We start from the raw sequence: 144179 nt of genomic DNA, 5'->3' as shown, positions 1-144179 counted from the left end.
TTCCACATAGTTGAATTCATTAGAGTACAGACTTTCATAGTACTTTGTGATTATTCTTTTAATCTCATTAGGGCCTGTTGTGATTCACCCTGTTTCGGGTCTCATCCTGGCTATTGTTGTTTGCTCTCTCCTTCCTTTAGTTGTGTTTACCAGAGGTCTGTCAATTCTGTTGATCCTTTCAAAGAACCAGGTTTTTTTTTCCTGTATTAATCTTCTGCATCATTCTTTTATGTTCCCAGTTTTTCAACTCTTCCCTGATTTTTATTACTTATTTCTTTTGCTATTGGAGGGGTTATTCTATTGACTCATTTCTAGTTGCTGAAGGTTTTGTAGAGAAGCATGTGAGTCATAAGTCTCTCTCCCATTTTTATATATGAACTTATTGCTATCAAGCTACTTCTGATGACTGCTTTCGCTGTATCCTACAATTTTTGATACATTGTAATCTCATTCTCCTTAGCTTCTAGAAACTTTCTAATCTCTCTTATATGGGTGACTACCCACTCATGTCACAGAAGATCATTATTCATCCTCCAGCTATTTGCCTCTGTTTTTCTGGTCGTCCTTGTATTGAACTCCAGCTTCATGGCATGATGATCCAAGAAGGATGTCTGAGTAATCTCTATGGGTTTGAATTTACTCTAGCTCCACTTGTGTCCCAGTATGTGGTCTATTTTTGAAAATGATCCATGTGTACTTCAGAAGAATATGATTTTCTTTTTTGCATTCTGATGGAAAGCTCTAAATTTGTCTATCAGATCCAGTTGTCAAATTGTAGGATTTAGCTCTATAGTCTCTTTGCTGAGCTTCCTTCACAATGATATCTCTTTCTCTGATAGTGTTGTATTAAAGTCACCTACTATAATTGTTGAATCTGTGACCTTTTTGTTTTGAATAGTTTGAAAGATTTTGTGGGTCACTCATTAGACATGTATATATTTATTATGCTCACTGGTTCCTGTTTAACTGATCCTTTGAACATTATATAGTGCCCCTCATTATCTCTCTTTTATGGTTTGAATCTTCAGATCAATTTAATCTGAGACTAGGATTGCAACTCCTGCTTTTTTTAATTTGCCATTTACCTGGTATATTTTCTACCAACCTTTTATTCTTAGTATCTGATGCAGGTCAGATACTGGGAACCTGGTGGTTGTTGGGAGGGATTAGAGCTTGTTGGTGGAATCTTTGCCTATAGAGGGGAATCATGGGAGAAGGGCACAGCTCTCCCGGGTGGGATGAATCTTCTTTTTAATTGCATAAGAGCTGTGATCTGAATAAAGCATTTGCCCTGCTCCCCAGTTTTCTTAGAGCTGTTTGGTTTATCATAGGGATTCCATTATAGAATTTATCACATTGTTTTAGTTATGTTCTTGGGGGCTCACTAGGACTCAACTAAAAATCTAATGAAAAGCCTGGCCCTGTCAAGTTGGGACATAATCTTACACATTACTTCTTTCTTAAGTATCACAAGGAGCAGTACAGTAAAAATGGTTGCCAGTTTTCCTACTGAAGGTTTTTTCAGTCTTTTAAATTCAAGGGTTACTATTTCTATTTGATTTTGAGACAATGTATCCTGATTGTTATCTAGGTTCTTTATAATATTAGTCTGGAAATTTTATTTTATTTTGCATCTCCTGGGTTATTACTCCTTATTATTGATTATGCGCAATTTATTATTTTATATATTTTGGGTATATTTTATAAATTTTTTCTTCCAACAATATATTGTTATTTTTAATTTTTTGATATAATGTTTTAATATTTACAAAGTCACTTACCTTTATAATACTGCATATCATTATAAGTTTTCTCACTATAACATGATATTTAAAATTATTTTATCCATAGGAGATACCTTCTAGTGAACAAAAATAAAATCTTTTTTACATTCATTTTTTAAAGTGAATTGGTCTAATTCTCTAATATTGACACTTTACCTTCATTTTACAAGAACAATAAAATCCTATTTGCTAAGAGACTTTAATTTCAGGTATTAATAAAAGAAGCTAACCTACTTTATAAAGATTTAGGTAAATGTCAGAAAAAGAATAATAATATTTAAGTCCACAAAATCAATATTTTTTTCTTCACAAAGTGAGATCATATGATATGTCTAGAGGCTATTTTGCCCTATATTAACTAGCCTGTAATCTCTAAATAAAGACAGATCTAGGAAGTGTAAATGTATCATATACAGCTATGGAAAGTGAAATCTAGATTTCAGTTAGTTTTCCTGATTTCAGTTTCCACTTCTTACTCGTCCTTGACATATTTGTATGCAGAGTCACCTAAATTGCAAAATATAATTCAGCTTTTCTTTTCCTTCCTTTTTTTAAATTTTCTTAGCTTCTGCCATATCTTGGCTATCACATCCTTAGCTTTACCTGAAAAGTAAATTGTGATCAATTTTTAAATAAAAGATATGGGTTACATTTCTCAACTGCTAATATGCTTCTTTAATTGTTATTGGAAATATGCTTGTTAACCATGGTTCTATTAATTTCATATGGTTGATGAATTTGAAATTCATCAAAGATGTTATTTCATTTTTCATTTTACTCTGAATGTTTCCCTAAAGACATTTTCTTCTTCAAAATTCTATTATCTGTCTTTATTTAGGGATTAGAGGCTAGCTAAGAATTTTATGGGGGAAAATAACCTCTAGACATATCATATGATCCAGCTTCCACACTGAATGTAAAGACCCTGAGGAGAATACATCAATTCTTTCAACAAAATTTAAAATTAGCTGAACTCACTTCAACGTCAAATGTTTTTAGACCATTGGCGAACTGAGAGCAAAGGGCAACCAGTTCAAACTATTCAAGAGAAAATGTCTGCATTTAAAGAAAGAAAGAAAGAAAGAAAGAAAGAAAGAAAGAAAGAAAGAAAGAAAGAAAGAAAGAAAGAAAGAAAAAAGTTAGGATGCAATCAATTTTGATAAACACAGGTATGAAGAATTAAACTGGGATTATCGAAAATAGATAAAAGCTTAGTGTGGAGTAGCTGGATAATGTGTATCCCAAGGGAGTGATAGATAAAGTTTAGACATTATTATATCCTTTTATTTCGTAATCACAAAAATGATTGTAAAAAGGACCTAAGAAATATACATGGGTTAACATATGGGGAAAGAGTTAAAAAAAATGTTCAGTAGGATTAGGAAACTCCATTCAGATCTTCCTTTCTAACAAAACCCTTCTTTGGGATTAAACAGTAATTAAGCACTATAAATACTACAGGTTTTTTTAAAATTTTATTTTCTTTCATATGTGCTGCAGCTCATTGCAGCTGAAAAGATACCTGAATTTAAACAAGTACAAATTCTTCATAGAGAACTTTGGCTATGCACTGGACACAAAACTATCATTAGAAGATGGTTGCAGGACCAAAAAGCCATAACCAGCAGCGCCAGATGATGAACCTCAAAGATAATATGCGGTTGTGAGGAACCGTTGAATATGTTTCGATGCTCATTGATACAATGTGCAATAGGACTAGCATGACTCATTTCCATTTCTATTCCATCCTCAAAACTGCTGTGCTAGAGCACATTGTTGCTGCCTTTGTGTCGGTCAGACTTGTTTAAGCTCCCTCTTTTTCACTGACCTTTTACTCTATCCTATTCTTTTGCAGGGATTGGCCTCTCCTAATAACTTGCCCAAAATATGTGACACAAATTGTTGTCATCCTTGCTTCTAAGCAGCTTTCTGAATTTACTTCTTCCAAGACAGATTTATTTGCTCTTCTGGAAGTCCGGGGTTCTTTCAATATTGCCTACCAGTACCCCAATTCAAATAAATGAAGTACCCGTCTTTCCTTTTTACTGACAAGCTTTCACATACCCACAGGAAATTGAAATTAACAGATTTGTTAAGGGACACCTTAGTCCTCAAAAGGGCATATTGGTTTATTGACACTTTAAAGAAGTCTTGTGAAGATTTTACAAAGAATTATGTAGTTTGATTTTTTTGGCTATTACTTCCACGAGCATTAATTATGGATCCAAGAAAAATGAAGTCCTTGATAATTTCTATCATTTCTTCATTAATCATGATCTTGTCAGGATTGTATCAGTCTAATTGCGGCAATTTTTGTTATATTTACATGGAAGCGCAAATCACAAAGAAGGCTGCTGTCTTTGATCACCAGAAGCAACTGCCATTTTTGAAAATAGCATCGTTCTTGTTTTCTCTAAATTCAGTCAAGATTCACCCTATGTAAGCAATAATAACCCTCATTACAAGTACTTTTCTGAATCTGGTATGAATTTCTCACAGATCTCTCTAAATGGACGGTTTGATACCATTTTTAAATTATCTTCAGTGAAATCTTGCTTGAACGTGATGTTAATGATATTTTTGTCATTCCTATAGTCTTTTGGTTCATCATTCTTGGTTATAAGTCCATAGATATATATGAATCTTTTTCATTTGTTTGGGCTGGTCATAGTCTTCCAAATTTCTTGGCACAGACTAGGGAGTGCTTCCACACTGTGTATTTGTTGAAACAATTCAATTAGTATTCTCAGCTCTTGGAGACTTGTTTTTCACTAATCCTTTCCGTGCAGCTTAAATCCTGTCACCATCTCGTGTTTGTGATCATATGCTACCTCTTGAAATGGCGGAAAATTAATCCATTTCTTTTGGTCCCGTGATTTTGTGTTCCCTCCCCTTCTTGAGATGCTTCCTGCACCATCCATGATTTTGTTCAGAGACAGTTTTCGTACTGTAACTTGAAGCTTAGATAGTTCCTTCAGTTGTTTTCATTTTAGATATGTGGAGCATACTCTTCTCTTTTGTTTTTTGACTCCCGTGTCCTTTCATTAAGTCTTTCTTTATCTTCTTGAGCTGCCCTTTGAAATTTTCTGTTCAGGTCCTTTATGTTATCAGTTCTTTCATTCTCTTTATCAACAGTAATGTAAAGAGGAAGTCACAGATGCTCTTCTGATGGCCACTCGGTTCTTTTCTCTCTTTCTGCTCTTCTTCATGGCTGTTTACACACTTCATATATAATGATCATTGGTGTCATGGCCGACCTGAGCATTGATCATTAGTTTTCAGTACATCGAATTTGTTCTTTTGATAGTTCATCACTAAATTTAGTTGAAGTAATCTCAAAGATGTGTGTTTTCTGGTTTTTATTTTTAAAATAATTTTGTTTTTATTTTTGTAATCTGGGTAATCGTTTTAAGTTTATTCAGTTGTAACTTGAACTTGTATATGAGCAATTGATGGTCCAAACTGCAGACAACCTCTTGTCTTCTTTGGGTAATGACATTGAGTTTTTTCAACTTCTCTTCTCACAGATATGAGGGGTGCCCCCCACAATGGATTTTCTTTTCATAGCTATGTATATAAAATTTTTAATGAAGCAACCTTATCACTTTTAAAGTATTCTTCATTACACTTAATGCATTTGTCATATCTGTGATTCCAGTCTTGCAAACATTTCTCAAATTCATCTGTTACGATGGCTGATAGCACCTCCCTCATTTTTTTTCTTTCACTTCTTCTATGTTGTCAAATGACTGTCCTTTCTTGTCCCTCTTAATTTGCAGAAACAGAAAGAAATTACACAGAATGACGTCAGGTGAGGAAGGTGCATGTTGTTTTTCTGCCCCAAACTGGCACACTGAGATGGCTGTGTGAGTAGGTGCATTGTCATGGTGGCAAAATGAGTCTCCTGTCTGCTACAAATCAGGAATTTTTTTTGTCACACACTGTTACACAATCTTTTCAGAACCGTTAAATAGAAAGCTTGATTAACAGTCTGATTTGTGGAACAAAATCCAAAAGCTCTATAAGTCAACACTTTCATCTGGGAAGATGTTGAACACAGTTTACAAGGACACACTTTTTTTGAAATGAGAAAAACATTTGTACACTTGAGTTTTTCCCATAGTGTATCCTTGTAAACTCTGTTCAACAACACAACAGTTTCTGAGACATTTTTTACCTGAAGAGGAGAGAAAATTTCACATCTGTACGCTGTTCTCTTACATCTTATAACGGCCATCCCAAAAAATGAGGTTCAAGTGAAACTGCTTTTATGGAAAAATCCACTGTGACTAGAGAGAACCTTTTCTGGCAACTAGGGTGAAATAACTCAGAGCGAGTTGCTCAGTGTTTCCTAGTGGGAAAATGCCTACAATGAAAGCTCCACCCAGTCGAACTTTTTCCCAATTATTTGATGGTACCCCCTCATATACTCAATTTGATGTCACTATATTCTATCTGGTAAGGTACGTATGTAGAGTTGTATTTATGTTTTTTAAAGGCATTTACAATGAAGAAGTACTAGATCTTGCAAAATTCTCATGTGATCACCAGCTTCATTTCTATCACCATGGTCATATTTTTCCATTCCTGATCCTTGCTCCTTGTTTCCAACTTTTCTATTTAAATCATCAGTAATTATCAATGCATTTTGATCCCATTTTTAGTCAAATTCAAACTGAAATAATTGGTGGAAACATACTAAGAACAGACAAAATAATAATCTAGACTGGTAAAAGAATCAGACGCAGATAAAATACAGATTTGGAATTGTCTGATTGGAAACATGAATGTCTATAGAAAATATTTTTGAAATTCCCGTGTAAGAAAAAGATGGACAACATGCAATATCAAATGTAAAATTTCAGCCGAGATTGTAAACTATAAGAAAAAATCAAATGCAATATTAGAAATGCAAAGCCAGCAACTGAGATTAATAATGCTCTTGATGGGATGATCAAGGAACTTGGTATAGTCAAAGGCTGCATTAGCAAACTTAAGAAATACAACAGAAATACAAGTATGAAAAAGAAGACTAAGAGGGTGGTGTGGGGAACAATGCAGTAAACACCATGGGGGTGGTATCTGACCTTTTATTCTGATGTGCTTATTGCCACAAGACATGGGTTAGACATACTTAATGTTCCTTTACCTACCTTTACCTATTCTGATACCAACAATTCCTCCCTCACAAATCTATGTCTCTACGGGGTTTGATAATACTTCACAATGACTAGACAGAACCCACAGACAATATTAAGGGAGAAGGGTGTTTGTTAGGGAAGTTAAGAGGTTACCATAAGCTAGGATCGATAAACAGTTAGGATACACTTATGTGTTGTTAGCTGAAGCCAAGTCTTTCTTTAGATCTCAGCCATGGAGACTCTTGATTCTGCCTCTTTGGACCAGGGAGCCCAGTCACCTGCCACTCTATTTATAGAGGCTAATAGTCCCAAGTCAGGTGAAGCGTATGGTTTTGGCAGCCTCTGCCACTTCAATGATCTTGGATGTGTTTTTCCAATGGTCTTCACAATTCTCTCTGTGTTCCAGACAGTGCTTTTGTTGGAGGTGTGACTTTTGTTCTGTAACGTACCATACATCAAGGCAAATGAAGGATTGTTTCTGAAGTCCCACTCTCTATTAAAATAGTTTTAAAGATGCCCCCAAGGAAACACAATTTGTGACTTGATTCACATCGTCTACTCTGGACAGGCTTTGATCCTATAAAATTAATCCTATAAAAGACAAATCTCTCAAAAATGAGATCATCGCCATAGGCTTAGGGTCTCAAATTATAATACATCACACAAATAATTATGGCTAGAAGGATCATATTAATTTACCGTATCACAAGCTGAAGTTCTAAGAGCTATCAAATGATAACTCAATGCTCTAACTTAAATGTGATTAGGATCCCAGAAGCAGAAGAAAGATGAAAATATAAGGGAAATAAAAATTCATATAAATAGAGATACTTCTACAAAATTAATGATAGACAATGTAGCATATAGCCAAGAAGTTTAAAGAACACTCATCAGAAAGAAAGCATACACACACCATACCCGTATCATATACAAATATATATATAAACAATGATCATCTGTGTTGCACATGTAATTATTACAGTTTGAGCTCTTGCTGAGTATTTACATTTCAACCTTAGATATATTGAATAAAAATCTACATTCGTATAGATCTCACGGTGTTTACTATATATACATAAGAATCGCCTGAGGATCTTGTTAGACTATATATTCAAAGTTCTCAAATAATGGGAGTTCAACTAGAATTCACTTATGCAATACTCTGATGATAACATCTTGAAATCCTCCAGGAAAAGAAACAATATAAACAGAGATGCAAAGGTATGAATATAAAAATTGATATAAGCAAGAAGAAAAGTGGGGGAACATTTACTAATATGACAGAAAAAAATTCAATCCACTGACCAATGTGTGTAGCCAGAAATCACTTCACAGAAAAAAAAATGGATATTTTAAGTATAAAAAAATAATAAAATATACATAAGAAAAATTTGAACTGATAAAACTCATTGAAAATAGATCAACCCTATAAGAAACTGTTGGAAAAATTCTTTAGTCTTAGATTACATTATGCCAGATTGAGATTGGTATCTACTAAAATAATTGAAGTGTTCTAAAAATGCAATAAGTAAAGCCTAAAGAAATATTTTCTTATTTTTCAAAGCTATTAAAGATATATTTCTATCTAACTGTGTACAATCTGTGATTATATGATAGATAAGAGTAAATGCCACAATGATCATAGCAAAACAATGGGGAAATTGGCAATTTTTTGTTGGGAGTTAATACATATAACATTCTATAGTTCGATCACATCAAGCAGTAGTGCACAATTGCTACCACAATCAGTTACCAAACATTCTTTTGCATCCTGGACCCCTTATGTTAGCTCCCTTTTACCTTCCTGTCCCCACTAGCACTATCACTACCCCACCAGAACCCTTATTCTACTTGTTGTTGCTAAATGTAAAGCAGTACAATGCTAATTAAAATAGACTCCAATCAAAATCAGATTGATAATAGACCACCATTACTTTCAATTTAATAGAGGAGACAAAGTGAGAGCATTGTCATTGTGTTGTTGTTGTTGTTAGAATACAGTGTACTCTGACACAGGACGAGTCTATGGGCGACAGAACAACCCCCTGCCCAGTCTTGTGCCATCCTTACAATTGCTAGGCTTGAGCTCATTGTTGAAACCACTGTGTCAATCTATCTTGCCGAGGACCTTCCACTTTTTCACTGCATCTCTGCTTCAGGGACTGTGACTGCCTCCCTCCAGGGACTTGTCTCTCCTGAACATATGTCCACAGTATCTGAGACCAAGTCTCACCATTCTTGCCTCTAAGGAGTTTTCTGGCTTACTTCTTTGAAGACAGATATTTTTTTTTGGTTCTTTTGGCAGTCATGCTACATGAATATTCTTTGCTAGCACCAACGTTCAAATGCAGACTTTAGAATGGATTACAACTCAATGTGAATAAAACTCAAATTCTCACAACTTGTCCTATGGGTCATGATAAATGGAGAAAAGGTGGACTATGTCACAGATTTTGGTCTTACTTGGATCCACAATCAATGCCCAGGGAAGCAGCCATCAAGAAATTCAAAGAAGAGTTGCATTAAGTAAATCTGCTTCACAAGGATCTCTTTAAACTATTCAAAGGCAAGGGTATTGCTTGGAGGACTAAGATGTGCCTGATCTAAACCATAGTATTATCAAGTAGCTCATATGAACCTACAAGCTGGACATTGAAAAGGGACAACTGCATAAGATCAATGCACTTGAACTTTGGTGCTGGCAAAGAAGATTAAACGAACCATAACCATTGGCTTCTAAAACTACAATCCAATCTACCTTGGAGCAAGTAAGATCAGAGTGCTCCCTAGAGGCAAGTTTAGTGACAGATACTCAATCTTACCAGCTTTGGATAGGTTGTTAGGAGAGACCCGGAAGGATAGCATGCTTGGAAAGTAGATGGTCATTGAAAAGGACTGTGCTCAAGGAGATATACTGACTTAGTGGCTGTGACAATTGGATCAAAAATAGGAACTGTAAGGATGGCCCAACATTGGCCAGTCTTTTGGTTCTGTTTTGCATAGGTTGCTATGGATTAGAATGGATTGATGCCACCTAATATCAATAATATTATACTCAAGGTCATAGCTTGGCTCTAGTGGACTTATTTTAACCTTCTCAGCTCCAATATGAATTTATATATGAGCAATTAATGGCCTGTTCCACAGTCATCTCCTGGCTTGGTTTTAGCTGCTAATGTCGAGCACTGCCATTGTCTCTTCCCACAGATGTTGTCAATTTAATATCTGTGAATTCCATTTGGAGAAGTTCGTGTGTAGAGTTGAGATTTCTGTTGTTAAAAAAGATGTTGACGATGAAGAAATTATATTCTGTAACCACGTAGGGATTCTATCATGTGATCGACAGCTTCATGTCTATCATCATGACCATATGTAGCTACTGTTCCTTCCTCTTTGTTTCAAACTTATGCAGTCCAATTGACAATAATTAATTTAATTTCAGACAAAAGGTTTGTTATGTAATTCTTCAATTTATTCATCTCTACTTCTCACATTTGGTCCATAAATATTGACTAGATTTTCTTGTGTTGGGATAGATATCATCCAATCACAGACAGAATTGTACTTTAAGCTAGAACTTGGCATGATGTTTTAATAATGAGTGAATCTGTCATTCCTACCAAATTATGGTGATATGATTTTCTAATTTTAAATTGACAATCCCAGTTTAGTTCAGACCACTAATCCCTAGAATGTTTTTTATACATTCTATTTCAGTTTTACAATTTATAATTTTCCTAGTTTTATACTTCGTACATTAAAGTTTTGATTACACAACCTAACTTCACCCCTATCCCCCCAAAATGTCTTGGTGCTTTGGTCTTTAGGCCTGTTTCTGGGATTATGTGGGGAATTGTTTCAGAAAATTTCATTGAATACAAGCATCATCACTAGATCCTTAGACATGATGGTCCACTATATTTTTAGCTACTAATTAACACTAATTTTAATTTATCCTCATAGTTTTAAACATTAAAAGAATTTAGACCTATAAATTGAAACATAAAACAAAAAAGGAAAGAAATATTTGCAAAAGATTTGATATTGAGGGACTTCTAAGAGTAGCTAGAAATGAAACTGTGGTGACTCCTTGGTTACACACTGACTTTCCAATTATAACTCTAGATTTTCAAATATTTGGAAACTCAAAGGAGTAATTCTTCTTTGTCCCATAGAGCCACGATGAGTCAGAATACATTAGATGGCAATGTGTTTGCTTTGTTGTTTGTTTGTTAGCTTGTTTGGCATGGGGGTCTGTGCAGTACACACAGAGATTACAAGTTAGACACTGCAGGGCCACAGCAGAGCATGAGACAAGTGGAAAATTAAAAATAAAACTTGAAAACCCCAATAGGGAGGGTGGGAGCATATTTTCAAGTGTTAAAAATGGAAGACTTCATAGCAATCTTCGTAATTTTTTGGAAGATCTAAATGTTTCCTCTTAAAATTATGCAGTAAACATTTGAGAACACATTTTAATGCATAGGAGACAATGAAAAATGCTGGGTAAATGTTTCATAGGTGAAGTTGACTCTAAATTTATTTATAAGAAAAAAAATTGTCACTGAAGAGTCTCTGTGTACAGGTGGAGAAGTTGGGCAATTTTACAACAAGACAGGGATAATTTAATGTTAATAAAGGAGTTTGAACTCAGATGTTTAGGATTTGGGATTTCAGATGTTTAGAATCTCTTTCTATTGTACCAAATGCAATCCCACTCAGTCGACTGAGCTCACAGTGATCCTGTGGGACAAAATCCTGTGGATTTCTGAGTTTGTAAATCTTTATGGGAGCATAAAATTCAGCTTTCCTTTATCGAGTGGCTGCTGGACTCAGAAAGCTGACCTTGTGGCTGCTTAGCAGTAAAACACACGGCCCACAGCAGCCTCTAGGCTCCTTTTTTATTTGGCAACAACTCTCTTTTCTAGTTCCTTTTTAAGATAATACATCGGAACTGCTTGCTATTCCGTTCCTAACAAAGGTGAGGTGATACTTGGAGAAACTTGAGTTCAGGTAACTTGCACAGTTCAAATATTTCTTTAGATCAAAGGAGAGCATGTTAAGTACAACTTGACCTAAATGTGTTGTACAACACAAACTACATAAAACCAGCATGTACTTCCTCTATGTCAGGCTATCTAATGCTACATTACAATTCCCTGATTATTTTATGGGTGGCAGAAAGAAGAGTGGTATATGGCATATTTTATGTATTTCAAAAAGTAGATCTGATGGGGGAAACAGTCAATTTTGGAATCAACAAAGCAAATATACCCAGAAACGTGTTCTAACTTTCGATGCCCTGCAGTGCGAGTTGGTACGTGTTACCTGTCTGCTTGTAGTTGTTTCTTTTCATTTTGCATCATGCCCACCAGTAAATGAAGGTCCTCAAAGCTTTAATCCTGTCGGCCTTAGTCCATCCATGGCATCATGGGTAATTCCACTATGAGAAGGCAGCTTATCCTCAGTCTTTACCTTCCAACCTGCGGTGCTTATCTTCTGGCATTTTTACAAAATTCTGCTTCTGTCCATGAGATTTTCGGTACCTGACAATTTTACAATGCTATCTGTATGTTTTTCAGTGACTAATTCCTCATAACTGGACAGCATATTCCTTCTTCAGAGTCTTTTCTTATGATGGAAGCTCTGCTGAAAGCTGTTTAACTCGAGAGACCCTGCTGCTATTTGAAATACGTGGCAAACTACTTGAAATACCAGTGACATAGCTTCTTGTATCAGAGCAACACCCAAGTTGATCCAGTAAGTCACACCGAAGATCACTCTCTGTAGCACAGGAGAATAAGTTTTCAAAAGCAGCAAACAGAAAACAGCTAAAATCAGGGTGGATTAGATGCAGTCCTATTAAGACTCACATTAGCAGTAAATAACATCAACACTCTAGGTAAAAGTGGTCCTCTAATTGGAATTTTTTTTAATGCATGAAATAAAAAAAATTTATGTTACATAAAAGAAAGCTACTTGAATTAAAAACATCACATATAAATTAAAACTATTAATTAAGATGTACTATGCAAACACAAATCAAAAAGTCTTAAATCGCTATAGTAATATCAGAAGAAATAGATTCAGATGTAATACTATCAGAACATAATGGAGTACAATTAAAGTGCCGTGTGGGGTCACCATGAGTCAGAACCAACTGAGAGAGAACTATTTTGCTTTTCAGATAGTCGCATGGAATAAAGGGACATTTTGGTATTGCTTTACATCACACGGAGTCCAGTTCCCCTGGTAGTAGAGACCCTATGTTTAACACAGGCAAAGACTGCTCCCTCCTGTCCACCTTTCAAATTGTTGGCTATGTTTGATCGCCCTCTCAATTAATTTCATTGAGGAGCTTCCTCTTTTTCGTTTACCCTCTACTTTAACAAGATTGATATCAATCTCCAGGGATCAGTCTATATGGGTCACAACTGTCAGAAGATATGTAAGTTTGAAATGTAAACATATCTTGCCAAGGACGCCACTTCAACTCATAATGACCTGTGTAGTAGAGTTTAACTGCTCTTGGATCTTTCTTGACCCTAAAGCCCTAGTGGTTAAGTGTGTTGCTAGTTGGCTGCCAACTGAATGTATCAGTTGCTCTGTGGGAGAAGGATGGACATGATGTGTTTTTCGTTGTATAGTGATTTACAACCTCAAACATCCAGAATGTAGGCTTACCCTACCTTGTAAAATCAATGAGTTCTCAACAACTTGCTCACAGTGAGTTTTAAACTTTATGAAAGTGTATGATAAGGCTTTTCTTTGCCTATTTCACTGGGTGTGTTCACATCAGCAACTTTACATTAATGTTGTTGGTGGTGTGGTTATGTTCTGACTCATGTAAAACAGAACTAAACACTGCCTGGTCCTGCACCGTCCTCAAAATGATCCTTATGCCTGAGACCATTGACACAGGCAATTTGTCAATTCATCTTGTCAAAATTCTTTCTCCTGTAAGCTGCCTCTCCCTTGGCTTCTAAGGAGCATTCTAGTTGTACTTCTTCCAAGACAGCTTTGTTTGTTATTTTGCCATTCTATGTAACTCAGAATATTCTTCATCAGCACCATAATCAAAATTCATGCATTCTTCTTTGGTCTTACTTGACCATTGTCCATCTTTAAATATGTTAATGTGAGATGGTGTTGTTAGATGTCCTAAAATTGTAATGAAATACTGCTCTGCCCTATGCCATTTTTTAAACCGTTGCTATGTGATCATCTGAACTTCTTGGGGGATGTTCAGAAGGGGACCACACTGAACATCTAAAGGTGTAATGGGGTGGTGCACTAGACAGCTCTATTCTTGACTGTAGGAAGAGAAATGGGGTCTTATAGAGGGCATGCCCCTCGGTCACGAATACTGAGGACTAAAAGGTTATAAGAGCTCTTAGGTAAGTGGGTCCTGGGGTATGGGTCCATGAAATAAAGGGGGATTGGATAAGCCTGGCTTGCTATTGAACAGAGAGATCGTCATTTATTCTGGGTCTGGAAAGCAGTTAGACTTGGAACTCTTTGTAGGCCTCTCTCTCTTTTCTTGTTTTCCTTTAATTTGGTGTCTATCTATAAAATGTAACTAGTATAAGCAATTCTAAAGAGACATCAAGGAGCCTGAAGGTTTGGGGGTCATGGGAGAGGAGGAGATGGGGTGAGGTGAGCAGTTAGCCAATAACAATAGAGACAGGGAATGGACAAGATCTAAAATGGATGGAGAGGAGAGTATAACTTTCCTGGTTGTGCTTGATCAATTGAAATGGATCTGAGAAAAATTATTGAGAAATGAATGATTGATAAGCATGATAGTGGGGCAGAAGGGAAGAAAAAGAGTAAAGAATAAGAAAGGTACAAGTATATATCTGTAGGCATAAATATAGATATGTATATATGTAAATATATAAAGATAGTTGTATTTGTCTATCATTTATCTACCTATCTATCTATCCATCTATCTATAAATATAGCAAGGAAGCATATGGCCTTGGGGCCTCTACTTAAATCTTACCTCAGTACAAGAACCATTTGTTCTAATAATGTGGCAATGGATGATACCCACCTTCCCGATATAATTGCTGAAGACAAAATGGGTGCATGAGAAAAAGTAGTGAGGAAAGCTGATGGTGCCTGACTATTAAAATATATAGTGTCTGGAGTCCTAAAGGCTTGGAGGTAACCAAGCAGCCACCTATCTCAGAAGCAACAAAGCCCAAATGGAAGAAGCACAACTGCCTGTGTGATCATGAGTGTCAATGGAAATAGGTATAGAAGTTCAAGAACAAGCAATCAAGCTGAGACGAAGCAGTGGAGACAAAGTGGAGTCCACAAATCCACTTGTAATGTAATTGGACAGTCCCTCACAGAAGAGCCACGCGTAGGGGTTTTATATTAAGGGTGCAGTATAGCACTCATAAAACACATAACAAGACTCTGGTCCTCTTAATATTTCCTCCCCTTACTCTTATGGTCTTAGATTTATCTCATTAATCATGTTAGATGCGTATGTTCATTTGTATAATTAAGATCATTTGATGCATGAAATCTAAGATACATAAACCCTTCAGAATACAAAAGGGAGCAATGATTTCCTGAGGATATGGGAAGGGAAGGGGAAGAAGGAGGAGGGGAAGTGAAACTGATAGCCATGATAGTATAACCCCACTCAAGGGGAAAGAATAACAGAATTGCAGGTGAAGAGATACATTGGGTGGTGTAAGATATATCTATATTATATCTCTCTATATAATTATATGTTCCTGGGAGGGGGGAAAGGGGAGGGATGGTTAAAGATAGTTAAAGGGGAGCTGATATCAAAGAGTTCAAAGGAAAATAAAATGTTTTGAAAATGATGGTGGCAGCAATTGTACAATCATGCTAGTTCAAATCACGGAGTGTTATGATATTTGTAAAGCTCTCAGTAAAATGATTTTAAACATAGCAATATACATATTGCTTTCTGAATTACTGTTGCAGCAACTGTATAAATCCAAGTCATTCCTTTTTCATTTTTATTTTATTCCAGACAGTATTTTCAAGTAAGCAGGATCTCTTACTCCAGAGACTAGTGTATCTCTTGATAACACATTCAAATTTTGATGGAAGAAATATCATCATCCTTGCTTCTAATGAACATGTTGGCTGTTATCGTTTCTGAACAGATTAATTTTTCATCTGGCTGTCTATAGTATATTCAATGCTTTTTGCTAACAGCATAATTCAAAGATATATGTTATAATTGTATACATTTTTTGGATTTGTTGTCCAGTTTTCTCATGGCTATGTAGTGATAAAAATACCATCAACTGACTCATACACACCTGAGTTTCCAAACTGAAAAAAAATCTTCCTTTTGTTTTACTTTAAGTAAGATTTTTCAGCAGATTTGTCCAGTGTAATATGTAGCTTGATTTTTTTTTAAATTGCTGCTTTGATGGCTCATGATTTTGGATCCAAGTAAATTAAAAACTTCAATATTCCCTTTATTTACCATGGTTTAGCTTATGAGTTTAGCTGTGAGAATTTTTGTTTTCTTTTAATTAAGGTATGATTTATTAGTTGCAAACAGTTGAGCCTGAGTTACATTCTATATATTATATTCACTTAAAATTCAAAGTCAAAAGTCAGGAGCCAAATCATGTTAATAACTAAAAAAATCATGGAAAAATCCAAATTCATACTTGATGACTTCAATACTATTATCTCAGTAACCCACTGAACATTTAAAATTGGGAATCATACACAAATCCACACAACACTATCAATAACTAGGCCCAAATAAAATTTCTTTTTAAAGTCCACCCGAAAGAGCAGAAGGCCAGTTGTTTTAAAATGAACATCGACACAAAACATTCGTCAAGGAAGATCATATCTCAGTCCAATAAAAAAGCTACAAACTCGAAGAAAAAAATAACGCCATGTATATTTTCACACACACAATGGGATTAAGCTTAAAAACAATAGCTATTAATTTTTAGATATCTGGAAATGTCAGACTTTATTTGAAAACTCCAACATTGTCATTCTAGTCATTCCTTTGGTCAAAGATGAATTCTTAGGGGGAATTTTTTTTCGAGTTTCTAGTATTTTATTTTATTTATTATTCTTTAAATAATTTTATTAGGGGCTCATACAACTCTTTTTACAATCTGTACATACATCATTTGTGTCCAGCACATTTGTACATATGTTGCCATCATCATTCTCAAAAAAACCCACTCTCCACCTGAGCCCCTGGCATCAGCTCCTCATTTTCTCTCTCTCTCCCCGCTCCCCCCTCCCCCAAAACCCTTGATAATTTATAAATCATTATTATTTTATCATATCTTACACCATCCGACGTCTTCCTTACCCAGTTCTCCGCTGTCCATCCTCCAGGGAGGAGGTTACATGTAGACCTTGTCATCTGTTCCCCCTTTTATCCTCACCCTCCCTCCACCTTCCCGATATTGCCACTCTCACCACTGTTCCTGAGGGCTCATCTGTCCTCTATTCCCTGTATTTCCAGCTCCTATCTGTGCCAGTGTACATCTTCCGGTCCAGCCGGTTATGGAAGGTAGCCGGTTATGTTATGGGATCATGATAGTGGGGGGAGGAAGCATTTAAGAACTAGAGGAAAATTGTAGTTTCATCATTGCCATACTACACTCTGACTGGTTCGTCACCTCCCCACATCCATTCTGCAAGGGGATGTCCAATTTCCCCCAGATGGACCCTGGGTCCTCACACTGCACTCCCCCTCATTCACAATGCTATGATTTTTTTTTGTCTTTGAAGCCTGATACCTGATTCTTAGGGGGAATTAAAAAATATAGTTAAGGGAAAAATACAAATGCCGTGCTAAAAGATTGTACTGCAATGTTTCTTTTTATATTTAGAAAACAGAACTTTCTTGTCACCGAATATGTCCATTGAGCAGTCAGTATAACTTTATTCCTAACAGCTCTGCCTTCTTTTATGAGATTAATAAATCAAGAGAATAGTTAAAGAAGTGAACATAAATACCAGAATGCAAAAGCAATATAAAAGAGTTTTGGTTTCTGTCTTTAAATCTATCAAAGTTTCAAAGTGTACAGTTCTTGTTTCCTTTCAAATAAACATTTGATATTATCTATCATACACATATACTAAAGTGTTTTTCAACAAAGCATAAAATGTAAATGAAACAAAATTATCAAAATATCAGTCATAATTTTAATAATTTATTGTCAAAGAAAGATTATCTTTTGTGTTTAATATGGATAATTCCAGTTATGATAAGGTCTCCTTGAATAATATATAAAATATAGCCTTAAATCAATAAGCATTAAGAACTCACTTTCTTATTTAGGTTTTATTAGACCTCTGCATGAAGATCACATCTGCAAATCTTTTCTTAAAAATGATTAGCTGATGATTATACTTTTTAAATATGCTTACTCATAATTTTGACTTTATGAGGAAAATATTAAATAACAGTAAAATCAGAGTATTTTAAAAATATAAATTTATGTCTTGTGATATTGTGTAGCAGAAAAAATATGATGTCACCAGAACATACCACTCTGTCATATAATATAGTAACTCTAAATTAGAATTCACTCCTTTCTTCAAAGAAGGCATGTGAGAGAGAAGGCTTTGCTGGATGAATATGAATAATAAAAAGGCTCTAATCTGAGCATAAACATGTGTATAGACTAATTATCTGTGACCGTGCCACGTCTCTCTACTACCTTGTGGTAGGAGCTGATACAGCTGCCAAACTGAAAGATGAAGTACTAAATAGGAAAATTCATATTTCACGTTAGGCCTGAAGGCTAGATAATTGACATGGTTATCTTTTGATTTATCTGAAAGGATTGATGTCCTGATGATATTCCAAGACTCCCTTTGTTGCCTTTCATGTGGATACAGTTTTTCTTGTTATGGAATCAGTTCTGACTCATGATGACTTCTGTAACTGATGACTAATGGTTGATGGAATTCCGGTGCACAGTGAGTTAAGGATCATATTTACCAAGTGTGCAATGATTCAAGCCCACCATTTACTTGAAGATAGGCATTTTTTTCTGTATGAAGTTTTCCAGTCTTGGAAACCCTAAGAAGTAGTACCATTTGGCCTACAGGGTCACCATGAATTGGAATTCAGAGTATGGCAGTGAGTATGGTTTGGGGTGAGTTATGATTGACTAGGAATACCTAGCTGGTGCAAACATTTAATTCCCTTAGCTTGGATGATTTGAGTTTACAGAGGGTACCTCAGAAGGAAGAACTGGGAAAGTATTTCTTGGTATGTGGGAGATTCATGGAAATTCTACGGAGAATAGTTCAACTTTGAATCATCTAGTTCCTAAGACTGGCTGAAAAAACAGCTAATTTCATTGTATCCATGTTTTAATTAACAGAGAAATATATATATAAATAAAGGGTTGTGATAACTGTTTAGACTTTATTATTCACCTAATCAACATTTTAGTTATTTCACTGCCAGGAATTACCATATAAACTCTAGTATAAGCCTACCTGAATATCAGTCAAGGCACCTAATTTGACAACAAAAACTGCATAAAAAACTGTGCTGAAAAACTCAGCTTATACACAAGTATATAGGTATACAACTTTTGAATTCTGCATGCACTAAAATTGAGCGCTTGCAGTGGAGTGGTCAAGAGCTGAGCAATGAGTATAAAGGTTGGTGCCTTGATCCATGAGCTCATCCATGGGAAAACAAGGTCTGCTTCTGGAGAGGCTTAGAGCCTTAACCTTTTCTTTTTACCTATAAACTCATCTGAAATCCGTAGATAGTTTTTCTTAGAAAGTATGTAATACATTGAGACTAAGAGTGAGCATTATTTTTTTTTAATTTTGAACAGGGACTTTTAGTATTTACGATTAAACATGGAAAGTCACTCAATGGAATACAATAATAATTGGAAGTTACCTTAGAATGATCCAGTAAATAAATAAAATAACTCTAAAACTGAATCAACTAATTTAGCATTTATTCATGAAAAAAAAGACTGTAGCATTCATTGTGGATGGCAACTCATTGTTAAGTAAAGCCCAAATCCTCACAACTGGACCAATAGGCAGCATCATGAAAATGGAGAAAAGATTGAAGTTATCAAAGACTTCTTCTTACTTGGATGTATAACAGATGCTCATACATACAGCAGTCAAAGATCAAACAACACATTACATTGTGGGAATATGCTACCCAAGACCTCTTATGGAGTGCTGAAGAACAATGATGATGTTCCACTGAGGATTAAGAAACACCCGATGCAATCCTTGGTATTTTTAATCACCTCCTGTGCATGTGAAAATAGGACATTAAATAAGAAAAACCAAAGAAAAATTTTGCATTCAAATTTTGATGCTTGTGCTAGTCTGGTTTGACTAGAGAAACAAATCCAAGTACATTCATTTATATACAAGAAAGAACTTCATATTAAAGAGCAATTGTATAGTGAAAAAACATCCCAGCCTAGTCCAGATCAAGTCCATAATTCCAATTTTAGCCCCTATGTCTGATATTAGTCCATAAATTCCTCTTAAGACTTATGCAGCACATGTAATAATGCCAAATACAGGAAGATCACAGGCCGGTGGGTAGAAAGTCTTTTGGAGCCAGTGGCAATGGAAGCATCTCAATGCTCACATGGGTCTTTACCAGGCTCCTCCATCTCCCTGAGGTTTTCAACAGTAGGAAAGGGAAGCAAGAGAGAAAGTGTGATTCCAGCCTCCAATGAGCTATTTACCTCGAAAGCAGCTCGAAATGATGTCATCTAGCTGCGACTTGATTGACAGGATAAACTCCATCCCTTCAGTCTTAATACCCTCAAGCTGACAGGAGATTATGTAACTACCACTGTACTGGTAAAGAATATTGAAAGTACCATGGCCTGACAAAACAAAACAAAGAATCTGTCTTAGAAGAAGTACAGCCTGGTGGCTCCTAAGAATTAAGTATTGCGAGACTTCATCTCAGGGACTTGGGCATGTTATCGGGAGAGAACAGTTCCTGGAAAAGCACATCATGTTTGATAAATTATCCGCAGTAAAGAAGATCTGGTTGAGATGGATTTATATAATACTTGGTAAAAGTGCTCAAACATGACAATCATTGTGAGTACAGCACAGAACTGGCAGTGTTTCAATATGTTATATTTAGGGTTGTGAGTTGCAGTGGTTGTGAGGACACTTAACAATGTGGTATCGTTGGTGAAGGACAATTAACGGGAATTCATGCATGGTAGAATGATATAGCTTGTAGCTCCCACCAATATCTACCACCTTGGAACCCGGCAAGGGCAGTTCTAATCTGTCCTCTATGATCACTGTGAATGAAAGTTGCCTCAAGGACAGTGAATGATACACAGTGTGTGTGTGTGTGTGTATTACATTTATAATGATTAAATTTATATATATAAATTTAAGGCTTAAATAATTTGGGAGAGACTTCAGCTGATGGTTTGCCCTAGAGTGTTTTGCTACACAGTGACACAGGTCTAGCAGACACATATTATAGGCAAATATATTATTAGTAAAAGTAGTTTTCTTTATGGACATAGAAACTAGCATATCATCATAAATCAAAATTATCTGAAGGTTTGCAAAGAAATAATCTTTTTATTGTGCTTTAAATATTACATATATAGGGATTTAACCTTAATCTTTTTAATTGACTATAACTGATAATCAATTAAGGTAAAATAAATAAATGCATCGTAGTTAGCTTTAAAGCTTGTTGATCTTCATCTCTTCACCTATAAATAATGAACAACTAATAATCAGGATTAAGATATTATTTAAAATGTTGAATCTAGATTTCAAGAATATACTAAAGGACATATTTTATAATCAAATTTTTCTACTTATAGTATTTCAGTCAGAAAGCATTAATGACAAATTTTATTTGTTTGGCACTTCTGGTAAAAGTTGGTGAACTACAAAATTAAACTACAAGTAAAGACTGATGAACTACAAGATTATTTTCAACAAAAGCACAGAATAAATAGATATGGAAGAAAAACTGGAAAACTTCAATCTCTGAGGAATGAAAAATAAGTGTGCTAAACACCAACAGAGAAAATTTGAGAATGGAGCTTACTTACCCAAAGTGATCAAGAGGAGAAGTAAGCTCTCGGCTTGCCAGGCCCAAGTCACTCCCATAGTTTGGATTAGTTTCGGGAGCACTTGACCATGAGAAAGGTGGATTAACCTCTGCTCTGTAACCTTGCTGAGTGAATGCAGAAATACCCAGGATTATACCGAGTCCACTCTGAGAGCAGATGAACAACTCGCTCCACACCCTGGGGCAACATGGACACTCTGAATGTGGGGATAGGGAGGAACTTAACATGCCTGCTACAGAACATGAAAGGAAAGTGCAAGGAGGCTTGGATCATACCAGGTTTCCCATGAAATCTGCTACCCAGAGGGAACACAGCCTCATAGGTTCATAATCTCATATGTGGAAGTAAATTACCATATGACACCAGTTCCCACACAATTCATGAAGGTTCTGATGCATGAATTTAGCCTAGGCTAATCCAGCTCTGAATCTGGAGGACTCTAGCCTTTGCTTCGGGTTTATAAGGTAGACACGGAGGATGGAACCATTTATGGCACTCACGTGTCATTGTATCATGAAGGTGACTTCAGAAAGGAAAATTGAGAAAAGGTGGCAGCCAATTCTGGTTTCAGTGTTTGTGTTTGTCTGGGTTTTCCCCTATTCTTTTGTTGGTTGGATAAACCACAAGCAGAGAAACATGGGATTTCAAGCTGAAGTTGGCCCTGACTATCCACAAACCTCTGTTCACCAAAAAGATCGCAAACTATCATGCTGGTGCACCCAAGGATTAACTCATACGTTGGCAGGCTTAGGAAGCATGCATTGGTGACTGAGAAGGAGAAGCAGCTGTTGGTTTCAGCTTGAGTATTTGATGTGTGGGGGGGTGATGGTGGTGTTGGTGTTTGTGGTGGTGATAGCTTGGACTTGTTATTAGTGTATGTGTCTATCGTGTTTTATTATAACTCCTTTCCTGTTCCACTTGATGGAACCAACAATTCTGATACTATCCAGCCAGTGCTCACCTTCACCAATTACACCGAGAGGGCAATGGCAACTATCTACTCCGTTAACACTACATTTAAAAAACACAGAAGTAAAAGTTAGAAGCAATGCACGCTCTATGAGACAATAATCAATTTCTGTTCACATGAAAAATCAAGACAGCATGACAAGAATGAGTGGACAAAGCACAGACCCAAGGCACCCTTTTGAGGAAGAAGAGACATTGGAAATACCAGAAAAAATGACGTTCAAGCACTTTCAGCAGAAAGAAAAAACTGAGAAAGCCATAGATGAAATACACAAACAACCAAAATGCGATGGAAGAGCACAGGAAACACTACAAGAGCAATCTGACAAAATAAATAAAAAACAACAACAACAAAAAAACAGAAGACATACTGGAAAGCTGTACATAAAATTAATAAAATAGTATGATTAGCATTCTGAAAGAGTAAAGACATAGAATTGAAGCAATTGGAGGCCAAATTAGTAATCTTGATGTCAAATCTATCAAAAGCAATGCAAAAGAACAATCAATAAAAAGAACAAAAGCATTAAAAATACTAAGTTTAATGCAGGGTTGTATCAAGAAAAATAATTTATGCACCACTGGCATTTCATAAAAAGAAGAATTATTTTAATTCAAAGGGAAAATAATCCAAAAACTGCTTGAAGAAAACTTGCTTAACACCATAAAATGGGCAAAAGCAAACATAAAAGAAGCTGAAAGAACTCTGAACAGGAAAGACCTTAGAAAATTGCCACAACATGTAGCCAATCTTTCTACTAACAAGTTTAAGAAAATAATTCTGAGAGCATCTTGGAAAAAATAAAAGTAACTACAAAGGGGAAACACTAAGATTAAGTTGGGATTTTTCAGTAGAAACCATGCAGGCAAGAAAACAGTAACATGCCATGTATAAAACTTTGAAAGAGAAAAATAAAAACTGCCAATCAAGAATCTCATACCAACTACAATTATCCCTCAAATACAAGGGAAAAAATAAAAGCTTTGCTGGATAAAGAGAACATTTAAAAAATTGTAAAATCAAGACCAAACTTACATAAATTACTACGAGGAGTTCTTTGGACAGAGAACCAACATTAAAGGCGATCATTAAATTGAGATCAGCATATAAGACAATACCATCCAGAAATATAACTACTGATAGTAGTACTGAAAATTTTAAAAATTATAAAATTGAAAACAGAACCATAGCTATCGTTTATCAAGAAATGCCATTATAAAGTAATAGAACGTGTAAATACAAACAAAAAAGCATTGTAGTGGAGAGGATGCCAAGCAGTTCACAAGACACAGCAAACTTGAACTTGGGACAGGGGGGATAACAATTTATCTTCTTCAAAGAAAATGGAATATTTCATCCAAAAAATCTTTTTAAGCTAAGCATAGCGACATACTCAATCCTAAAATAACAGCAATGGAAGAAAACAATTACAAAGTGAACTCAGTACAGAAAATTATGGGGAACAAAGAAACCAATACCATTACACATACAAAAAAAGAAAGCACAGCAAAATGGCAGCAATAAATTCATACATCTCAAGAATAGCACTGAAGGTAAATGGATTAAATACATTAATCAGGAAGTTAAAAATAACAGACTAGCCAAGAAACCAGGGCTTATTAATATGCTGCCTAAAAGAAACACACTTTATACTTAAAGACAAAAACAGTTTTAAAAAATCAAAGGATAAGCATAAAAGTGAAGTCAATAACAATAAAAAAGGCATATTAATCTCTGATAAAACAGACTTAAAGGTAAAATCCATAGGAAGAGGCAAAGAAGCACACTACATCATGGCTAAAGAAACATTTGAATCAGAAGACATAACCATAATAGATAGCTATTGATACACCCAATGAAAGACCTTGAAAATACATGAGTCAATATCTTGCAGAGTTGAAGAGAGATAAGGATAATAATGCCTATATAAAAATAATGTGATATTTAAATACACTATTCTCAAGGAAGGACAGACAGCAGGAATGAAACTAGAAAGATGCAGAAAAGCAATATAATTAACCATTTGAATATATATATATATATATAATCACTATATGCAACAACAGCCCAACATACATTCTTTTCCAGTATACATGCGACATTTTCCAGCATAGATCATTTTAGGTAGCACAAAGAAACCCTTATTAATTTTTAACATATTAAAGAATTACAAATCATTTCCTCAGACCACAATGCAATGTGTTTATGTGGAACCTTTAAAAAAACAAGAGGAAGTGGTGCCAGTAGCACAAGGGAATATGGCATGGTGTAGAATCAGCAAAGGTGGGCGAGAGGGTTTAATTCTCTCACCATACTTTATCATCTGTATGCTGAGCAATTAATCAGAGAAGGTGGATCATGTGAAGAAGAATTCAGCATCACGATTGAAGGACGGCATATTAATCACCTTATCTACACAGATGACACAACCTTGCTTGCTGAAAATGAGCAGGACTTGAAGCCTTTGCTGATGAGGCTCAAGGATTACAGCCTTCACTATGGAACACATCTCAGGGTGCAGAATCTTTACAACTGGACCAATAGGTAATATTATGATAGATGGAGAAAGGATTCAAGTTGTCAAGAATATTCTTACTTGGATCCACAATCATTGCTTAGTCAAGGGATCAAATGACATTGCACTAGGTAAATCTACAATATAAGATCTTGTTAAGAAGTTGAAAACCACAGATGTTATTTTGAGGCCTAGGAAGTCTCTGACCCAAGCCATGGCATTTTTAAATACCATATTCATATGAAAGTTAGGCATTAAATAAGGAAGGCAAGAGAATCAATGCATTTGAATTGTGTTGCTTGCCAAAAATATTGAGAGTATCATGTACTGGAAATAGAACAAACAAATCTGCCCAGGAGGATGTACTGTCAGAATGCTCTTTAGAAGCAAGGATGGAAAGATATTGTCTCGCACATACTTTGCACATGTGGTTAGGAGATACTTGTCCCAGAAAAAGGACATCATGTTTGATAAAGCTAAGGGGCAGTAAGAAAAGAGGAAGAACCTTGAAGGGATGGAGTAACACAGTGGCCACACCGTGGGCTCAAACTCAGCCACAGTGGTGAGGGTGATGGAGGACCAGGCAGTGTTGTTTCCTTCTATTGTACATAGCGGTACAGTGGCTTGGAACTGACCGGACAGCACATAACAACGCCATTCATGTCCAACTTGAATCAAATCACTGAGCGAGTGGGACTATGGAAATAAAATATATGAAGCACTAATAAAGCAGATTGGCCTGTTTTGGTTGCCATGTCCTTGACTATAAGGAGGAGTTGCTTGGCAAGAGTGAAAAACCTTGGGCTCATTGGAAGAAGAGCAATTACAACATCATTGTCTGAAATGGTGGAGTCTTAGCCCAGAGGCGCCAGACCCTGGGGCATGAAGACTAGGGGCCAGAGAGCAGGCGGAGTCCAGAAGTTGAAGCAAGAAAACTCTGAAACTTGAAAGAAGAGCAGTACTGTGACTGTAGGAGCAGAGCAACAGGTCAGGCTCCCTCGGCAGAGGCCAATGAACCAAGTAGCAGAGAGGCTAATGCCTGGTAAGAGATCTGGTTCCTGGCTAAGGAGCAGTGCTTCTGTGGCTCAATGGCTGTTTACTGATGCAAACTTGTGGTAACCTTTTAACTTCCCTATTAAATACCTTTAATTGTTGTATTATCTAGGAGTTCTGGGTGGCCGTTGCACTGAATGATCAAACCCAGTGGAAACGGTGAGTGTTGTGGGAGGAATGGTCGGTATCAGAATAGGGTAAATAAGAATGGGGGCTGGAGACAGGTGTGATCCCACTATTGTGGGCATAGAGTGGCTAGAGGATGTCAGATATGGTTCCCATGCAGTGGATGCCCGGAGACTTACGTGCATGGAAGAAAGCCCCACGTTCATAGAAATGAAGGCTTAACCTTGTGAAAATGTCAGTGCTACTCAAAAGTAATCTATAAATATAATGCAAATCTGATCCATATATTGTAGGAAACATTGCTCTGTTCCCCCTGGAACGATTACTTGGGTGCAAAGACTTTGATTTAACCTTGAATGTGTGACTGTTTGAATGTGTCAGGAATTTGGCCCAGAACACTGAGGGAAAAGGAGGTTCTTTGTTGTAAACAAGGGGAATTCTCCTTTAGGTGAATTTATTTTCAGAAAGTATTTTCCTGCCAGAATGTTTTGATAGTTTGAGAACATCTTGAGCCTGAAGTCGTTGTGCCCTGGGAAGGCTCCCGAATTTGAAACTTCTTAAAACTTCCTCTTTTGCTGTGTTCATAAAACTTGCCAAGCAGAGATGCTTGGGGGCTCACCTCTCCCTTCAGTTTCTGTCTATTTACCTCGTGACTCAATTGTGGGTTTCAGATAGCTCCCAGTTGGTTGTAGTGGAACAAAATCTCAGCATTAAGAGGAGGTACCACCACTCCCCACCCCGACCCACAAAAATGTGCTTTGCGTAGCTTCCATGATATGTGTTTTTCCCTTTAGGCGAGCATCGAGCAACTTGTTCTGAGTTAGTGCACCCAGTGGTATCGCCTAGGAAGATACCCTCTGGTCACAATGAATTTTTTTCATAAAAGCAGTTTCACTCAAACCTCCTTTTTTGTGATGGCCGATTTAAGAGAACAGCGTATGGCTGTGAAATTTTGTTTCCTGCTCAGGAAAAATGTTCCAGAAAGAGTTGTGATGTTGAACACAGCTTACAAGTTCAGTGCTTTGGGGAAAATTCAAGTGTATGAGTGGCTTTCTTGTTTTAAAAAAGTTGAAATATTGATTGAAGACAAACCTCATTCTGGATGTCCATCAGTTTCTGAAATGGATGAACATGTCAACTCATAGTGTATTTGGAGTTCGTGCTACCAGGTCAGACTGTTCATCAGGCTTTCTATATAGAGGTCCTGAAAAGATTGAATAACAGGCTGGGACATAAAAGGCCTGATTTATGGCAGAAGGAAAACTGGTTTTGCCTCCACAACAATGCACCAGCTCATGAAGGCATCTCAGTGTGCCAGTTTTTGGCAAAATACAGCATTGCTCTCTTGTCCCACACACCTTACTCACCTGACCTCGCTCTGTACAACTTCTTTTTGTTTCTGTAAATAAAGAGGAACATAAAAGGACAGCGATTTCACATCATAGAAAAGGTGAAGCAAAAAAAAAAAAAAAACCAAAAACAGAGGTGCTGTCAGCCCTCCAGACAAGTTTTAAAAATGTTTCCAAGAATGGAATCCAGATTTGACAAATGTGTATGGGTAATGTGGAGTACGTTGAAGGTGACAAGGTTGCTTTGTAAGATAAATAAATAAATAAATAAAATACATAGATTTGAAAAAAATTGAAGTTTATTTTGGGGGGTCACCCTCGTATTCTTTAAAAAATTGAAAATCTAATTGCATATGTTACATGGAAAAGAAGGAGATGCAAGAGAAGCAAAACATTTCTGTAAAAGAACAAAGTGGGGAGCTTCTCCATTCCTCACCTCAAAATCTGCTACATGCTGTGGTAGTCGAAATAGTCTAGGACTGTTACAATGAAAGGCACATAGACAGAAGGAATAGAAGAGAGAATCCAGAAATAAATCCACCCACATACATACAGCTTCTTTTTGACAAGGAACCAAAATATATTAAGTTGAAAGAATATCTTCAAAAATTGTTGCTTGCAACATTGGACATCTATTTGTAAAACAATGAAACGGGACCTTGTTACCTTATTCCAATATAGAAAAATGAACTCAAGATGCACCAAAGACATCAATATATGCCCTGTAACAATAAAGATCATCAATTATAAAATAGGGAGAAACTTAAAGGGCCCTAATACACAGCATAAACACACTATCAAATATAACAACACACATACACAAGTAGAAGACAAAATACATGACTTAGACTTCCTGAAAATAAGACTCTTCACATGCATTATAAGCATAACAAGAGAACTCACAGACTGGGGGAAAATGACAATTAAATATTACACAGGTGACTAATCTCTAAAATCCACAGCATACTGTAACACCCCAACAAGAAGAGGGTGAGTAACCCAATTTGGGGGGAAAAAGAGCGGAAGACTTTTCAGTTAGGAGCTGAGTATTTAGCCATTTGGGCACTAGGAAGTCAAAAGAGAAAACATCCATTAGAAAGATTGCTCAGTGCTGATGGTCCAAAATGTAAACCCTCCCCGACTTAAATCTTGCACATACACAAATTTAAAAGTTCAAACCTTTCATCAACCTAGGATCCACCCCCCCATTTAAAAAAAGATAACCAAAATAATATATGACATGGACAAAGTCCTACAATTTCATCAGATTAATTTTAATTTTCAAGTTATTACTTTATTTCAGGATTGTTTTCTAATTTACTGATTGGATAAAAAGTATCTACATTTCTGTCACTGCCTCTACCTCTACCTCTCTATCATCTATCTATCTATCTATCTATCTATCTATCTATCTATCTATCTATCTATCTATCAATCATTAAAGACAGGATCATGCTATAATGAAATACAAGATCATGCTATAGCGAAATGCAAATACACTGTGTTTATACCATTACTTCAATTGATTAGTCTTCTTAAAAAAAAAAGAGGACCTGATGCAAGGGGCTTAAGTGGAGAGCAAATGCTTTGAGAATGAGTGGGGCAGGGAATGTATGGATGTGCTTTATACAATTGATGTATGTATATGGATGGATTGTGATAAGAGTTGTGTGGGTCCCTAATAAAATGTAAAAAAAGAAAAGAGGAGAAAAAAATGATTAGGGCAAAGACTGTACAGATGTGCTTTATACAATTGATGTATGTATATGTATGAACTGTGATAAGAATTATATGAGCCCCTAATAAATTGTTAAAATAAAAAAAATTAAAAAAAGAAAAGAAAGATTGCTCAGTGCAACAAAAACGATGGGAAATCATTTAGAAGTGAAAAGGAAAATAATTTTCCTTCTGGTTTGAAGCCATCGTTTGAAAAGCTGCACCTGCAATTCAAAAATGAAAATCAACTTTTCGTTGATTTAAACATTTTTGAAACTTCACTTTACTCTTCAAGTTATGATTGTTCAAGATGGCCTCATAGCAAGTCATCTCCTGTTTATCTTGTGTCTCCTTTGCTCCGTCTTCTGACTCTCACCATCTAACTTTCAGACATATTGGAAACCTCTCACATCCAAGCATAAAGGGTCTTTTATAGCCTTTGAATTTTAAACAAGCATTTATTTTTTTCTGTCTTATGCAATTTTGATCAGTATACTTATTCAGGTATCAGATTAAAGAATAACTTTTCACAGAGCTTCCAAGATGAGTATATCTCAATAACATTTCATGTATTTATTTGTTAAGACTTTATTCTTTCTCCACTATTACATTTTCTCCTCTGTCCCCTCTTTAATTCTTGGTAACGAAGCTCACATTCTGCTGTCAGTTGAAATTTCTGCTTGTGGGAAAAATAGAAGAAGGGGTCAGCAGGAATTCTGGGGTTTTCATTCTATGACCCTAAAATTTGAAGAAAGATAGGGTTCGCAGGCAATGTGCAGATTACAAAAGTCTGACACACAGGCGAGCTTGTACTTTCTCTTTAAAGTTGCCCTCACTTTAAAACAATTGAACCAACCTTTACTTGCAACTTGCTGCAGGTGAAGCTTTTAAATCATTGAACAGGCTTGGAGTGTTTACTGCCCTGAAGTAGGGCTAAGTAAGAATTTTCTGCACCAGTTCTAACTTACTGGAAACTTCTTCGAGGTTCTCCTTCATAATTCCAACTTCTAACAATAAATATCTATTAAAGATTTTATGGTGACAGAATGGCATATGACTCAACAAATTAAAAATTCAACAGACTGGAATGAATTTGTTTATATCACTTTGTTGTTACCACATAATTTATAAGCATCTATCCACAGTGTGATATCTGCCATCTAATAATCGCTTCACTCCTGGAAGTTCATCATTCTCTTGCTAAAACTGCAATTACATATCCTATTTTCAATGACATTATAAAGCATTAGTGGCAGGTACATTTTATTTACCCCCATTTATATTGAAGAAAAGTATTTTTACAGTGGAAATGCATTAAGAAAGAAACCATCATGTGGAAATTCTCCTAGCCCAGCATAAAGAGATCAATTTGAGAAGATAATATTTTCTCTGGGTAAGTAGGTTTCATAATACACCATACAAAATCCACTTTGGAATATCCACCTATGAAACATACATAGGAGGAGTATGGAAGAATCTGTACTATTTGTAGATGTGTATCTTTGGAAAGTTGGTGAGCCCCAAATTGCATATTCATTATTCCCTCATTTCCCAGTCAAACACATAAGACACTGCCATCCTCTTGCAGTCATTAGAGGCTGGAGAGTCCATGGAATTTCTTATATTATACATGCATGAACATCAATCTTCAAGATGAGTGTTAGCTTCTAGAAAAACAAATCCCATCAACTATTGTGTCCGTTGCTGTGTTAAGAAATTTGGCAAAGTATCTCGTTCAATGTCCCAAAAGGTAATCTCGTTCAATGTCCCATGTTGAAACTTGAATATGAGTACACATTAGACATATATTAATCCATTTGTTTAATCTGTATTTCTCTTTCTTTGAGTATAAACCAAATTATACATAAAATATCGGGGTCTAAATGAAGACCTCGATAGAAGAGTTATTTATAATGAAGGTTGGAAGTGGGAGGGAACACTAAAATGGATTGTGATTGCATAAAGATGATGTAACCATTGGGTGGGGGAATGCCCTAAAATTGATGTGGTAATGATAGTATAATTCCCCTTAATGTGATTGGATGATTCAACTATTACATTGTATGATACGTAAAACATGTGTCAATAAAAAAGTTGGAGAAAAAGGAGTTAGTTTAGTAAAAATAAAATAATTCAGTGTGGTCAAAATTGTTTTCTATGATTGCTATTAACCATGCTTCCTATTCACTGCCAAACAAACAAACCAAATCCAAAACAATCGAATGAATTGCCATTTTGCCAATTCAGAGTCATAGTGACCCTATGGGACAGGGTAGAACTGCCCCTTTGGCTTTCCAAGATTGCAACTCATTATGGGATTTGAAAGCCTTCTGTTTTTCTGTGGAACAACTGGTGATTTCAAACTACTGACCTCGTGTTTAGCAAAGGAATGCAGACCCACTCCACCAGCAGGGCTCATTTCTGCTCACAATTATGTTACATAAACATGTGGCAGGTGTTATTGTTGATGTCATTTAATTCTAAAGGAAATGTTTGTTTCTGTTAAATTATGTTTTCTTATTTATTAGTTCATAAAATGTTCATGTAATTAGTAAACCAATAGCAAGTGGAAGTAAGGATTATTTAGCAACTCAGAGATAGACGATTCAGGCCCTTTAGAACAATTGTTTCTGGGTAGAGAAGAACCCTGGACCTCGATGCTAATCCATTCGAGGAGCATTGACAAGCAATATAGTCAAATTTCAAATCAATTTTTCTGATAAGAAATAACTGAAAATGGATTGATGCATTCTCAACCACCAATTTTTTACCCTAACCTTACCTTTTTTTTTTTTTACAAAACATGACAGAAATGTCAAAGTAAATGAGTTAAGAGTTAACTAATATATTAAATAAGGAACACAACATTTAAAAAGTTTTTAACAACTACAGCATGGCTCATATCTTGAAATTGATGAGGATCTGTGGACATGCATGTGGAGAAGTGGGATGGAGAGAATCATTGTTTGGAAGGGGAATCCCCTTCCATGAAATCAAATGGTAGTTGCTTTTCAGGAGGTTTTTTTTTTCACCCTTCTTTGCCCTTTTTTTCACTAGAGCCTGGCTAGCTTTCCATATACATATGTGTGTGTGTGTGTGTGTGTCTATTGTAGTTTGCTGCTGACATTTCCTTAACCATTTTCTAAAAGAGTTTACTAAAGTATCATCAACAATATCCAATATCGACAATATGTTTAACTAGTTCTTTATCATGATGATTCTTTTTAAAGACTTTCTTAGGACCCATGTTTTTTATCTAAAAACATTACAAAAAGCCACAAAAACTAAGAAAATTATAACAAAACCCTTGGGACACTGACCCCAAAGGTTTAAACAACACGCACTAACAACATGGGATAACACCAAGGGACCAAAACATGAACTGCCTTTGTTTACAAAAACCATGTGCATCCGGTCGGATCTTGATGTTTTGTTCTCTCTCTGACGCAAAATTTTCTCAACATTTTGCATCTAAATGTGATTTATGTCACATACTGCTGTGGTCGAGTACCAGGGTTCTACCGTATTAATCTAATCCAGATTAGCTAACAAGAGCATAAAGCACTATTTGACCAATGTTGAAAAAGAAGCTGCTGGACATATGAATACTTCTTAGGGAATTAACATTTATTTATTTTATTCTAAATAATTTCGATTCCTGAAATTTTTTTGTCATTTAGCAAGAGAGAGTTAGAATCCATTTTATTTGTCCTTTTGCTATTAAGAAATAAGATTGGAAAGGGGAATCAATCTCAAGGATCAACCTACAACCCCCTCCCAGGGGGACAAAAAATGAAAAAGTGGTTCAGGTGCAATAGAGGATGATGTAAGATATGAAAATAATAATCTATAAGTTATCAAGGTTTCATGAGGGAAGGGGGAGTGGGGAGGAAGGAGGAATAAATGGGGAGCTGATATCAGGGGCTCAAGTGGAAAGAGAATGCTTTTAAAAAGATGATGACAACATATATGCAAATGTACTTGACACACTGGATGAATGGATGGATTGTGATAAGAGATGCAAGAGCACCCAATTAAAATATTTAATAAAAAATTTAATGAAAAAAAAGAAGTAAGATTTTATGAGACTAGACAGGTTTCTCATGGTATTCCTCACATTTTATCCACAGATCTCTTTTTCTTTTACCAAGGAAATTTTAGATGTTCTCTTTTCTACTATCTGGTTTTAGATCCTGCCATCATTGAACCTAATTCTTGGTCTTCGGGAGAGTGATAGTTACATAATCTCAGGTCAACTTGAAGTGCAGGGATGGAGTCTAGCCTGTCAATCAGGTCACAGACTGAGGGTGCCTCCTTGTGGGTGTGACCTCCTCATAAGGAGGGCCCTGGGAGCCTCCCCTGTTCTCTCTGCCTTCACCTTTCCTTTGATGCCACGGGTGACCTGCAAGAGCCCTGGTGATGTGTCCACCACTGAATCCACACAATGTGATCTTCCTGCGTTGCACATCACTGCACGTAGCGGGCGAGTCTGAAGAGATACTTATGGACTAGTTTTGGGTTTATGGACTTGAGTTGGACAGGAGTGGGATAGTTTCCTGATACATAAAGCTTCTTTTTAAAAATTATTTATTTATTTATTTATTTACATAAAGCTTCTTGAGTAAAAGTTCTTTCTTATTCCTATATGATTGCTCTGAATTTGTTACTCTTGTCAAACCGGACTAAGACAGGGAGAAAAAATGCATTTTTATGACAGGGTAGCATTTCTGCATTTTCTGCCATATATATATATATATATATATATATATATATATATATATATATATATATATAATTACAACTCATTCTTCACTTGAGTGGAATTGTAATAAAGCTCCCTGAGCCCAGAGCTCTGGAAGAGTCCTCTGTCTTCCTGGAAGACAGCACACTTCACTGGCCATGGCTTTTCAGTTTCTGCTTTAATAAATGTCAGTTTTTCAAATAATCTGAAACCATGCTCAATTTACTTATCTGGTTTCCTTGTTGGCACAAGTTCTACAAGGTTTTTTAAGCTACAGGAATTTCCACATTTTATGTAAATATGTGCTTAATATAGCCGCTCTAGCCATAATCTATTTTGTGATGCAATTTAGCTCCCTATAGTTAAAATTCAATTTGTAGTGGGTGCTTTGATCTGCTAACAGACAGGATTAAAACAGGATGTATTCATAGTCTATACCTTATTAGAAGGTGGGAACTAAATCATCATCCTCTGTTCCTAGGGGGAATCATCTGCTGAGAGGAAAAAGCAACACATCCAGCAAAACTTTCCCTTCTGGGGAGCATCCCCTTCCTGACTGTGCCTTGGTGGAAGCAAAATGACTTTTGACTTTCAGACATTTTTGGATTCTGGCTCTTTGACCCTGCAATTGGCCATATGTTTGACTTCCTCTTTTTTGGATTTGAGTCTATCACATGACCTGATTTCACCAGCTTCCATAGCCTTGTGGATGAGGAAGCTTCAGATAAATGTCTGAACTTTGAATTTGCAGTTTAATAGCATCCACAACCACATGACCTCATTCCTTAGAGTTTCATGATTTCTGTGAGATGTGGCAGTGAATTGCAGAATCCAGCAATATAGGAGAATATACTGAAGGGAAGACTAAGAGTTAACACAAGGGAAAATGGAGCACCAAAATGTTTTGGAAATGTTGGGATTTTGGGGTATCTTTTATTCTGCCTCCTTGGACCTACTCTTGTATTAATTCTTCTAAAGGAAGTAATTTTCATAGTTGGTATCAGAAGGGTGGAGCTTGCTGGAACAACTCAGAATTACTGGGAAATATAGTTTTGGGGAAAAAGAAATAAAGGGGAAAATGAGAAAGATTTGATTTCTGAATAGGCTAAAGAGCACAGTGATGAAGGCAGCTGTTATGCTGCAACCCATTACCCAAAGTCAAAGCTATTCATGGGATACAGAATTGGTGGATGTGAATCTAATTCCAAAATAATATGTGCATGGGTATATGTGTACAAATACATAGTTATAAGGAAAAGGAAACGCATAGAATTCCTTGGTTTCTCTTTTCAATAGTAACATCAGTGACAGGGGGAAGAATGTAGGAACAACTTGTTCCACCGAATCAAGCCCAGATCTTGTTCTGTCAGAACTATGATTTCCAATCTCAAGGTGAATTCAAAAAGGAAAATAATAATAATAAGTTAAATCACAAGTAGTTCCTTATAAACTCTAGTTATCAAGAAGGTAGTCCAGGTGGATAAAAGGGGAAAACCAAGAAGTTATTGCAACCAAAGGGTATCGTGTAGAGAAATTGTTTCAGTTTATAGACTGGCGCCATCAACTTCTTGAGGACCAGTTACTAAAATGGATTGGGAGAGTAACTAATTTAGGGGCAAGTTTGTGTTTTTTAGATTTGAATGCTACTGAATGAAAGAGTAGGCTTGGATTGTTGCAAGACCCAGAGCTCGCTGGGCATTAGTCTCAGAGGATAATACTAGATCCAATTGCACAGTTTAACCCAGAAAGTAAATTGGATTAAATTTGCAGTGAGACTTGTTTACCTTGAGAAAGGAAACTACCTTGTTGTTGTTGTTGCTAGGTGTCATTGAGTAGGTGCTGACCCATAGCCACCTTATGCACACAAGAACAAAGCACTGTCCGGTACTGCACCATCCTCACAATTACTCCCAGAGTTGAGCCTATTAATTCAGCCATGCTGTCAATCAGCTATTTGAGGGCCTTCCTCTTTCTTTAGTTTACCAAACATGATGTCTATTTCCAGGGACTCGTCTCTCCCGACAACATGTCCAAAGCATATAGGACAATGTCTTGCCATCCTAATTGCTCTAAGGAGCTCTCTGGCCATATTTCTTCCAAGGTAGACCAGTTTGTCCCTTTATCAGTCTGTAACATTTTCACTACTCATCATCAAAACCACAATTCAAATGCCTCGATTTGTCCTCAGTCTTCCTTATTCAATATCTGTCACATGCATGTGAAGCAACGGAAAATACCATGGCATGGGGGAAGAGCACCTTAGTTCTCAAAAGACACATTGCATTTGGTAAATCTGATACAGAAGACCTCTGTAGAATATTAAAAGCAATGATGTTTTATGAGGACACAACATCCCTGATCCCTCCCTAAATATCCATTGGAATCCTCCAGAGGAAGCAGGAAATGTGCTACTTATGGAAGCAAATATAGGATGGCTTTATGATGATCAGGCTATTCATGCAGTGAGTCCATACACATTTCAGAAAACAGTTCAACAGCCGTTTGTCGTCATAAGAGATCACAACATACTTTTACTGTATCGTCTCAGAGATATTAGCATTCCCAAGCTTTCTGTCAGAGTATGGATGTAGTGCAGATGTCAAGTGTATTGATACATTATATTTATGACATTATATTACTATCAAACGTGGAAAAGTAGTCAAGGGCAGATTTGAAAACAGTGGTGTCCCATAAGTCCAATAGAGGCTGGTTAATACATCCACCAAAAATTCTGTGACCTTCTTGGGAATAATTTGTGCAGGAACCACTCATTCTACTTTCAGGCAACCAAGAATGGGCTACTATGACTGTCTGTCCACAAGACTAAGCATGTGGCCCAACATGTGGTTGGTTTAGTTTGATCTTTGAGAACTCATATTCCTTATTTGAGAAGAGTGCTGGCTCCTGGGAATTTGTTAGCAGCCCTGAGAGGACTTTCTAAATCAGTATATCCTGATGGACAACTTTCCGGAGCATTTCTCAGTTTGCACTGTAACCTGTCGACTTCCTCCATAAACTCGTTAATTATGAATGTTATTTGCAAGCTCAGTGTAGACACTGCAATCGACTATAGAATCTAGATTACAAAGTTAGAGAATCTTGTTTGAAACAACACATATGAAGGAGATCTGTTAGTCTTGTCTGCCATTTTCCTGTGTTTTGTCATCTCTCAGAAGCAAGGAACAAGAGAATTTTTGGAACCCCAAGAAAGAAGAGCCACCAGCGTAGCAGGTTTGATATTCCTGCCTGCAGTGACAGAGGCAGCAGAGGCTATGCCGCATCAAAACCAGAGGCTAAGGCAAGAAGACCATGAGGCAAAGCAGCGGAGCAATGCAAACACAGGTACTGTGAGGCAGGCCTCCTGGCCCGTGGAGCCACAGAGGCCAGGGATCATGTGACTGAGAGCCAGAGCACTAAAAAGAGACTTGGGTCCTGGCTGAGGACAGTTGTTGCCCGGGGCCAATGACTATATCCTAATGTTTTCTGATCTTGACTTGTGATAACCTGTTAACATCCTGAATAAATCCTTGGAATTGTGAGTATTTTCTGTGAGTTATGAGTGGGCATGGCTACAAATCGATGAACCCAACAGAAAGGTTCAGCGTTGTGGGGAAAGTGGTTTGGGTCTGACTAGGTGAAGAAAGGTGGGAGATGGAGGGATGTTTAACTTTTGCCTTGTGGCAATTAACCTTGGGCTGGTGTAGAGATGTTGTCTCCATCTCTGTTGTGAAGCCAGACCACCTCAAATATGTCTACTGCATCTTTTTTCTCAAAATTGTATGTTAGCAGGTTTAGAGTTGTACAAGGTGAATGCTTGTTATCCATTTGCCAACCAGTTTCATGTAAGTTTGCAAGCACATTTGTGAACATATATAGAGAGAGCAAGAACCTCACCTATTTTTATGCAAGGATTTGGCTTTTTGGAATGTAAACAACTACAACCATTGCCCTTTGAGGAGAAAAAAAATCTCTGCTCTTGCTGCCATCTCTCTTTAGCTCGCCTGCATTCTTTGTTTGTTTCATAATTCAGATGTCATTAATAACCCATAATTAGCAATATGCAGTTACACAATTTCTATCATCTCAAACCCAGCACTATCCAGTCTATTCTGGCTTTTAATGAACCTACAGGATCATAAAATTTGGAAAACATGTCACTGCTCCTTGGTCTGGATCTTCCTTGCATCTTGTTCATTGGCATCCTACCACATTGCTTGCTGATACCAGGAGGGATCAGCAGACTGCCTCCTTTGGATACATTTGATTTGGCATCACCAGTTTGTGGGCTTCCTGCTTCACCTTTCTGCTTCCTGATCCATCACCCCTCACAGCTACCTGAGTCAGGGGATAATTTCAGCTTAACTTCTTACCCACACACTTGAGCTTGTCTTGATTTGCCCACTTATGCAACTGTTCGCAACTACTTTTTGATATGTTTCTTTTTCTATAAATTTATATATAAGCATTGTTAGTATGGCTTCTCCAGAGAACCATGCTTACCACATGCATTTATCCTATATTTTATGATCTGCTTTGATTATTTTCCATTTTTGCCCAGTGTTGATTTTTCTTACAGTAGCCTGATGTTTGGAACATAGCCTTGTCAATAAGTCAATATATATAATAGAAAACTTAAAAGACATAGTATAAAATTTATATTAATTTTCAAATTCATTAAAAAATTACAGCTACCTTGTATGTAAATATAAAAGCATGTCAAAAAGTATGGTTGCTTCTGTCTCATAGCGTCTTAATTCAGAATCACTTCTTCTACTAGCCATACACACTTGTGTAGTACCTCATGGAGTGTCAGCCAAGGTTATGACCAGCTCACTGTGGACTGGTTTGTGTCGTGTAATATCAGCTTCTGGAACAGATGGGATCCATGCCACAAATTTCTGGAAGCTTTACTATTTTTAGTCAAGTTTTCTTAGCCGTGACCACCACATCACAGGGTCTGACTTTAAGAGAAAATCGTTCAAATCTCTTCCTCATACAGTGTATTTTAAGTTCTTCTACAGTGGAGAAACTAAATTACAGTTCATTTTTACTATTTCCAGATTCAAACGCCATGTCACTTTGGCAACCATTTCAATTTTGGTTATAACTCTATATATTTTAATTTAAGTTCATTTTCCCCTCACTACTTAAAATTTTGTATTACATAAATTATCTCACTTGCTTACAGTAGAGGGAGGCTTTAGAATGGGAACTTGTAAATCATTTTATATTAAAATTTCAATAATGCACTTTAGCATCGTTTGAATCCTCTAAAGCTAAGTATTTGGAGTCTTGAATTCTTTGTTTTTATATCTTAATATCATTCACATAACATAGACACTATCCTATATTCAAAGATCAACATTCAAATACTAATAGTTTAAATAGTTCTGCTTCACCAACCAGGAATATTATATCCTCTTATTTCAATATAATTCTTAGAGTTAGTTGAAATAAAACCCTGTGGGTCCTGGAGGAACAGTGCTTAAGTGGAACTCTACTAACATAAAGACTCAAAATTCAGACCCCTTAGCCACTCCTTGGGAGAAAGGTGTAAGAGTTTCTATGAAGACATCTTAGAAACAATCTGGAGCAGTTTGATTGTTTCTATAGGGCAATATGAGTTGGCAATTAGCATATCTCTCTATGTATATTTATCCATAATTATAGTTATACAACACCAACAATTAACATACAACTTGGATATAAATCAATTTCAGTCACTGAATTGTTAGCATTCAGCAACTGTAAAAACATGTCATACTTAGTTCTATAAATGTTATTGGAATGTAGAAAACATTATATTAATCTACCTAGACAAAAAGGAGAATGACCTGCATGTAAATAAAACATATGATTCCAAGGTGCGGGGGGAGTATTAAATGAACTAGGTAATGATCCCAAAATAAATCCTCATAATTCTTTTCATTTTCTGAAAAATGAGATAATTTGGGCATATAAACTATATGGAGCCAAACTCAATGGCATCTAAAAACAACATCAACAGCTGATTATGAAGAAAGATGGTACCCAGGTAAGAATATTTATGAATCGATGGAGTGACAATGGCTTAGCTCATTGTTTATGATTCTAGAAGGAGAAATATTGGAAGATTAGGGTAAGCAGCTCTGGGACAGCAACATGTGTGGACTGATTAGAGTGAAACCAAGGTGTAATAACAATTGAATCCTGGGTTAATGCAAACAGGAGGAAGAACCTGAACGAGAGATGGGTTGACATAATACCTAAAACAATGGGCTTAAGCAAGTGAGAGGTTTGTGCAGGACTGAGCAGTGTTTCACATTGTTGTACGTAATCACTGAGTCTGAGTCCACACAAGGCCACCTATCAGCTTCAACTACCTTTCCTTTTAAGGAGAAGAGAGACACAGTCTCCATTGCTACAACTAAGAGCTCAGTTCTGCCTCTATGAAGAAAATAACTAGAAGTATACAACAACAATAAATAAGAGAAAAGTATGAGAACGTTACAAAAGAATAAGTATCAGACGCAAAACAAGATAGCATAAGAAATTAAGAAATTAAAAAAATAATGACGTACAAAAGAAAAGTTTTGAATTGGTAAGAGTAAGGTTTGTCTAATCAGTAATTAATTTAAATGTAAATTAAATGGTTTGATGAACAGGCATAGGTGGGCTGAGATATAGCATCTGGGGTCTTAAAGGCTTGAAGATTAATAAGCAGCCATCTAGCTGAGAAGCAACCAAGTCCACATGAAGGAAGTACACCAGCTTGAGGTGTCAAGGGGATCAGATATCAGGCATCAAAGAACAAAAATCATATCATTATGAATGAGGGGGAGTGCAGAGCGGGGACCTAAAGTCCATCTGTAGGCAACCGGATACCTCTTAAGAAGAGTCGTGGGGAGAAGATGAGCCAGTCAGGGTGTAGTGTAACAATGATGAAACATACAACTTTCCTCTAGTTCTTAAATGGTCCCCCCCCCCATATAATGATCCCCATTCTACCTTACAAATCCAGCTAGACCAGAACATGTACAGATAAGAACCAGACACACAGAGAATCCAGGACAAATAACCCCCTGAATACCAGTGGTGATACCAGGAGGGTGGAGGGAAGGTGGGGTAGGAAGGGGGAAATGATCACAAGAAAATGCATATAAACACCTCCCTGGGGAGTGGACAACAGAACAGTGGGTGAAGGGAGATGTCGGACAGTGTAAGACATGACAAAATAATGATAATTTATAGATTATCAAGGATTCATGATGGAGGGAGGAAAGGAAGGGAAAAATGAGGAGCTGATACCAAGGGCTCAAGTAGGAAGCAAATGTTTTATGAATGATGATGGCAACAAATGTACATCTGTGCTTGACACAATGGATGGATGGATGGATTGTGATGAGTTGTATGAGCCCACAATAAAATGATTTAAAAAATATTATTTAAATACAATGTCATCTACAAGAGCCTCAGTTCATAACCAAGACAAATAGGTTGAAAGGAAATATGGAATATACACACACACACACTCATTGAACAGTAATTAAAAGAGAGCTTAGTGATTATGCTAGTATCCAGCACAATAGATGAGCACAATTGAACTTGGGATTGAGAAACAGCAGATAAAGTTAAAAGACCATAATGATATTTTTCTGAAATTTTGTGAGTTATTTCTTCATTAACTATATCTCTAGTTTTAATGCCTTTCTTAGATTTTATATCTCCTAAAACATTAATTATGACAACTTTTTCCTGCGTAACATTTCCTTTATTGGAAGGAGAACACTGGACTTGCATATGCCACAATTTCCTGTGACAAAAGCCATTACAATTATATTGCAAAATGTTTGTGAACAATTGAAAAGAAAAATTAATGGAACTTGAAGACCCATCATTTGTATTTTTGTACTTATATATAAATACATATTTTATTCTATGGTTTTCTATCTTGTACCCTCATACCGGTTTGCTGTGTTTTTTGTTTTGTTTTTTGCTGCAAAAGGAAGCTTTATTGTTTCCATTTAGCCCCCAACTGGGGGGAGGGGCTCCAGGGCGGTGGCACTGCGGCTGGCTGGTGCGGGACGGGTTCAGGCAGAGGGGCTAAGGCCGGCAGTGGGGAGGCAGAGGGTCCCTGGCAGGTGGCTTGGCTCCGCAGGTTTCTAGTCTTCTTTGAAAGTGAGCCTCTCGAAGAGATATTCGCCCAGGCCAGCCTGGGGGCTGGCCAGCCTGCGGAGGTTGCTCAGGTGGTCTCCCATCTTCTTGAGGAGTTTCACCTCCTTGTCCAGGAAGTGGTTCTCCAGAAAGTCACAGAGATGAGGGTCGGTGTGAGTGGACCCCACGGCATGCAGGTCCAGAAGAGCCTGGTTGAGTTTTTTCTCCAGGGCCAGGGCAGCTTCCATGGAGTCCAGGGATCGACCCCACTCATCTTGAGACGGCTTCTGCACATCCTGGAAGAGGGCGCGACCGCCGTGCTGGTTCTGCAGCTTCAAGAGATGCTCGGCCCCCTTGTGCTGCTCCGTAGCCAGCTCGCGGAAGAAGTGCCCCCCGCCTTCTAAGGCCACATCGTCGCGGTCGAAAAAGAAGCCCAGAGAGAGGCAGGTGTCAGAGGCTTGCAGGTGCAGGTTGACCAGACGGTGGACGCCGGCCTCTGCGTCGGCAGAATAATCCTGACGGATCTGAGAGCTCATGATACGTCAGTTTGGAGGCCACCACACGCCAAATAAATGTGTCCGCTGGTCCCAAGAGGAGGGGCTGGCCGAGAAGAAGGTCCCCAAGTTACTTCCGGAAAGAAACCTGTTGCGTGGAGGAGGGTTGGCGTCAGGGAGTCCCCGGATCTGTTCCGTTCAAACACTGTTGAAGTAAGACACAGATCCACGGGACCTCAGGGCGAGCTTAGCCTGCTGTGTTTTCTTGATTAAAATTTCCAACATCAATTTGAGAGCTCCAGAACAGACAGTGCACAGAGAGGACCATAGGGCTGGCCCCACCAGGAGACACAATGTCTCTCCCTGAACCATGGCGCTATGGGGCAACACTGGAGACACAGTGCGGGATTTGTGCCCAATATGATCCAATCACCCTGGGGCAAAAGAGGCCATGCAAAGAGGATCAAAATGATGAAATCCGGGAGAATACCAAAGATAGATTTTGGAGACAGAGTGTGGCACTCCTACAGACTCAACTGGAAAACACTGGTAAAGGCCAACAGACATTCACCTATTTATAGGCTTTTCCATTTTTGTCAGTGACTTTCTTTTTGTTGCTGTTATTTTGGGTTTTGTTGGTTTTGACTTCCTTTGTTGTTTTGCTTGGCTTTGCCTGGTTTTTGCGCTTATTAATATCTCTACAATGTCTATCTAGATAAATAGGCGGGATAAACAATATGGGGATGAAAAGAACGGGACTGTTGTTCCAGGGGGTCTGGGGGAAGGGAAGGTGCGAGTAAGGAAGGAGGGTGGAGGGACCAACCCAGGGAGAAGGAAACAGTGAACTAAAATCAGTGGAGAGAAGGACGTAGGATGCCTGGTGGGGCTGAATCAAGCGCAATGTAGCAGCGAGGAATTACTAAACCTGAATGAAGGCTAAACATGATGGTGGGACAAGAGGAAAGTAAAAAGAAATAGAGGAAAGAACCAGGAGGCAAAGGATATTTATAGAGGTCTAAATATAGGCATGTACATATGTAAATATATTTATATATAATGAGGGGAATAGATCTATATACTTATATCTATATGTTAAGAATTAAGGTAACAGATGAATATTGGGCCTTGACTCAAGCACTCCCTCAACACAAGAACACTTTATTCTAATAAGCTGACATTCTGTGATGCTCACCTTCCCGACATGATTACTGAAGACAAAATGGGATCATAAGCAATGATCACGAGGCTTTGATGGGATCAGGTATCAAAGACCCAGAACAAGCAATCATATTGATTTCAAAGTGTGGAAAGAGGGGGCGTGGAGTGGAGACCCAAAGCCCATCTGTAAACAATTGGACATCCCCTCACAGAAGGGTCACAAGGAAGAGATGAGCCAGTCAGGATGTAGTATAGCACCAATGAAATGCACAACCTTTCTCTAGTTCTTGAATGCTTCTTTCCCCCCACTATCATGACCTCAATTCTACCTTAGGAATAAGATTAGACCAGAATATGTACACTGCTACAGATAAGATCCCACAATGCAAGTAATCCAGGATAGATAAACCCACAGGGCCAACAAAGAGAATAGAGATATCAGGAGAAGAGGAAGGTCAGGTGAGATAGCGGGACTCTAGCACAGGATCAACATTTAACCCTCTTCCAGGAGGACAAAGAAAAGAAAAGTGGGTGAAGGGCAACAGAGGATGACATAAGATATGAAAATAATAATCTATGACTTATCAAGGGTTCATGAGAGAGGACAGGTGGGGAAGGGAGGGGAAAGTGAGCTGATATCAAGGGCTCAAGTAGAAAGAAAATCCTTTGAAAATAATGATGGCAGCATATGTACAAATGTGCTTAACACAATGGATGAATGTATGGATTGTGATAAGAGAAGTAAAAGCCCCCAGTAAAAGTACTTAATAAAAACAATAAAATAAAATTGAGTATACATTGATGAAAAGAGAACAAAAACAAATTTGAGAGCTCTTTAGTGGCTTTATATGATTTTTCCATCTACTTAATCTAGTTAAATCTCTGACTATTGTGGCAAATTCTTTCCATATATATATAATTTTTCATTAATTTAGTGCATTCACTGCCAGCCACACTATAAAGGATTTTTGGAGATTTTTTAATAAATCATTTTATTGGGGCTCATACAACTTTTATCACAATCCACACATACATCAATTGAGTAAAGCACCCTTATGCATTTGTTGCCCTCATCATTCTCAAAATTCACCTTCCACTTGCATTCCTGGATTCAACTCATTTTCCTTTTTCCCTCCCTCTTCCTCTCCACTCCCCCCTCCCTCTCGAACACTTAATAACTTATAAATTATTACTCTATACTATCTTACACTGCCCAGTATGTCCCCTCACCCACTTTCCTGTTGCCCATCACCCAGAGAGGAGGTTACATGTAGAACCCTGAGATCAGTTCCCCCTTCTACACACCCTTCCCTCCTGATATCACTACTCTCACTGCGGGTCCTGAGGGGTTCATCAGTCCTAGATTCCCTGTGTTTCCCGATCCCAACTGCACTGCTGTACATCCTCTGGTCTAACCAGGCCTGCAAGGTAGAACTGGGATCATGATAATTGGGGCGGGGAGGAAGCGTTCAAGAACTAGAGGAAGGTTTTGAGTTGTTGCTACACTGAACCCTGAGTGACCCATCTCCTCCCCACTACCCCTCTGCAAGGGATGTCCAGCTGTCTACAGATGGGCATTGGGTCCCCATTACGCATGCCCCTCCTTCATGATGATATGACCCCCCCCCCCTCCGCCTTTGTTACTTGAAACCTGGTCCCCTTGGCCCTTCATGATCACACATGTTGGTGTGTTGCTTCTGGGCTAGTTGGCAGCTTGTTTACTTTCAAGCCTTTAAGACTCGAGATGCTATCTCTCTCGATAGGTGGGCATCATCAGCCTTCTTCACCACATTTATTTATGCACACATTCATCTTCAGCATTTATGTGGGGAAGGTGATCACATTGATGATTTTTGTTCTTTGGTGTCTACTACCTGATCCCTTCAATACTTCGTGTTCACATAGGGCTGTGTGCTTCTCTGTGGGCTTTGTTGCACCTGAGCTAGATGGCCGCTTGTTTGGCTTTAAGCCTTTAAGACCGCAGACGCTTACATCTTTTGATAGCCTGGAGCCATCAGCTTTCTTCACCACGTTTGCTTATGCACAAATCTGTCTTCAGTGATCATGGCGGGAAGGTGGGTAGCATGAAATCACCATTTAGTTGAGCAAGGCACTCTTATATTGAGGGAATGCGCGCGAGGAGGCCCAATGTCCACCTGCTACCCTACTACCAAACCTATAAATATATGCACATAGGTCTTTTTCCCCCATAATCATAAATATATTTAAATATTTACATGTCTATATTTAGGCTTCTGTGTATGCACTTTGCCTCCAACTCCTTTCCTCTATTTCCTTATGCTTTCCTCCCATCCCACTACCATGTTCAGCCTTCATTCTGGTTTCCGTAATTCCTCTCAGTTACCTTACCCTTAGTCACTCCCTACCAGTCCTCCCATTACCTCCATGGCACTGGTTTTGAACCACTCATTGTTCCCTTGTTCCTGGGTTGGCCAACATCTCCTCCCTTCGCCTACCTCCCACCTCTCATGTCCCTCCAGGATCATTGGCCCAGTTATTTTTTTCTCATATTGCTTGTCCAGCCTATCTTATCTAGGTGGACCTGCAGATATATTATGTGCGTAAAATTGCTCAGTCCCACATCCCACATTGTGTCTCTGGTGTTGTCCCCAGTAGGGCCATGGATCAGTGCAGGATGTTGCATTTCACCGTGGGGTCGGCTATGTGGTCCTCTCTACATTGGGCCCTCCAAGCTGGGCTTCAGCTTCCTTCTGGTGTGGTGGGTCAGTTCCTTTCCCACACCAGACGATCTATTTTCATTTTCTGTGGTACTCCCTTTGATGGTGGGGTCGGGCGATTTCTGGTTGGGGCTGCCGTATGGTCCAGTCTCTTTGTGTATTCCTCTGCACTTTACTTTGCCCTCCTGGTTTGGCGTGTCATGGTGGGGTCCGTATGCATGTTCCAGTTCTGTGGGGACACAACCAATACTCTCCCCTGAGTGGGTTAGTGCCCTGTTCCCCTCATGCCCATGCACTCGGTTTCTTCCCACCCTGCTTCTCCACCTGCCCCACTTCCCCTTCTTTATGTTGGGCTCTCATGTACCTCCCTAGGTGTGACCTGCCCTCCCTCCAACTATCTATTCCTCCACCCATTTATTGTGAGAAAGGTATTTATTCTTCTATTGCTGGCAGCTGATTATACTTACTTCAGGGGACTCATGTTATACCTGTCCTTTTGAGTTTGGCTTACCTCGCTTAACATGATTCCTTTCAGCTCTTCCCACAAAATGACGTGTTTCACGTGATCATTCAGTGCTGCGTAGTACTCCATTGTGTGTATGTGCCAGAGTTTGCTAATCCATTCATCTATCAATGGAAACTTAGGCTGTTTGCAAGTCTTTGTGATTGTGAATTGTGCCGCAATAAACATTGGAGAACAGATGCTTGGTTGTGTTTTGTTTTTTTCCTTCCACTGGGTATATTCCCAGTAGAGGGATGACTGGGTCATAAGGTAGATTATTTTCCATTTTTTTTAAGTATCACCAGATTACTTTCCACAGTGGCTGTATGACCACCAGCAGTGAAGGAAGGCTTCTACTTCACCACAACCCCTCCAACACTTGTTGCTCTCTGATTTGCTGATCTGGGCTAGCCTCAGGGGTGTTAGGTGGTGTCTCATGGTTGTTTTGATCTGTATTATAGCTAAGGACCTGGAACACTTTCTCATATGCTTACTGGCCATATGGGTGTCTTCCCTACTGAAAGTTCTTTTCAGTTATTTGCCCACTTCCTTCGGGGGTTAACTGTGTTAAAGTCACGTACTATGATTGATTCCGTAATTTCTTTTTTTATCTTTTTAACAGTTTGACAAAATTCGCCGCAACATTTTAGGAGGGTAAATATTCAATATACTAGGTTCTTCCTGGTTTACTGAACCTTTGAGTATTATGTAGTGTCCCTCTTTGTCTCTTTTTATGGTTTGGATCTTGAGGTCCATTTTGTCAGAGTTTAAGATAGCCACCCATGTCCTTGTGGAGTTACAATTTGATTGGTAAACTTTCTGCCAACACTTTATTCTTAGCATATTCTAGTCTGTGCGTTTAAGATGTGTATCTTGCAGGCAGCAGATTACTGGATTATGTTTTCTGAGCCAGTCCTCAAGCCTTTTTCTTTTAATGTACTAATTGAGTCCATTGGATTTCAGAGTTATTATCATTATCTGTGGATTCATAGTTACCATACCTTGTTTTGTGTTTTGGGTCTTTACCTATCTCACTTCATATCAGTGTGCTTTGTTTGAGTGGAGAGTTTACATCTTGTCCTCTTTTCCATCTGAGACCCTGTTGTCTTGGTAATTGTTGCTGGCATGTTGGCTTCTAGATGGAGATGGGCTATATGGTGGTGTCCTGTTTGTTCTTGGTGGAGGTTGATCCTCTGGCCATAGTGAGTCAGGCAGTATCTTCCTCAGGGTCGGGTGTCCTGCAGCATATTCTTTGAGTCTTTCCTTGTCCTGGAAGACCCTTATCTCACCATCTATCTTAATGGATAACTTGGCAGGGTACAGTATTCTGGGGGAGGCATTTTTTCTTTCAGCTTTTGGAAGATGTTGCTCAATTCCCTCCTCCTCTTCATAGTATCTGCTGATAGGTCTGAGCATATTCTTACCTACACTCCTTTGTATGTGGCTATCTTCTTTCTCTAGCTGCTCGTAAAATTTTTCTCTTTTCCCTCTTAGTTGAGTATTTTTATTATTATATGTCTTCGCGTGCTCTTCTTATTGTCTAGTCTTGCTGGCATCCTTTCTGCTTCCTGTATGAGTACCTGGTTCTCCCTTGTTAGGGTGGGAAAGTTTTCTTCCAGGAATTCCTTTGATATCTTGGCTATCAACTTGTGTGTTGTGTTCTGGTAGACTGATTATTTGAATATTATTCATCTCCATAGCATCTGTCATTGATCTCACGCTATCTTCTGTTTCTTTAATTTTCCTGTCTTTCTCACTTGCCTAGGTCTGTTTGAGTGTCCTCGAGATCACTGATACAGTTCTCTGCCTCCTCAAGCCTAATCATAAATTCTGTAACCTTGTGTGTGGCTTCTGCTACCTCCTCTGTTAGCTCCTGCAGTTCCCTTTGGTGGGTGGATTTCATCCCCTCTATTGTGCACTTCATCCCCTCTGTTATGGACTTCATCTCCTCTATCATTGCATACTTATTCTGGGTTGCTTTGTTCAGCTCCTGTATTATTGTGAGCAGACTTCTGAAGATTTATTTCGGTGGCAGATCCGTATCTGTTTCTTCTATGACAGACGTTAGCTCTGCTGCTTTATTTCATCTCTCTGGTTTTGTTTTTTGTTGTTGTTGGGAGTGATGTGTTCTGTTGATTTTTCCTCGATCCTTTCATAGGCCCCATGCATCTAGGGGACTAGGGGAACCTTATCTGTGCTGCTGATAAGGATTCTTTCAGGTGAGTGTCTATTACCTACTAGAAGGATGGGTCAGAGTGTTGTGTAGGCAGAGTCCACCAAAGGTTTAATTACCCACAGTGGTGAGATGTTTCCGCAACTAGAATGGGGCCTGGAGCCTCAGTGAGTACCCTCAGGCTGCATTGACCTGGTTTTTCAGGGTACCGTTAGTAGCCCTTTTGTGTTTGTTTAGTAATAAAAAGGAAGAATTTAAAAGGTTAAAAATTAAAAAAAATTTTGACAAAATTTTGGGAGGAAAAGAAAAAATGGAGAGAGAAGAAGAAGAATCTATAAAAGAGGATTGAAAAGAAGTGATAACAGTGGTAATGGAAGGAGAACAAAGAGATAGAAGGAAAACCTATAAAAAAGGGGGCAGAAGAGACGCACTAGCAATAATGAAAAAAGGAGGAAGAAAGAAGAGAGAAAAGATGACTCAGAAAGTAAAAGAAAGAAAAGAGAAAAACCAGCACGAGATAAAAGATGTATGTGTATGTTCAGGTCAGCAAGCACTCCCACGTCCCTGCAGGCCTGTAGAGTTGAGTCTGTGGGCAGAGGCTACACAGGCGGGAGCAGCCCCACAGGGGCGGGCCTCCTGCACCAGCCAGAGAAAGGCTGGGGCTGCAATGGGTGCTGAGAGAGGCACAGGCCGCAGAGTCTGCCTCCTATGCCCACTGGGAAGGGCTGGAGCAGGCTTAGGAGCTGGCACTGGGGATCCTGCAGGGAACCGCAGTGGTGAGAGCCAGCCGGGGCCCATAGATGGCTCCAGCGGGGACAGCAAAGCCGTGACCTAGGCTCTCTAGCAGGTGGGGACGTTTATTGCTTAAGCCGCCAGCCTTGTGAGCAGAGCAGGCTCTTGAGCTATGTGGTCCAACTGGATCAGACAGCAGCATCTCTAGCGGGAAACAGCGGCAATGGTACCTACTCCCACCCTGGGAGGAAGGTTTCACAGCAGGCTCAGAGATCGGAGCCGCTGGCTGCTGGAAATCAGCAGAGCACCGGAGATGATAAAGGCACTATGGCAGGAGCGCAAAGCCCTGTCGCTCACGCTCCCAGCAGGCTTGGGTGCCCACTGTTGCACTCGGGGCTGTCTGCGTTGGATGGGGCGCCCTGAAGCAGGCAGGTGTAGTTCTCAGGGCGGCGGGCATGGGTCTGTGCGGTGACACAGGCCAACCTGAAGTAGCTCAGGTACAGACACAGTGTCCGGAATAGAAGCGGGATGGGCTCTGGTGCGGCTCTCCCCGGCAGGGAGTTCAAAGCACAGCTTCCTGAGTGGGGAGTGGAGCGGGAGCTTGGCTGACTGATAGGGCCAGGCAGCTGGGCCAGCGGGGTGCCAGTGGAGAGGTCCCAGGCAAAAATGGGGGTGGATGGTCCCCCGTGGGGGTCACCCAGGAAGTCCCCAGTAGATTGCAGGTCAGTTAGCTGGGCCTTGGATGAATGGTGGGAGGGACCCGTGCGCCCAAGGGCAGATTGCTGCCACGTGGGGAGAGGGGAACCATCGGAAAGGGAAGCTTCTCTCCTAGTGGGGTCTCAGTGGCAGCTGCTGTAGGGGGTCCTGCGACGCTGGACATGTCTCAGCAGGGCAGACAAGCGTCTCTGGACTCAGGGTCCCCGTCTGGGGATGGAGTGGGGTTATAGCTAGTCGCGGCCATGATGGTGGCAGTCTAGTGACCAGAGATGTCCCACAAATCAGTTATTGTATCACTGAGGCCCCGGCTCAGGACAAATGCGTGGGGTGGGGGTGGGGTGCTGTCCTGGGGGGATATTTCACTCACCAGACTCCTACCACTCAGCTACCTGGACACCAAACCCGCTTTGTTCAAAAGAACTCTCAGAGTATGCGTGTCCCCTGGTCCACCATCTTCCCAGAAGTCCCCTAGGTATTTTTGTATGCCTTCTATTGTTTATAATATATTTTGGTGTTGTGGTTTCTGTTAGGTGGCATATGTTGGTGTAAGAAAATTTTGTCTTACATGATTTTGTCAAATTTTTTTCTTCCTAAAATGTGAATCAAATAAAAATAGATTTAAATGTCAAGTAGAATTTTGTAGAAGTTACAAACTAGTATATTTAAATGACAAGTAGAATCTTTTAAAAACTACAAACTAGTATATTGTTCTTCTTGTAACCACCATTTAATAAATACACTGACTTTAAGTGAATCAAATAAACTGTCATATATAAATTTATATAAAAGTAAAATAACAAAATGTCTCCCAAAATAATTTAAAAAATAAAATCCATGCCTAAGGCCTAGGAAATGAAATATATCAATATACATTTTAGCTTTCAAAATCTCAAATCTTCTGAGGAACAAATCCCTTATATTGTCCTAAAAGAGCATACCCAATAAAGAAGCTGGATATTAATATTTAATAATTAATGGTTTTACATTATCACAATCATCTTCTAAGTAATGAAAACTGACCTAAAGTGAGTGAAATGTCATTAAATATAAGTAGTCAAAGTTTTTTTAGAAAGAGACTCGTGTAACAGTGTCATAAAAATAACAAGTCAAAATTTAAATAACAATTAAATAATTAGGAAACTCAAGTAAAATTATGAGTATATGATCTGAGAGCTTTCATTCTTCGTTGACAGAGATCACATTTGTACATGTGTCCCAAAGTGGGAGATAAAAATGAAGGTACTTAAAAGTGAGGTCGATTTACTTTACATCATCAGTACCATCGAAGTCATGCTTGGTTTGTGGTACTTGAGGAAAAGAAGAAAATGGACCCTTTGAAAATTTGTTCACTCAACAGATAATATGCTACTGAAATAAGAATACGAAGGAGTTAATGCATGAATTCACCTAGTGATTTGTTGCTGAGAGCTACAATCATCCTCTCAAAGCAGAAAGAATACCTGGACAATGGGAGAGCGGGAACCTAAGATGTGTTTATGCATGTAGTGTTTGGATGATCAATTTGTCTACCACAAATGCAAACATATTAACATTTCCATGATATAAATCATTAAAACACTTAACAACTGATACCACTGCCTGGTAGTGGGTAGTTCAAGGTTCTGTTAGCTGGTTTTATCATAAACTCAGGAGAGATTTATTAGTATTACAAATTATTTACTGATTGATCATAAAGCAGCTGCCTACGTATCTATGGAAACCTTGTGAACAAGATCAAATATGAAACAACTGTGATAGCAAAATTGCCCATGGAACTAATTATATCATTCTTATTTGCATCAATAGGATAACTCCATTAATCTGAATTTCTGCTTGTATCTAGTAATCATAATTCCTGTAGTTATTCTAACTTAAGAAGATTATTTCATGGTATATGTAATCAAAATGCCCAATGATCAATGTCAAGCATCAGCTGTTGTCTGATACAGTGCCCATTATTTTAAACATATGGACAGGCCATGGTGTCTGAGAATGAATGATGTGGCTGGATAATGTACATGTGAACAAAAGGAGAATTTGTCACAAACATGCAATTGGCTTATTAACAGATATTCTGTCGTTCACATAGCTCCCCATAGGAGTCGTGGTGGTGTGGCAGCTTATGCTTTGGGCTACTAAATGCAAGATCTGCGGTTTGAATCTACTAGATACTTCGTGGAAGACAGATGGGACTTTCTGCTCTCAAAGAAACGGAAGCTTTCAGAAAACCAAAGGGGCAGGTATGCTCTGTTCCTTAGGACCCAGAGGAGTCGCAATCAACTTGATAGCAAGGAGTTCGGTTTAATAACTCCTAGGCCATTGACTGAAAATATGTTAAAATATTTACATTATGCTAAGAAATAGTTACACCAAGTTAAGAAACATCATATAATCAAATCACAATCTAGATTCACCAACATATAACATTATTACAATGATTTTTACATGAAATATCAGGTGAGTTCTAATGTTATTCTTTCTGGACCTTTAGCACATTAAAACCAAAGCCCACTTGTGAGTCCATAAAGTCTCCCCCATATGTTACATCATCAAACTGCTCTACTAGACCCAAGAGCAGATCAGCTGGCTTGCTTCTGTGGCACGGCTGGATGAGGCCGAACCACCAACATTTAGGTTAGCAGTTGAGTGAAAGCATTTTGCAGTATCCAAAATTATATTGCTATCTCAGAAACTCATTTCAAAAATGCATGCTATTTAGCCAACCATGAAAGCTCAAAAGAACTTTATATGAACATTAAACCCAGCTCATTTGTAGCATCAATCTCTAAATCTTTCCACAGGCTTAAAATCGATGCAATCTGCAATACCTCATAAAAAGCTGTTTCACTCTGTAGGTTTATTTAAATTTTCTTGATAAATTACATCTCCTTTCTTCAAAAAATAAGATGTTTTTTTTTTCCTGGTTTCTATTCACTTCATTCACCAGGATTTTTACTTGTTGGAATTTCTACCAATTATTTTATTAGAAAAGAGAAAATGTTGCAACTCATAGACATGATAGTGCTATGAGTTAGGGATTTGGTTGCTAAGTGCAAGGTCAAAGGGCACACCATGGGAGAAAGTGGGGTTGCCTATGTATGAAAAGAGGTAGCATATTGGAAACCTTATATAAGGCCACTATGAGGCAAGATTGACTTGAGGTCAGTGACTTTGGCTTAGTTGTGGTTAATAACCTATTGAGTTGGGGTTTCTTGAAGCTATAAAGTAGATTAAAATAGATGAAGAGAGTAACTGACCACAATCCAAGAGAACTTTGGAATGATTTATGAAATTCATTGAAGAAAGTGTATGGATATTTTAGTCATGATGAATATGGATGCTTATTTAAATTAAGCACTATACCTTATAAACGCTGCCCGGTTGTTCAATATATGAACCTATTAGAAAGTGCCCAAACTTTGAAGATCATTTTCACAAGCTTTATCTTATTTTATATTCATAGACATACAGTAAATAATATATAATTTCCATTTAATTTATTATAAAACATTACTTTTAAAAGTTGTGAGTTTTATCCGAGATCACCCGGATAATTATTATCAAAATAAGACAAACTAAGATACTGCCAATGAGTGGATTCTGACTCATGGTGACCCTATAAACAGGATTTCTAAGACTGCAGATTTTTACAGGGCAGACTCCTCGTTCCTCTCCAGAGTGGTTGGGAGCTTTGACCAGACAACATTAGGGTTATCTGTCCAACACATATGCCAAGTGCCACTCCCCAAACCAAACTCACTGTGATCAACTTTATTCTGATTAGAAAGGTCCTTTCGGTTAACTGCTCAGTGCATACCCTCAAGGTCTTTCAGGGCTCCTTAAGGAGACACTCCAAACCAAATCCACTGCCATCGAGTGGATTCTGATTCATAGTCACTCTATAGGGCAGGGAATACCTGCTCTGGTGTGACTGTAACTGCCGAAGGCCATAGATAGCCTCGTCTTTCTCCGCCAGAGTGACTGGTGGTTTTGAACTGATGGCCTTAGAGTTAACAACCTGAAGAGTACTCAGCAGAATCCTCAACTAGTTACACATAGACTTTCAATCTCACTTCTAAAATTATTGTTATTATGACATCACACATACGGCTAAATAACTATAAAAATATAATATTGTATCAGGGGCAAAGGTAGTTGATTGTGTTTTGTACTTCTTCTCTTCCAGGAAAAGATCCCCAGTTTATAGCTGACTCATTGCAGGGTAGAATAAAAATGATGCTGTCAAGCACCTTTGTAGTTGAGTGGAGACACATGACAAATTATGACCAATGGGTTGTATACATTTCAAAGTAATACCTGTCACTTTACAAACCTATTAAAGTAGGGACCATGCGTTTCCCCCACATTTTATTTTGTGGTTCTGACAACAGGCATGAGAGGGAGATATACAGGAATATAAAAATGGAAAACAGTCCTCTGGGTATTGGGAAAGAAGCAAAAGAGTCCTTAAATGATATTCTGGAGCAAACTAATTATACTGTTGCTTGACCACCCTGGTATGCTGTTGGGTAAGGGTTGACTTCTAATCCAAATACAAGTGTTGTGGCATTCAAACACATCAGCTACTGCATGTGAGAAGGACGAGGTTATCTACTCCCATAAAAATTCACAGCCTCAGAAATACTATATGTAGTTGTTATGAGTCTGAATCAATATTATGGCAGTCAGTTTCATTGCTTGACTGTGTAACATTGATCGTATGCTTCCAAACTCTTCAAGCAGGTAAAGCTATTTTCTATTCAAACCAAACTGTTAAGACAATTCATAACAGATGGGAAAGATATGAAAGATATTTGGAATGCCCCACCTTAATATTTGGTAATGTGGCATATAATCCAAACTCAGGCTTGCTAAAATTGAAGTACCCCACAGTAGCCTTGTAGTAAGCAGGCTAATATTTAATCACAGTAAATCACAGTGATTTCCTTTGTGGAGGAAAAATGAAAGATAATTTCAAAAATAAGCTCCAAATCAAAATTCATAAGGGCAGATGGTTTTATATGTAGATATTTATTTTAAGGAGATGATTTCTCAAAAGGGAAGCTGAATATAATTTTCTCTAGAATAAGCAGCAACAAAATATCTTAGGCAATAGATATTTACTAGTACAATTCTTGGGTTACCATTGTTATTATTTAATATGGACACACACATAGTTTGTAGTTACATATCATCTCTACTCATATTTGTAAACACATCTATATTCCTATGGAACAAAAGTAAAACTTTAACAAGTATACAAAATCCTAAATTAACAAGTATTTGAATGCAGATATCTATCAAGTGAAAATGCTCAAAAGAAAACACTGAGCTCCCATCTGGCAAATTGACAGTTTATGGGAAGCAACCACCATCCTCCACTGCCATATCGTTGAGAAGCTGTAAATATTCACAAGAGCAATCAACATCATCATTTTATTTTCCCTGAGTGGCTAGAGGGTTCCAGGCAGTAGCCTCGCAGTAATCCACTGTGACGCCAAGGATACTTGAAGGAAAGAAGAGGGCCAATTGAGATGTACTGTTAAGTTCCAGATCAAACAAGGGTAGTCTTATTTTTTTTTTTAAGGATAATCTTATGATCGGCTTTGAGTAATAGTGTGAAGGAAATACAAGTCGCAAGAGAGGCAAATTTCCAGCATTTTAACTTGATATAAAAATTGGGATTTTTGTTTCGTATGTTTAAATAAGCATTGTCATAACAAAACTTTCCAGCCAAAAATGTTGCATAATATGTCAGACTTACATCATTTGCTCCTTAATGTCTGATTTCAAAATGCACCATTATGTGTCTAATTTTTAATGCAAACTAATTCTTTAGTCTGGAGGTGCACTAGCAACAAAACTCTTAACAAAGTACAATTTAATTAAAGGTTAAAGAAGGCACCGTGAAAGTGAAAGGCAATTATGCCATCTTATTTCAGATGCAGTTAAAGTTATATTACTTTTCAAGTTATTTTATTATATCTACATTTTATTGAAAGTTGTTTCAAAACAGCTTTACATAATGTCCATGATACAGAATTCATCCAAGGGGCTATATCATTTAAACATTCTATTTTTGTATTAAAATTATTTTATCAAGAAAATATTTTATTAATGATTATTTTTCATTTGATACTTGCCCAACTATGACTCCTACTAGTATTTTACAATATGTCAGCACACAAGTAAAATTACCATGAGCATGTAAATGATCTTTAGTCTCTTTATTTTTCCTTAGTTTTTACTTTTAAATTTTTAAACACTCAACTTAAATAGTACTTGGAGAGAATTATGAGCTAATCTTCAGGAACCGAGCTAGCATAAGTTTTGTATTAATTATTCAAAGCATTCCCCTAAAGAGAGATAATAGAGAAGAAGAAAATAAATTACAAATATTGGAAAGATGTGGAAAGGGAATTTAGAAGACTCATTTATGAGACCAGAAATCATTTTCATCTAAATTTTACAGACCATATTTTTTTGTTGAGATGAAAAAAAATCTCCCTGCCTTATTAGGTTTACATATTTAAATTTCATTGTCAGTATATCCATATCTGACTTTATAATTTAATTAAATCGTTCAATCATGTTTGTCCTATATCATCCCCTGTGACAACATTACCTAGATATTGTCAAGCACATGGTTTAGTGATGAGATCTGATAATTATTATTGAACCAAAATTAAAGGCACTGGCATGAAGTTGATTCCAATTCACAGGGAACTATATAGGGTTTCTGGGGCTCCAAATCATTACAGGAGCTACTGGGCAATTCTTTCTTCCATAAAAGGGTTGGTGAGTTTGAATCAGAATGAGAGATCAATAACCCACAAATTTCAACATCACAAATATGTTTAAGAAAATAATTTCTGGTCCAGTGTTTTTTCTACTTTTCCTATGAAAGTTAATCACCAATTAGTGCTTGTCTGAAATGAACGTCATTTCCAATGGCCTTCCTAAAGACGACTTGAATTCCCAAATGTCACACTTCTAATATACATTTTTAAATGAATTTATGTTTCACAAAATAAATCAAGTCTGTTTCACTTTAACTTTTCTACCTATTCTTTCCCTGTCGCTACTGAGCCATGCAGAGGCTGAGGTCCCCATGCACTAAATTCACACAATTAACATGTATTTTTTTTACATAGTTTTCCTTCCAAAATAGAAACCTTAGATGACCTTTAAGACTTTTCAAAATAAATGTATTTTCTCAGTGTTTAAAAATATTGAAAATATATAGGTAGATAGACCGTTTTTGTTTTCTTTTCCTCTAGCTTTATCTGTTCATCGAAGGTTCATGAATTTGAGTTTACATATTTGTTTAATCTGATAGTTTCTACTCTCTCACTCTGTAGCTTTGTTATGGGAAGTTTTCTATCCTAACTAGTGTCAGGAAAACTGACCTTTGTTATATTACACTTCTCTGCTTCGGAAAAAAAAAACCAATGAATTGTTGCTATAATTTTTAGATAATCTGTCAAAATATTTCCTCTACTGTTTTTCTTTCTCTGTTCCCCCAATTTTTTGTTACCAAATACTATTCTTTTTAATATGTTTTCAAAGTCTCAATGTTCTTTTTATATTGAAGTGGTTTTACTATTCAGCTGAACCCGACCATGATTAAAATATAAAATGAATCCCTGAGCTGCAAAAGTATGAACAGAAGCTAGAAAACAAGCGAGAGACCTTAAAATGAGAGACGATTGAATGTAAATCAATGCCCATCAATCTTTCCTTGTCCTAACTGCTCTGCCAGTTTTCATATTTAAATCTCAGTAGGCAGAATAGGGACCAAAGGGGTTGCCTGCCGCCCCTTTGCCTGCACAGGGACACAACAAAAGGGTTGGAAAGAAATCAGGCACACCCACCTGGGCACACCACCCTTAGGGACCAGCAATATGACATCACCCAGGTGTGCTTGAACGCTAAGGTCAATCAACACTTTCAACCAGGGCTCCCAGCTGGAGGAAATAAGAGCCTGCCACAGAAGTCACTGTTTACTCCTCTTTTTCAGGCATGCTTATCAGGCTGCAGGTAGGCCTCGCTCCTTGTCTGCATACACATATGCAGCTTGGCCCCTGGGGACCTAGGTCCCACTCAGGCCTCTCTCATGGGTCCTGGGGTTTCCTGGTTCCCCAAGCCTGGGTTCCTGTGCCTGTATTTTTTTTCACGTGTTTTCATCACATTCACTCACGGCTCTCACGCGTCTCCTGCACGGGCTTGTACACTTTCCAGAAATAGCATGTCCTTTTTGAGACTATAATATCTGAAACTTCCCTTTTCTTCCTAAAAGTCACTTGGATTACAAACGTGTTTCCGTCACGTGAATTCTTTCAGCTCCAAGAAGCAAAGACTGAGGCACTAGGTGGTTGCTATGAGTTGACAGCAACTTGAGGGCAGTAAATTGGCTTGAGTTTGTTGGTTGGTTGGTTTGGGATCAACTAGTTATAACTTTCAGTATTTTCCCCTTTTGTTTCTAAAGTAGTTGAGTACATGTTAAATTTCTGGACTCTTTATATCTCAGTTTTTGCTTCACAACACAAAGAATTCACGCAACTTTTGTTACTTTTGTAAACCGAAGTGACTCTTACGATGAAAAGGGACGTTTCCAGTATTCACAGGAAATCTCAGGGGTCAAGAGCAGGAAATCCCAACAGAGCGCCCTGAGGAAGAGGCCTCAGAGAGAGCTCAGGCCACAGGGCCACCGTGCCAGAGCAGCGCACATGTGCCCCTGCCCTCCACGGCACCTAAGCAGGAAAGGGGCAAAGAGGAGTTAAAGGTGGGAGTACTTTGATCTCCTCTGGCTGGGGAGGCGTGGTTGAAGGTATTGGCTGCACTCATTGGCTGAGTTTAGGCCCACCTGTGTGATGTCATGTCTGTGCACCCAGGTGGACCTCCCAGCCGGCCCCAGGGGGCCTGTGTGTAAGCATGCTCAGTTTGGATCTTTCCATAGGTGTCTAATTAATGTGTCTGATTTCTTTCCACCCCTTTGTTCTGACCCTTTGCAGACATCTGGGGGAAAGAACCCTCCGTAGTCCCTAGTCTGGCTACCAAACATACGTTTTACTAGTAAGGATAAAAATGCAATAGGAATTAATCAGAAATACACAATATTCACTATGAAACATTTTGGACATTCATTGAGCAATAGCTATTTTATGATGATAATGATGTTCAATATGTTGGTGACAAAACAATCATAGCACTACTCACGAGAGCAAAAAGATAGAACAGATCTAATTGCCCAGCAACTGATGAATAGATAAATAAAATATGGGACATGCAGACAGTGGAATATTACTCAAGCATAAAGTTCTTCTGTTAGAAAATTAATGTGTGCAACTTGGACTTGATTGTAGGAAGTACTTTAGAATAAATTACTTGACAAGGAAACTATTTCAATTCTCCTAATTCAATAATAATGTTAGTCTACTAACATTATTCAAGTTAATTAGTTAATTTTCAGGCAGCTAGTAAAATTTCCTTTTAATTGTGCTTAAAAGTGAGAAGCCTGCTTCCTGAAGTTGTTGAGCCATAAATAATCTTAGGTTAAATAGTTTTGATTAAACCTCATCATTTTAGTTTGAATGGTCTTTGCATTGAATGCAAGTGTTACAAGTCTTACATTTCTCTGAACCGATTAGGTATAGATATCTAAGTCTATTGTCAAAGAATTATTCCAAATAACTACATGATTTGTGCTTATCTGCCTTATTATAATGATTCCCTTCAGAGATTTTTTTTTAATATCCCTGATCTCTCTAGCGCGTGCGTGCTCACTTGCTCACTCACTCGCTGAGTAAAATTTACTAGGAATAGTGGAAATAACTTTGGATATATAAAGTAAATTTATATAGCTTAAAGGGACAAAATGACAATATCAGAAATCTAAATATGTGAATACTGCTAGCTAATGTAATTTTGTGAATATATACATTTTAAATCATGTGAACTTACTATTGGATGAAATATTTCCATTTCTTATGCTCATTGCGATAGTTTATTGTGCCAGCCTGGCCGATAAACACAAGTAGGATTAACTGAAGGGCAGAGGGATAAATGGCTCAGTGAGCCTCACCTTGCTTGTTCTGTGTCTCAGTTTAAAGGGGTACACTACCTGTGGGATGCCTAGCCTATGGACTGTGTCGCTGTAAGTTGAGATCCCTTTAAGCCCACACGATTGGAATGTTCATCTCTGGAGCTGGGGACCGACAGTTGAGGACCTGCCTTGCTGTTTGCTGCCTGGAGATATATAGCCCAGCTCTCTCTACAAACGGGGACTGGCAACTGGCGGCTCTCAAGCCTTAAAGGACTGCTAGTGTCTCACTGCTTTATAATTTAACTGTTAATTTCTTGTATTATCTATCTGTATATAATTTAACGGTTCATTTCTTGTTTTATATATCTATCTTTATAAATATATTTATATATAATTACTAGCAATCTGGTTTGTCTCTCTAGAGAACCCTTTCCAACACACTCATTGTATTCTACAACCTGGTAATAGCCATGGTATAAGCAAAGTATTTCAAAAACAGATTTCCCTATTTTAACAACTGACTGATGCCATTTCATTTCTCATTTAAAAAACATTCAGATGTTTACAAAGAATTATCTCAGAAAGTAGCTTGGACAGATGCTGAGTTCATTTAACTATATTATCCTATTTTTTTATATTAGCCATCAAATAGTTCCATTCTCTGTTGTAGATTTGCAATCATATACATGATTGCAAATATATATATTATTAGGTTTTGGATTATATATAGCTTTACTTTCTCTCTTTCTCTGTGTTAGAGCTTAAATTCTGAGTACCCCTCATTCGGAAGGCTATGCATCACAGTGAGAACCAGAAATCCATTTCTAGAGCAAGCTGCCATTGTGCTTTCTGATCATTGACCAAGGATATAGATAACTTTGCCCTCCATCAGAGTGCATTGCAAAGTGGATTACTTTCCCAGGAGGGGCCGTATCTCCGAGGGCTCCCTGGTGGTGTCCTTGGTAGAGAGCACTGGTGGTCACATAGCCAAGATTCATGCTCTATCAGCCATTCTCTGATTGATTTGGTTGGAAAGGCCTGGGTCAATCTTGTGTGTTTTTCTATCTAACATATTGTATGTGTCCCAATCTTGTTCTTGCTTCTGTAATCCACTTGTAACTGTGAGGTATAGCGCTGTCACCAGTATTCAAGATGTGATGGTTTCTTGGGTTAATGCCTAGTTTGACAAAAGTCCTGTTTGTGAATCTGTGGACACCAATATGTCCCTGTGCTTGTGGTCTCCATCTTCCAGATCATGTGTTCATGACTACACACTATTTAAACAAACAATGGAGGTTGATGATAGAGCAAAACTTGCAATAACACCTCATTCACAATTATAAAGCTTGGGGATTAAAATTGTAACTATATGATACTCTGGGCCACCATTCATTGGACACCCTCACGGCTAGAAATCTGAACCAATCTACAACAACCCAAGTTTATAACCTTGGGATAGCGGTTATCTGCTTCTTCTCAGGTGAGCGAGTTTCAGCTTTAAATCCAGTGGCTGAAGCTGAATCCCAGCTCACTTAGTGGGGTATCCACATGGTATTTTCTGGTGTGGTCTATGAAGGGGGATGTGGGCTTTGAAAGTACAGAGTCTAAAGTTTCAGCACAGTGTTGATCACCAAAGACTGAAAGAAACAAGGTCAAAAGAGTTGGGTTAGGAATAAAGTACTTTGAGTTCTATTTAAGTACAGTTAAGCGATTTTTCCCGATGGGAGGTTGCCCCTCCCTGTGTACCCATCAAAATCAATGTAATTGCCTTCTCTGAGACATGTGTGACCCCTGAGACCACATCTAGACTTGAATTTCCAATAAAATTTGCTTTTCATTCTTGTAGCAGTGTCTTGACTTGCCGCGGCCTTATTATGTCTTTGTGTGTGTGTTTTCCCTCAGCTGTGAATTATTCTTTCATTCTGTCCTCTTTAACTCTTAATGCCTAGGTTTTGTGCGACTCAGAATCGTCAGTAAATTGGCATTCTGCTTCAGATTTTGACAGAGAAAATGTCTAATTTTGCGTGAGGGCATTCTGATGTTATGCTGTTTTGCACATACTTAGTGAGAGTATAAAAGATGTAACAGATGTAAAATAAGATGCAGAGAACCAGAGGGAGGCCCTGGACGAGACAGATTGACACAGTGGCTATAATAATGAGCTCAACATAACAACTGTGAGAACAGCACAAGACCAAGCAGTGTTCTGTTCTTTTGTGCATGGGGTCATTATGGGATGGAGCAAACTTGACAGCACCTAACAACAACATGTAAGAATATTTGTAGTGGGAGACTTGGTCATATAATACTTAGTATGAATGAGCTGAATATACTTTTTCAAAGAACTCTCATTACTTTTAAATCCATATGCTGACCTATAGACTTTTTTAAGATTTATATATTTTTTAAGATTTACATTTTTAACTGGATGCCTTTCCAAATTAGTGTATGGCCTCTTATATTTAAAATGTATATATTTCATATTCAAATAATAATTTATGGCATTTTAGCATAGGGAAAGCATGTGAAAGAAGCTCATGTTTTCTAGGTTACTAGATGAAAATCACCTCAAAAACTAAGTTAAAAGTTTCCATATGAGCTGAAAAACAGAGAAGACTGAATGACTGACAGTAGGTTTTTGTATATCTATATTATATGTAATTTGGTGTGTCGAACATATGAAAGGAAAGTAGATATGATTAAAGCAGAGTGTCTGGTTATACCACAATGTAAAAAAAATAGTAAAGCCTAACTTGAGGGTGTGTGGTAATTTTAAGAAGGTTTGAGGGAAAGTGAACTTTGCTTTGTGGTACAGAAAACAAGAAATAATGAAATGTTCTAAAAGTTATATGATATTAGATCAAGTTTGGTATGTTTATTCCTAGATGGATAAAGGCTGGTGGATCACTATGGAATTTTACATGTGTAATAATAGGTTTGTAACCTTTTAAGGGGTTAATTAAAATAAACCTAAAAACCTATACCATATCTAGTTTGTAATGATCATTAGCTCAATTGAACATTAATTATCTATCATATTAAGTATATTTGGCTAGTGAAAGTAAAGTTGACAAAAGGTTACATTAAAAATGTCTCAAATATAGAACTGAGAGATGATAGATTAATAACTAAGGTATGAAGTTAGGGCTGAAACTTTTCATCTTTGTATTTTGAGATATTTCCTTTTGGTTTAACGTTCATTCTGATTTTTAGTTACTCTTGTTTGGCTTTTGCTTTCATTTGAGAATTTTCCAATTAAGTCTTTCATACATATGAAATGATTGATCATGGCTATATCACGTTTTGTCAATGACAAATATGCTTGTGCTTTTCTGACATGCTAAGACATTACATTGACCAAAATTTGCTAAAGAGAAATGGGCTTATAAAAAAAGAAAACCAGAGTAGGTGCTCACCAGTATAAATCAAAATTTCTGTAACTCAAAGGTTATGGGGTTCATGACTTACAACTGATCCCTAATTTGTCAAGAATAGAGATTCACCATTAAATAAATTAAATGTTTCTATACATTTGTATGTGGATATATGTGGACATTTTGAGACTATCCTTTCTATATAAATAACTTATTTGCTCACTACTCCCAAATTGTTTAATTTATTAGTTTAAAATATCATGATTCTCAAATGGAAAGGTTCTATTAGCAAATTAACAAATTTATAAAAATCATGATAAGAAAACCCAGGGAGAATTAGACTATTGGCTATAATATTAAATCCAGTAATTTTTCATAATAAGTTACAAAGAGACAGATTTATGTTCCAATGAATGAATGTTTATTTTACATATTAATTCCCTTATTCATATATAACAGGATTTTTAACTAATATACTAGTACTGGTGCTGTGTAGATATATATTTTTAAATCTCTTAATACTTTACTGAGCATTAAATATTATTTTGAAATATTTGGCCTAATATTGTTAACATTCTGTCTCTGGCTTTTGGGAAAGTTGGAGCATCCCATATGTGAACGTTTTGCACCTATATGCTCTTTTTTTTCTTTTTTAATCTTTGGGTGTTAAAAAGATACCACCACAAAAAATGTTTTCCTAAAGGCCACTTTGAATTTAAATGATGATCCAGAAAGGCTAGAGGCTAGTAGACAATTTTGCTCTGAGGCACATGCTCCATTAAAGAACTCAAAAGATCAAACTCCACAAAAAGGAAAATAGTTATTTGGGTTTAGGAAAGATCATAAAATCATTTAATCTGGTCTCCTGAGAAAAGTTCTGATGTATCTGTTGAGTGTTCAGAATCCATTTATAAGTTATTTGTACAACCGAAAAATCAGTGCTTCAGAGGAAACCTCACTTAGGGTCAGCTTCTCATTTGGGGTGGAGTGAAAATACCAACTAATTTTGCCATATAGAATTACCCTATATCATCTAATTTAATAGATATGCCTACAATATTATGCAGTGAATTTCTATTGAAATTAATGACCAGAGTTGAGGGAGTGGGGCTGTATTTCTCTGAAAAAGGTGATTTATATTCTACTGGTGGTAAACTGTTGTTTTTAGGTGCTGCCAAATTGGTTCTGATTCCTAACGACCCTGTGCACAAAAGAACAAAACACTGCCTGCGTCTATGTCATCCTCACAATGTTTCCTCTTTGTTGTGTCACAGTGTAAATCCAACTCCTGAGGGTCTTCCCCTCCTTCGGACCCCAATACTTGACCAAACACAATATCTTCTAGGACCAAACATAATGTCTCTCCTGACAACATGTCCAAGGCATGTAGGGCAAAAGTTTTGCCATCCTTGCCTTTAAGGAGCACTCTGGCCAGACTCCTTCCAAGACAGATTAGTTTATCCTTTTAACAGATCATGGTTCTTTCATTATTCTCCTCCAGCACCACAATTCAAATGCAATGATTTTTGAGGCAGTTACACAATCTCCTGTCAACTTGACTGAAGGGGCGGAGTCTAGCCTGTCAATTAGGTGTCTTTGTATAGACATGGCCTTCTCCTGAAGACTCTGGGAGAATTCCTGTCTTCTTCCCGGAGACAGGATACACACTGTCCCGGAAAGACTTTCCTGTTGACAAGCCACAGGGAGATATACTGATGAAGCCAAATCCCTAGAGTTGCAGGAGCCACATGGGGACCCATGCAAGCACTGAGATACTTCTGCCACTGGGTCCATAAGACTTTTCGCCCACTGGCTTGTGATCTTTCTGCATTTTGGCATCATTGCAAGCGTTGGTGTGAGTCTGAACAGGAATTTAGAGACTAGTATCAGAAAGATAGTCTAATATTGCTTTAAGGACTTTATCTGGACTGGGCTGGGATGTTTTCATAATATACAATTACTTTTTATATAAAGCTCTTTCATATAAATCTATGAGTGTCTATGAATTTGTTTCTCTAGTCAACCCAGACTAACACAATTTTTTTCCAGTCTTCTTTGTTCAGTGTCTAACTGTCACATGCTTAAGAGCCGATTGAAAGTATTGTGTCTTGGGTGAGGCACACATTAAACCTCAAAGTGATATCTTTGCTTTTCCAAACTCTCAAGATGCCTTGTGCTGCTGGTTTACCTAATGCAACTTGCTTTTGATCATCTGTCTGATGCTTTCATGAGCACTGATTGTGGATCCAAGAAAGACAAAAATCACTGGAAACCTTATTTTGTCTTTTGTGAACCTCATTTTGTCTTTTGTGGACCCACACTCAATGTTCAGGAAAGCAGCAATCTGACAATCAGCTATTGATCCAATTGTGAGGCTTTTGGACTTCATATTACATTGAAATCCATACTGAAAGTTGCAATACTTGACCTACATGAGCAAGTGCTTCAAGTCCTATTGACTGTCTGCAAGGAAGGTTGCGTCATGTGCATATCGGAGTTTGTTAATAAGCTTTCCTCCAATTCTGATCACATTCTTCATCATTAAGCGAGCTTATCTGATAATTTGCTCTGCAAATTGAATAAGTATGGTCAGAGAATACAAGTTGGTTGCACACCTCTTGATCCATTTATAGGTTCAACATGAGCACAATGAGAAGTTCTGGAATTCCCATTCTTTTCAAGGTTATCCATACTTTGTTGTGGTCCACACAGTCAAATCCATTGGCATAGCCAATAAGACACAAGTGAACATCGTTCTGGCGTTCTCTGCTTTCAGCCCAGATACATCTGACATCAGCAATGACATCCCTTGTTCCAAATGCTCTTTTGAATCTGGACTGCACCTCTGGCAGCTCCCTGTCAGTGTGTTACTACAACCCCTGTTGGATGATCTTGTCCTATAATTTTCACATTCTGCTGGATCTACTTTCTTTGGAATGGGTCCAAGTATTGATCTCTTTCAGTCAGTTGGCTAAGTAGTTGTCTTCCAAAAGTCATGGCACAGAGCAGTGAGTGCTGCTAGTGCCTTCTCAGCTTGTTGGAACATTCAATTGGTATTCCATCAATAACTGGAAACTTGTTTCTGGCGGTTGTTTTCAGTGTAGCTTTAATGTCTTCCTTTAGCACCATTGGTTCTTGTTCCTATGCTACCTCCTGAAATTGTAGAGTGCTGACTATTTCTTTTTGGTTCAGTGACTATATTCCATCGTATTTTGATGCTTCCTGCATCATTTAATTTCTTTCCCTACAGAATCTTTCTAGAGTACAACTCCTGGCTTGAATTTTTTCTTGAGTTCTTTTAGTTTAAGATATGCTAAAAATGGTCTTCCCTATTGACTTTCTAATTGTAGGTCTTGCATATTTTATTATGATATTTGGCTTTGTCTTCTCCAGTTGCCCTTTGAAAATTTCTCTTCAGCTCTATTGACTTCATCGTTTCTTCCATTTAATTTAGCTACCCTATACTTAAGAACAAGTTTCAGAGTCTCTCCTGACAGTCACTTTGATCTTGTCTTCATTTCCTCTCTTTCAATGACCTTTGCTTTCTTCGTGAATGATGTTCTTGATGTGCTCCCTCAGCTCATTAGGTTCTGTCATTTGTGTTCAATGCAGCAAATCTATTCTCAAAGGGTTCTGGAAATTCAGGGGGGGTGGTAGATTCATGGCCACATTATGGCTCTAGAGGACTTGTTTTAATCTTCTTCAGCTTTATCTTGTGCTTATATATGAGCAGTTGATTGTTCCATCAGGTCTGACCTAGGTTTAGCGGCTTTTATTGACCTTATCCAGTGTCTTGTATCACAGATATAATCAATTTGATTTCTCTGTATTCCATTTGACAAAATCCATGTGAAAAATGTATTTGTTATGAACAAGTCATGGTTTTAATAAATTCTGTCGAGATCTCCAATTTATTTCTATTACCAAGTTCATTATTTCCAACTATAGCTCTTTGCTCTTTGTTTCCAACTTTTGCATTCCATTTGCCAATAATCACCAATGTATATTAATTGCATGTTTGACCAATTTTTGACTGAAATTGTTGATAGAATTCTTTCAATTTTTTCATCAGTAGCTTTTGTTGGTTGTGCACAAATTTAAATAATAGTTGTATTGATTGGGTTCCCTTCAGGGAGGATAGATGTAATCCTATCACAGACAATATTGGACTTTGTGATTAATTTTGCAATGTTCTTTTAGCAATGAATTCCTGTTGTGTTATTCCTGGCATAGTAAATCATACGATACAAAATGGTGCGTACCAGTCCATTTCAACTCACAAATGCCTAGGATATCAGTCTTTCTATGTTCCATTTCATTTGTGAGGACTTCCTTTTTTTCCCCTCCGGATTCATACTTCTCCCACATTCCAATTTCCTGTCATTAGTGGATATTAACAGCTGATTTTTCTTTGGTTAGTGAATCCTGACATTGGAGAAAACCCTTAACATTAGTAGTATGAGCACCCATTTAAAAAACCCACCCTGAATAATGACACTCACCATATATTCTTGGCTAAATTTGTTTTCTGATTTTGGTTATTCTAGATTCAAATTTTGTCTTTTTGTGGTTGCTTGCCAAGTTTCGTAGGCCCCAACAGAAAGACTCCATTGGAAAGTCCCCTAAGTGAACTTGACTTTAAACTGTTGCAGATTAAGGGGACTAATAGTTCTTTAGTTCTAAAGCTGAAACGCCATAGTGTGAGAAGAAGCAGAGGACTGCTATCCCAATGTCATGAACTTTGAAGTCAGTAGACTTTCGTTTAAATCTCTACTACTTTGAGGTTGCCCAATCATTGACAACTTGTGTCTACAATTTATTTGTTATTTTCATGCTTTTTTGCTTTTTGCAATATGTTTTCATATTACAGATAAGTAGTTTTGCCTTAGTAAATTAATTTTACAATAATTGTTGCCTTGTGTTTAACCACTAATTTTCTTTTTTTTGATGGACCATGTTATTACATTTTAATTTTTATAATTTTCTTATGCAGTGTTCTGCCAATTAAGTTTTTAAACTCTATAAGTGACCATTCCATGATTTTTAGTCTAAGAGGCTTTCTTATGTCTGTTTTCCCTTTTTCATTAATATTTTAAATTCTATGCAATTGACTAGATTGATGTTATTCTTAAAATTATCCAATATTCTGTAGAGGTTATTTCTAAAGAGATAGTTATTCAGACTATGTATGTATATGAACATATATCATATTTAATATATTATATGAAAATGGCAAATAAATATAATAAACAAAATTCTTTTAACTACATTTACACACACATAATAGATATGTGAAGAGTTTTTTGAGCTCACACTTTAGTTGTACCCTACTCTATTAAGACTTTTTACTGTTTACTCAATACTGGCTCTCAAGAAGTGATCATTGAAGATATGGGTGCATAACAAATGTGTTTAAGAAATTAGATGGTGCCCAGCTGTCAGAAGGAATAATGTGTGTGATCTTAACAAGCAGTCATCTAAGTGAGGTGTCAGCTAAGTACACACAGAAGAAACACACCACCTGTATGATAAAAGGACTATTAATAACATAGTCCATTATCAGAGGGGGGCATGTATTAGAGCTTGAATTATATGCACACTTTACAGAAAGATATGGATGATGGTGGATAACCCCAATTTACTGACAGGGTCCTTGAGTAGATTAAGTTTCCATTAAATTCCTTCTGATCAATAATAAAAGGTGTTCATAACCTTGCCCTCAGGGCATGTGGATTTGAAAGTAGATTACTTCCACCCCTCTCCAGCCAGCCCAGGGAAAGTCAATCTCGTTTAGGCGTTTACTGGCTGTAAATGACCAAACCATTCATTTTTAACTCATGGATTACAATGTTCCCAGAATAAAATTCCTTTTACCTTCTGTAGTTGGATTGTTGTTCAACCAAGACTATAGGTCATGTTTTATTCATTTTAAATCAAACTCTAAGCACAGTTCCACATTTGTCTATTGTTAATACATCACACCCATTGTTTACCACAACAATACTACTTTTTATTTAACGATTGTTTCATTGCCATTATAAGGGCTTCAAAAAGCTCATGAACATATTCCATTACCCTTTAATTCCATTTTTTCATGATCTCTTCAAAGTCCCATATACATTGTAGATTATTTTCAAAAGCGCATTTTGTTTCTTGTTTCTAAAACATTGACAAAACTTATTTCTGTTGAAAACATCTTTTCTTTCTAATTAGTTTGAACTTTTGTTTGGCAGTTTTTAGTAAGACTTTGAACCAGTTCATATACATTCAATTCGCTACTGAGACTTTTCATTTCTACCAGAGACATACTGGACACCTGGCAATGATGTGACAAAGCAGATTCTGAATCAGTATATTTGTATATAAATGCAAATTCTCATCAGGGAATTGAGCCAAAATGAACTCTTTGAAAGCTCTGTTTCTTACCCATTCTGTTGTAGGGAGAATTTTACCTACTACTCTTTGCTCTTAACTTGTATTGTTTCATTTCACTTTTGACAATATCAGTCACACCCTTCTGTTCTGCCTCATTGTTTCATCATAGCCTGTTCTTCTTTCATTTCCTGTTGAATTTAAATATATCGTAGAAACAGAGCCAAAAAAGAATACAACAGATTTTAGTAGCAACTTCTTATAATCATTGAATTTGATAATACAAGTTAAACTGAACTACAAGAACACAAAAATTTATTTTCTGCAAACACAAAAATATCAGTAACAGCATGAATAAATTTATACTGAGATAAAAGTATTTAAAATGATAATGTTGATACCCTTGTGATCAAGGATTTTAAAACTTAAATTAAGAAGCATCATAGTTTAGAAAATACACACGTAATTTTTCTCTCTTGGTTTTCATTTTTCATTAAAAATTTATTTTATATACCTAAGTGAAATTTTATTGCATAAGGCAAATTATTTTTAAAATTTAGTTGCTACATTTTTTAAAGCACCTAAAGATACTCTACTTAGATACGCTACTTATCGGCTTACCTGTGTTATCACATATAACACAGGATAAGCTAATTGCTCCACGTTTACACTAACTAACTAATGACAGTTTAACTCTAGCAATCAATAATGCAAGCTAATTAATATACAGTCTTTAAAATAAACTAAGTGATCTTTAATAATATTTAAACATATATTATTAAAAAACATTATTTATTCTGAATAGTCTATTTCTTCATAAATGAACCTAAAAAACTCAAAGTCAAAATTTATGGGAATCTTTTAAAAATATCAATTATGGAAAATAACTTGAGTTATTAAATATGTCCTTTAACCCATTAATACCAAGCATTATATTTTCAATGCCTGGTAAATTAATAAGGAGTAAGATTTCTAATGGTATTTAGAAAAAAAATTGAACTTAGTGTTCAATTTCCATATCCCAAAATGTATAGCTTTTGTGATGACATGAAATTACTTAGTTATGGCTTTTATATCAGTGTTTTTGTAATTTTTAATGAATGATTGGGTAGGATCATGCAAATAGGGTGTGTAAAACTTTAAGAGAAGGGATGAATCAGTTATGCCATTTCACTGTTTACGTGAAAATGAACCATTGAAAAAGCAGGTATTATCAAGAAAGAAAAGTACCAGCAGGATGTGTTTGAGTTCCCTGTCTAGAATAACGGAAACAGCAGAGTCACCAAAGGCTGCAACTGGAAGAGCATGAGACAGAGGAGAGGAGTCACTCTGAGCCATGAGACAGAGCACAAGGACAGCAATGACACCGTGATACAGAGATTTAGGACTCTTAGATCATGTGAATGAACCAGAGATATTTCTGGTTCTGAGAAGAGAATTGGGTCCTGACCATTTGGTTGCCTGTTAGTTTTCCTAACAAGACCTCATGATTATGAGTACTATCTGTAAGCAACGTGTGGCCATTTTAACAAAGTATCCAATTCAAGAGAGAAGTAGAGTCCATGGGAGGGATTACTGCGTTCAGGAAAGATTAAAAGGCTGTAAGGTGGATCCATGTTGGACATCTGCCTTGTGGCACTCAAACTCTGACTGCTTTGCAGTTAGACTCTCCTTCTACCATGTGTAGCCAGTGGTTAGACATGTCCTCAGCACCCCACAAACACGCCATTTTCTCAGTGATGTAAACTTCTCTAACAATTTGGGAAGCAATTATAATTAAAAATATTACATTGAAAATAAATGTGATATGTAACGTTTTGTGGGAAAACCTTAGCAACTAACCAATAACTATTTGCACTCAAGTTGATTCCATCTAAGGGCAACACCATATGAAGCACCTCTTTATAATCTCAATGAACAATGAAATACGTGCATATGCAAACATACTGTGATAATTAAGGTCTTGAGTTAATTTGACTGCCCAAAAATTCTTAGTGATTTGACAATTAAAACATAGCAATGCCCCATAACAAGACCTAAAATAATATAATCAATTCTGAGACCAATTCCACTATGGTCAGTCAATCAATTGAAAGAAAATGTTATCAGAGGCATGAGTTGCCTCCAAAATAAATAAACTTTGGAAAAGCTTAGTTTCTCTTTACTGGATCCGGAATGTGGATCTGACTCATTCTCCAACCTTTATATTGCCAGCCTGGGAGTCATAAGCCACCTGTCACTTTACCTCTTCAACTTGGATTCATTTTCAGTCTCTGAAATCTGAAGCCTACCTTCTGCTCTGTTGATCCTGGGTTCAACAGTTCCTGTGAGCTATGAGAGACCAGAGATCTCCAGACAAATAGCTGATTCACAGACTTTGAACTTAACCTGCCTCTACAATCATTGGAGTAATTTCCTTGATATGAACTGTAAATATATATACATATATACACATATGTACATAAACACTATATACACATATATATGTATATAGATAGATAGATATTCAATGGTTTTGTTTCCTTAGAGAACCCAGTCTAAAAAATTTACATACATAAATGCATATGTGTTTGTGTATACATACCAATATATATATACCTATATATGTGTATATGTGTATATATTATTAAGGGAGCATCAAAATTTTGTGGAAAAATTAAATGAAAAGATAATGGACATTTTCCATATATATTTGAAGCCCTCTTTTGAATATATATAACAGAAACTCTCCACTTTCCTGTCAGTTTTGTGACTTGTATGTTGTGCTGCTGGAAGCTAGGTCTCTGGTCTTTTAATAACAGGGAGCCCATCCACAATGACTGGTTTCAGTAGTACTTCTAGACAAGAATAGATATTAGAGAAGGAATCAATTATGTATTTCTGAGAACTTCGCCAACCCTGTGAATAGCAGTGGGACATTGTAAGATACAGAAGATACCATGAAACAGCAGATATCATGCCAGAAGATGGGTGCCTCTGGGCAGAAGGCACTCAAGAGATGGCAGAGAGGGAACTGCCTTCTCAAAGTGATGAGGTGATGTGCATGGAGTATTGCCTTCCAGACTTTCATTTGTTGATGGTACACAACTCAATATGAGAACAATCAGAAGCAAACATTCAAAATTGCACATTGGAATGCTTCAGTATGAAACTTGAAAAAAACGGAAGGTGTAAAAAATGAAATAGACCACCAAAAGATAAACACATTGAAGATTGGTGAACTGAAATAGTGCACTGGGATTGACGAGTTTGAATCTAAGTCATATAGTTTACTATGCCAGAGTTGATAAACTTGAAAGAAATAGCATCACATTCATTTTTAAGATAATATTTCAAGAACTATAATGAAGTAAAATGCTATTTTTGATAAAATTTACCCACTTACAAGGAACTAGTCAATAGAGCTATTACATAAAATTATGCACAAGCCATTAAAGCTAGCGATGCAGAAATCCAAAAATTTTACCTGCATCTTCAATTTGAAATTAATCAAGCATGCAATCAAAATGCATTGATAATCATTTGGTCACACAAGTTGGAGACAACAAGGAAAGCACAAGAGTTGGGAAATAGGACCTTAGTGATTAAAATAAACCGGAGATAGAATTTCACAAGACCAAAACCTTCTTCATTGAAAATGCCTTTTTATAAATAACATTAATAGTAACTCTTCATATTAACTTCTCCAGATGGAACAAACAAAAATCAAATTGACCACATCAGTGAGAAGAGATGGTGGAGAAACTCAATATCAGCAGCTAAAACAAGTCCAGAGACCACCTGTAGAACCGACCATTCATTTCTCAAATGTAAGTTCAGGTTGAAGTTGAAGAAAATTAAAAGTTCTATAGGAGTCAAAATAGAACCTTGAATATATCCAACCCTGATTGCTAGAACATATCAAGAGGATATTTGATCCATTAAGCACTAATATTAGAAGATATGATCAGCTGTGTGGTGCTATCAAGAATATCATACATGAAAAATGCAAACATCACTAACAAGGAAAAAGAGTAAAGATCGAAGTGGGCATCCAAAGAGATTCTGAAACTTGCTCTTGGCTGTAGAGCAGCAAAAGCAAAAGGAAGAAATAATGAGGCACAGTGCGGAGCTGCAATGGGCAGCTCAAGAGGACAGCATCAAATACTAAAATGAAATGCAAAATGGCTGGGCTTAGAAAGTATAAACGAACATGCTCAGCATATCTCAAGCTGAAAGAACTAAAGAAAATTCAAGTCTTGTCTACAATACTGCAAGATTCTATGGGTGAAATATTGAATGATGTAGGAAGCATCTAAAATGTGGAAGGAATACACTCCTGTTACAAATAAAGAAACTGGCTGGTAACCATTTCAAGAATGCATATATTGAAAGAAGACTTAGAAGCTGCTCTGAAAATACTAGCCAAAAATAAGTTTTCTGGAATTGGTGGAATACCAATAGAAATAATTCAACTAGCTGATATTTCAACTGGAAGCATTCACTTAACAAGTTCCTGGGCAAGTGACTGAAAGGGATCCATATTTGTATCCACTCTACAAAAAGGTGACCCAACAGAATGTAGAGATTATTGAATAGTATCATTAATACCACATGCAAGTAAAGTAAAATTTTGCTGGAGATTAGTCAACAATAATTACAACAGTACATGACCCTAGAATTGTTAGAATTTGGAACTGGATTCAGATAAGGACATGGCAGCAACACTGTTATTGCTGAGCTCAAGTGGCTTGGGGCTGAAAGTAGAGAATACCAGAAAGATATGTACTTATATTTTAGTGACTACACAAACATCTCTATTTTATGAATCATAACTAACGATAGGCAACACTGGAGAGAATTTGAATGCTGGAATACTTAATTGTGCTAATTGGGAAGTAGTACATATACAAAAAGACAACCTTTTGAACAGAACAAGGGAATACTGGGGGTTGATAATCAATAAATGAGTTTGTCGTGCTTGTATCACCTCACCATACATATTCAATCGATATGCTGAACAAATAATCCAAGAAGTTGCTATATGAAAAATGAAGCATCAGGATTGGCTGGAGGCTACCTGCCACATAGAGATGGAAAAACCTTGCATGCTGAAAAAGAATGAAGATCGAAGTCAGCTGCATTCAGTGTGGATTTTGGCTCAATATAAAGAACACAAAAATCCTCAAAACTAGACCATTAGATAACCCTATAATAAACAGAGAGACTACTGAAGTTGTCAACTACTTCCAACTTGCTAATATCCACAATAAATGCTCATGGAAGCAGCAGTCAAGAAATCAAATGACCAATTGCATCTATAAAATCTGCTGCTGAAGACCTCAGTAAATGGTTGACAGCAAGATGCCGCTTTAAGGACTGACTAAAGCGCTGCTGACCAAAGCCATGGTATATTCAGTCACCTCGTCTGTATGTGAAAGACGCATACTCAACATGGGACATCAAAGAAGAATTGAAGCATTTGAATGTTGTTCCTGGTAAAGAATGACTACGGTACCATAGACTTCCAGAAAGCAAACAAGCCTGTCTTGTAAGAAGTATCACTAGAATGTTCCTTAGAAGTGAAGATGAGACGTCTTCTCGTTTACTTTGGATTCATTACCAAGAGAAAATAGTCCCCGGAAAACTACATCCTGCTTGGTAAAGCCAAGGCAGCGAAAAGAGGACCATGATGAGATGAACTGCCGCAGTGGCTGTAACAGGGGATGAGGAGTGGGTTGTGTTTGATTCTGCTGTATATTGGGTCAGTATGATCAGAACCAACTTGCTAGCACCTAACAGCAACAACATATTAAAATCAATATAATCAACAATATTTCAATTGATATGATCTAAAGTGTGTGATATAAATATCACCAAGCAAATATTTGTCCTTTCTACAAAGTGACTCTTTTTCCCCTTATTTTCTTCTAACATTTCAGTTTGTGGTCCCAAAGTTCTGAAACATTCAAAGTGGTTGTAACTGTTGTGTGTGTGTGTGTTAAAACGGTGAAAATAAATCATTCTCTGTGAGAAAATAAAAATTATTAAAAACTGCAAACCCTTCTTTAGATATTTTGCATAGTATCATAAATCATATTCTGATGTACTATTGTACATCACAGAAAAATATCACAGAAAAAAATGAATAAAAGAAACATGAAAATTTTCCATTAACTTTGGAAGTCCCTTTACAAATTGTCAAATATTAGCTTAAGCCCGGCTCTTTTTTATAACCTCTAATACTATGTATTAGCTTCACATGGTAACCCATTGACTAACAATGCACTAATAAAATTACTAAGGATGGGATTTTCTTCTGTGGTGACATTTCTAAGAAAATCAGTGTTCCCAAATCTATCCTTTGTGTAACTAAGCCAATATCCCCTTACATCTGGATAGCTGGAACCACTCCTAATACTCCCCTTTGTCTTCTCATTCCCCCTACTGCAATCCATTCTCCACACAGCAGTCAGTGTGAAATTTACCACACAAATCAGTTTATGTTCTTTTCTTTCTTAGCAACCTTCCCGTGACCTTCTATTGCCTTGAAATCCAAACTTCTTCCTGCAGCTTTTCAAGCAGTAAAGAAAGGGTGACGGCATTGCTTTACATCTCAACTCCAATCTCTTCTCTCACACTTAAATGTAACCATGGGCTTCACGTCTGAGACTCAAACACAATAAACCATTTGTTTCCATCTTAGGTGTGTAATTATGGATCTCTCTTATTACTATTTTTTTCTAGCTTGAAAATGATACAAAATCTGTTTGTGACTGTCACCTTGCTACTCAGATTTATAAATTGGGCATCTCTCCTTGCTCCAAATCGAAAGAATATCTATTGTTACTTCCTATACTTTTTACTGTATTCATCATTTGTCTACCTGTATTAGGGCATTCACTTTTATTAGTATAGTTATTTCTCTTTCTCACCAGATCATTAGAATAAGTTGCACCTTAGAAGAGCCTTCACCTGCTTAGTTTATATCTGTGACACCACTGTGCCTAAAGTATGTGCTAAAGCAATAATTGTGGATAAATGAGTGAGGAAAAAAATAAGTATTGAGGCATTTATTGTATGGCCATCACCTCTTTTTCAGGAAAATGTTGAAACATTCATTAACTAGTTCAATGACTGGCATATATGTATAGTAGGCCCCTAATAAAAACCCAGCATCCATATATTAATTTGATCATGAAAGCCGTATGTGACAAAATGTGAAAATAAAACCGTAAGTGACAAAATAATGACTAACAAAACTATGTAATGCTTTAATGTTTTACATGAGTTAAAATCCTCAGTCATCAAAATACACTTGCAATGCATATGCTATTTAAACTTACATTACCAAAAATGGCAGTTGGTAAGAAACAGGTTAAATAGTCTACCCAATATTGCACAATATGTATTATTTTTATAATAAATTATACTGGGAATTTGATTCTTTTACAACTCATACATAATTTTAAACATTAGGAAGCAAGTAAGTGTAAATTCAAAAGCGAATATTACTATAAATTATACAAGTCTTTTATTAATAAAATTTAAATAAAAAGTATTTTATATTTATTGTCTATGATAATCTATTCTGAGTAATTTTAAAATTTAACCATCCCTGTTATAATTTATTTATCTTACATTTCTATTTGCGTCTGTAGTATCTGTTCAAATACAAGAAAATACCTTGCTTTTAGAGAATATAGCTGAAGTACCTACAGACAAAACATTTACATGACATAATATTGTAAATAGAAGTCCAATTAAGTATTTACAGCTTATTGTGCATAAAGGTGAAACTAGAGTCATAAAGCTGGTAGTAGTTAATGTCGAATAAAGGAAAATAATAGAGAAGGATGAGCAAATGTACCCATGATCATCTGACCAAATAAAGACAAATAGCATCAAGGTTAGAAGAAAACTCTTAAACAACCTGTAATAGTTGTATGACAAAACGATGCTTACTGAAAATAAAAATGTGAAGCATTTACTGATGAAGATCAAAGACTAGCCATCAGTCTGGTTTACATCGTAAGATAAGCAAAATTGAAATTCTCACAACTGGAACAATAAGTATCATAAAAAAGAAAAAAATAACTTGTCAAGAATTTCATTTGACTTGGACTCACAATAAGCGTATTTGGAAATAGCAGTCAAGAAATCAAACAATGGTGGGTGGGGGGAGGGGGGCAAAATTGAGCAACACAAGGAGGTGAGTTACCCACATACACAACATGGGGATTCTGAGGAAATTAATGCAGGGAAGCCACTGAGAGGGACATTTCCCTCCTCCAGGTCACGGGAGCATCATAAGGATACATCTGTTCAGATCCACTAGATTTTAAAGTGCTGCGTGTTTTTGGCTTACCACTGCTTCGGCTGGCTGGGACTTAGCTGTAGCCTTGACACAGTTGCTGCCATCCCAAGGCCTTTATTTCAATACCACCATATCTGCCACCACCTCGGGGCTATGTTTAAACCCCTCCACCCCAAGGTCAGTCAGTTGGAGGCTCTTTTATTTATTTATTTATTCCACTTTTTTTCTTGCTATGTTTTTGTTTTGTTTTGTCTGTGTTTTTGATTTTTGTTTCTCCCTAGAAAAATGACAGTCACCTATATAGGTACTCAGATAATAATGTGCTCAGACCTATCAGTAGATACCATGGAGAGAAGGGAGTGGAGAAGTATCTTAAAAAAATTGAAAGGAAATGATGTCCACCTAAGGAGCCTCCCCACCCCCACCAAACTATTTATCCAGATAAACAGAGAAGTAAGGGTCTTCCCAGACAAGAAAAAACACAAAGAATATGTTAAACAAGACCCAACTCTACAAAAATATGGACTGACCTACTGTGATTAGAAGAACAACATGCACCGAGCAGAAATAGGAGACCACCACATAAAACACTTCACCCAGAGGTCAACACATCAAAAAGAGACCTCAAGATAACATTAGCTCAATGATAAAAAGAAGGCAAGAATAACTGCTCCCCGCATGCGTGTTCGCACACACACACATGCACGCAAAGTACTGATAAGAAGGAAGGTAGGTAAAATCCCAATACAAAATGTATGGGATGACATCAAAGTGTCCACAGTTAGATGTAATAACTGTATGTCACTGGATTCAACTCAATCTTTTGAACTCACCTATTAAAAAGCAGAGAGTACCCTGTGTCCCAGCTACCCATTTCTTTTTATTATTATACATTTTTTCCTTTCCCCATCCCCTTTTTATTGGTCTACCATGTGTATCCCTGTATTTTATCTAGTCGCTGCCTTACAGGGCCTTAACCCATCAAGAGGAGGGTATTGTTTTTATCTCCACAGGGAAAGAGGGACCAAACTTCAACCCAGTGCTCCAAGATGTGAATGCAGCATGCCTGCGTTGAGTAGGGAATCAGTGGAGCTGTCAGTGGAGCTGTCAACTACTAAGTGGGCACCTGCCCCTCCCACCAGAAGAATTTATTTCAAAGGACTGCATTGAATCTGTATCTCTGGGAGAGGGACATATTTGATCGGAGCACATGACAGCAGATGAAGGGGGAGGAGGAAAGGGTGGTGCACATCCTGGCCCACAAGGTCCTAAGGACAGTGTTCCCAATTAGAATAGCCACTCCACAGAGAGGACCACATGGCCAGCCCCACTATGAGATATTATGCCCATCCCTGACCCATAGCCCTACAGAGGACAGCCCCGGACACACAGTATGGGGATTGTGCCCAATCAGATCCTGCCACACCAAGGGAAGGCACTAAGGTGATGCAACAGAACAGCAAGGGAATGGAGTGGCGAGGTACACAGGGAATGCTCAAGGTGGACTTTGGGGTGAGGACATGGTGCCCCAACAGACTGGACTGGGAAACACTCCTAAAGGCCAAAAAAGAATCCTTGAACTAACTACAAGCTTTTCTTTCTTGTTGTGTTTTGTTTTGTTGTCATTGGCTTGCTATTGTTGTTTTGTTGTATATGGTTGTTTGGTTTTGCTCTGTCTTGTTTTTGTGCATGTTGTTATCTCTGCAGGTCTGTCTAAATAAGATAGGATAGGCTGGATGAACAATCTGAAAGAGAAAACAATGGAACTGACAGTTCCAGGACGACATGGGAGAGGGGGACCTGTGGGGAAAGGAAGTGGTGTTAACAAATCCAGAGACAAGGGAACAACAAGTGATCCAAATTGGTGGTGAGGAGAGTATGGGAGGCCTGGTAAGGCATGATCAAGGTTAATGTAACCAAGAGGACTTACTGAAGCCCTGGTGGGGACTGAGCAAGATAGTGTGACAGGCGTAAAGTCAAGAGAAATAGAGGAAAGAGCTGGGAGGCAAAGGGCATTTATAGAGGTTTGGATAAAAACATGCATCTATGCAAATATATTTTATATATGAGGATGGACAAATAGATCTATTTGCATATATTTATAGGCTTAGTATTAAGGTAGCAGAAGGACATTGGGCCTCCACTCAAGTACTCCCCCAATGCAAGAATACTTTATTCTATTAAATTGACATTCTATGATGCTCACCTTTCCATCACAATCACTGAAGACAAAGCGGGTGCATAAGCAAATGCGGTGAAGAAAGCTGATGGTGCCGGGCTATCAAAAGATATAGTGTCTGGGATCTTAAAGGCTTGAAGGTAAACAAGCGGCCATCTAGTTCAGAAGCAACAAAGGCCACATGGAAGAAGCACACCAGCCTGTGTGATCACGAGGTGCCAAAGGGATCAGCTATCAGGCATCAAAGAACAAAAAATCATATCATTGTGTGCTCACCTCCATGATAAGATCGCTGAAGACAAAGTGGGTGAATAAGCAAATGTGGTGAAGAAAGCTGATGGTGCCCAGCTATCAAAAGATATAGCATCTGGGGTCTTAAAGGCTTGAAGGTAAACAAGTGGTCATCTAGCTCAGAAGCAACAAAGCCCCCATAGGAGAAGCACGGCCAACTGTGCAATCATGAGGTGTCAAGGGGATCAGGTATCAGGTATCACCAGAAGAAAAAATCTTATCATAGTGAATGAGGGGGGAATTTAGTTTATTAAATGTTTCACCCTTCCAACTATCATGATCCCAATTCTCCCTTCAAATCTGGCTAGATCATAGGATGTACACTGGTACAGATAGGAACTGGAAGCACAGGTAATCCAGGGTGGATGATCCCTTCAGGACCAGTGGTGTGAGTGGCAATGTTGAGAGGGTAGAGGGAGGGTGGGTTGTAAAGGGGGAACCGACTACAAGCATCTACATGTGACCTCTTCCCTGGGGAATGAACAACAGAAAAGTGGGTGAAGGGAGACTTTGGACAGGGCAAGACATGACAAAATAATAATTTATAAATTATAAAGGGTTCATGAGAGGGGGGGGATTCAGGAGGGAGGGAAAAATTTAGGGCCTGAAGCCAGGGGCTTAAGTAGAGAGCAAATGTTTTGAGAATGATGAGGGAAATGAGTGTACAAATGTGCTTTGCACAATTGATGTATGTATGGATTATGATAAGAGTTGTATGAACCCCTAATAAAATTATTTTTAAAATAATTTAAATAAATAAATAAAAGACAGAGGGTAGCAGACTAACTTAGAAACCATACCCATTGATCTGCTGTGTAAAAGAAATATATGTCAAGCTTGCAGACAAAAAAGCGGTTGAAAATTAAAGGCTTGCAAAAAAATATATACCAAGCAAATGGCAATTAAAGAAAGCAAAGGTTATAGTCCTGATCTAGGACAAGACTGATTTCAAGGTACATGCCATAACAAGTGACAAGGAGGGCCATTATATAAAGCTCAGGGGATCAGTAGACTAAGAACCAGAGAGCATAATAAATATATATTCACCCAATGAGAGATGAGGGAAATCTGACAATCAAATGCTCCAAAAGATGGAAAAGAAATTGCAAGTTCAACAATCATAGTAGGAGACTTTAACACCCCACCCTCTAAGAAAGATAGATCACAGGAAAATCAGTTTAACAAGGAAGCTTCAGAACTAAATTCTACAATTAGATGACTTGACCTAATAGATGTTTATAGAGCTCTTCACTCAAATGCAAAATAATTCACATTCTTTTCAAGCGTTCATGGCGCATACTCAAAGATAGATCACATGCTGGGACACAAGTGCTGACTGAGCAAATTCAAGTAAATTGAGATCACTCAGACTTATCTCTCAGAACAATACACGATCAGCTGGGAATCAACAAAAGGACAATAAAGACAACAAGGGCAAGTATTTGGAGGATGGTTAACATGCTACTATAAAATGAGGGGTTACTGGCCCAGATCAGAGCTGAATTTAGGAAGTTATTAGAAACCAACAAGATTGAGAATTCAGCATACCAATACCTTCGGGACACAGCAAAAGCATTTATCAGAGTGGAGAACCAAGGCCATTTGTAGACAATTGGACCTCCCCTCACAGAAGAGTCACAAGGAAGGGATGATTCAATTAGGGTGCTGTATAGCACCTATAAAACACAACATTCCTCTCATTCTTGAATGTTTCCTTTCCCCTACATTCATGACTCTGCTTTACAATACAAATCTGGATAGAGTGTAGACATTGGTACAGATAAGAGCTCTTGACACATGGAATTCAGGACAGATATTATGTGATTTAAATTACTATGTCTTGGGTCAAAAAACTTAGTCCTCAACATGGAAGCCTTACTCTTCAACACTTTAAAGAGTTCTTGGGCAACAAACTCACCCAACGAAATACATTGTCTGATTATTTGATGGTTACTACAACGAATATTGATTTTGAATTCAAGGAAATGAAATCAATTTTAAAAATGGAATCTTTCCTCTGTTTATCGTGATGGTGTCTATTGCTTCAGTTGTGAGGATTTTTATTGAGGATTTTCTCTCTTTTTTGTTGTTGAGGATTTTATTTTCTTTACATTGAGGTGCAATTCCTACTGAAGGCTGTATTCCTTGATCCTCATCGGCAAGTGCTACAAGTCTTCTGTATTTTCATTAATCAAGGTTCTCCCATGTACTTATCACAGATGGTTAATGAACCTTCCTTCTATCTTGATGCTCAGAATACAGATCGAATGAATTTAGTGAAAAGATACAACCCTGCTACACTTTCTAGAGTTTTCTGTTCAAAAACTGTTTTCTGTTCCCTGTACAGGCTACCCATGAGTACAATGAAGTGTTCTGGAATTCCCATTCTCAGTAATAACATCCCTGCTGCCATTACTTATCCAAATCCTGCTTAAACTTCTGACAATTCCCTGACCATGTCCAGCTGCAACCATTGTTGAATGCTCTTTAGCAAAATTTTACTTACCTATCATATAGGGTAAGCAATTAGTTGCTAATCATTGTCATTGGTTCACACCAACCAGCTGCTTCTTAGGAGAAAAGAAGGTTTTCTACTCCACAAAAAGTTGAAATTTCAATAGTCCAATCTACTCTGTTCTATTATGTTGCTATGAATCAGAGTTTACTCAATGACAGTAAATTTTATTTTGGTTTTGTGTGTATGTGCATATGTAATATTAATGGCACTGTCAGATAATTTCCATACTCTCTTGAGTCACCTTTCTTTGGAATGGCATAAATATTGATCTCTTCTAGTCGGTTGAGCAGTGGTTTGAATTGTTCTGTCTTCCAAATTTCCTGCCATAAGTGAATGGGTACTTTTAGGGCTTCATTAGCTTGTCATAAGATTTCCATTATAATTCTGTTAATTCTTGGAACCTTGTTTTTGCCAATGTGTTTAGCTCAGCTTGGACTTCTTCCTTGGTTCTTGATCATATGGTATCCACTGAAGTGGTTGAATGTGGTAAATGACTGTGTATTGTTTCCATCATCTTTTGATGTTTCCTGCATTATTTAATATTTTGTTCATAGAATTGTTCACTATTTCATCTCAAAGCTTGAATTTTATCTTTAGTTCTTTCATCTTGTAATAGTCTGATCGTGTTCTTCATTTGGGGCTTTTAAATCCATGAAAATGCATATTTTATTATAATATTGAGTTGTTTTCCTAAGTGGTACCATGAAAGTTTCTCTTTATTTCTTTGCTTTACCATTTCTTCCATTTACTTTACCAACCTTAAATTCAAAGACGCATTTTAGAGTCACTTCTAACATTAATTCTGTTTTTTTCTTTCAGTCATGTACTTTTAATGACCTTTATGCAGTCCTTATGATGTACATGCTGTCATTTGACAGCTGGTTAGATCTTTGGTCATAAGTGTTCAATGAACCAAATTTGTTCTTATGCTGTTCTCAAAACTCAGGTGGAAATTTGGTATTTTAAATAACAGTGATACAAATGCCAACAGTCCAGGAACATGTGCAAGTTGCCACAGTAAAACCCACTGAAAGAGAAGGGGTGGGAACCTGACATATTCCATAGCATTTTCAGAACCTCGTGTGCATGCAAAAGCTTGACAATGAAAAAGACAGAATGAAGAATTAATGCCTTGGAATCATGAATTAGGTGTTGGCAAAGAATGTTACAAAACAAGTCCATGGGTGCCAAAATGTGAGTTTGAGTATACCAACTGAGGACAAACTGAATATTGAGACTATCTCAAGAGCGGCATGGGTTCATTAAACCCTAAAGCCAGAAGACCTGACCACCAGGGGGATGACATCAAGAACAACAAACATAAAGAAAGCAAAAGGTCATTCAGAACACAGGAAAGGAAGAAAGAAAAGATCAAAGTGGATGACGGACAAACCTGGAAACTTGTGCTGAATGGTGGAGTAGCTAATGCAAATGGAAGAAATGATGATATCAAAATGCTGAGCAGAATATTTCAAAGGACAATTTGAAAAGGCAAAATAAAATGTTGTGATGAAATGTACAAGGGCCTTGTGTTAGTCTGGGTCAGGAGCCCTCAAACTTTTTTAACAGGGGGGCAGTTCACTGTTCCTCAGACCGTTGGAGGGCTGGACTATAATTAAAAAAAAACTATGAAAAAATTTCTACGCACACTGCACATATCTTATTTTGAAGTAAAAAAACAAACGGGGCAAAAACACCTGGCGGGCCAGATAAATGTTCTCAGCGGACTGTGTGTGGCCTGCAAGTCATAGGTTCAGGACGCTTGGTCTGGGTACTTTTGAGAAACAAATCCACAGAAACTCATGTATAAGAGAGAGTTTTATATAAAGGGTAAGAGCACATCAAGAAAACACCCCAACCCAGTGCTGCTCAAGCCCACAAGTCCAACATGCACTCATATGTCCAACAGCAATCTTCAAAGTCCGCCTCCATTTCACAAAACAGACGCAATGATCCCAACTGCAGGAGGAAAATTGAGTCAGTGAATGTGTAAGCATCTCAGCGCTGGCAGGGGTCTCCACACGGCTGCTCCAGCACCCAGGGCTGCATTGGGGCAAGTCCATGTAGCTTCTCCTTGGGCATGTCTTGTAAGAAGTGATCCTTGCCAGCTGAAGCAGGGAACTGCTAAGACAGTTGCACCCTGGCCCAACCACCAGAAAGCAAAAGACCCAAGAACTAGAAAGGCGAGGCCCACTAAGACATTTCTCTCTCTGCCCTTCATTAACCCCACATGTGTCTTTAGGCCAGGTTGGCACAATAAACTAACTACCTCAGGCCTAGATTTAGAAAACCAAAAAGAGGACCACACTCAGAATATCTGAAATTGACAGCACTAAAGGAAAAAAATATATAACATTTTAGCTTCAGTTCTGAACAATCTATTGCTAAAATACCAATGAATGAAGGAAACATTTAAAATAGATGGAATGAATACACAGTCACTGTACCAGAAAGAACTACTTGACATTCAAATGTTTCAAGAGGTAGCATATGAGCAAGGACTGATGGTATTGAGAGAAGTTCAAGCTGCAATGAAACTATTTTCCAAGAACAAGGCTCCAGGAATTAATGGAATACCAACTGAAATGTATTACCAAGCTGGTGAAGAACTCAATATGCAATATACAGATAATAAGACCTTCTTTGCTGAAAATGAGTAGGTCTTGAAACACTTGCTGATGAAGGCCAAGGAGTGTAACCTTCAGTATGGCTCATCAGTTAATGTAAAAACACCAAAGTCCTCACAACTGTACCAATAAATGACTTCATGATAAACATAGAAAGATTGAAGGTGTCAAGGATTTTGCCTTGCTTGGATCCATAATCAATGCTCAGGAGAAGCAGCAGTGAAGAGATGAGAGGATACATTGCAGTTGGTAAGTTTCTGCTGTAAAAGACCTCTTTAAAGTGTTGGAAAGCAAAGCTGTTGCCTTGAGAACTAAAGTATGCCTGGCTGAGTGCGCCTGCAGTAAGACTTAAGTCTTTTCCATAGCCTCATCTTCATGTGAAAGTTGGGTATGCATAAAGAAGACTGAAGCAAATCCACTGTCTTTGAACTATGCTGTTGGTGAAGAATACAGAAAGTAGCATGGGCTGCCAAAAGAACACAGAACTTTAACTTTGAAGATGTACAGCCAGAGTGATCCTAGAGGAAAGGATGGTGAGACTTCACCCCAGCACTGCAGGTACGTTATTTGGAAAGAGCAGTCCCTGGATAAGAACACCATTGTCGGTAAAGTGGAGAGCAGTGAAAAGGAGGAAGGGCCTCATGAAGGACTGACATAGTGGCTGCGACAACGGACTCAAACACAAGAACCATTGTGAGGTTCGCCCAGATCATCTGATGTTTCATTCTGTTTCATAGAGAGTTGCTGTCTTGATGGCACCTGACAGCAACAACAAAGCATGTTACAAATACCATGGACTACCAGGAGAACTCTGAAATATGGTTTTGGAAAAAGTACAGCCATGGTGTTTCTAAGAAGAAAGCACATGCCTCTCATACCTTGAACTTTTTCATGAGGGACTAGTGCTCGAATATAGGCATTACACGTAGCAAAGTCGATTGTCCAGAGGAAGACTCAGTAAGATGAATTGACAGCATGAGCATGGCTGCTCCAATGGGCTCCAGCATAGCAATGGGAGCGAGGGTGACATAGAACAGGCAGGGCTTTGTTCTGCTCTCCCTAAGGTCACTATGAGTCATAACGCTTTTGACAGCACCTAAACCAACAATCTAGATTTCCAGAAGATGATAAATGACAAGCAATGCTCCATTGTTCTAAGATGGGAAAAGGAGCAGCTGACTAAGACATTCAAATGTTTAACAATAGTATTAAGGCAACGGACATAGCCTTACAGGTTTGATAGTGTTTCGGTAGGCAGAAATTGACAAGGATTGCTTTTGTTTTAACATGATGTAATATGATATTGGGACACAGAAATGCCACGGTGGAAATGTAGTGTCCCAATAGCCTATAACTCTAGAAGGGAAATGTAAATACAAAGGTCCTGTTCTCTGTATCAGTTCTCGACATTAGTATATAGTGTATACTATATAAACAGGGTTATAGCCCTTATTGACAGCAAAGGAGGGTTTCAGATAAAGGGAGCAGAAGAGAAGAGAGAGACTAGCTGTAATCTTGATGAAATATGAATCGTGTATCTCAATTTATTTATACTGAGAAACACTCATTTAGGAAGATTATATAGAAACACACAGCTATGCGGTAACTGGCATGTGGCAAGTGGTTTTGATTATACACATTTATTAGACCACAGTGTGAGTCTTTAGGACACTTGAAGGCAGTGGGAGAAGAGAAAAATGAGCCCATTTAATATGTGTTCAGCAACGATAAATTAATGAGAACTCAAAAATGAAAAACACATATTCCAATTCAGAATATGAAGGAGGTGAATATATTTTGTAGATGTTAAATTCTCAAATTACAAGAAGACATGCTGGCTCCGATCTGGCTTCAAAAAATCAGCAGATTGGGTTTCTATTATCTTGTTTGGATTTTATTCATACATATTAGGGTGAATCCCAGAGGAGTTAGGTCATTGTGGATCACTCTCGTGGGTTGTGTTATATGCTTTTTTTTCTTCATTTTTCAGTGTATGAAACCCAGGATTGATGAAACGAAATAAATAGCAAGTAGAATAAGGGTCTCAGGGGGAGGGGTCCAGTGGTGGCAGCAGCGTGAAGAGGAGACTGTGCCAAGGAGTCTGTGTAGAAAAGGAATGTTTGTAAACTGCTTGTGGGAGGAAATGTACAATTCTGCTGGGTCTGAACGAACTAGGGAATGAAATGCTATGTGTATTATTTCCCAATCAAGAATAAAGTGATGTATTTACAAATGGAACATTGTTTTTATTTTAGAGCACCTGTGGGTGATGGGTCAGCAGGTCAAACAACTAAGGGATCTGCAGGAGAGAGACAGGTCTCTCTACTTCTGTATAGAGTTTCAGTCTCTGAAACCCACAGGGACATTCTACCCTGTTCTAGGAATCCAGTTGATGGCATTGAGTTTTGAGAGTCGTTAATAAAAGCTTTCATAACAAGTACCATTATGCCACAACACTTTGGCCTCTGCTTCAAATAATTCTAGAAGTGGTGTCCAAGAAGCTAATATGTTTCCTTTTAGAATTTGCAAAAATTGCTCAGCTGGATATGCTACTGACATGGCAGTAGGTTTTCTCTATTCAGATCAGCAATTCTGTTGCAGAAAAGTGCCTGTCGTCTCTGGCACAGACTGGCCTTACGCCTGAGCTCGTCATGATTAGGGCAACCAGGTTCTCTAACAGCATGCACCGTTGTATTTCCACAGTTGTACTTCCTTTGGCTCTTTATCACTTATGAAGTCACTAAGCTGTTTTCTAAAACAACTGTAACTTAGAAGAGGTTACATTTTTATTTCTCAATTTGAGTGGAAGCCAGAATCTGCCCTTCTCAGTAGCTCTCGTTTTTATTCATGGTTAGATTTCCCCTCTGCTAAACACAGCTGGCAAAAATCCACAGAGCTGAAAACCACTTGATCATATTAAGGGAGAGACGTGGGAGAAGATGTTTTCTGTAGCAGTCAGAGGAGTCTGATTTTCATTTTCCAGGCTGGAAAAACAAACCCCAGTTGTGGTGAAGGAGGGGGAGACTAAGAAATAATAACAGGGAGTTGACATTGTGTAATTTAATTCTCAGAGCCTTACAAGTGACTCTTAAAATTCCATGTATCTACTTCCTGAATTGTAAATATGCAGGATCCTGAATCCATTTCTGATTTAAGCTAGAATATCTGTAAAGTGTGGAAGTCTGTGTTGTTCATATATTTCATTCATGATTCTTCATACTAATTACTGAGAACATTTACCCCAAATCTCCTAATTTTACAGAAGTCTAACTTCCTTGGTTAGAATGTTAAAGTAAATTGAAAGCTAATGTCGACATTTTTTTAGACCAATACATTTTAGTTACACTTTATTTATTTAATGAGTACTCAGTAACTCTTATAATATGCCTGTCACAATTTCAGTAACTTTACAAATTTAACGCCATTTTCATAGAAAATTTCTCATTTTCCTCACTCTATCAATAAAGAAAGAAGATAAAGAAGGGGGGAAGGTAAAGTATGAAGAGATGCCAGGACAGGCAGTATATTATCTAGGCGAGGGAAATTCAATGATTCTTCCCCAACACTCACTGCCACCACTGTGCTCTAAACACTGAATGCACAAGGCTTTGTCATACATGCTGAAAAGGCTCCTATTATTCCTCCTTAGGGTCTCTTTGGGTTCTCATGTGTGTCTTCTATTCTGACCTTGGACATCTTTGGACTTTTGTTAATACCAATGGTAAATGCGTCCCAACTGTCTTTAGTGTCTATGCATCTCCAGAGATTTATGTTTTCCCTTTAATTGCATAAGAAAAGTTGAACTCACCTCCTCATCTCTCACGGAGAAATATTTTATCACATTTTAGGACATATAATTCCTGTTTACCTTATTATACCTGGTTTATGGTATTTGAGAAAATTACTTGAGAATCACATAGTAAAATATCATTATAAGATGTATTAAAGAATATAACCTATGATTTATTAAGAGACTCATGTGTGCCTGGAATTATTTTAAATATTCTTTCACATATTAGCATACAATACCCTTTTATAACACTGAGAACCAGCGTGATTACTTTTGTTTGTACATAAGAAAACTGAAACACAATAACCACCATAGCCTGATTTCAAACCAAATAATCTGATTGTCAAGGCTCAGCCTTCAACCAAACATTATAAATGCTTCCTTGAAAAATAATATCTATCTATCTATCTCTATCTCTATCTCTATCTATATCTATATCTACCTGTTACAGGTAATATTTTCCTCAACTTGTTCACAGTAAGGGTACAAATTCACAATGCTCCTCAGCAAGCAAGTAACAACAAGATGAAATACATAAATACTTAAGAATATTTTGAAACAAATTGTGGTAGCAATTGGACAATATTGCTTGATGTGATTGAATTATGGAATGATATATTATCTGTATTAGCTCCCAATAAAATGGTCTTGAAACAAACAGCACATGGTTGCATGTCTTTTGGTTAAAATTGAATGCATACATTAACAAGTACAGGTTAAGGTCACATAAAGTGAACAGACAACACTAATTTTCAAGCATGTTCATCCCATTAGTAATGAAGTTTCTCACTTCTGTCAGTCTTCATTATCACTGTATTTTGCTGTATCCACATTTTTAAAACTAAGTAAATTAATTTTAATGATTAAATCACTAATCAACATTTGAGGGTAAAGATATAAATATATATTATATAACTATAAATATAAGCAAAGCAATGGAGAGTGCATCACTACTACTCAAATCACAGCCACTAAAGTGGCGCATTGACCCTGCTCCAGTAGAGGGCAGCAAGGAGGCACCTTTCTGTATCTGTGATTCAGGATGAAGAAAGCCTGGTAGTTGAACCCTGGGCTTCTCATCAACAGGTCAGTGGTTGAAACAACCAGCTGTGCTCTTCAAAGATCAGAAGATGCATAAAGATCAGAAGATGTAGAAGTCGGAATGCACATGAAACCAGATGGGTGTTTGACAGTCCTCTATTGTTGCTTTGAGTCAGAATATGCAAAATAAATCGTTTCAGGTGAATGCAGCATGCAGAGAATAGCCAATTTAGTCTTAATCCAATGAATTTACGGCTTGGGGAGTTGGAGTCATACTTTTCTCCTGCCTTAAAAAGAACTCATCACTCAGAGGTTTACAAAGATGGAACCTGAGGACTTGGGATACACTGGACTGAAGTAAAGCAGGTTTTTGCCTATGTGAATATGTTCGAGGCAATTTGTGCCTTCAATGTTTGGTTAAATGACTTTTTAAGTCTCATCAAGCTCTGAAATTCTGACTGTTAAATATATGATATTTTCTGTAATGAAAATAAAAGATAGTTTATTAAGAGATTACTTCAATAATCACAAATGTCTGAGGTTATCCTTGCAGTACCAGTGTATGTGTGTGTGTGTGTGTGTGTGTGTGTGTGTGTGTGTGTGTGTGTGTGCATGCGCGCAGGTGTATATAACATTTATGTGAGAGACTCGATGGTGCAATTGAAATCCTATGGACTGCTGATTAAAAGTCTTGGAAACTCCAAGAGGCAGTTATACTCCCTCCTACTGGGAAACCAAGAGTAGAGCTTGACTCAACAGAGCACAACCATAACCGAAACTATTTATGTGTATATGAATAGAATATTTAGTATTTGTAAAACTAAAGATTTTATTATTATTTTGGTAAGACATATTTTAAAAACCAATAAATTGCAAGTACCAACTGCATTTATTTTCTGTGTAGTAATTATAAAATTGATGGAAGGAGATGTAAAAGCTTAATTTTGATCTCAGTAGACTTTATTAATGGGGAAACAAAGCAAATACTTCTTTGCTAAGTTGGCAAATTGATTTTCTGGGAAATTTAATCCATTCTTTGTGATTATTCATATTCCTAAATTGATATCTGTTTCTTGTCTGTAGTCATAAAACCAGCATATTTAATAGAGTTACTGGAAAATTTATAGTGTTCACCTAAGCATGTGTACATCCATCTTTCTTTAAAGCCCTAATGGTTTTATTATCACATTAACATGATGAAGGAATCAAGAAAACATCTAATATAAAGGTAAAAGAGAAAGTAAAGTACTGGAAATATGATAGTACTATACTTGTAATAAGTTCTCATTTCCAGAAAACAGCCTGGAATTTATTGTACAAGTTTATGTCTGCAGGGAAGATTAAAAACCACAGCACCTTAAAGTATACAATAACTTCTCTCTTGCACTTTTATTTAAAGGCCATATGATTGGCACATTTTATTAGCTAGCTCTAAACCTGTAGCTTTGACACAAGAAACGCCAAATTAATTTACAAACTTTATTGTCAACTTGTTTTTAATAACTGTCTCCCTGAATGTCCCTTACAAGTGATACAAGATTCTCCCTGAGATACAAGTGATGTTCAAACTTTTATTCTTCACTTGTTAAACGGCGATGTACTTTGACTCTAGAACTACTTTAAAAGTTAAACTTGTATATATATATCTATATATATATATATATACCATATTGAATGGAGGGGGAAGTGCAGAGTGGAGACCCAAGGCCCAAGTGTCAGCCAGGGGAGATCCCCTCATAGAGGGGTTTAGGAGAGGAGATGGGTCAGTCTGGGTATGAGGTAGTACAGACGAAGAACACAGCTTTCCCCCAGATCCTGGATGCTTCCTCCCCACAACTACCATGATCCGAATTCTACCTTGTAGGACTTGATAGGGCAGAGGTTGTACACTGGTGTATATGGGGGCTGGAGGCACAGGGAATCCTGGGTGGATGATACCTTCAGGACCAAGGGTGTGAGGGGCGATGCTGGGAGAGTGGAGGGTGAGTGGGTTGGAAAGGGTGAACTGATTACAAGGATCCACATGTGACCTCCTCCCTGGGAGATGGACGGCAGAGAAGGGGGGAAGGGAGACTCCGGATAGGGAAAGATATGACAAAATAACGATGTATAAATTACCAAGGGCACATTGAGGGAGGAGGGAGCGGGGAGGGAGGGGGAAAAGAAAAAAAAAAGAGGACCTGATGCAAAGGGCTTAAGTGGAGAGCAAATGCTTTGAGAATGATTGGGGCAGGGAATGTGCGGATGTGCTTTATACAATTGGTGTATGTATATGTATGGATTGTGATAAGAGTTGTATGAGCCCCTAATAAAATGTAAAAAAAGAAAAGGAAAAAAAAGAAAAAAAAATGATTAGGGCAAAGAATGTACAGATGTGCTTTATACAATTGATGTATGTATATGTATGGATTGTGATAAGAGTTGTATGAGCTCCTAATAAAATGTTTAAAAAAAAAAGTTAAACTTGTCATTGCACTTGGTAGTTTGCCAGTTGCTATTGAAAACTACCATGGCCATTCAGTGGATTCCAATTCATAGTAATCCTAAAGCACAAATTCTAAAAATCGTACGTGCCGTTTTCCTAGGCAGTAAACCTTTGTGAAAGCAGACTACCACAGCTTTCTATCCCTGAGCCACTGGTGCGTTTGAACTGCGGACTTTCTCAGTTTGTAGTCTAGTGATTTGACCATGGCAAAATCGGCTCCCCCTGACCACTTCAGAAGTAGTCCAATCAGAACCTGCAGGAGATGCAGGACAAATATACTCGGATCCACCATAATGTGACATATTCTGTAATACAATCTTCATAATGTATTCTTTGGACAAATGTTTAGAAAATAATGACTTCGAGCAAACTTAAGATAGTTTGGTGACTAAAATGTTCATAAAGAAAATATGGGTTTTAAACAAATCACTTTATTTTTGAAACAATGATACATAGAGCAAGTCTTAAGAACCAATGCATGTGTCCTATTAGTTTACTTGTGACTTTATTATGAGAAATCAATTTTACTTATAACCTTATTTACTATGAGAAGTACATTTTAACTTAAAATAAGTTGCTTAGATCATATGTTTTACTTCAAACAAAACTTTATTTTTTCCAGATTTGTCTCCTTTTAGCTTCCGTAATACTGGCCTCCTTTGTTCATAAGTTCATCCAGGACATACAGAGGCTGTTCACAATTATCAAAGCTTGATCCTGTATAAATTATTGTTAACAGAATTTCTCATTCTCTCATGATAATTCCATGAAATGAAAGTTCCATAGTAAAACAGAGGTTGGTTCCAGAAATATGTTTATCAACCTGGGAGGATGAATGAGGAGAAAAGTTGGTTCAGGCATAAGGAGAGAATTTTAATGTAGTAACAGGCACTCTTGATGGGAAAAGAAACTACTTCTTATTATACTTGCGTGATTTTCCTTGCCGCTTTCTAAAAGGCAAAAAGAACATCAGTCCTTCTAATGGACATAGAACAGTAACAACAATAAATCCAGTCTCAAAAAATATTTGAGACCTTCATGCTATTGTAACTTAAATCATGTGTCTAAGGCTTATGTTATCTGGGTGTTCATATCAGTATTTCATGTAGTGGCAAAGATCTGTGTGTAAAATATGAGGCTCTCTATTATTAAGAGATTACTTCAATAATCAGAAATGTCTGAGGTTATCCCTGTAGTACTAGTGTGTGTGTGTGTGTGTGTGTGTGTGTGCGTGAGTGTGTGCCCATGTGTATATTATGTTTATGTGAGAGACTCGATGGTGCAATTGCTATCCTATGGACTGCTGATCAAAAGTCTTGGAAACTCTAAGAGGCAGTTATATTCCCTCCTACTGGGCAAAGAAACCCAGGAGAGCAGTTCTTTTCTGCCCTGTAATGTCACTATGAATTGGAATAGACTCAATGTCAGTAGTGGGGTGGTGGTAGATGTCAAAGTTCAGATGTGAATTTTGTTATACTTATCCCTCTGCTTTTAAGTTTCTTTTTAAAACATAACTTCAGTGAATAAACAAGTATATAATTTAAACTTATAGAGGCAGTAAAGGACTTTCTAAATTTAAAAATAAATGCAAGATATATAATTTTTTTGGTGGGGGAGAAAAAGCCTATGGGTAAATAATAAATTAAACTAATATATGTTAAGCTATATAATACACCAAAACCCAAATCACTGTTATCAACTTGATTTTCACTCAGAATGACCCTGATTTTTGTGTAGGACAGGACAGAGCTGCCCCTGTGAGTTTCCAAGAGTATAACTTTAAAAAAAAAAATACTTTTTTTGGGACCTCTTACATCTCTTATCACAATCCATACATTCATCTAGCGTGTCAATCACATTTGCACGTATGCCACCATCATCATTTTCAAAGCATTCTCTTCTCACTTGAGCCCCTGATATCTGCTCCCCATTTCTTACCCCTCCCTCCCTCAACCACCCTTCCTCATGAGCCCCTGATAAGTTATAAATTATTATTTTCATATATTACATTGTCCTCAGTCGCCCTCACCGACTTGTCCATTATTAGTCCCCTTGGGAGAAGGTTCTAATTTGATCCTTGTGATAGATATCCCTTTGTCCCTCCCCCCACCATCCCCTAATCCTCCTGGTATCTCTTCTCTTATTGTTGGCCCTGAGGGGTTTATCTATCCTGGATTTCCTGTGTTGTGAGCTCTTATCTGTGGCAGTGTGCATGCTCTGGTCTAATCCAACTTGGAAGGTAGAATTGAGGTCATGATAATGGGGTGAAGGAAGCACCAAAGAAATAGAGGAAAGTTGTGTGCTTCATCAGTGCTATACTGTACCCTGGCTGGCTCATCTTTTCCTTGTAACCTCTCTGTAAGGGAATGTCCAATTGTCTGCAGATGGCCATTGGATCTCTACTCCATGCCCACCCCGCCCCATTCACCTTGGGTGTGGGTTTGCTCTGGGTCTTAGATACCTGATACCAGATCCCATTGACATCGCATGATCACACAGGCTGGTGTGCTTCTTCCATGTGGGCTTTGTTGCTTCCCAGCTAGATGGCTGCTTGTTTATTAGTCAAGTTTTAAGACCCCAGTCACTATCTCTCTTGATAGCTGAGCACCATCAGCTTTTTTCACAACATTTGCTTATGCACCTATTTTATCTTCAGCAATCATGTCGGGAACGTAAGCATCATAGAATGCGAGATTTTTAGAACAAAGTGTTCTTGTGTTAAAGGAGTACTTGAGTTGAGGTCCAATGTCCATCTGCAACCTTAATTCTTAACATAGAGATATGAGTACATAGTTCTAGTCCACTCTCATTATATATGTATCTACATATGTACATGCCAGTATTTAGGCCTCTATACATTTCCTTTATCTCCTGGTTCTTTCTTTTATTTCCTTTTACTTTTCTCTTGTCCCACCATCATGTTCAGCCTTTATTCAGGTTTAGTAACTTCTTGCTGCTATATTGCCCTTGACTGAGCCCAACTAGGGATCCTATAACCTTCCTTCCATTGATTTTAGTTCACTTGTTGTTCCATTGTCCCTGAATTGGTTGCCCCACCCCCTCTTCCTTCTTCTCTCCCACATCCCCCTTCTCCTGTCTCCCCCTGGAATCACTGATCCTGATCTTTTTATCTCTGAATTGTTTATCCCGTCTATCTTATCTAGATAGACATGCAGATACATTAATAAATGCAAAAACCAGACAAAGCCAAATATAACAACAAAGGAAGTCAAAACCAACAAAACACTAACAACCAAAAACAAAATAACAATAACAAAAAGAAAGCCACTGACAAAAATAGAAAAGCCTATCAATAGTCCAAACTTTGTTTGTTGGCCTTTACAAGTGTTTTCCAGTGGAGTCTGATGGGCTGCCACACTCTGTTTCCCAAGTCTATTTTTGGTATTCCCCGGGGGGTGGGGTTCATCACTCTGCTCCCCCTGCTGCTCTACTGCATGCCCTCAATGCTACGCCCCAGCGTGATGTGGTCAGGCCATGCACTATTCCTGCACTCTGTCTCCAATGCTGTTCCCACAGCATCATGGTTCAGTGAGGGATGCTGTGTCCCAAGGTACATCCAGCCCTTTGGTCTTCCCTGCGCGTTGTCTGCTCCAAGAGGAACATCGTCCTCCAGACTTGTTGGGCCAGGATGTCCTCTTCTCACTCTCTATCTCCTTTTGTTTCACTTGTATGCTCTAAGACAATGCACCCCTCTCCCTAAGCTTTAGCCCCTGTGCTGTCCTCTTAAGTGCATTCTTCTGGGGGGTGCCCACATAGTTGATGTTGGGGTCGGCTCCACAGACTTCTCTGTTAGCTCCACAGTGTATGCCAGTAGGTTGTATTCACTTCTTGGTGTGTCGGGTTGAAACATGGTCTCTCTCTCCCTCTCCTGTGGAGATACAAACAATATCCTCCCCTTTGGTAGGTTAGTCTCCTGCTCCCCACATACCCATGTCTTTTTTCTTTTTAGCCTTTTCTTCCCCCTCTTTTTAGTTGGCTTCCATATGTAGCTCTGGATTGGGTTTGGCTTTGGCATAGTTGCTGGACCTCACCCCAGGGATGGATGTATATAGTAGCTTTTCCTCTATGCCCCATTTTTTTTAACTTACCTCAGTGGATTCATGTTTTATTGGTCCTTTAGTAATTGACTTACTTCACGTAGCAAGATTTCTCCAGTTCTTCCCATATGGCAATGTGCTTCATGCGTTCATCGCTGCATTTTAGGGATGCATAGTACTCCATTGTATGTATGTACCACAGTTTTTTGATCCATTCATATGTTGATGGACATTTGGGTTGTTTCCAACTCCTTGCGATTGGGAGCTGTGCCCCGATGTATTCAGATGTCTAGCCATGTTTTTTTCTTGTCTCTTCTGGGTATAGGCCCAGAAGGAGGGATTGTTGAGTCATATGGTAGCTCAATCTCCATCGGTTTTAGATATTGCTAAATCGATTTCCGTAATGGCTGCACATACTTACAGGTCTACCAGCAGTGGATGAGAGTTCCTATCTCCCCACAGCCCCTCCATCACTTGTTACTTTCAGATATTTTTTATTTTGGCTATCTTTGAGGGTGTTAAGTGGTAGCTCATAGTTGTTTAATTTTGCATTTAGCCTATGGCTAATGATTGGGAACATTTTATCATATGTTTATTGGTCATTCGGATTTCTGCCCCTGAAAAACTTCTGTTTAGGTCCTTTGCCCCCCTCCTTAGTGGGCAGTGATTTTTTTTCGTATTGTAAGCTTGCAAAGTATTGTAGATTTTAATAATAAGGTCTCTATCTGATGTATCACTGCTAAAGATGTTTTCACAGTTTGTGAGCTCTCTTACTAACCTCTTGGTGAATTCTTTCTATGTACACAGGTGATTTATCTTCAGTATATCCCACTTGTCAATTTGTAACTCCTCTGTATTTGTATCCTTCCCCTATTTCCAATAGCCTATGCATTCCCTGTGCCAAGGTTCTCAGGTTTGTCCCAATTCCATCATAAATGGCCCTAATTGTTTTGGGTTTTACCTAAAGGTCTTTGATCCGCCTTGTGTTTATTCTTTTGCATGGAGTGAGATAAATGTTCCAAGAATATAACTTTTATTGGAGTAGAAATCCTTGTCTTTGTCCAGAGGAACAAAGAATGGTTGGTGGTTTTGAACCACAGACCTTGTGGTTTGCAGCCCATTGTGTAATCACTAAGCTTAGAGGGCTCAAAGGATAATGTAGTATAGAAGAAACAAAGCCAGAATCAATACCAAAGCCTGGCAGAATCATGATTTAATGTTATTCTCACATAACTACAATATTTTTGGTGGTAGTGGTAGTGGTGGTGGTGGGGTTTGAAGTCCTTAGTATTTAAGATAAGAATTGCTACATAAAGTATAACAAATTGGGATGCAATCATACTTTTGAATTTAGATCTCATTTCATTTTTGTATGATTTCTTTTTTTAAATCATTTTATTGGGGGCTCGTACAATTCTTATCACAATCCATACATACATCCATGGTATCAAAAAGATATGTACATTTGTTGCCATCATCATTCTCAAAACATTTGCCTTCTACTTGAGCCCTTAATATCTGTTGTTCATTTTCCCCCTTCCTCACCACTCCCCCTACCTCGTGAACCCTTCATCATTCATATACTAATATTATTTTGTCATATATTACACTGTCTGACGTCTCCCCCTGCCCTCTTCTCTGCTGTCCCTCCCCCAGGGATGGGGCTATGTGTAAATTCCTATAATAAGTTCCCCCTTTCGACCCCACATTCTCTCCACCCTCTAGGCATCGCCGCTCTCATCACTGGTTCTGGAGGAGTCATCTGTCCTGGATTCCCTGTGTTTCCAGTTGCTATCTGTACCAATGTGCATCCTCTGGTCTAGCCAGATTTGCAAGGTAGTATTGGGATCATGGTATAAGGGGTGGGAGGGGGGTGCGGGAGGAAGTATTTAAGAACTAGAGGAAAATTATGTGTTTCATCGTTGCTACCCTGCACCCTGGCTGGTTCATCTCCTCCCCACAGCCCCTCAGCAAGGGGTGTCTGGTTGGCTACCTTTGGGCTTTGAGTCTCCACTCTGCACTCACTCACCCTTTCAATGATATGATGTTATGTTCCTTGATGCTTAATACCTGATCCCTTCGACAGCTCGTGATCACACAGGCTGGTGTGTTTCTTCCATGTGAGCTTTGTTGCTTCTGAGCTATATGGCCACTTGTTTATCTTTGAGCCTTTAAGACCCCAGACACTATATCTTTTGATAGCTGGGCACCATCTGCTTTCTTCACCACATTTTCTTATTCACACATTTGGTTTCATTGATCGTATCAGGGAGGTGGGCACCCACTGATATGGTTTTTTATCTCTTTGCTGTCTGATAACTGGTCCCTTCTGCACCTTGTGGTCAGACAGGCTCGTTTGCTTCTTCCACGTGGACTTTGTTTACCATGCTTTCAAACCCAGTAATCCAGGATAGATGATCACTTCAGGAGCAGTGGTGAGAGTGGGGTGGAGGGAAGGTGGGGTAGAGAAGGGGAAACCGATGACAAGGATCTACATATAACCTCCTCCATGGGGGATGGACAACAGGGAAGTGGGTGAAGGTAGTTGTTGGACAGTATAAGATATGACAAAAGAATAATAATTTATAAATTATCACGGGTTCATGAGGGAAGGTGGGTGGGGAGGGAGGGAAAAACTGGAGCTGATAACAAAGGCTCAAGTAGAAAGCAAATGTTTTGAGATGATGAGGGTAACAAGTGTACAAATGTGCTTGACATAAGAGTTGTACGAGCCCCCAATAAAATGATTAACAAAAAAAAGAATATCAGGCTAAGAAAATTTGCTACTAGTTTAATGCTTATATTGAAATGTCATGCTATTATCCAAACTGCATGCAATAAAATATGCTAATGAGAATAATATGCAGCTGCCAGTTCAGACTCCTATTTAGTACTCTTCGTTATATAACTTAGAAAAACTAAAAGAGGTATGTTGCTTTTGTTAGCAGCCCTGGAGTCTGATCAGGTCCATAAAGACCCCAAGTACAACATAAGGAAATAGGGTCGTGTCCTGCACCATCCTTAATTGTTCCTAAATTTGAGCTCATTGTTACAGCACTGTGGAGGGTCTACCTCTTTTTGCTGCCCCTTTAAGAAAGCATGATGTCCTTTCCCAGGGACTGGTTCCTCCTGCTAACATGTCCAAAGCAAGCATGACAAAGGCTAGCCATCCTTGTCTCTACCGACCCTCCTGGCTGTGTACTTCTTGCAAGACAGATTTGTTTGTTCTTTTTGCAGTCCATGCAACTTTCAGTGTTCTTTGTCAACACCATCGCTGATGTAGAAAGAGTCCTGGTGGGTGACACAGTGGGTGAAGTGTTAACCTCCTAAACAAAATAACTGCAATTGGAGCCCATCAGCCGCTATTATCAATCCTGCAGCAATGTTGACTGTCAGAATCTTCCAGGATGACTATTACTCAGAATCCACATAGTATCATGGAGACCGCAATCTTGAGAAGCTAAATTGGGAAAAATAGTATAAGATTTTTAAAAATTTGGATATTTAAATAAACTTTATTTCAGCAGTAATTATACTTTTGACATATAATTTCAAAACTTTTAAGTATTTTACTGGTCCTGTATTTGATCGACAAACATTTGTCATAATTTCAAGTTCATAACCTTTTGATTTTTAGAGAACAGGTCTAAATAATGTGTTCATTGTTTTTCTATTTAAAGGACTATGTTATAAGGCATATAACAACAGGAGAAATGTTGAAAAGATTCATTTAGAGAGGAATTTAATTGCAATAGTCAAACTTTTTACCCATCACCCTGAAGTTTAGTAGTTTCGTGGGGTGAGACTTCCATGTTAAGCCTCATAAACAAAGAATTGAGTTTCTTACCAGTGAAGTAACAGATATTATTGATTTGAAGGTTTGTTTTATTCTTTGAATAAGCAGGATTCTATGACAAATGTCATGGTTCAAAATACATGGTTTTGAAAAAGCTGATGCTCGTGTGTTTCTCAATAAATGACTATAAATTCCCCATAATTTGAAAATTTGACTTTTTTATTTAATAGATTAATAATTTTAGTTTCTCTAATTGATAGCTTTGTTTCAACTTTAGTTCTCTTAAATCTATGTGATTATGTGTAATCTTAGTTTGCATGCTTTCTAACTTGATGTTTTAGTATTATATATTTAGCATTTAAAAATAATGATTTGAGCTATTTTTGTCTAACCTTATCTTTGCTTTAAATTGACTTTATTTGTCTTATTATTCGATTTGTAATTATCTCCCATCACGATTTTCATATAAAAGTACTAGTAATAACCATGGTCATATGAAGTTGTTTTTTTCACTTACATATCAACTTTTACTTTGCTGGTATTTTTTGTTAATATGCTGTAATATTTGAAAAAAAATTCCAACAAAAGCTAGATTCTATTAGACTTCTGGAAAAGACTGTTATTTGAATTTGGATCAGACCAGGCAAATTAAGATTTCCAAATTGTCATAACAAAAATGAGTCATCGAATAGACTAAAATCTTACTCTGGGTTTTTGTGTGGGAATATTGTGGGTGCTATGCATTTCTGTTCTCGGGGTAGTAGGAAAAAATCCTCCTAAAACAGCTCACAAAAGAAGTTAGATGTAGAGCTACTCAGAAGCAATTTTTTGTTCTTAAATTTTGTAATACTATATAAAAATGACTAGAGAAATGAGTCGATGTTAAGCTATAATTTTACAAAGTTGAATTTCAGAAAGATTTTCCATTATGTCTCTAAAAGAACAGTTTGTGTCTTTGTAGATGAATGTGTCTGTGTTCATATTCACACATAACGCAGTTTTACAGAATGTAGCTCCTGCTGCTACTATTTAGATAAATACTAATATTTCGTTGTACTTGTTCTTGATTCAGAGACCTTTGTATATTGGTTTTATAGGCTCTATCAGACAATTGGTCTAATATTGTTATTTTCTGGTTTTCATGAAAGTCGGGTGCCTCACACCAGTAATCTCCTTTAAATATTTTTGTAACCTCTGAGTCTTGGGGGGGGGGGGGACAAGAAAACATTGGTGTTTAAAACTAATTTTGAATTGAACAGTGGTCCTGAAAAACTTGTGAGTGATAGATATAGATAGAGAGATAGATATATAGATATAGATAGATATATTAATGAGAATTGTGCTGTGTTGAAGAGTTCAGTCTGTTCCAAGAAACAGACTCCCCAAAAAATCAGATAGTGTGAAATGTAGGACAGGTCAGTGATTAATTTCTTTTATCTCCAAGATAATGTCCTAATCAAAATGTCAGTCTCATTACATATCTTAAAACTAGATCTTCATAGAAGATCTTGCCTTCTGGTGAGTCATTTGGGAGCCAGAGGGTTGGGAAAATAATTCTGGTAACATTGTTTTGCCTTGAAATAACCCTAATTTTATTTTACAGAAGCAATAAGTAGAAGACAGTCTCTCATGATGATGATCAGGAATATCCATGAAAATTCATGTTCAGAAGAGGAGAAGATATGTTCAAATACCTGCAGTCAATCACTAAATATGACTCTTTTAGCCAAAATTCCTTTTGAAATAATCACTGTTGTGATATATTATAAATAATTTTATGGGAAAAATATTGAACAATATAAGAAGCATCAAAAGAACAGGTAAAGACCACACAGAGTCACTATGTGAAAAAGAACTGGTGGACTTCCAATATTTTCAAGAGACAGAATCAATGGTACTGAAGGAAGTCCAACTTGTAAAGAGGCACTGGAAAACAAGGCTCTAGGAATTAAAGAAATAGCAATAGAAATGCTTCAATCAGCTGATGAAGCACTGGAAGCACGTACTCATCTTTGGCAAGAAATTTGGAGGACAGCTTTCCGGCCATCTGACCGGAAGGAATCCATACTTGTATCTACTCCAAAGAAAAGTGATCCCCTTGAATGCAGAAACTATCAAACAGTATCATTAATATTACAAACAAGTAAAACTTTGCTGAAAATCAAATTGACAGGGAGCTGCCAGAAACTCAGGTCAGATGCATAAAAGAACGTGGAACAAGAGATCCCATTGCTAACAACTGATGGATCTTAGATTAAAATAGGGAACAACAGAAAGATGTCTACTTGTATTGCATTGATTATGCAAAAACTTTTTATTGTGTAGCTAATAACCAACTATAGATATCCTGGGGAACAATGGACATTCAAGAACACTTCATTGCGCTCATGTTTAGTCTGTAGATAGATCAAGATGCAGTCGTGCAAATAAATCAAAGAAAGCTGTGAATCAGGATTGTATATCATTTCACCGTATTTACTTTATCTGTATGTTGAGCAAATAATATGAAATGTGGAAATAGTTCCAGAAGAACATAATAGGATTGGAGGAACGATTCCTAATAACCTTTGATATGCAGATGGAACAGCCTTGCTTTTTAAAAGTGACAAGCGCTTGAAGCACTTGCTTATGAAGATGAAGGGTTACAGCCTTCAGTACGGATTACAACTCAACAAAGAAAACCAAAATCCCCACAACGGAAGCAATAGCTAATATCACGATAAATGGAGAAAAGATAAGTTATCAAGAGTCATCTTGCATGGACCTACAGTCAATATCCATGGAAGCAGCAGCCATAAAATCCAATGATGCATTACATTGGGTAAATCTGTTTGACAAGATCTCTTAAAGCATTAGAGAGTGAGGATGTCACTCTGAGGACTCGGGTGAGCTTGGCTCAAGCCGTGGTATTTTCAGTCTCCTCGTATGCATGTGAAAACCGCACATTGGACAAGGAAGACAAAAACGATCAATGCATTTGAATTATGTTACTGGTGAACATATCGAAGTACCACAGACTGCCAAAAGAACAAACAAGTCTGTCTTTGTAGAAGTTCAATCAGAATGCTCCTTCTAAGAAAGGATGGATGTGCATCCTGGATTTGATCTGGTATACTGCTATACTACACAGTCCTCACCCCCAAAATGTTTGTATACAGTAGCTTTTACCCTATGCCCCTTTTGCATTTTTTTTAATACTTACCTCAGAGGGCTCATGTTGTACTTGTCCTTTTGTGCCTGATTTACTTCGCTTAGCATGATTTCCTCCAGGTCTTCCCATGCCGCTATGTGCTTCATACATTCATCACTGCTTTTTAGTGATATGTAGTACTCTATTGTATGTATATACCAAATGCTTTGAAAATGATTAGGGCAAAGAATGTACAGATGTGCTTTATACAATTGATGTATGTATATGTATGGATTGCGATAAGAGTTGTATGAGTCCCTAATAAAATGTTAAAAACAAACAAACAAACACATACACTCTAGGGCCAGACGGCCTGAATCTGATCACCAGCTCCATAAAAATAAATAAATAGATAGATAGATAGAGAGATAAATAAGAAAGCATGGAGAGACTTTTTCTTGAGTATTTTGGAGATGCACTCAGGAAAGACTGGTCCCTGAGAAAAGACGACATGCTTGGTAAAGTAGAGGGGCAGAGAAACGAGGATGGATGGACCCAGTGCCTACATCAGTGGACTCAAGCATGGGGACCATGTGAGCTTGACGCAAGACCCGGGTGTGTTTCGTTCTGTTGTAGAGGGTCACCATGAGCCAGAACGGACTTGCTGGCAGCTCTAAGTGGCAAGCACAGCCTCCCTTCTGGGGTTAGAATCCCATTCTGGAGGGAGTTCCCTGTTACAGAATTAAGGTGAAATACATTTTTTAGTTTCTACTTTACCAGAGGGTGTGACTTCAGTCATGTTTTTCCTTGGCGGTATGGTCTGCTGAAAGACAAGAACACCACCTCCATTAGAGCTCAGTTCTTTGGGGACTACTTCATGATGAAGAGTTGGTAGAGACAGGAAAACTTGCTTGGACTTTTGGACAAATTTGGCTTCTTGCTATGGACCCACCATTTGGCTTAAGTCTGCCTGACCTTTGGCTCTTGCGATCTGAGGTTCAGGCAATCACTTTACCTGATTTCAGACACTTCCACGGCCTTGTGGACGAGCAGGAACCTCCTGCCAATCATCTACACTTGGGATTGAGATTCAACAGGAGCCACAAACATGTGAGTCATATCCTTAAAGTTTCGCGATACGCTAAAACTGAGAAATTAATGTGAATTGCTGAGCCCAAAGGCCTGAGGAAATATAGTAAAGGAGGAGCTGGGAGAAAATAGAGTGGTATACCATCCTGAAAATATCATTTGAGTCATATTTAATCTCCACCTTCTTGTGATTAGTCTGATATCATTCTAAAAGAAATTATTACCACAGTACCGCTTCATTTTATCTGTCTCTGAGAAGTTTACTCACAACTGTGCATAGGCAAACTAGGGAAGGACACTATGTCCTTGGGGAAAACACTTTGCATATTTTCTTGCTAATCATGTATTTTTTTACAGATCCTCTTCCCTCCGCCCTTTCTTCCTTTGGCGAAACAGGGTGTCCTATAGTATCCTGTTAATCAGTATTTTAAACAGAGTTTTACTTTTATTTTATATGGCATGGCACTTGGTGATTCAGGGTACTTAGGGATTTGATTTGTCTTTGCATCTTCCCCCTTCCCCTCCCATAGGGTAGAGAGATTTGGTTCCAAATTTAGCCTAATTTCAGTCAAAACTCTTACATATTGGAGGAGATAGCAGACCAACTCAAATAGAATCCTACTAGGAAGAAAAGGAAATAAAATAAATTTTACAAAAAGCTTCAGCAACGGAAGAATCATATTGTGTTTCATTTCTAAAATATCTGTCACCATTTAAAACAAGCAAAACCTCAGCAGAACCTCCTCCTGTCAGTCATTCTGGGATTTGCTTGGAAACACCCAGAAAACACAGAGAAGAAACCAATTGAAGCAAGGTGTACCTCTTCTTCTTCTTCTTTTTTCTCTTACGACAGTGTAAATTGACTTTGGCAGGTTACAGACCACACAATTGGAAAGGGGCAAAGTCAGACCATGGTCCTGCAAGAGAACACTGTTGAATCTCTCTACATCCTAAATATATGGGTACTACAAGTGAGGAAACCCGCAGAATGACTGACCACTCAGAGGGAAGTTACCAACCCCACTCTGACAGGAAAATAGCAGTGGCATGTAGTAAAGAGAAAGGGACACTTCAGTCAATGGACTATGGGTGTGACCAAATAACCCTCCACCCACATATGGATGTTCAATTGAATTGATTGAGCTTCCAGAACTTCTGAGTCCACACTGCAAACAATATAAGGTAAAGATTGCTCTTTAGTGCTTTCAGGAGATGATGCCATGCCCCCTCTTGATTCTGACTCATATGACTGTCATGTGGAGGGGAGCTGCCTTGTGGGCTCCCAGGGCTAGGAGCCTTTGCAGAGATTAGCTAGTGCATCTTTCTCCTGCAAAGCATCTCATGGGTGTGATCCTGGCTTTTCTATGGTCAGCTAGGCATTCGGCTAATATGTTAACAATGTTAATCCGAAAACTGCTCCTCCTTAAAACAGAAAAGAAGGGAAGGTGGAGGGAAGGAGGGAGAAAAAAAATAGAGGGAGAAAGAAAAAGAAAATGATAAAATCAAAGATGGGAAGAGTACAGGAGAGCTAATGGAACAAATAATACAGTTAAAAATAAGGCTGACACGCTGTGATGGTTGCACTTAATCACTGAGTGATTTATGCAGGAACTGACAAAGGGAATCTAGATTGCTGTGTAAACTTCACAAAAGAGCTCAGTAAAAAATAGGGGGGAAATGCCGCCGGAGTCAAATATGTAAGCAAGTTCATCCTTGCTATCAGTGAAGGACACAAGGGATTTCTGGATCTGAGAAGGCCACTGTGTACCGGCTGTCCTCTGAACTCATAATTAATCATATTTGACAACTGACTACCAAATGCAGATGACTTGGCAGATAATACATTATGTGTCACATACTCTCCTTCCTGTCCTTGAAGTATGTGTTTATTTCCTCCTTCATGAACTTGGCGCTTTATACATATTAGGTGACCATATACCCAGAGTTGTTTTAAATATCCGATGTGTTTCTTCCATTTAACGATCTGATATGCAAGCGATGTGTCAAGTGAATCGAACTCCAGGGAGGGAAACACAGTTTCAAGGACAGTTCTTCTTTGTTTCAAAAGAAAGGATTTCTTTAAATGTTTATAGAGTCACACTTTGTAAGCAAGACAGATAATCTATTTTTAATGCTCATTTGATTCTTCCATATCAATAATTGCAATGAAATAATTCTTAAAATAAATTTACTGACAGGTGGTAATTTTTATCAGTATACACTCAGTACTATATGTGCTCCTGAAGCTCAACTTTCCACACTACCATTTTCTGAGTCTCATCCAGAAAAACATTTACGTTGGGCTACAAAACTGGTCTTCTTTCAAAATATAGGTAAGTGATGAGCAAACATATTTACTTTAAGTAAGTATGGCATAAAATGAATCAACTGTATTTATTAATGAATGTGGCAAAATTCAAGAAATGAAATGGTAGTCACATAGTAGAATTCTGCTTATCAAGCAAAGCCATAAACAGCCTCTTCAAGAAAGCTGTAACTTACTACTTATATTTGCTTTTCTTGGAAGCTCATGACCCAAAATCTAAATTTCTTGATCTTGAGTTGATTCCGACTCATAGGGACCCTACAGGACTGAACTACTTCCTTACGGTCAGCAGCCAAACATGCAACCACTTGACCACATGTGTTCTTGTTCTGAGAGTAGGAGTTACACATATATGGATGTGGATAATTCTTTATTTTAAAATAAGTCAATTGAAATATATATCAAAAGAGAAATTCATAATTAATTTCACTCATTCTAGTCCAGGATCATATCATGTCTATTATGATTTCTTTCTTCACTTCTGATTAGTATGCATAGGAATAAAGTCATCCCAGCTGTTAATTTTCTTCCACATCTTCTAAATAATCAATAGAAAATAGGCAATATAATATTAATTATATCTCTTAGAACTTTTATTTTAAAGTTTAGGAAGATGCTAGATAGGAATGCTACTTACAGCGGTGAACAATTTTAATCAGTCATTTTATGAGAGTGCTGAGGGAAAAAAAGGAACAGATGATTTTTAAAAATCACCAATTGAAATATTTCTTTAAATAGCATTTTGCATAAACAGTAAAATCAGAAACTATTCAGAGTCTAAGGATAGAATCAACAAAGCAGGACACTGTAAATAGTAAAGTTAGTAACTATAACCAATATGAAACATACATAAAGGTCATCTATGTAAGGTTACATTTTAAAGTACACTGGAAAGACCATTTAACTTCAACCCCTTAGGGAGAAAAATATATCAATATATATATTTAGAAGTTAGAAGTCATTCTACTATAAACACAAAGGGAAGGCATGTATTATATTTACTTTAGAAACTCTTTAAAGATACTTGTCTAAAATATAGGAATAGCCGCCTCCTTGCTCCAGTTTGTGAAAAAAGAAAATATGATATACCATATTGTAAACTAGATAAAAGTATGAGATAGTTTTCAAAATTATGATCACCACATATTCTAGCCATTTTTATTAGTATGAGCTAAAAACATATCCTTAGGTTTGGGAAATGTGTCTTGGAAATTTCAATAAGTCTTGTGCCCTAAGCATGTATTACCATATGAAATTTGAACAAGAATACCAGAAAAGTCAGTTTTGGTTTTGTCTTTCTTCTATCAATAACAGGGAATTATTGTTTCAATTTTCTTAAACATTTCACAATAACCCAATAATCTGGTAACATATAGGTTTTCACTTTTGAATTATTTAATTTAGCTATTACCACATATAACATGCTACCTGTATGTCCTTTAATTGAAATATAGTAAAATACTTTTCTGCACTCAAATGCCAATTTTTCCACATGTGTCATAAATTATACTTTGAACTATATTTTTAGACTATGATTCTACAAAATTCTTCCTTAGCAAATGCTATATATATTTTTTCAATGTATCTTATTTATAGTCTCTATGTAGTATGTATAGCCTTCTATCCACTGTGAATGAGCCAATTTTGATTCATAGTGATGTTACATAGGGTTTTCAAGGTTGTAGATCTGTGTGAGAGGAGATAGCCTCAATTTTCTTCTGAAAAGCAGCTGAGTTTTGAAGTACCAACATGTGGTTAGCCGTCAGAGCTTACACACTCAAATGCACCAGCAGGACTCCATATGAAATACGTAATACTATATAATTTTGTTGTTGTTAGGTGCCATTGAGTTGGCTCCGACCGATAGCAACTCTGTGCACAAGAGACTGAAACACTGCATGGTATCTTCCCAGCCTCACAACTGTACCCATGCCTGAGACCATTGAGGCTGCCACTACATAAATCCATGCCATTGATGTCTTTCCTCTTTGTCACTGCCCCTCCTCCTTACCAAACATAATGTCCTTCTCCAGGGACTATTCTCTCCTGACAATATGCTCAAACTTTGTAAGACACAATCTTGCCAACCTTATGTCTAAGTAGCACTCTGACCTTACTTCTTCCAATGCAGATTGGTTGTCTTTAAACAGTACATGGCATTTTCAATATTCTTTTCCAGCACCACAGTTAAAGTGGAAGGGACCAGGTATCAGACATCAAAGAACAAAAAATAATATCAGTGGTGCCCACCTTACCCATATGATCACTGAAGACAAATTTTGCATAAGCAAATATGGTGAAGAAAGCTGAAGTTGCCCGGTTATCAAAAGATATAGATAGAATCTGGGGACTTAAAGCCGTGAAGATAAACAAGTGGCCATCTAGCTCAGAAGCAACAAAGCCCACATCAAAGCCCACAAAGCACACCAGCCTGTGTGATCACAAGGTGTCGAAAGGATCAGATATCAGGAATCATAGAACAAAAAATCATATCATTGTAAATGAGTGGGAGTACAGAGTGAGACCCAAAGCCCATCTGTAGGCAACAGATATCCCCTTAAAGAAGGGTCACAGAGAGTAGACGAGCCAGTCAAGGTGCAGGGTAGCAACGAAGAAACATACAACTTTCCTCTAATTCTTAAATGCTTCCTCCCCCCGACTTTCATTCTACCTTACAAATCTGGCTAGACCAGAGGAGGTACCCTGGTACAGATAGGAAATGGAAACACAGGGGATTCAGGAAAGATGATCCCTTCAGGGCCAGTGGTGAGAGTGGCGATAATGGGAGGATGGAGGGAAGGTGAGGGAGAAAAGGGGAACAGATTACAAGGATCTACATATAACCTCCTCCCTGGTGAAGGGAGACGCCAGACAGTGTAAGATATGACAAAATAATAATAATTTATATATTATTAAGGGTTCATGAGGGCTGGGGGAGATGGGAGAGAGGGGCAGAAATGAGAAGCTGATATCAAGGGCTCAAGTAGAAAAGAAATGCGTTGAAAATGATGATGGCAACAAATGTACAAATGTGCTCCACACGATGGATGAATGCATGGATTGTGATAAGAGTTGTATGAGTCCCCAATAAAATGATTCTGAAAAATAAATAAATAATTCGAAAATGCATTGATTGTTCTTTGGTTTTCCTTATTCAGTTTCCAAATGTCACATGCATATGATGCAATGGAGGTATCATACCATGGCTTGAATCAGGTGCACCTTAGTCCTCAAAGAAACATCCTAGCTCGTCAGCACTCTAAATATATTGTGTGCAGCATATTTACCTAATGAAATACATCTGTTGATCTCCTGATTGCTGCTTCCATGGGCATTGATAGTGGATCCAATAAAACAGAATCCTTAACACCTTCAAACTTTTCTCCATTGAAATATTATATTACATGTCTAATTATTATATATAATATATGGGGGAAACCCAAAAAATTCATTCCCAGTGAATTTCAACTCATATATTTCACTATGATATCAACTCATAGTGATCCTATAAACTGGAATAGAACAACACCTGTGAAGTTACAAGACTGTAACTCTCTTTATGGAAGAATGAAACCCTGTCTTTCTCTTGCAGAGAAACTGGTGTTTGAGAACTGCCAAGCTTGCAGTAATTAGCCCAATGCACAAGTAACCACTATTCCACCGGGGATTCTTATATTCATACTTCTAACTCTACCTCTATATCTCTATATTGTATATTCTCATATGTCTGTATATCTATCTATCTATCTATCTATCTATCTATCTATCTATCTATCCCACCTGGAGGAACAGGTAGTGTATGTTCGTGTTGTGCATAAATTCTCTGTGGGTCAGAACGGACTCTATGGCACCTAATGACAAAGAAATATCCTATATAATTATATATGTGAAGGGACTTCCAAAATTCAATCAAAATTTTTTTTCCATTATTGTTTTAGGTAGATTTTTTCATGAACTTTTAGAAGCACTCTCATGTTTCTAAATACCTCTTTACATGTGCCAAGATTATTGAAAGGCAGGAGTTACGAGCAAAATTCTGTAATTGCCACCCCCTGAAAGGAGAACGGTCTGAGCCATTGAAAGTAGCAATCATTTGAATCAGCTTTGTGGGACCAGAAAAATTCAAGCAGGGAAGTGAGAGACGGACAATGCAAATGATGCCACTGTCTATGGAAGAATGAAAGATTAAACAAATCTGTTTTGGAAGAAGCATGGTCCGAATGCTCCATCAAGGCAAAGATAATTAGAGGTCATCTCATGTCCTTTGGGCATGTTGTCTTGTCTAAGGACTAGAGACTAGTTCTCAGAGAAGGGCATTGTGTTTGGGAAAGTGGATGGGGAGCGAAAAGAGGAACACCCTTAACAAGAAGGAATGGCACAGTGGCTGCAACAGTGGGCTCAAGCACAGGAACAATTGTGAGGATGGAACAGGACTGGGCGCTGATTGGTTCTATTGTGAATAGGGTAGTGATGGGTCAGAACTGACTCAATGGCACCAAACAACAACAATAACAGCATGAGACTGGATCAAAGTATGTGTGATATTACTTGTATTATAATGTTTTCAATGAATATACCATATATAGATGAAAACATATGTTTTCAGTTATACAAGAAATATTTAGTATATAGTGAAGAATATATTTCACATTAATTTTGAAAATAATGTATTTGATTAATTCAGTTGCACATAACACAACCTCCATAAGCCTTTACAGTTTTATTCAACTGATTAAGCAAACATAATATTTGGAAATACATCTTGAAAATTGTAAGCTTCATTTTATTTTCTCATGGAAGAAAGTAGTATTTGATACAGTTGCATTGAAGCTTGTCTCAGAAATATGAGTGTTATTATAATTAGGTAATTATACATAATTATAATTATACACATGTAATTGTAATTATACATAATTTGAATCATACTGTACATTATGTAATTATACATAATTTTAATTATGCATTTGTCATATAATATAAGAAATTAGAGATAAAAGACTTATTAGTTCACCTAGTCAAATCCTTTGCTAAGAATTCTGTCCCAGAGACATGCTTGCCATCAAGATTTTATTTTTACTCTTCAAATGAATTAAAAGATGTGACAGATCTTTGGTGTCAAATGATCCTTCTTCACATTCAATCAGTAGCTCAATTTTTTTTCATTCTTCAAAGTTTGCTATTATGTGACAAAGAGTGTATAGTGTCATGCCTGGTGTATTTTATTAACATATATAATTATATAGAATATAAATGTATATCTATATGTATGTTCCATGTTAATAAAGTCCATTTTCCTTTGGGTAAGTGCTATGAATGGAAGTTACATGTGACATTTTTCTCTTACTTTGCTGTTTTCAGGAGTATTGACAATCAGTACGAAACGTATAAAGGAAAGTGTCTGGCTGCGGAATTATGATTTAAAACACCTTTGACTTACATTATGGCTGACAGAGACTTGGTTGGAAGCACGCCTGCCTTCATTCCTGAACGAATGACACAGCTATTAGAACACTGTCGCAGACACTGAGAAAAATACAACCTGCCCTCACAGAACCTCAAATGGCAGCGACTCAATGTACTGGGTTCTGACACCCAGCTCATTTGGACAGGTGATTTTAATGTGATAATAAATTGAATATCTAAGTTCAAGCTTTCCACAGACAGTATTAGCTTACTTAGTCAGCCATTTCTGAGAAAATCACCTGAGGGCTGACTGACCTCAGCAATATGTGTGCTGTGTTTCCAAATGGCTGAATTATTTCTTTGCACGACTGCTAAACAAGATGCACACATTTCCCTTCATTAGTAGCCAAGGTAAGCAAGTCTGCATCAGCTTTCCTTCTGTTGCTTGTTACAAGAGTGTTAGCATATTTAGCCTAGCAGTGTGTATGTGTGCTTATTTAGAAACAGCAGGGTGTATGGGGGAGAGGGCTGCGGGGGGGGGGGGGGAGGGAGGCGGCCCATCTGACCTCCTCCAGCTCCCAGTGCTGATGGCCACAAGACTTAGGTCAGACATTCTTCCCCCTCCTATTTCCCTTTCCGCTATTCTGACTCCCATGATTCCTCACAAAGGACTTCACCTCTGTGGCTGGGTATGCTAATTTATTACAGTGACCACATGGTACATATGGATTACACTTATATTTACCAATATTTGTTTCTGTCTTTTTTAGTGGAAATTAGAAACCCAGAATGGAACGCCTTCATAACCACGGCCAAAAGAGTCATTGAATAATTCACTACATTACAGTCTGCTTGTATGTATATTCTGTGGATAAGAGGAGCAACTTTTATTTTTATAAAACAAGAGAAATAATTAAAATTACATAGAATTACATTTTTAATTCAAGAGATTTCAATATTTCTAAAGGTAAGCAATAAAATATATATCATCTCTAACTTTATGGGTGTGTATATTGATATGTGTATATGACATACATGTGTGCATACAAATTTAGACAATCTTCAACATGTTTCAGTTTCAAGTAGAAAGGAAAGAATGTGTCTTACTAACAACATGGAAACTCACTCTTACAGGAAAATCATGTCATGTCCCTTCCACTTGATGAGCATTTTGTAGCTCCCTCAGAGACATTTATCGCTCATAGAAGCAGTAGGCAAGAAATAAAACCACATATTGCATTGGGCAAATGTGCTGCAAAAGACCAATTTAAAGTGCTAAAGATAACATATGCACTTTAGAGTGTAGGGTGTGCCTGGCCCAAGCACAGCAGTTTCGATGGTTTCATATGCAGGTAACGGCTGGATAATGAATACAGAAGGCTTCATAAGATTTGGTGCATTTGCATTTGAATTATGACGTGGAGATGAATGATGAAAGTACCATGGACTGCTAGAGGATTAGACGATTCTGTCTTTAAAGAATTATAAACAGACTGTTCTATAGAAGTATGAATGATCATACTTCATCTAAAGCACTTTGGCCATGTTGTCAGGAGAGACTAGACCCTTTATAATATTTTAAAAATTATTTTACTTCTTTGAATTTGCATCAATTACTTAAGGGAAGCTAGTAGTAACGATTGGGCTGCACACCTTAAGGTCAGTAGTTAGAAACCACCTGCTACTCTGAGGGTGACGAATGAGGCTTTCTACTCCTGTGAAGAGTTACAATCTTGGAAACCCACAGGGGCAGGTCTAGCCTCTTCAATAGGGATACCATGGTTGGTAATTGAATTGATGGCAGTGAGTTTTTTGTTTTTCTCAGTACTGTTGAAATCAAGTCAATGACTGTGAGACGGTGAGTACTTTATCTCCATTACTTTTCTGTCCTTTTAATTTTTTGGCATTGTGGTGATTTGTGTGTAGCTGTGATATGGGAATTTCTGCCACTGGTATTAACAATACCAGCACGGTTGGTCACCCAGGGTAGAAAGACTTTAGTGTAGTTTGCAGAGTAGGAAGGGAGGCCTGGATGCCTACTGATGAGTGAGCAGCCCAATGAAACGGTGATGGACAGCAATGGATCATTGGTCGATGTAACACGAGGGGATGAGTCCATCAGGTTGGAAGGAACTTGAAGTGCAACTGAGGAAGAGTTTAACTTAATGATGTGGATAGAAGAAAACTGACACATTTGTTGATGTTGCATTACTCGAAAGAGAAGAAACAGCTATAAAAATCCACTAATGATTAGAAGGTAGAGTATATAAGGTGATGGTTTGTGTGGTCTACTGGGTAGATCAGTTACTATGACCGTTATTTGGATTTGTGCACCACCACTAATGCCAAAGCTAAAAAAAAATTAAAGTTATTTACCAACTCCTGAAATATGAATTTGATCAAACATGCTATCTATATGCATTAATAATTACTAGTGGTGGAATGGGAACATTGGAAACCAGAAAGGATTAGTAGGTAGAAAATATGGCCTTTATGATAAAAATGCCATGCATAAAAATATAGAATTTTTGAAGACCATTGACTTATACATTATATATATAACAAATGGTGATTTTACATGCGGTCCTGTTTGGATAGAATACACAAGGATTAAATTGACTACATCTGTGGAAAGGGACAACGGGAATGTTTAATATCATCAGGCAGAATAAGATCAGCAAAGGACTGTAAAATTGTAAAAAAAAAAAAATTAGTCATATGTAAGTTAAAATTGAAGCTAAAGAAGATAATTAAAGTACCACAAGAAGAAGAATACCTCATAATTATATGAGTAAACAAACAAACAAGAGCAAAACCAAACCAAAACTCATTGCCATTGAGTCAATTCCTACCCATGGCAACCAAAACAAAAAAATCCAAAAGGCAATTAGATAATATAAACTATTATAATGAAAGGTGAAAGACCTCTATTTAGAGAAAAAAAAAACAAAGGGGAGGAGCATAATCAGGATTTCCGAAACTGAAATAAATGAAGAAAAAATGAATCATCGATGGCACTATTGAAGGATTATGTGGGCAAAATAATGGGTCCCCCAGGATAAGTACGAGTCCAAATGGCCTCATATTTTTTTAGATGAAGGAACTATTGCACAATACAGGATATATCAAAAGGAGATGAACCAAAAACAATGTCACAGCTGCAAAAATAATGGGTTGACTTTAAAGCATTTTAGGAGGCATTTATTTGATTAAGAACAGGTGGTGTTGCAGGAAGAAGTTCCAGGTGGGTTAGAGGCATCCGTGAAAAGTTGGCTCCAGGAATGAACAGAATATCTGTGCAGGTGCTTCCACAAACACACAACCTGCTAGAACCCTTCACTCAGCTTTGCCGAGCTCCCAGTCATCCTGGCCAAACAGCTGGAAGAGATTCATATTGGTGTCCATTCTCTAAAACTATAACCTGGCAGAATGTCAAAATTATCAAATAATATCATTATTCTCACATGTAAATACAATTGTGTTGACAATGATTAAAAAATGATATCAGTGGTGCATTGGCAGCATCTTGTCAAAAATTCAAGTCAGAGTCAGAAGAAATGTGGAATGAAGGCTATTTTGGCTAATGTACAATGCACCTTGACTGAAAGGAAAGAAAACCAGAGCAAAGGCTAGTTGTGTTTTGTTGGCTATACAAAAGAACTCGTCTGCATGAGTCATAACAAATTGTGAATGATGTTGAAAAGAATAATGATTCCCTGACACTCAATTGTGCTAACGAGGAAACTCTACATAGAAAAAGAGGCAGTCATTTGAGCAGAACACGTAGATACTGTATAGTTTAAACTAAGGAAATGTATGTGATAGGGTTGTATCCTTTCAGCATACTCATTCAATCAGCATGCTTAGGAAATAATCTAAGAGTTGGACTATATCCAAAGTAGCATCAGCATTGGAAGAAGACACGTAGAACTGTGATATGCAGATGGCATGGCCTTACTTGTTGAAGACTAAGAACTAGAATCATTTTCTGATGAATATCAAGCAACTTATCTCCATGTAAATTAAAAAAGAAAAAATATTTAGCAGTGAGCAATGTTATGATAAACAGAGAGTATACTGAATTTGTAAAGGATTTCATTTTACTTAAATTCTCAATAAACATGTAAGGAAGAAGCAATTAAAACATTTTAAGTCAGTTGTGAAAGGCCGCTCTAAAGTGTTGGAAAATTCAGATGTCATTTTGAGGATTCAGGTAAGCCTGACATAAGTCATAATAGTTTTCAGTCATCACATATGCTTGTAAAGCTTGATAATAAATAAGGGTGCCAAAAGAAGAACCAATTCAACGGGAAGGTGTTGGACAAGACTGCTGAATGGACTGGCAGAGGAAAAGACAAATTTGTCTTGGACTGTATTCACAATGCTTCTTGGAATCCAGGATGAATACTTTGAATCTCACATCCTTTCGAAGTTATCTGGAGTGAGTGCTCATTAGAGAAGAACATCATGCTGGGAAAAATGAAGGGTCAGATAACAAGAAAAATATTCTCAAGAAGATGGGTAGATGCAGCGGCATCAAGAATGGGCTGAAGTATAATAGCCATGAGGCTAGTGCAGGATTGGACAGTGGTTCTTTTGCATTCTACATAGGGTCAACTATGAGTTAGAACCACAACTGCCATTGCTTATCAAATGACTTCATCTTGGGATGATGTGCCACTAAACATTTTTGTTACAACTTTAACATATTTAAATCAAAGTGTTTCTATGTACACTCTGACATAATTTTCCATCCTCTCAGATGTCAAATAGAGATGGCTCATTGGTTTTCAGTTTATTTCTACTGATCATTTTATTAGCTGAAATTATTCTACTGGTGTCTAATAATCAGTCTAGGAAATTTCTGGAAATGTTTTGGGTCTGATCATATTCTGAGTTATGATTTTGATAGTGTTTTAAAGTACTTGGGATATCTTTCAGAAGAAATCTTGATAATCATAGATTTAAATATTTAGGTATTTTACATAGATAAAAGTATACATGATTAAGATTAAAGGTGGATTAATATTTGCCTTGAATAAAATGGCTTTTGTTTTTACAAAATATACTTTATTTATGAAACCATAAGTCCACATTTTAATTTTAAATTGTGCATAACAATAGCAGCATGTGATGATTATATTTTATGCCAATTCAATATATTTGACAGGATGCCATAGTGGTTATGTATTGGATTGCTAACAACATGGCCAGCAGGTTGAAACCAAGAGATGCTCTTCAGGAGAAAGATGATTTAGAAACCCACAGGGACTGGTATACAATGTCTTATTGGGTCACTTTGAAATAGAATTAATTTGATGGCAATGGATTAAGTTTGAGTAAATGGACCTGGGCAAAGGGAGTGGTAGAGCCCAAAATCAATCCGGTAGCTGGATGTGTTAGTTGGATTCAATTATCAAATTGGCTCTTAGCCTGAATAAAGGTGCAAATATGAATGTTTAAGCTATTAGATAGATAACTAGATAAAGATCTATCTAACTAAAGAATAGCTAGCTGGATTAAAATGCAGCTGTTGTCTCTCTGAACATTCTTTCTTTATTGTTGTTTAGCCTGAGTACCCTGCAGACTTTTAGGTTAATTAATTGTCAGATGAATGTAGGATAGCATGGTTATAACTGCGGAAGATGATTTTTTTAATGAACAGAAATTTACAAATCAACAGGGATTTTAATATCAAATCTATTGGTAACGCCAATGAAATAGGAAATTTTAAAATCAATCAAGAGTAGCTTGGTGAGGAAATAAACTATTTTAGGGTGAGCCTGCAACGCGATATCCAAGTTTAATATTGAAAGGCTATTTTGTAGTTCAGTTTGATTTTTGAGTTAAATAAATACCACTTGTACATTAAACCTACATTTATTGAACAATTACTCTGTGTCAAACATCAAATAGTGTGAAAATTATAGGCATACTTCTGTTTTCTAAAAATCCAGAGAAAAAATGCCACGAAGACCCAACAAGTATATAATTATAATACAATTTCCTATTGAAGATTTGTTTTAAGAAATATGAAAAACAGATCATGGAACCACAGATATGACCTCAAAAGTTTAAGACTGTTTCATAGATAAGACTGATCAGATTTTTAAAGGAGGAAAAGGAGGGTCCAAAAGAAGAAGAAATGTTAGAGTCTGAAAGAACAAGCTGAAGAAAAGTGGATGGCGTGATGGGAAAATGCCTCATTGGGGACATTTTAGGCAGCTTGGAATACATGAAGCATTTTTCAAATATGAATGATAAAAGCGTAAAGATCAAATATGTAGACCAGCACTGAAGCATGGGGGCAATTCTTTACTTTTTTTAAAAGAAATTAGATTTTAGCCTGTAGCACATGGGAGGGGCGTAATTTCAGTAAGGCAGTGAAAGGAACAGATTTATGTTCAAGAAAAGACACAGATGGGAATGTGGTAGATTGGCAGGACAGTGAACAGATTGGAAGGCAGAAGACCAGCAGCCTCCAATATTACCATTTGCACCGAGATAGCATGACCATAAGGCATTGCCAATTAAATTGAAAGCAGTCAGAGACTGGTGACTAATGTTTGCAAAGATGAAGAGAGACAACAATATGGAATGACTCTCAAGAAATTGCCTTGGGCTACTGACAGTGTTATTAAATAACAGAGGGGAAAGTGATGGTTAATATTTTGGACAAATTGAGTTTAAGATACCAATGGGGCAGCTGAGTGAAAATACCCAGTAGGCATTGGTAATATGAGTGTGAAACCTAAGAAAGAGGACAGGAATACATGAATTTAAGTCTTTAACATGCTAGGGATTCTTATAAAGCCCATTGGAAATACAATGTGATTGTGACAAGCTTTCAGAGCCTACATTCTTGAGGCCAAAAATGTGGTTGAGACACTCATTCCAAGCATGTAGAATAAACAAAAGGATTGTGTACTAAAATTTAAGAAATTCTGGCAGAATGGAAAGGACCCAAAAGCTCCATACCTGATTTAATTTTTAGTTAGTGGAGAGAAACATATGCAGATTTAATATTTTAATATCTTGTCTTCATTTGAGCACATCAGCCACTTAGCTGGCATATATTTAGTAAGTACTTAAAATATCACAGGCACCATGCTTACTTCGTCGCATACAAGTTTAGTTGCGAAATTAAAAGGATAACTGTTAATATGTGAAATCATATAGGAAGAAACAACTCTACTCTCATAAGAGATTCTTTTATGTGTAACTCACACAATTTTGTGAAATGTCAAAGGCATCAGAAAATCAAAAAAGTATAGAAAAACCTGGCTGTTAAAAGATCCTGTTTTTCCTCCCCCCAACTACCATGATCCGAATTCTACCTTGCAGGGCTGGATAGGGCAGAGGCTGTACACTGGTACATATGAGGGCTGGAGACACAGGGAATCTAGGGTGGATGATACCTTCAGGACCAAGGGTGTGAGGGGCGATGCTGGGAGAGTGGAGGGTGAGTGGGTTGGAAAGGGGGAACTGATTACAATGATCCACATGTGACCTCTTCCTTGGGAGAGGGACAGCAGAGAAGGGGAGGAGGGGAGACTCCGGATAGGGCAAGATATGACAAAGTAACGATGTATAAATTACCAAGGGCACATGAGGGAGGGGGGAGAAGGGAGGGAGGGAAAAAAAAGAGGGCCTGATGCAAAGGGCTTAAGTGGAGAGCAAATGCTTTGAGAATGATTGGGGCAGGGAATGTGCGGATGTGCTTTATACAATTGATGTATGTATATGTATGGACTGTGATAAAAGTTGTATGAGCCCCTAATAAATTGTTTAAAAAAAAAAAGAATTTGTAGGTAAGTCAGACCGGACGCATATGGTTATTTAGCCCGAGCTTTTTAATAAATTATCAGCTTCATGTACAGCATGTCAAGGTGATAAGACAAAGGATTTGTTTTGAGTAGGGGATGGTCAAATTTAATTACTATTAAATGGCAATTAGAAGCCCAAATCTCCATAACCCATAGGTTGATTGTGTATTAAATTAGTTACAGTAATAAAAAAAGATCCTGTTTTATTAAGGTCAGTTAACTTTTCAACTCATCCTCTATCTGTGGGTTTAAATAATACTTCTCTTAGTAGGGAATACTGTGTGGGAGCTATTTTTCATATCACATAATTATTATTCATATCATATAGTGCTAATTCATCTGCAAAAAGGTTCTCTGAAGCAGGTACCACACTGTCCCTATTTTACGGAAATTTGGAAATTTTGAAGGAACATTAGAAAAAGAGTTAACTTCTCTGATGATATAGGAACACGGTTTATATTATCTGATTTCTTTGCATAATAAATAGTGATGATGTTCATGAATTGACTAGAAAAAAACTCCCCCTTGAGATATAGTCTCTTTTTTTCCCTATTATATCCTTGTCACTAGTTCCCTGAAAAAATGTAAATGCAAGCTGGAGTTGCTAACGACAGTGGTTGTTACTGTGCCCAATTGGGTTTTTGCAACCTTACGGGTCAAAGTAGAAATACCCCATAGAGTTTTCTAAGCTGTAATCTGTATTGGAGCATATAAGGGGTGTGTTAGACAGGGTTCTCTAGAGAAACAAGACCAAGCCACTTTTGATTTTAGATAGATAAATAGATAGATGATAGATAGATATAACATAAGAAATAAACAACTAATTAGTCCACCCAGCAGTACAAATGGCTCTGTGCAACTCACTTCCATGAGACAGTTAATACACTGGCAGTCTTTCAACTCACAAGAGCTGTTGGATGCAAGTCAAGGAAGCTGACAGCTGAGTCCTCTGTAGAGCAATACAGGAAATCCGGCCACAGGCAGCAAAGAGTAGGGCAGGTCACCAACAGTCAGCCAGATGACAGGGTCCGACAGTTTCCAGATCAAGTGATGGATACACCAGCAGTGTGGGGAAGCAGGTTTTGAAGGAACCTCAAACTATAGTGACATAGTCCACTGGTTGGGTGTCCCACAGGGAGTGTAGCTCACACGTTGAGGCAGATAACTAGTTAAGGCAGCCACTCACAGGTCTGATCATCAAAGTGCAAGAGACCGAGAGGCGAGCTTCACTGAGCCATTTATCTCCCCGCCCTTCAGTTAAACTGCTCTTCAATTAATCCCTCATGTGCTCATTGGCCACGTTGGCAAATAACCTATCACAAGGGGGTACCCCCAAAAAAACACATTTTTTCAAAGATATGTATTTTTTTTAACAAAACAACCTTATCACCTTCAAGTACTCTCCATTACACTTAAAATATTTGTTAAGTCAGTGATTGCATTCTTGGCGAAAAAAAATTCAAACTCATCTGTTTGAATGGCTGACAGCACCTCTCTCATTTTTTTCCTTCACCTCTTTTGCATTGTCAAATCACTGTCCTTTTATGTCCCTCTTCATTCTCAGAAACAAAACGAAGTCACAAGAGTGAGGTCAGGTGAGTCAAGTGCATGGGGCAAGAGAGGCGTGCTAGTTTTTTTTTTTGTCAAAAACTAGTGCACCAAGATGGCTGCCTGAGAAAGTGCATTGTTGTGGAGGAAAAAACAGTCCCCTGTGTGCCACAAATCAGCCATTTTTTGTTGCACACCCTTATGCTATCTTTTCAGAACCTCTAAATAGCAAACTTGATTTCCAATCTAACCTAGTGGAAGGAGCTCCTAATGCACTACGGTGGACAATTTTGTCTGTTGAGAAAGTTGACGGACATCCAGAATGAGTTTTGTCATCAATCAACATTTCACCCGTTTTGAAACCAGAAAAAACACTCATACACTTGAGTTTTCCCCCTAGCGCTGTCCTTGTAACCTGTGTTCACCATCACAACAAATTCTGTGGGATTTTTCCTGGCAGGAAACAAAATCTCACAGCATTCTGCTTTTCTCTTAAATCAGCTATCATATATAAAAAACGAGTTTTGAGTGAAACTGCTTGTAAGAAAAATTCACTGTGACTAGAGAGAACTTTCCCAGGCAGCTATGGTGCATACTAACTCAGAGCAAGGTGCTGGGTGATGGGAAAAATATGTGCTATGAAAGTTTCCCTCACCCAGAGAAATTCCCTCATATAGTTGGGTCTTTCTTTCATAGAGAAATTAGGTATATTCGAGCAGTTGATCAGCTAGGCTCCTTAGGGATACAAAGGCTGCACACACATGAAACACAGACATTCTGACAAAGATGCAAGTATTCCACATGGATCAGATGAGCAGACATATGGTTTAATCAGGGCTAGACATGTATAAAAAAATCTTCCAAAAACTGATAAAGTGAAGGAAACAGCATTTACTGATCAATCAAAACAAATGAGCAAACTATTTCCATTAATTCCCACTCACGATGACTCGATTTGTTAAGAGTAACCGGTAAACTAAATTTGGAGGATGTTCTTGGCTATATGAGTCAGAACGGACTCAATGTGGGGTCACGTGTTTAGTTTCAGGTAATTTTTATAGAAGATCCCTGGGCCTTTCTTCCACAGCACTCTGGGTACATTTGAACTCCCTATCTTTTAGGTTCAGAGTTGAGCTTACACCATTTGTGCAGCCAAGATACCCCAAAAATTTCCATTAAGAAGTTCACAGAAATGCAAGCCTACATTTTGGAAGGAACAGTATGTTGTTGCTGTCGTAGATGCCAGGGAGTTGGCTCTCACCCCTATTGAACAATGTACAATAGAACAAAATACTACCGGGTACTTTGATATCAGAAGGGACTCTGAAACTTGCTATGGAATGTACCGAATTCAAGGTGCCTGGAAGAAATTATGATGTAAAAAAGCTATAGCTTTCATTAGCAAATTAAAATATTGATTGGTGAAATTACTTAAGAATATCCTTATTTGAAAATGTAATGCAATACACTATTAAATTGATTTTAAATATATAATAAAATTAGAATATTTTGAAGAAAACATAGTAAAGCTAAAATAGGCAATTAATAATAAAATGTAGGACAGCTAGTGCTACATAAACACAATGTTTTTTAAAACAAGTTGATGACAAAAAACGAAGTGTAAAAATAAAATACATAAACTTTACAAATGGGTTTGCATTCATTTTCTGTATCTTGCACCTAAGCTGCCGTAATACTTGTAAACACTGAATTAGGGAAATGTAGTTTTTCTCTCACAGTAGATATTGTTCTATTTTTTAAAGGATTTTACATTATTTTTAATTACATTTGTATGTCACCTACCTTCCAGAATATGTTCAAGGAAACAGGACATTCTGCAGTTTGGACATTGTATGAATACCATTTAATATACAGGCAGTTCTTTCACAATCTGTAAATTAAATCTCTCTAAAGTTTATAATATTAAAACTTTATAGAAACCCCTAGGTACAGCCTTAGTTTATATCAGAATGTTGATGTTGCCTAGTATGAAACTGAATCAGGCAAGGTCTACACAAGCAGCCAGACCAGGACTCTGTTCACTTGTAGGATATGGGTCTATGTAGGAAATAACTGGCCATTGGGGCAAGGTGTGCAATATAGGAAGCTGAATTGGAGGTGGAGGCCTTGACTTCCATCATGTGGTTGCTTCCTGATCATGTGTTGCTGCTGACCACAGCCCAGGGCAAGTGTCCGTATCCAGCCAGCTACCAGTGTCTATGGTAGGAACGGACATAACAGCAGAGGTTGCCCTGCACTAGAATTGAAAGACTGCAGGCATATTGGGTGAGTGAATGAAGGCAGAAGCAGACAAAAAAGGATGCACTCCAGGAATCCATATGGACCCCATAGCCTCACAGTTCTTCACTCTCTTGGTTTGGGTTCTTTGAAACCATAAGGAAAAATAACAAACAAAAGGAGCATTACTTTTTCCTTTTTAAACCAACCAAACAATCATACACCTATTGTTCTAAAGATGTATATGTAAGTACACATTGACAAAACAAATATTATGCAATTTATACCTGTATATATTTCTCTTTTTCTCGGTATTAAGACTTCTCTTTGTGTGTGTGTGTATAAGATCAGGCCCATAAGTCTGATATTAATTGATATATCTGATACCAATCTACCAGTCCAGATCAAGTCTATAATCTGATATTAGCCCATATGTCTGATACCAATCTATAAGTTCCTCTTCTGACTCACATAACACATGTAATGATGCCAAATGCAGGAAGATCACAGGTCAATGAGTGGAAAGTCTTGTGGATCCAGTGGCAGTGGAAGCATCTCAGCACTGGTAGGGGTCTCCACATGGCTCCTTCAGCTCCAGGGCTCTAGCATAGCTCCATGTCCTGTCTACAGGAATTTCTCACAGGGCGTGAGTGTCTGCCTCCAGCGAACTATTTATCTCCTTAGCAGATCCAAATGAGGTCTTCAAATTGCAACCTGATTGACAGCCTAGACTCTACCCCTCCACAAGTTGACACCAGATTATGCAACTACCACAGACCACCCTTTGTCAAATTGGCACTTTTCTACAACTCTAGCCATACAAAATTTTAAACAAAACAATAATAAAATCATATCAGTACCTAACAGGATAAAACTAAAAATCATATGATTTCAGTTAAACATAATATTCTATAAATAACAAAACAAAAATATTCTATGCCACAATCAGTGGCGAGGAGGATGTAAGGGGTCTGATGGGGCTTAATCAACTGCAATGTAGCCAAGAGGAATAACTGAAACTCAAATGAAGGCAGATCATGATAGTGGGACAAGAGGAAAGTAAAAGAAAATAGAGGAAAGAACTATGAGGAAAGGGACATTTATAGAGGTCTAAATACAGGCATGCACATATGTAAATATATTTATATATGATGACGGGGAAATAGATATATGTGCATATATTTATAGGTTTGATATTAAGGTAGCAGATGGACATTGGACCTCCAATCAAGTACTCCCTCAATGCCTGAATACTTTGTTCTATTAAATTGGCATTTCATGATGCTCACCTTCCTGACAAAATCACTAAACACAATGCGAGTGCATAAACAAATCTGGTGAAGAAAGCTGATGGTTCCCCTATCAAAAGATATAGTGTCTGGGGTCTTAAAGGCTTGAAGATAAACAAGCGGCCATCCAGCTGAGATGCAAAAAAGCCCACAGGGAAGAAGCACACCAGCTTGTGTGAATCAGGTATCAGGCATCAAAGAACAAAAACTCATATCATTATGAATGAGGGTGTGTGTAGAATGGGGACCCAAATCCCATCTGTAAGCAACTGGACATCCCCTTACAGAAGGGTCACAAGGAGGAGATGAGCCAGTCAGGGTGCAGTGTAGCAACAATAAAACATACAATTTTCTTCTAGTTCTTAAATGCTTCCTCCACCCCACTATCATGATCCCAGTTCTACCATACAAATCCGGTTAGACAAGAAGATGTTCCAGTTCCAGATAGGAACTGGACACAGGGAATCCAGAATGGTTGATCCCTTCAGGACCAGTGGTGAGAGTGGTGATACTGGGAGGGTGGAGGGAAGTGAGGGGAAAAGGAGGAACCAATCCCAAGTATCTACATATAACCCTTTCCCTGGGGAACAGATCTGGGATACAGAAGGATTTCTCCCAAGTTGTCTCCCCCAAATATATGCCAAACAGCTGCTTGTGAATGACCATACACTTGGAGGTCATCAGAAGTCAGGGGTTATTCTCCCAGAGAGCTATCAACCATCTAGAGCAAGCAGTCACCACTGTTTATCCCACAACAAATAGGGCCCACTCCCTTCTGATAAGGATAGTAGTTGTCTGTTCCTTGTAGGAGACCACAGAGAGGTCAAACCCACCCAAGGATGACTAAGGCTAGGCTGCCATCTTGAATCTAGGATCTGCCCATCTTGTCACATATATACCCCCAATCCCTCCTCTTCTTATTGCGTGTATTTCCCTAGACCACCCCCTCTCATTACCGTATTACCTATAGCACAACCCCTTCCTGTAATGTATGTCCTCACCTGTAATTAGGGGGCTTGCATGTCCCCAGAGAAGATAAAAGCCTGGGCTAGCATTAAATATCTCTCTCTCCCTCCACGTGGACCATCAAGCAGCGCTGAGGTAAGCATGCTACTGTGAATTGTATCTGACTCCATTTATTTCAATACTTCTCTTCGATCTCTCATGCTCTCTATGTTACTATGATCTTTACTTATTATCACTGTACTATTGTGCCTACCGAACCCAAAATGTTGTCTGACAAACAGACAACAGAAAAGTGGGTGAAGGGAGACATCGGACAGTGTAAGACCTGACAAAATAATAATAATAATTTATAAATTATCAAGGGTTCATGAGGGAGGAGGCAGGGGGGAAGGGAAAAATTGAGGAGCTGATACCAAGGACTCAAAAAGAAGCAAATGTTTTGAAAATGATGATGGCAATAAATGTACAAATGTGCTTGACACAGTGGATATATGTATGGACTATGATATGAATTACACGAGCCCCCAATAAGATGATTTTTAAAAAAGAAAATAATGATGTACAAATGTGCTTCATACAATTGATGTGAGAATTGTTATAAGAGCTTTAAGATCCCCAATAAATAATATTTTAAGTAAAAATAATTCTTAAAAATCACTTATAAATCCAATGATGTCTAAAACGAACCACTCTTTCTTGAAAACAAAGCTAAATACCAATCTTTTAATTTTGTGGGGTTGGAATATGTGTGTGTGTGCGTGTGTGTGTTTGAAGGAGAGAGCAAGAAAGATAGAGATTATATAATTATTACATATGCCTTTCAAATGTTCAACTTATTTTTGTTTTAATGATCTTAACTTGGATTCTAATAGCTAAAAAAGCATTTCTCTATTCAATCCACAAATGATTGTGTTTTTCAGATGAAAAAGATGAGAACAAATTTCCCCAGACTAATGAACTATACAACTTTCACTTACCGGGTATCTAACCTCATTTTCTATATCTAGATTTGCCAATAAATCTGAGAGAATCCGCTGGAACAGCAATTAGCTGTGTCTGTGTACACTTTGATGTGTTTTTGCTTCCTACCCCCCCCCCCCCACGTGTTCAATATACCTATACTAGTGACCGCTTGAGGAAATATCTTAAGAAAAGGAAATATACATACACACATATATAAATAAATAAAACAAAACATAGCCATCAAGACAAATTCCAAGCACATCATCCCAACAGAACAGAGTAGAACTACCCTTTGGGCTTTTCAAGACTAAATTTTTGCAGGAAATGACAGCCTCAATGAGTATTTTCAAACTCTAAGATTCTATAAATATGATCATATATATATATATATGTGTGTGTGTGTGTGTGTGACGCCGTACTATATACAGTAAGGCAAGATATTCACATATAAGCTATATTTTTCAGTGAATTTTCAATGTGACTCAGTTTCTTTTATTATTCTTAAAATATCAGAATAAATATAACTTTAATCAACATTTTATAAATAATAAATATAGAGATATAGCTATCCATGTATGTATATAGATTCTTATATTCTTACAATATTTCTATAAATAAATGTTTCTCCTAGATTCCAGCTTAAGTTTATAAAATAGTATATTATTCCCTTTTTGAACACATTATGGGGTGCTGTAGTATATAGATTGCCAGAAGTGGTATGTTAGACAGGATTTTCTAGAGAAACAAAACCAGGACACTAATAATTATTTATATATTTATATGGATAGATAACATAAGAAATAAACAGTTAATTAATCTATAAAGCAGTACAAATGACTCAGTGCAACTCACTTCCATGAGACAGCTAATACACTGACAGTTCTTCAAATCTTGAGGGCCGCCAGATAGTCCTCTGCAAGGCAATTCAGGCTATCGGTCACAGGTAGCAAACACAAGGCAGGTCACCAAATGTCAGCCAGATGACAGGGTCTGACAGTCCCCAGCTCAAGAGATGTATATTCCAGTAGCAAGGCGAAGCAGGTCTTGAAGGAACCTCCCACGGGTTAGGTGTCCCACAGGTAGTGTAGCTTGAAAATTGAGGCACAAAATAAGCAAGGCAGCTGCACACTGGTCTGATGACAAGAAAGGTGAGGCTCACCAAGCCATCTATTTCTTTGCCCTTCAATTAATCCCACATGTGTTCATTGGCCATGTTGGTACAATAAACCTTAACTATTTCAGATGGAATGACAATCCTGTAAATTTATAGGCACCAGATTTTAGATTTTATATTATAATTATTAGCAAATAACACAAATTATGTATATATTTGAGTTAGCTTTGTAAGTCAGGAGTTAGAGTATAAATATATATCTTTAAGCAATTAGAAACTAACACTATTTAAGAAATTTCCACTTGCTTGCACTAAAAGGCTATTAATTGTCATCTTTCCATAAACCCTTGTAAAAACACCTGGTAAATGGCCTGACACATGTTACTTTTTCAGTAAAATATAGAAGATATGTCTATGAATTAGATTAATTTACAGGACTTCCAAAAATAATATAATGAAAATTAATGTATCCGGTAGCTATTTGTAAATTTAAAGATACTAAGAATATATTTAGAGCAAACTATTAATGAATCTTTATTTTAATAGCATTATTATTACATGGCTGTTATTTATATGGCTGTATATTATTCTGTACAAAGTTTTCTTATTTTTATCCATTTTATTAGGGGCTCATAAAGCTCTTATCACAATTCACACATACATCAATTGTGTAATGCACATTTGTACATTCATTGCCCTCATCATTCTCAAAACATTTGCTCTCCACTTAAGTCCCTGGCATCAGGTCCTCATTTTCCCCTCTCTCCCCGCTCCCCTCACCCTTATGAACCCTTTATAATTTATAAATTATTATTTTGTCATATCTTGCCTAGTCTGACGTCTCCCTTCACCCACTTTTCTGTTGCCCATCTCTCAGGAAGGAGGTCACATGTAGATCCTTGTAATCGGATCCCCCTTTCAAACCCACCCTCCCTCTATGTTCCCAGTGTTGTCACTCATACCACTGGTTCTGAAGGGATCATGCGCCCTGGATTCCCTGTGTTTCTGGTTCCTATCTGTACCAGTGTCCATCCTCTGCTCTAGCCAGACTTTCAAGGTAGAAGTGGGATCATGATAGTGGTGGAGGCGGGGGCGGGGGGGGGGGCAGGGAGGATCATTTAGGAACTAGAAGAAAGTTGTATTTTTCATCATTGCTACATTGCACCATGTCTGGCTCGTCTCCTCCCCGGGACCCTTCTGTAAGAGGATGTTCAGTGGCTTATAAATGGGCTTTGGGTCTCCACTCTGCACTCCCCACCTCATTCACTATGGTAAGATTTTTTGTTCTGATGATGCCTGATACCTGATCCCTTCGACACCTCATCATCACACGGGCTGGTGCACTTCTTCCATGTGGATTTTGTTGCTTCTGAGCTAGGTGGCTGCTTGTTTACTTTCAAGCCTTTAAGACCCAGATGCTATATCTTTTGATACCCAGGAACCATCAGCTTTCTTCATCACATTTGCTTATGCACCCACTTTGTCTTCAACAGTTGTGTGGGGAGGGTGAGCATCATATACTGCCAATTTAATAGAAGAAAGACTTCTTGCATTGAGGGAGTACTTGAGTGGAGGCCCAATGTCCTTCTGCTACCTTAATATTAAACCTATATATATGCACATAGATCTATCTCCCCATCCTCATATATAAATATATTTGCATATATATATTTGCATGTCTTTATCTAGACCTCTATAAATGCCCTTTACCTCCCAGCTCTTTCCTCTATTACTAAGAATATTCTTAAAAGATGCATGTAGTTCATTGTTGCCCATACTTGGAGCATCTAAGTAGGGTCCTATAGGTTGTTGTGATGACTTCTAGGTTGGGTTGCCATTGGGCAGGAGAGATGAGATAGGATAAGAACATAGTGGGAGCTAAACCTTCCTATGTACATTCTAACAAGAAATGCTCATCTATTCAAATAATGCCAAACTTTCTATTGTTATACTATAACATGGTGCTTAGTGACTTACAATCAGAACTGGATGAGATCATCTTTAGTCACTATTACATTTATATGTAGTAAAATTTTCAAACTCAAAAATAAGCTAATTTTTTCATAATTAAATAAATATTTATGAATAGAATAAATAAATATTTATGAATAGAAAAACTTTCATCAACATATATTTCAGTCAGAAAATCTGTTCTATTTTAACTTATTAAATATGTAACTTTAGGAAAATATTTAATTTTATTGCACTTTAGTTTCATCACTTAAATGGCAGGCATAAAACAATATATCCTATATGGTATGGTACAGATAAGACATCATTGAATCTACAAATAAGATGAGTCTACAAATATGATTAGTGGTAAAGCTATATATTTCATTGTAAAAAAACATTGCATATAATCTAATTTTTTCAGTGTATACTGAATAGACTATTTCTTTTCCTATTCCCCAAAACTTTTGAAATAAATATAATTTTTGATTGTCCTTTAGTATATAAAAGCAAGTGTAATTATTCTTCCAAAGATTTCATATCTTCCAGTTGTCAGAGTTATTTATAGCTTTAAGATTTATAACTTTTTGGCCCATTCCTTTACTATCAATTTTACTGTTTTAAAAATGCAAATACTTAACATGTGTGCATATAATAACATGCTTTATAAAACTGTGAGAATTAAATTTATCTAAACTATTACTTTGAACAAAAAAGAAATGCACTTCGGATCACGTCCAATATTAATGATTGATAGAAGAATTAAGTACTCGTTATACAAATAGATGGTTTGAAAACTTGACAAACAATAAAAGAAACCTTGGTGGCTTATGTGATTTAAAAAACAGAGATGTATTTCCTGCTAGTTTTAGTTTTGTACTTAAAAAATTCAACAAAGGAAAAAGAAAGAAGGAAACCAGAAAAAATAAAATTTAGATAAAAGGAAAAGAGGGAACAGAAAATTTCATAGTGGAAACCAAAGGACATAGAGACAATCAATGGAACCATAGGTAGTTGCCTAAAATATGTATATTAATAGTTGATAAATGATAGCTTCCACATCTGGTCAATTTCGACCAAGAGTAAGCAACACCCTGAATGAGACCTTGCTCAATCATATAAAGCCTGTGGTCAAGCTAAGAAAGACTATTCTCCCTTTTCTCAGCTTCTTCACGAAGATTCTGCTATGGAATTGAACACACTCTGTTAGATGATGTCATGGGAGAACCATGGCCCACCCAAGTTAACATAATATCTCATCATCACAGGCCAACCCTAGTCAGCATTGCACTTAAACACATCTCCTGGGTCACACATAAGCTCCAAGCAAAGACAATAATAAAATCATACATGTGCCTAACATGATACAGTTAATACATGTACAACAGAAAATACACAAACCACAAAGACATATTATATTTTAAAAGTGAACTAAATTAAAATATTTGATTCATACATACACAAAAGAAATGTTCATCGCAATCATAGTCCTCATTTCTGCAACTCGTCACGTTTCTGTAGCCGGTATTTAAAACTAACTTCTTCCACAGCCCATTCCACATTTCTATGCGCCAGCAACTGCCTCAGCTGGTTCTTTATCTGGTGAGGTCACCTGAACCCTCATTCCTTAGGAGTCGGGGCCATTAGTAGTTATGTTACAGTTGGGTTGCTCAAGCTTACCACTGACTGTAATCACAGTACATGATAATACTAAGAAGTGATGACCTCAGGAATCTTCTTGGTTCCAGACATATTTTATACCTCCACTATACAATACCAAGCTAATTTCCCCTTGGCCATCAGGATCAGCCTCACTATTCAAAACAGTCACACTTTGGATTATTGATCTAGAAGCACACTGAGTTGGTCCAAAATGATCAGCAGGTATTGTTTACTTCCACTTCAATGGAATCAGTGAATAAAATCAGTGTCTCTACATGGGGGTCTTCCTCTGTTGGGAACTGAGACTTGCTCAGGTCATAGGGTTGCAGGGATAGGAGGCAAAAATATCGTCAGTGAATCTTTTGGAAAAATATTGAGGGTGCCACTACTGTTTCCACCGTGGTTCCTAGACTCACGAATCTATGGGAGAAGAAGCACCACATATTTAGAACATATACAGTTTCCTGGGAAACATTGCCCCAACCCTGCAAGCTATTATCACCCACCTGGCACCTTAATTGTGTTTTTAGAAGTTCATTCCATTGTTCTATCAAGCTAGCTGCTTCGGGCTGATGGAGAAGATGGTAATACCGGTGGGGCCCGTTGCTGCACTTCATCTGCTTTGTAGTTCCTTGATTTCAGGCAACCCTGTGGGACACTATGCCAGTGGCTAAACATTCTCTAAGTCCACAAATGGTAGTTTTAGCAAAAGCCTTGCATGTAGGGAAGTGTCTATTCCAGAAAGAAAAGAAACATAACCCTTTCTTGGTGGAAGTAGCCTTATGACATCAACCTGTCACTGGGTTCCTGTCACTGGGTTCTCCCTAAGGATGCTGAGGGCTTAAGTGGAGAGCAAATGTTTTGAGAATGATGAGGGCAATGAATGTAGAGATCTGCTTTACACATCAATGTATGTATGGATTGTGATAAGAGTTGTATGAGCACCTAATAAAACGATTTAAAAAAAGGAATAATGCCATCTCGTATAGTCAGTGACGGGCTGGCAGTGAGGGACTCGGTCACTGGAACACTGGACACACAGCAGTGGCAGTTACCAAGTCAGACTCGGTGAGTAGAATTCCAGGTTGCATAACTTCCATCCCTCCCATCACAGTGACTTTGTTCATGAGCCCATTAAGCAGTGGTAGAAAGGGGAAAGATGATTAATTTCCATGGGGTGTATTATCCTTTTGTTGAGCATTTACATGAAATGCAAATATCTTTATATCTTTGGTCCATTTAGTAAGGTGTTTCCAAGTGCCTCTTCCCTACACTTCCTTGTCCCGAATTTTACAATTATATCCCTTCCAACTCTGTGACCATCCAAGCAGGTCATTGTCCACAGCCCATCAACTTCAGTACACTTGGCAATTTCCCTTTCCAAGCAAACTGAAAGAGGCAGGGTACCAATCAAAATGCTGTCCATTGGGAAGATTTTCCTTCAGCACTGTCCCCCAGGGAGAACTCAGACAGGGGCTTTAACCGTGCTGCTATCCATTCAGGCAATGTAGAGTTCATGATGGGCGTCTCAGATGCATGGTGACTTGGTGGCTCATGATAAGGCACTCAGTCTTCAGTAAGGACTTAAAATAAGCCAAAAGGTATTTTTATTTGGGGGCGTCTTTGTCTATGGAGGATGGCAGAGCTCTGCTCCAAATTTCCAAAGTTCTGTGCTATTATTCACCAATAGGGACCAGTGTGTAATTCATCTGCCTCAGGGAATGCTCAGATATAGCCTCAAGTATCATATTAATATTGATGTTGGGCTAATCTCAATTGTGTACAGTGGGGATAATTGTTTTATTGAGGGTGGGTTGACTTCCTCAGCTGAGTCAAGTGGTACTGGTGCCTGGCATGGCTCAACAGAATGTAGGCGCTCAATATCCTCCTTTACAGAATTATCGACCCATACATCCCCATCCAAAGTTTTAGAGCTCTGTTTCTTTCTTATCAATGCCAATGTTTTCATATAAAACATTTGTCTAGATTAGAATTAAACTGGTGCAATTCAGCTACTCATGTGATGTGCCTCTGAGATTGGTTTTCAGCAGTATCAGTTCTATTACTAAAAAGAAATAACTATCTTTCATGACACATGTTGAAATTTGAGGTAGTTTTTTGTAACCATTAAATCATTTTATTGGGCTTTTACAACTCTTTTTTTTGCTTGTACAACTCTTATTACAATCCATACATACACCCATTGTGTGTCAAGCAGTCTTGTACATTTGTTTCCCTCATCATTATGAAAACATTTGCTTTCTACTTGATCCCTTGGTATCAGTTCCTCATTTCCCCCTCCTTCCCTACTCCCTCCTCCCCCATGAACCCTTGATAATTTATAAATTATTATTATTTTGTCAAATCTTACACCATCCAACATCTCCCTTCACCCACTTCTCCCCAAAGGTTATAGCATCTGCGTTCTTAAAGGCTTGAAGATAAACAGGTGGCCATCTAGCTGGAAAACAACAAAGCTCACATGGAAGAAGCACACCAGTCTATCCTGACATGAGCACTGAAAACAAAGCGGGTGCATAAGCAAATGTGGTGAAGAAAGTTGATGGTGCCCAGCTATCAAAAAATGTAGAGTCTCGGGTCCTATAGGCTTGAAGTTTGAGGTCTTTTATGTGGCATTTGAGCCACGTTTCTGTAGCTCTGACGTCATCCATTTGTTATACCAGTGTGTTTATTTAAATAGTACGATCCATCTAATTCAATTTCCTTATCTTCTTATTCTGTCAAAATTGTAGGAATACACCAAACACATGATGACCCAGAACCTTACTTCTCACCAACACTACATCTATGGGTGGTGCTATTTTGGTATTAACCTTTTACTTCATACCATGAAATAACAGTGCCTTCTTTACTAATAATGGCAAACTCATTAATTCTAACATAGTCAGAGACTGGGTTCTCAGTTCCTTTAGGCCTAATCAGACTTGAGAACAAATTTAGAAAATTTGTCTTTATGATTATGTTTCTTGAGGAGTGTGCCTGGCAGTAACTATGTTAGGTCTAATTAATAGCAAAGTAAAACCAGTGATATTTGTATGTGTGTATATATGAAAATAGATTTATATAAAGAAATATTTCACACAATTGTAGAATTTGGTAAGTTCAATTCGACTCCATAGCAGCCAACAAGTCCAATTCAACTCCATGGGTCAGGTATAAGCTGCTGTCTTTGCCTGGCTCCTATAGCTGCAGGGGCTAATGAATAAGAAGTAGAATGATGAAGCAGGATAAGCACAGGCTGGTTGATGCAGAATTAAATGAACGTCAGATTAGCTGAATGACTCCAAGTATGCTAATGGCTCCTGGGATCAGAAGGTAGTATAACAGGAGGTTAAGGAACCAGGTGCATGATACAAATCTAGCAGTAAAAGTCTGCCAACTTCCAAACATGGTCTATTTATATTAAGAGGAGACCACACCCTGAATAAGATATTCCTCAATCAAATGAAAGCTGTGACCAGATTAAGGAAGTCTACCCTTCCTACAATTTCTTGGCTATTTCACAGCATATTTCATCATCAAGTTGAACACGCTGTTAGAACACATCATGGAAGAATTCTGGCCCCAAGTTGACATAAAATCTATCACATATGAGATTGCTTTAGTTTGTCCAATTGGCTTACTATGGGCCAAAATTGACTTGATGGAAATAGATAATATTAAGGAAAGGCTGGAATGGTGGTTTTCACTCCTTTCATTTTCATGTGTTAACTATTCCAGCCAATGCGATAAGACCAGAGAAACATAAATATTACAGAAATAAATTAAATCTGAAAATGCTATGTTTTCTTTGATTAAAAAAATGAAATACAAAGCAATCAAATTAAAAAATTATGATACAAAATTATATTGTATTTTTGTACATTGCTTTTCCTAATTGGGAATTTATATTTTAAAATGTGCTTTATAATAGCATGAAAATAAGGACAACTTATGCATAAGTCTGATAAAATATCCTCACTACTTGTACTGTGAAAGTAACTAAATATTTATAAAATAAATTTATGTAAACCTCAATAAACAGATCAATAAATAACATTAACTAATTGGTCAGTATTATTAAATGTCAATTATCCTCAAAGCAGTCTATGCATTTTTTAATATAAATCATTTCATTGGGGGCTTTTACAGCTCTTATAGCAATTCATACATCAATTGTAGCAAGCACATTTGTACATTTCAAAACATCTTTCTACTTGAGCCCTTGGTACCAGCTCCTCTCCTCTCCCTCCCACTCATAAATTATAAATTATTATTTTCATATCTTACACCATTCGTTGTCTCCTTTCACCCACATTTCTGTTACCGCCCCCACCCCTACCTGGGTGTGTGTGGGGGGTGCTGGTTATACGTCCATCATGGTAATCGCTACCTTCTCCCAGCACCTTCCCCCTACCCTCATGGCATCGCTACTCCTGTTACTTTTCCTGAGGGGGTTCTTTGTGCTGGATTCTGTGTGTCGAGAGCTATTTTCTGTACCAGTGTCCATGCTCTGGTCTAGCTGGATTTGTAAGGTATTCAGTGGTCTAAACTTTCAATACAGTCTGCATAAATTTCACAGAAAGTGCTTTAATTAAAAAAGGCCTCACATATCATACAATTATGATTCCAAAAACCTTGAAAAGATAAAACAAACTTTGAAAGAGAAGTAAAACTTGGCATACTCATACAACCTGATTTGAAATATTTTTATTATATTAGAGTTTTCCCGTTTTATAATATAGTGCGTTCATGTGTGAATAAATAGAATAATAGAACCCAATAGAGTCCAGATAAACCCATTGCTTTATAAGCACCTGAATTTTAAAAATTATCATTATTTTCTTGTTGCTGTAAAAACATACATAGCAAAACACACATTCATATTCTCTACATAGTCAATTTGGATAAATTGGTTATATTATTATGGTTGTGAAAGCACTCTTACCCTCCTTTTCTGAGTTGTTATTCTGGCATTAACATACACTTACTGTGCCCCAAGGATCCTGTCTAATTTTTAAGCTTGTTTTATCAATTTGACTCTAGAAAGATAGTTCTTAATTACTCATTAAATTAACTTCTTATCTTGAGACTTCAGGGAATATTTTTACAAAACACTTGACCAGCAAACTTCAACACATCACAGCCAAGGGAATGTGACATCCTTAGTGGAATCCCAGAACAGAACAAACAAACAAACAAACAAACAAATACATAAAATCTAAGAAATTTAAGATAATTTGGAAAAAACATGAATGTAGTTAAAAACAATATTAAAATAATGACCCATCAATTGTCACAAATATCCCATGTAAGTAATTGGTTAAAATGTGCATGGAGCACATAAATTCACCATACCATGGTCACAATTTTCTTGTAAACTTAAAACTGCTCTAAAGTGAAAATATTTTTTAATATCTTTTAAATTTAAAAAGTTATATCTTTGGTCCACATTCAAGTGCCTAAGAGGTGCGTGTAACCAACTGCTACTGTTTGGACAATATATTTACAATACATTTACATGAAATATATTTTCATTACCAGGATATTCCAATGAATAGAACTAGCTTACAGATTTTAAAAATTATCTTTGATTAAATGTTCTAACAAAAACATGAGCAACAATTAGATTTTATGAAACAATTAGATTTTATGTCAACTTGTACTTGTGTAGGGAAGGCTTCCCACCTGCCAACCAGGTCACAACCTGATTATGCCTGCTGGTAGCTATGGCCTTTTTATAAGATAGATACCAGGGGTCCCTCCTTCTTGCTCTGCCCTCTAGCCTTCCTGCTTTCTAATACTTGATACCTACCTCCCGGGGTGGCCCTAGGTGGGCACTTGACACTGAGAGCTGTCAGTCCCAAGCCATGTTTCTAGGAACCCTGGTTCCATGCAACTCTGCCTCCAAGGGCTGGTGTTCTCCCTGCACTCTGCTTCTCTCTTCGGATCCTTGCCCTGTCACTACGTGAGTCTGCAGAAGGCTCATCAGACACATGGATGAACTTGGACTGTTCAGGGATACCTTCCTGATATCAACCCCTTTTATGTACATATATGAGTATCACTGGTTTTGTTTCACTAGACCAGGGGTTGGCACACTGTACCTCAAGATCCATCTGCAGCTCTTTCAATATTCATATTTGGCTCTGAAGTAAAATTGAAAGCATTTAAAGGAAACTATTCAGATGACGGTGATTTGTACATTTGTAAGAGTATATTTGTGGCTCTCGAATACTTTTTAAATTTGTGTGAGGAGCAGGATCGAGTCTTGTGGTGCCAAACGTTTGCTGGTCCTAGCTTTAGACAACCCAGCCTTACACATCTCACTTCTGGGAAAGCATGGTAACGCCACCTGTTCCAAACTTGTATTCATCTCAATGGAGCTTAATTCTACAGCATGAACCCTTGCCATCAGTTACCCTGAGATGAGCAGTTCGAAATGGTCAGCAGCACTGAGAAAGAAAGGTGAACCTTTCAATGTCTTAAAAGTTGTGATCTCGGAAACCTTTTGGGCAGTCCCACTATGTCCTATGCTGTCAGTGTTCCGAGAGGCTGTGGAGGGCGTTCTGACTCAGAGTGACCCGGTGTACAGCAGAACAAAGCACTGCCAGGCTCTGCCTCAACCTCACAGTTGGTTGTGTGGTGGAGGACATTGTTGCAGTCACTGTGCTTAGGGATCTGTTGAAGGCGTTCCTCCTTTTTTCCTGCTCCTCCACCTTGCCAAACGTGATGTCCGTTCCCAAGCTCTGGTCATTCTTGATAGTCTGTCCAACGTACAGGAAGCAAGTCTTGAAATCCTTACCCCATAGGAGAATTCTGGTTATACCGGTAATTAAAGGACAGATTGTGGTTTTTTTTTTTCTTTTAGCAATCCATGGTACCTTCGATATTTTAATCAGCACTATGATTAGTATAAAATACATCTATTCTTCTTCAGGGTTCTTTATTCAACGTCCTATTTTACATATATATAAGGCCTTTGAAAATACCGTGGCTTGGGTCAGTCACACCTCAGTCTCCACGATAACATTTTCAACACTTTTAAAAGGTCTTCTGCAGCAGATTAACCCAATGCAATGCGTCATTTGATCTCTGGACCGCTACGCTTCCATGCACATGGATTGTGAATACAAGTGAGATGAAATCATCGACAAATTCAGTCGTCCCTCTGTTCATCGTGTGGTTAGCTAGTCGTCTAGTTGCGAGGATTAGCGTCTTCTTGACATGGACCTGTAATCCATACTGAAGGCTGCAACCAGCAAGTATGGCAAGTCCTCCTCCCTTCAGCAAACAAAGGGCTGCTTTCTGCATACTGCCAGTCATTATCAAACTTTCCTCTAGAACTAACACCACATTCTTCATACGATGCACCATATCTGATTTTTTTCTTCAGCACAGAGATTGAATAAGTATAAAGAGAACATACAATCCTGACTCATATTTTTCATGCAGTTGTTCCTACTTTGTTTTATTTCCACAACTGCTTCTAGATCCATATACAAATTTCTCATGAGCACAATGAGGTATTCTGGAATTCCCATTCTTGCCAAGACAATCTCTACTTTGTTAACGATCCACACAGACAAATGTCTTTGTATATTTAAAAAAAAAAAAAGTAAACATCTTTCACACCACTTGTTTGTCAGCTTGCTGTACGGTGATGGCCTGTGTGCTGTGATGCTGGAAACTATGTCAACAATATTTCAAATGCCAGAATGCCAGCAGGGTCACTCAAAGTGAACATATTTCAGCAGAGCATTCAGACCAAAGCAGACTACGAAGAAGAGTCAGGCTGCCACTTCTGATCAGTTGGTCACCAAAAACCTGATGGATAGCATAGAAATAGTATCTGATAACGAAAACAGAAGGAACAGTGGCCGAATTTTGTTAGAGAGAGTGCCAGAAATTCCTCAGGCCAGAAGGTACTCAAAATATGACTGAGGAAGAGCTGCATTCTCAAAGTAGATTTGACCACAGTAAAGTGAATTGAGTAAATCCTACATGACTTCAACCTTAAGGACCTTCATTTTCTAATGGGACAGGACTCATAAGAAGCAGCTGCAAGCATCAATTAATAGTTGTTACTTAGACAAAGTATGAAGCTAGGAAAATGTAAATGAAACATATAAAGATCCATATGGTTGTGTTAGTAAACTGATGAGACTTGTATGGACTACTTTGAATCATACAAACATGCTTTACTATGTCAAAAATGACAAATTTAAGAGGGATGGTGTTGCATTCATCATCAAAAAGGGCATTTCAAGATATATTTTAAAGTGTAATGTTTTCTGTGATAGAATACTATCCATCTGAACACAGGAAAATCAAATAAATATGACTATTATTCAAATGTATGCACCAATCAATAAAGCAGCTAATGCAGAAATTAATGAAATGTATTAATACCTTCAGCCTGAAATTTGTCAAACATACAATAAAATTTATTGGTAATTATTGTTGATTGAAGTGCAAAAGTTGGAAACAATGAAGAAGGAAAATGTGGCCCTGGTAATAGAAACAAAGCTGGAAATAATGTTATATAATTTGTAATAACAAATTCTTGATCACAAATATGCTTTTCAATAATACAATCAGTGATTGTACCTGTGGACTTCTCCAGATGGAGTTCTTAGAACTCAAATCAAGTACACCTCTGTAAAGAGACTATGGATAACCTCAATTCCTCAGCTAAAAGGAGTGCTGATTGCAGAATAGATAATGAACACTGCATATGTAGGTTCAGTTTGAAGCTGAAGAAGACACGTGCATGAGAGTCAAAATATTACATTTGCATCTATCCCAGTTGACTTTCAAGAACACCTCATGGAAAGATTTGACAGGTGGAACACCAATTCCAGAAGACCTGATGAGCTGTGGGAAGACATCAAGACCATTTTAATGAAAAAAGCACACGGTCATTTAAAAAAAGACAGGACAGAACAGAAAGTTCAAAGTGCAAGTCAGAAGAGACTCTGAAACTGTCTTTTAATCATAGAGTAACTCAAGCAAATGGAAGCAAGGCTAATGTCACAGAGAGAACAGAATATTTCAGAGGGGAGCATAAGAAGATATGATGCATAATGCAATGTGCCAAGGCCAAGAGTTCAAAAACCATAAGGAAAAACATGCTCAGTGTACCTTAAACTGCAAATACCTCAGGAAAACCTTCAAGCTTCATGTTGTAATATTGAAAGATGCTGTGGACAAATTATTGGGTGATGTAGGAAGCATCCGAAGACTATGGAAGAGTAAAACCAATCGAGTACTGATATGATGATAGACACATAGACCAATGGAACAGGGTAGAAAGTGTAGAAGTAACGCATCTTCCTACACATAGGGAGTTTGGCAATGGACCCAAAGGAATTCAAACGGGAAAGGGATACTCTCTTGAATGAATGAAACCATATCCATACCTCATTCCATACACACACCAAAAAATGAGCTTGATACGGATTCCAGAACTAAATGTAGAACTACCAGGATTTCAATTAAAAAAATCGGAACAGAGTTAAAGGGCCTATTGTAGGGAATATATGGTCTACAAGTTGCTGAAGATCATTAAACAATGTTTGCAGCAGCATATTGACAGGGAAGTGCCAGAGGTTCAGAACAGGTTCAGCTGAAGTTATTCCATTGCTGCTGTCAGATGCTTTTGGGTTTAGAGCAGAGAATACTAGAAAGATGTTAACTTATGTTTTACTGACTATGCAAAGGAATTTGGCTGTGGGCATACAGAGAGTAACAAACTGGATAACCTTGCGAAGAATGGGGATTCCAGAATACTTCATGATGTGCATGCAGAACTTGTACATGGATCAAGGGGCAGTTGTGTGAATTGAACAAACACACACGGCATGGTTTAAAACCAGGAACTGTGTATGTCAAGGTTGTAGCTTGTCATCATACTTACTCAATCTGTATGCTGAGGAAATGATCCGGAAGCTGACTTTTATGACGAAGAATGTGGCATCAGGATTGGAGGAAAACCTACTAGCAACCTGAGATGCGCAGGTGATATAAGCGTGCTTGAGGAAAGTGGGGAGAACTTGAAGACTTGCTGATGGAGATCAAGGACTGTAGCTTTTAGCATCAATTACAACTCAAACTCAACAAGACCAAGATCCTCACAACTGGACCAATAGGTAAGATCATGGTAAATGGAGAAGGGGTTGAAGTAATCAAGGATTTTTGCCTTGCTTGGATCCACAATCAATGCTTATGGAAGCATCAGTCATATCAAAAGATGAGCTTTGTTCAGTAAATCTGCTGTAAAAGACCTCTGTAGAATATTGAAACACGAGGATGTTATTTTGAGGACTATGGTGTGCCTAACTGAAACCACGGTATTTTTCATTGGCTTGTATGCATGTGAGAGTTTGACACTGAATAATGAAGACCAAACAATAATAGATACATTTGAATCGTGGTCCTAGTGCCGACTCTTGGAAGTAGCATGGACTGCTCAAAGGAAAAATGGAGCTGTCATGGACGAGTGTCTACGAACTTGTTTCTCTAGTCAACCCAGACTACCACAAATGTCATTGTTGCTGGTTTTGTATGGCTAAGTGTCCTGTGACTCAGAGAATCTGAACATGACATTCCACCTCAGTCTATAACACAGGTAATGTCTATTTGTTGGGAATCCTGGATCATTTGTGTCCCGTGCACATTCAAGAGGGGA

General features: G+C 37.6%; 1 protein-coding gene across 1 annotated transcript; it reads right to left on the bottom strand.

Annotated features, from left to right (window-relative positions):
* Positions 1-42646: 42646 nt before the first annotated feature.
* On the bottom strand, positions 42647-43174 carry LOC142460898 (ferritin light chain-like). Its single transcript, XM_075562634.1, has one exon. The coding sequence runs from the start codon at positions 43172-43174 to the stop codon at positions 42647-42649; it is 528 nt and encodes a 175-aa protein (XP_075418749.1).
* Positions 43175-144179: the final 101005 nt, after the last annotated feature.

The sequence above is a fragment of the Tenrec ecaudatus genome, chromosome 11, assembly GCF_050624435.1.
Source record: "Tenrec ecaudatus isolate mTenEca1 chromosome 11, mTenEca1.hap1, whole genome shotgun sequence".
In the NCBI taxonomy this organism is placed as follows: domain Eukaryota; kingdom Metazoa; phylum Chordata; class Mammalia; order Afrosoricida; family Tenrecidae; genus Tenrec; species Tenrec ecaudatus.
This window is presented reverse-complemented; position numbering and strand designations above follow the sequence as displayed.

Bases quoted from the DNA above. Each gene is read 5' to 3' on its own strand.
- LOC142460898 (XM_075562634.1), bottom strand. From the start codon at position 43,174: ATGAGCTCTCAGATCCGTCAGGATTATTCTGCCGACGCAGAGGCCGGC.